General features: G+C 39.4%; 11 protein-coding genes, 2 long non-coding RNA genes and 1 pseudogene across 16 annotated transcripts; 5 read left to right on the forward strand and 9 right to left on the reverse strand.

Moving 5' to 3' along the window:
• Positions 1-8,909: 8,909 nt before the first annotated feature.
• LOC145452023 (uncharacterized) lies at positions 8,910-17,537 on the forward strand. Its single transcript, XM_080330242.1, has 4 exons — positions 8,910-9,221; positions 12,661-12,854; positions 12,917-13,015; positions 15,968-17,537. Exons 1-4 carry the CDS (start codon positions 9,094-9,096, stop codon positions 16,465-16,467), a joined length of 921 nt encoding a protein of 306 aa, XP_080186368.1. The 5' UTR covers positions 8,910-9,093; the 3' UTR covers positions 16,468-17,537.
• Positions 17,538-17,582: 45 nt separating this feature from the next.
• Positions 17,583-89,543, forward strand: LOC145452008 (magnesium transporter NIPA2-like). 2 transcript variants are annotated; one of them, XM_080330229.1, is made up of 2 exons: positions 17,583-17,594; positions 84,502-89,543. In XM_080330229.1, the coding sequence occupies exon 2, from the start codon at positions 84,552-84,554 to the stop codon at positions 85,794-85,796; it is 1,245 nt and encodes a 414-aa protein (XP_080186355.1). In that variant the 5' UTR covers positions 17,583-17,594; positions 84,502-84,551; the 3' UTR covers positions 85,797-89,543. The 2 variants fall into 2 exon arrangements, with proteins under 2 accessions (XP_080186355.1, XP_080186354.1); XM_080330228.1 differs by having other exon boundaries at positions 80,791-84,516.
• LOC145452031 (uncharacterized) lies at positions 20,991-25,381 on the forward strand. 2 transcript variants are annotated; one of them, XR_013919170.1, is made up of 5 exons: positions 20,991-21,981; positions 22,445-22,506; positions 22,944-23,040; positions 23,094-23,194; positions 24,588-25,381. It is a non-coding gene; the product is annotated as an uncharacterized LOC145452031 (long non-coding RNA). The 2 variants fall into 2 exon arrangements; XR_013919171.1 differs by having other exon boundaries at positions 21,066-21,981; positions 23,100-23,194.
• LOC145452030 (SH3 domain-binding glutamic acid-rich-like protein 2) lies at positions 25,443-35,436 on the reverse strand. Of its 2 annotated transcripts, none has more exons than XM_080330247.1 (5): positions 35,287-35,436; positions 34,748-34,843; positions 33,970-34,071; positions 33,332-33,406; positions 25,443-26,557 (listed from the first exon to the last, which is right to left on the reverse strand). In XM_080330247.1, exons 1-5 carry the CDS (start codon positions 35,329-35,331, stop codon positions 26,504-26,506), a joined length of 372 nt encoding a protein of 123 aa, XP_080186373.1. In that variant the 5' UTR covers positions 35,332-35,436; the 3' UTR covers positions 25,443-26,503. The 2 variants fall into 2 exon arrangements, with proteins under 2 accessions (XP_080186373.1, XP_080186372.1); XM_080330246.1 differs by lacking the exon at positions 25,443-26,557 and adding an exon at positions 30,652-31,795.
• On the reverse strand, positions 26,588-28,967 carry LOC145452011 (aryl hydrocarbon receptor nuclear translocator pseudogene; annotated as a pseudogene).
• Positions 36,166-37,255, forward strand: LOC145452024 (cilia- and flagella-associated protein 161-like). The gene has a single exon (XM_080330243.1). It carries the CDS (start codon positions 36,270-36,272, stop codon positions 37,182-37,184), a length of 915 nt encoding a protein of 304 aa, XP_080186369.1. The 5' UTR covers positions 36,166-36,269; the 3' UTR covers positions 37,185-37,255.
• LOC145452016 (ubiquitin carboxyl-terminal hydrolase 54-like) lies at positions 37,715-43,244 on the reverse strand. Its single transcript, XM_080330236.1, has 3 exons — positions 42,122-43,244; positions 41,146-41,392; positions 37,715-40,349 (listed from the first exon to the last, which is right to left on the reverse strand). Exons 1-3 carry the CDS (start codon positions 42,427-42,429, stop codon positions 39,558-39,560), a joined length of 1,347 nt encoding a protein of 448 aa, XP_080186362.1. The 5' UTR covers positions 42,430-43,244; the 3' UTR covers positions 37,715-39,557.
• On the reverse strand, positions 46,164-48,988 carry LOC145452304 (arfaptin-2-like). Its single transcript, XM_080330514.1, has one exon. It carries the CDS (start codon positions 48,885-48,887, stop codon positions 47,856-47,858), a length of 1,032 nt encoding a protein of 343 aa, XP_080186640.1. The 5' UTR covers positions 48,888-48,988; the 3' UTR covers positions 46,164-47,855.
• LOC145452384 (large ribosomal subunit protein uL6-like) lies at positions 50,570-57,504 on the forward strand. The gene is made up of 3 exons (XM_080330578.1): positions 50,570-50,903; positions 52,177-52,285; positions 57,271-57,504. Exons 1-3 carry the CDS (start codon positions 50,644-50,646, stop codon positions 57,472-57,474), a joined length of 573 nt encoding a protein of 190 aa, XP_080186704.1. The 5' UTR covers positions 50,570-50,643; the 3' UTR covers positions 57,475-57,504.
• On the reverse strand, positions 51,547-52,023 carry LOC145452385 (uncharacterized). The gene is made up of 2 exons (XR_013919336.1): positions 51,859-52,023; positions 51,547-51,700 (listed from the first exon to the last, which is right to left on the reverse strand). It is a non-coding gene; the product is annotated as an uncharacterized LOC145452385 (long non-coding RNA).
• Positions 60,298-75,536, reverse strand: LOC145452022 (radial spoke head protein 3 homolog). The gene is made up of 8 exons (XM_080330241.1): positions 75,399-75,536; positions 74,710-74,797; positions 73,681-73,850; positions 68,812-68,929; positions 64,474-64,677; positions 62,986-63,148; positions 62,303-62,389; positions 60,298-60,676 (listed from the first exon to the last, which is right to left on the reverse strand). The coding sequence occupies exons 1-8, from the start codon at positions 75,503-75,505 to the stop codon at positions 60,567-60,569; spliced, it is 1,047 nt and encodes a 348-aa protein (XP_080186367.1). The 5' UTR covers positions 75,506-75,536; the 3' UTR covers positions 60,298-60,566.
• Positions 75,531-78,035, reverse strand: LOC145452013 (dynein regulatory complex subunit 2-like). Its single transcript, XM_080330232.1, has one exon. The coding sequence runs from the start codon at positions 77,726-77,728 to the stop codon at positions 76,220-76,222; it is 1,509 nt and encodes a 502-aa protein (XP_080186358.1). The 5' UTR covers positions 77,729-78,035; the 3' UTR covers positions 75,531-76,219.
• Positions 89,544-96,040: 6,497 nt separating the features above from the next.
• Positions 96,041-98,700, reverse strand: LOC145452220 (uncharacterized). The gene is made up of 3 exons (XM_080330446.1): positions 98,479-98,700; positions 97,464-97,619; positions 96,041-96,892 (listed from the first exon to the last, which is right to left on the reverse strand). Exons 1-3 carry the CDS (start codon positions 98,600-98,602, stop codon positions 96,645-96,647), a joined length of 528 nt encoding a protein of 175 aa, XP_080186572.1. The 5' UTR covers positions 98,603-98,700; the 3' UTR covers positions 96,041-96,644.
• Positions 98,701-116,671: 17,971 nt separating this feature from the next.
• On the reverse strand, positions 116,672-131,022 carry LOC145452962 (uncharacterized). The gene is made up of 8 exons (XM_080331092.1): positions 126,390-131,022; positions 125,729-125,859; positions 124,983-125,122; positions 122,478-122,596; positions 121,963-122,078; positions 120,739-120,845; positions 120,509-120,678; positions 116,672-120,341 (listed from the first exon to the last, which is right to left on the reverse strand). Exons 1-8 carry the CDS (start codon positions 126,888-126,890, stop codon positions 119,457-119,459), a joined length of 2,169 nt encoding a protein of 722 aa, XP_080187218.1. The 5' UTR covers positions 126,891-131,022; the 3' UTR covers positions 116,672-119,456.
• Between the last annotated feature and the right edge of the window lie 13,157 nt (positions 131,023-144,179).

Consider the following 144,179-nt stretch of genomic DNA (forward strand, 5'->3'; position numbering starts at 1 on the left):
CCATGCCATTGCTGTGCACAGCATTAAAATTCAGGCCTGCTGTTCAATTATGTGAAATCAGCAGATATGGTTGTTGCTGTCGCTGCTGAAGAGATTCGGCGTCCTAAACATAGAAGATATGCAGAAACTAGAAATCGCCAAGTTTATGTATCAGTTCCACTGCGGTCGTTGCCCCGAATATTTCAATGACTTCTTTACCTCGGAAACAAAAGCGCACAAGTAGCCTACAACACACGCGCGTCCACGTCGTCCAAATATCATATGATCGACCGAAAAGATCATCGCTCCATCAAATATGCCGGACCTAGTGTGTGGAACAGTATCCCGCCGGCCATCCGTCAGTCGACGAGCATGTCCACATTCAAGTCGAAATACAAGGAATTACTACTAAATAAATACAGTCCATCCTCAAGATTACCGGACCACGACTGACCTATCGATATCGCTTCCCATGACATGCCGCCCTATTTCTTGTCGCATTCTTCTTCTATACTATCTTCTTTACTTTCATTCAGTGTGCATGCCTCCTCTTTACATCGCCTAGGCCAAGGTGGGTGTCAGATTCCATAGACTACTCCTTGTCGCTTCGACATCTTCCTGTCTTTTCATTGTATCGCATTTTTGTGGTGTATTGAACTGATAAAATTGCTAATAAACCAATGATGATGATGATGCATATATAATAGCATCTTATGAAATACGTCGGAGCCGGAGCTACTCCTCAAATAACGGGGCTCCGGCTCCTTGCTCCGGCTCCAAAGCCCTGCAGCACACACACTATTTCCGTAACGAAGTGAGTCTGGTAATTCACGAACGATCCAAATCAGGGCCCATTGTTATTAATTAGGCTACTTTGATGAAACATGTTGCTATTTCGTGACATCAGGAAGGCTATAATGATCGTCGCTACTCAATTACTCAAAACACATTGGAATCGCTCACACTAGACCAAAGAAACTAGAAGAAAAACTTTTTTGTGAGATTCAAGCCACTCCTAATTCCCATGTTCTTCATATATTGTTGTTCGCGTGCGAAATACAATTAATAAATTTGCATGTGGTCGTGTCGTCATGTTTGTTTATCTCGACTAGTGTTTGACAAGTCGTTCCCATTATAACGGGCGTTAAATCGTGCCGAGCGCGACTTTTATTATCATTATTCAATGGTTACTCTGTCAAAGTGTGAAGTGGCCTTCGATACAGATTAAAAGGCGGGCCGGATATCATTTCAACACGATATCGTTTCTAAATATAAAATAGGTAATTAGGATCTTGATTTGGGAAGAGCTGGAACATATCCATCTACAATTGCATCCTTTGTGGGACTTCGTGATAGTGTGACGTTAATTAAGTGATTGTTGTCAAGGAATTCAGAAGGAAATGATCGTCGCCGATTTTTCCCTCGACTGCAGCAAAGTTGTGTAATTCACGCTTGAATACAGGCCTGCAGTAGGCTATATGATATTCAAGACCAGCTATAGTGTTAAATTTATCTTCAACACCTAGTTGGACAACTAGAAAAATTTCTTTTTTTCCGAATGAGATTAGAATTAGAATTATATTCATTATTTTCTAAATTAGATTAGAATTAGAATTTATGAATTCGCAAAACAAATACAACAAAATTCAAGTTCGCCTGATATCAAACCAGAGTTGATTATCATAAGCATGAGAATGACAAATGTCTGTACGCCAAGCTTGAATTAGAATGAAAATGAGAGCAAAGAAACAATTCACAAATAAGAATAGAATTAGATTACCAGCATTTCGCTCTAATTAGAATTATGTCATAGTTTGCTTCGCTGACGCTATAAGATGTCGAAGATCCGTTCTAGCTTTTAGGGATTTCCGGCGCATTGAGATCATGCAAAACTAGTTTTCAGTTCTTTGGAAACGCCTAGGTCCGTTTTGTTCGGTTCGGTTTATTAGAAATTTCTATCAGTTCAATACACCACAGAAATTGCGATACAATGAAAAGATAGGAATGTGTCGAAACGACTTGGAGCATTCTTTGAAATCAGATGCCCACCTTGGCCTAGGCGATGTAAAGAGGAGGCGTGCATGCACACTGAATGAAAAGTAAAAGAAGCGACAAAAATGGAGTGACATGTCACAGAAGGCGAGATCGATAGGTCCGGTAATCTTGAGGACGGACTAGTATCCATTTAGTAGAAATTGCTTGTATTTCGACTTGAATGTGGATATGCTCGCCGACTGTCGAATAGCCGGCGGGATACTGTTCCACACGTCAGGTCCGGCATATTTGATAGAGTGATGATCTTTCCGATAGATCGATGATCATGTGATACTTCATCGATTCAAAATACCACGAGATTGCAATACAATCAAAAAGTATCGTAAGGAGTCGAAACCACATGGACAAGTCTTGCATTGAATAATAATAATAATAATAATAATAACCTAATATTGAAACAAACCCGAATATTTTCGTCAAGGGTAATCGTCGGCAACTATAGTAGAGAGAGAATCGGAAAGAACATTGTATACCAACTGTCGTATCATCAAACAAGGCGCGGAAATTCGAGCAAATCGTCCGGTGACGTCGTATTGGTAACACGACTGTTGATGTTAATACATATAATGTTCTTTTCAATTCTCTATTAGTCGCTGACGATTAGCCCTGACGAGTGTCAACCGAAGATATTCGGGTTTGTTTCAATATTAAGACATTATTCAATTGTATATTGAAGCTCTGTACCTCCAGACATGCTCTAGTAGTCGAAGCTCGAGCGCAGACAATTATAGTATCAGAAATCATTTTCAGATCCGGAGAAGAAAACTTGAGTTGCTTCAGATATTGAAAAGCAGCAAGCAAAACATGTAATCTGGGTGAGACTTATTCTCAAGTGTCGAAAAGTCCCAAATCGGCGGTGATTCATACGCAAGTTTGCCGTCACGTTAGTCAGTAACGATGGCATACTGGCAAGTGTTTCGGGTTTGCGAGCCTAACATTTTGGATTACTTTGTAACGAATTTAAGAAGTGATGGATTGTTTACGTGAACTATGTTTTTAGCTCTAAAGCGGGATCCAAGCTATTTTATCTCTTCATCATACTAATTTTAATGACATGTAACGAGACAAGTATCAACAATCAGTTTTATTCGGTGGTGAGACGTTGCGAACGGCGTAAGGTGCATTTGGGGGAGCGGCTAAAATACAATATAGGATTAATAACATTGTTGGTCTATTTTGGGAATTCAATACTAGGTCTTGTGTAGGTGTTATCAATCTCATACACTCATAATCCTCTTATGAATAAAGCCGTGACAGCTTTGTGAATACTCTATTTTCTCCTTCGTTCAGGGCAGTAGTGTGCAATTATTTTCCCAATGGGCCAAATGAGAAACACAAAAGCCAAAAGTTTAAAGTATAGTCTGTGGCGAATTAATTTCTAAATCGAAAGCAGTGCAATACACTGTTTGGACTGGTTGCTAATAAATGGACGTGTTAATATGAAGTGATGAGAAAGTGGGGGTTTATTTACCAAAACAGATTAAAATGACAGATCGCGTAATTCGTAATGTAACAATAATAGCAACAAACAATGTTTGCTGAAGTGGCATGAGAATCGAGTTTTATTCAAGTTGGTCAATCCAAGTTTATGCAGACTGTAGAAATTCCTCTGTAACAGGCAAATCTCACATTAGTCTCTTCCATTAGTACCCTGACCAGTGTCAGCCTAAAATATTCGGGTATGCTATAGAATTGTATATTGTAAGCTCTGGACCTCCAACAGTTTCTCCGCGTTACTATTGCGTGTATCTGTCGTTTTCAACTTTGGCGTATAACTGCTTTCGTGTAGTATAGATCAAACCTTGTTTGTTGCCATTGTTACATTACGAATTACGCATGGGCCGTGACTTTGACGTTTACGGCACACTTTTTCATAATTGTTTTATTTCGTATCTGGATTACGCGTACGGCGTATAGATGTAGACCACTCACACACGGTATTCACTATACATTAGTAAATAGGCTTCAACGTAAACGAATATTTCATTATGTAGTTTACACTGCCTCTATAGTTGTATAGTTCACGTATTAACATTCAATACAGGTAATATTTTCTCAATTTCATACAACTATTCGCGGGCCAGACAGAGTCCAATCCTGGCTGTCTAATTCCAGTTGTCTAACGAGAATAATTAGAGCTAAATGCCGGTAATCCAATTCTAATCTAATTTGTGACATGTTTCTTCGATTTCATTCTAATTGTAATCTGATTTCTGGCCTTCCGGAAAACGCCACAGGAGAACTGTATAGCGCAAAACCAACCAAGGTCGGTGTACAGACATTTTCCATTCTCGTGCTTATGAGAATGAACTCAGCTTTCATATGAAGCGAACTTGATTTTGTAGTATTTATAGCAAATGCGGAATTTAATTAAATTTCCGAGTTTTTGCTTATTCAGTCATTCTAATTTGGGCACAATTTGAAAAACTGTATAGACTACCTATCATTCTAATTCTAATCGAATTTGTAATAGCTCCTATACTACGGCGTCTTGTACTAACGAGTGAAGTAGGAACGTATGAAGATATAAGTTAAGTTCAACAAGACTATAATGGTCGCCGGTTGATATGACATCAGTCGACCATACAACAAAAAGACAAAGACAAAACTGCGGTCCTCAGTAATTCGATAATCGTTCCAAATGAAAGCAATGAAATGCTGTGCGGTAATTAAGCAGAACGTGGTTGGGACGGATTACAAATTTCAAAAAGCCATAATTACAAACCACGCAAGCGCGCGATTTATTTGATCAACTAAAACCTCTCATTAATGCCGCGCGGGGCAATAGACGTTTATGTCCGCGCAATAATGACGTTTCCAATTATCGCTTTTAAGGTCAAGTCGTCGTGAAATAGACGAAATTCCCGAGATGATTTCATTGTTCAAAACTTTCTCATTCCGTCGAAAATGGTAGTTTTCGATTGAGCATAATAGGTGAGTGAATCGTGATTACACAGCTTGGCAAAATCGCGTAGTAATTCAATTCCGAATTGAGTATTAAGTCGAGTATTAAATCGAGTATTCGAGTTCCATTACCACATGTTATGAAGTCATAACTAGAGTAGGCCGATCATATCGAGTCAATACCACGCTATTATGAGAGAAATATCAGTATCGACCACAAGAAGTACAAAAGATCGCCAATTTTCGTGACATTACTACATGATAGTAGGCAGTCAGAGAACTACAACCTGAGGCTGCTAGACTGGAAATATTGATCTATTTCTAATTGCTTACAAGTCTCCAGATGCATGCCTTTCTAGTATATTTCATGTCCATGGTCCAAGCATAGCGATGGCCTTGAATCTGTTCAAATGCTCCGAAGTTTGGTAAATGCGTCTTAAAGGATAGATATCGTATCTTTTGAGTATCGACAGAATATATCGGGTTGTCGGTGAAGGCGCAAGTTATTGGTTTTATCGGCTCAAAAATCCGATATCGCCAGGCTCTTGTCAAAACAGATCATTAGTGCCGATCGATACCTGACAGAAGTATATCGTATCACGAATATTCTACGTCTTATGCCAAATATATTGCAATGTTGATCTACACGCCAAAATATCAATCTTGCCGCGAAGCCGTATATTTTTAAATCAAAAATTGACTACCATAATACTCCAATTAATCGAATCAGTAAAATTTATACTCGGTTTGGAATCGTTGTGTCCGGCCAAATCGTGAGTTAGTGACCCGAAGTAAAATGGCGTTAAACAGCGGAGGAGGCCGTTTTTGTTTTATTATACAATGTTGTTCAATTGTATACTGGATTTCTGTACCTATACAAGAGTCTTTATTGATTTTCACGAAAAACTGACTTCGATTAAAAGATTAATGAGTGTTCCACGTAACGCCACATTCCAAATTTGCTCCGGCACTCAATGAAACGACCCCATAGCTTTGTTTCACGACGTGACACCTACGATCGAAAATTCTCCTGATCAAAAGCGGTCATTTTCGATATACGTTAGCAATATGTTAACATTTACCATAGCTTTGTAACAGAAGCCGGAAGTGACGTCAGCGACCCGTAAAGCTATGTTATTAAGCTCAAGTGGAAAATATGTTTTGTTGCCCTTCGAGATGCTGAGACATTCCACGGATGAGGATTTCTTTCTCAAGCTCCCATTCCACGCCATTCTGGTTTGAACTAGAACTAGAATATTAGCAGATTTGCCAGATTAGATGAGAATTAAAATGATTCAATTCGCCAAAACTCGGTAACTGAATAAAATTCAGGAGTAGAAAGAAATACAACAAAACGCAAGTTCACTTCGTACCAGATCAGACTGGATTCTTAAAGGCACGAGAATGGAGAATGTCTGTACACCAAGCCTGTGGCTCGTTTCGCCCGATACAGTTCTCCTGTAGCATTCTCAGGAAAAGAAGAAACTATATTAAATATAAAATGAGATCATAGAAACATTTCACAATTTACAGTAGAATTGGTTTACCGGCATTTCGCTCTAATTAGCCTAATTAGACAGCTATCTGATTATGGCAATCCTAATTAGTCTAACTATCTGATTATGACAATCCCATAAACGCGGACGACGAACAAAAAGTCATCAAGAAGTCGATTAAAATCTGATAAGGAATCGAAAGCGTTTTACCTTTGGCGCGAAAGATTGTAAATGAACGCATCATAAGAGACGTTATGACTTGAAAATAATTCTAATTTGAATAAGAAAGAGTTTACACATCAGGAGACGGATTTCCTGTTAAAACCATTCGCGATTCCCGGAAAAATTGAGATGAGACAAAAACAGAATATGCTCTTACCAGACAATCGATAACATTATTATCAACGAATATACGAATTGACGCTGTCTCATCATGATGGCCACGCAGTATCGCGTCTACGTGATAGCTGAAGGTCGGCCCTTGCAACAGTGTTTCCAAGATTGCCAGGGAATGTTTTAGGCAGCATTGGTGACATACATACTCTTGGAGGTACAGAACTTCAATATACAATTTAATGATATATTTATATTGAAATAAACCTTATTAATATCGACTGACAATAGACAGGGGTAATCGTCATCAACTAGTAGATATTTCAAAATAACTTTGTATTTACAAGGGCTGTTGATATACAACGATATTCACAATTCTCCACTAGTTTAGGGGTTTAGTGTATACGGGTTTATTTCATTATGAATATATTATTCAATTATTTTTTGAAGTTCTGCAAATCCAAGAGTCCCTTGAAGACGTTTTACAGCAGACGTGCAATCGACAGATATCTGGTAATTGTGTGGCGATTAACGTGATCGGTATACGATGCAATGTCAGCGTAAACCGGCCTCGTAGTAGATTGAGACATTCGTAAAATTCTTAATTGAAAGCGGAACGAGTCATTAAATGTTCATGCAGCACATTATTATTTTGAACAAACGTGATGAATATCTGAAGCGACTTTTGTTGATTCGTGAGATTTTGGTGGTTTCACTAAAATCTGGAGAATGTAGTCTTGGAGGTACAGAACGTCAGTATACAATTCAATAAGCTATACATATTGAAATCAACCAGAATATTATTTGGGCTGGATGCATGCAGAATATAGTAACTCGCAAACAATGTTCGCTCTAATGTTTCACGAGTCTGCGCGCGGTCCCTTGGACAACAGTGCGTAACGACTAAAAAAAGGTCATCACTTTGATTGAAAAACGGTCATCATTTGATTTTTTCTTGTGCGCATGCGGCTTAGATTTTCTGTGCACGGAGACCATGTCAGCGCTGCGCAATTGCGCGCTCGCGCAGATTAGAGGGAACAGTGCTCACAAATAGATGATACATATGCTGTGCGAATTCATAACTTAACAAAAAGACAGCACTAAATGGTTTAGTTCATTTAATTCAATAACTACCAATATTTCAGGCCGCACAGCTCCTGCACAGTCATGACGCAAAAAACAATGTCTGTAATATACAATGCTCATTTCAATTCTATACTAGCTGCTGGCGATTACCCCTGACGAAGGTCAGCTGAAAATATTCGGATATATTTCAATATCAATATATTATTCAATTGTATGCTAAATTCGGACGAGAAAGGTACGGCAAACCTGAAATAGTCGATCTCGATTGCCGACCTGTGAAAAAATCTCACGTCCCCGCCTTCTTTTCGAGAAAAAAATAAAGCTTTTTTAATTAAACGTATAGCCGGAATAAGGTCTTAGTATTTCCAGGGTTTGAGTTGCGAGGATTTCCGAATCATAAGTAGTAAGTTGAAGCAGAGAAGATGTTAGTCAATGCTGCAGATAATGACGTAACGATGAGTTTTAAATGAAATCATAAATCGAAAATCTTCTGATAAAGCCGATATAGCATGTAGATAGCAGAGCTGGAAAACTAGAAAACAGTCAGCTTTTACAGATTCGATTAGAATTAGAATTAGAGCTACACAGTCTTATTCCAAATTAGATTAGAATTAGAATTACTGAATTCGTGAAAACTTGGAAATTGAATCAAGTTCAATACATATTAAACCAGAGTTGATCCTCATAAGCATGAGAATGAAAAATGTCTGTGCAGCGTGCACCGAGCTTGGTTCGTTTCGCACGACACAGTTCTCGTGTAGCATTTTCAGAAAAAGCGGAAACGGATTAAAATTAAAATGAGAGTATAGAACCATTTCACAAATTAGATTAAAATGGGCATTTCGTTCTAATGAGTCTATTTAGACAACTAGAATTATTTATTTTCTAATACATAGTAGTCGCGAATATCCAAGTCATTTTGTTCACCACGGATTTCAGCGAAAATACGCGTCAAATGGTGAAACTCAACTTCGGCGAATTGCGCCATAACTTTCCACGCACAAGACCGAAAAACGTTAAAATAATTCACAGGAAGTCGGCTATTAATTTTAGAGAAATTCTGTAATTAAATCAGAAATCTCCAAACCCGCAACAATGCCCACATTATTCTATTTGCAGGACCGTCTAATAATAGAAATCGATATCCGCTTTGTGTTGGCAAAGGTTGATTTTGATTGAAGCAGCATCGGAAGCCAAATATTGTGAAAATCTCTAAAAGTTCGGATCTCTCTCGTTCGTGATGCGGGCTAGTTGCCTCGCGATTCTGCTCGTTTCGATGTTCGAGCTCGGTTCAGCCGGCCCTGTTCGGAATATTGACCAACAATCAGACAGACAGGCAGAAGAAGATTCTAATCGTGACCGAAGGCTGTGAGTAACTCTGTATTCGTTGATTAAATAATAATAATAAATAAATTAGTAAATAATACTACTGCCGATTATCGTTTATGAGTTTTAGTGCCCGTAATTGGTTTTGTACACCGTATCTTTTGAATATCGGCTGGAGATATCAGGGTTATCGGCGTAGGCTTTATCGGTATTAGATTAGAAGTAGAATGACTGCATTTGCAAAAACTTGGACATTGAATTAAATTCATGACTAGAAAGAAACACAACAAAAATCCAGGTCAGTTCATATCAAATCAGAGTTGACTGTCAAAAGCATGAGAATGACAAATGTCGGTACACTAAGCTTGGCTCGTTTCGCACTATACAGATCTACTGTAGCAATTTCAGGAAAACCAGAGATGACATTATAATTGAATTGAGAGCATAGAAACATTCCACCATTTAGATCGGATCGGATCAAAAACCCGACATTTGTGTGGCTCTGAATACTTCACTGTACAGTACATGTACATTGTACAAGTGTACGTACAGTACATTGTACAAACATTGCAAATCGGACATTGCGTCATAAGGGCGTAGCGTGCTCGGGCGACGTAAATCGCCTAATTACGACCGCAATCTAGATAACACGCGATTACAAGATTTGTTCTACGCGCTCGCGCGCCATCTGCGTAATCACACACAGCGCCGACAACAAGCAATTAACCTCAACAGCATGCTTTTCGGAGTCACAACTATGAAGTAAACCGCTAATCCAACCCGACAATAACAAGAGGTAGCTATGTCGTTAAGCAAACGCTTTAATTAATTCGCTTGAAACGGATCACCAATCGAAGGGTCAAAGAAAATCATACCTCGAGTAGCTGACAATTATCGTGTTGATTCTTAGTCGTATGGGAGCGGCGGTTCGTATATAAATTATGCCGAAAACGTGTTTTTCGAACACTGATTTTGAGTATAAACGATTTCAAAACAAATCTGACACTTTGGAAATTTCCAAAGTACGCCGTTATGTCAGTATGTGGGCCGCAATCTGCAAATGAGTTTCGTCATTCTGCTAGTTTTCGCGAAACTTACTAATCACGAAGTGGCGGGAATATACTTGAAAATCAATCGTATCGCAAACAGACTTGTACTACTGGATCTTCAAAATACACAACTAGTACTAGAACTACTCAATTTACAAAACTCGCAACTACAACTAGAACTATACTCAAAACAAATTAGTTTGTTGACCGTCAACTAACTGTGTTGGTAGTTTCTACAATTATGTACGCAAAGCAACAAGTTGTATAGTATACACGCTTAGCCAAAAGACGGAGTTTACTCACACCCAAAAGGTGGCACACGGAAACAGAGCATAATACCTAACACTTTTTGCAAATTTGAATAAAGGCAGGAAAGCGTTGAAGTTCCGCGTATGGTATGCGTATACCCAATTTTAGCCTGTAAATGAAGATCGTATATTTTGCCGATTCATTTTCTTCCTTGGGAGGGCGCGAAAACACAATTTGTTACCTGAAAGTGGTGTTCATGCATCTGCTACTTTTCTACCCATGTACTTACAATGTGGTCTATTTACCTCACAGCAGTTTATGTATCATATCTACGTAATGATTTGTGCGTTCTTGACTCATTTTCGCCCATTGGAAGGGTGTGAAAGCGAAATTTGTTACCTGGAAGTGGCGTTCACCTGATTTACACCTCACGCTATGGTGGAAATCTGATATATAAAACCACAGCTATTCCCACCCACGGATTTCAAGTGTATGCTCCAGAGGGGCGTCGTCGGTAATTCGTTAATTCTAGAATCCAGATAAGCATAACACAAAGGCCGAGAAATTAACGAGCATATAGGTCAAGTCATTATTCAAAATGGCGCGAGCTTACGTAAAGATCGCGTACGAACCAATTAAGACAATTACTCCATCACGAGCATGAAAGTGCAACAAATAAGTTAAAGACGAGTCTCGCTACTGCCAAGTGTTAATGAGAAACATATATTTTATCGCTGGGCAACGCATCGCTCGGTTTCGGGTCTCTATAACAACTGGCCACCCGTTTCGGGTGTAGGAAGGACCTATCCTAGCCTATGAGGTCATCAGACTTGGACAACTAGCTAATTCTTAGTCGTTTAATTAGACTTGAAAGAGCGAAGTCCCGGTAAGCTAATTCCAACGTAATTAGTGACATGTTACTATGCTCTCATTTTAATTCTGATTAATTTTCTGGTTTTCCTGAAAATGCGACAGAAGAACTACATCGTGAGAATCGAACCAAGTTTGGTGTACAGACATTTGCTATTCTCGTGCTCACGAAAATAAACTCTGATTTGATATGAACTGAACTTGATTGTTGTTGTATTTCTTACAAAGTCTAATTTAATTTGGAACAAACTGTGTAGCCATAATTCTTAATCTAAAGCAATTTGGAAATGCTGAATATTTTCTAGTTGTCCAAGCCTGGCGGTATAGTTCCACGCCGGCACCCCGCACTATTCGTCCGATCATCTCGCATTATGAATTTCGATACAATTCAAAACCAATCCGCCGGCTTTCGACAAATCAGGTCAAAGTAAAATTGAAAATTCCCAACCGGCAACAAATTTACATCGATGAGAGTTACGTGACCCGCTTTAGAACATCTAACAGTCAGTTATAGAATCGGAATCAAAAATCGCGAGCAACGGCTGCTTGAAACAGTTGAAACAGCGATTAATTGTCGTGAATCCCTTCCTACGATTGTTTGGGCCAAGGCTATTTGCTATAGAGCGTGCTGACCTATCTGGATGCTCAAGACATTTATCAATAAGATATATCGCTTCAATACTTTTTTTCCCATCGTAGGGGGCCTTGAGACCTCGATTAGTCGTATCAGTATCCAAAACATGTAGCCTATTGTGTCACTGGCCTCTTCGTGGAAATGACATTTCTGCGAAGCGATATGAAATAGGCATGATCAGGAAATACCAAATTATTCTTTCTGATATGTAATTGGCATTTTTTTTTTTGTTAGAGGTGGCAAAAAATATACATCTTTAAACTTACGAAGTCATTTGCCGGGCTAACACGTCATAATAGCAGATACTGGAATAGTCAAATCAACTCGAATATTTTATCAATAATTCTTCAAACCTGTCAAGCGATTCATCTTGCTATTCGTTTTTTCTTATTTAACCTACCATTACCAATACATTCATGCTACTACATTCGATACTCGACTCGACGTTTTAAGTTCGTATCGGAATCCAAACCAAAAATATTCGATTTTGTATCTAAACTTGCCTAGTCATTCATGCTGCTATGACGTTAAAATGTGTGATACTCGAATACTCTATACTTGGAGTAATAATGTTCGAATCGGGATTCAATCGACCAGTTATCCGATTTTGCCATATTTTCAACTCGGTGGCTCGTAGTCTGACCAGTGACCACTGACCATGCTTCTAATTCTTTCACAGACCCGACAAGCTGGATTCTGGACTGGGGCTTTACGAGTGCACGGGAGACTCGCAATGCACCAACGGAGGTACATGCGTCCTTGTTGGCAAAGAAGGGAGAATATGCAATTGCAGCAAAGGATTTTTGGGACCGTTCTGTCGCTACCCAGCTAATAAAGTGAAGGAGGTTTTGCGCTCACACTCATTCATCAACGGTAAGACGGAAGAAACAGAGAATTCACCTATTCAGTGAAATAAAAAGCGTTTTTTTTTTCAGCTTCGTTCATGGAATGTATGATCAAATCTCGTGACGTTAACATCTCATCTCTCTTCGATAAATGTGGCAGCGGGCAGAATCTATGTTGGATCAAGGAAGGTGAGTCGAATGGTATACTTTGCCGTGAGACAGCTGGTCATCAGAGTTATAACCAAGTCACAAGGTTTCAAGTCATAAGAAAATTTGACTTTTATAATTTTGACTCGAATCAAGTCGAGTCATTTTCAAGTCAAGTTCAGTTCCAAGCCAGGGAGAAACGGGCCAAGTCCGAGTCATAGTGTTTACTGTGCATTATCGGGTTCAAGACAAGTTCAACTCATTTTGCAGTGAAACTCTTGGGTTAGATCGAAGGCTTTGGATTCATAATATACTCGTTTTTCTCACTCTAAACACGTTTATTCAAACAGGGTAAAGGCTGTTTCTGTGCTTATTTTTTCAATAATCGGTGCTGATATAACGAAACTTGAACAAGTCATATAGAATGTGTCGACTCATATGACTTTGGTCGAGTCATGCATAATGACTCGAGTACAAATCGAGTCAAAACATAAAGTGACTCAAGTCCAGTCGAATCATTTTCCATTCTTAAGAAAATGACTTGAGCCAACAAAAAATGGCGACTCGAGTCGAGTCATGACCAGTTATTGCAGCCCTGATGGTCATATAAAAGTCAGCATTATAGGCTACATGCTTACTCAAGTTAAGTACAAGAAATGCCGTCAGTCACAAGTAGGCGTATAGATTTCCCTCAACTATAGTTCAAGGGAACGTACGAAATCAAAGGTCTAAAAAGTACTCATGATAATAGTTTTAATTTGTTTTACAAAATAGATGGGGCTACTCTCGCGAGAATGCAAACTGACTGATCAAAAACCTTCGAAAATATGCTTCATTACCGTGATACGGGGGCTAGTTCGCCCGGCTTCCATTACAATTTCACTCACAAAATTGTTGCAAACCAATCCAAAATCTACTTTCTACGACACAAAATCGATAGTGTAAAACGTAAGCACTTTTGGACCGAAAAGTGTTACGTAGAAATGGAAGTAGTTCAAAAAGATATACCCTCGAGAAGGTGGTGAAAGAAGCGGGGGTCAAAGTATCCACCGAAAATTTCTACTCGAGTACAGGTAGAAGTAGATATTTCTAAGCATTCTAAGCCTGCAGTTTTGCCTCTGTTAAGTAGATGTGGTCAAAAAACGTAACCACTCGAGTAAGTAGTAGGGATGGTGTGAACCTCTGAAAGGTTCAGGTTCGTGTGAACGCGAACGGGAACCCCATGACGTCACGCGACGTCATATTGCTAATTACAACCCTATCTTCAATGAAGTGATACTCTATAATATTAATGTACACGATACATAGCGACGACTCGGGCCACATAATGCCACAATGCATAAGTACAAATTGGCGTTTTAAACGTCGCTAAATGTATCAACTGAGGCAATCAAAGGATAAAATACTCCCGCAAAATCAATATCTTACGCCGCTTTGCCAACAATTTCTACGAGGACCTATCAGTGAATATAAGCTTACGCCTTAACGGTCTAGGCCAGACGGAACAATGTATTCTGCGTCTGAGTATTGCTATTGATACTGAGCAAAGTGTAAAACGGGTTTCTAGACTTGCTACTGATATTACCCCATTAACAAGTTCTACAGCAGTAGCCAACACCTCAATCGCACGGATTTGGTTTTAATGATGCAGTAAAGATATGAAGCCAAGATTCACCCCGTACGCCTGCTAGATTTTTTACATCAGAAAACAATATCAATCTCATCATTTGGTTGAATAAGCATCATTGCCTGACCACGTATTTCGCTCTTGATGTTGTGTGATTGCGGGTCAAGCTCACAGCAGAGAGTCACTAAATACTCACAAACAGAAAGCTGGATATTTTGAGCATACTTTTGTAACAAAGCAAGTAAAACTTTTGAGATTGCCAAGGTGCATGCTCGTTTAGTGTATAGATTTTTAATGCTGCCAACGACATGCATAGAGTGGCCCGCAGTTGAAATGCAATAAATTTGAACCAAAGATCTTTTATAATGAAGTGAAAATTGTAATATATGAAAAAGGTTCACAGGGAAGAACCTACCAAGGTTCTGTTGTGAACACGAACCTCTAAATTTCCGAGGTTCACACACAGAACACGAACGTGAAGCTCACGTTCACACCATCCCTAGTAAGTAGTGCAAGTAGATAAAAGATGCCTGAGTCTTCCCAAAACGCAAAAGTAGGCCTATAACTTCGCCATCACCTCTGAGTGTAAATGAACAATATTATAGAGGCCTTTGTTCAGGAATGGAGGTTTATTCGACTCAAGTACTTGTGCACTCCAACAGACACGGTACAGACACAATATAAAAATGGTATACTCAATGCAACAACGGTATCTAGACTCCACTCTGGTACACTACACCTCGACTCCAACAAATCTACCCAGAATGCAACACATATTCACTCAAGCATCCAACTGATGCCAATCTATATAGGGGGCGCAGGAGGGCTGCTACAATATCTAGTCCAGTGGTTCCCAACCTTTTTCGACCCATCGCCCCCTTTTCAAGTTCAACACCGATCATCGCCCCCAAAATTTTGTGAACCGAAAAATGGGCATACAAACTGTAATCACCCGTGGGTTGACTAAAAAAAAAGGTCAACTTTTCGGCTCGATGTCGAATTTTACACTTTTGCAACCAATTTTTCGTGGGCTGACTAAAAAAAAAAGGTTATTTCTCCGCCTTGACTCCAATATAGCCGTTTTAACGCATCATCGCCCCCTTCACTATTTTCGCCCCCTGTCGCCCCCTTTGTCCATTTTCGCCCCCCTATCGCCCCTTCGTCATTTTCGCCCCCTAGACCGCCAAATCGCCCCCTGGGGGGCGATATCGCCCACGTTGGGAACCACTGATCTAGCCGAATGACTTGGGAAGTAAAAGTAGCCTACTTCGTTACTGTCCGTCTATGAGTGCAAGTTTGACAAAATCTACTTGAGCATTTCGAAAAAGTGGAAGTACTTCGTTACTGACCGCTGATTCAAATTGCAGGTGGTCTGGAGGAACTAAAATGTTTCTTTTGGTGTCTATCGAACACGATGCGAATCTCGCTGACTGACGACAAACCTGACGAAGATTCACGGTGGAACATACTCGGAGAAATGTTCCACAAGCTAGAGCGCCAGATACCGCCAGCGGATAGCTCGCAACCAAAAGTACCGGTAGCCACGTTCCAGATTAACATCTACAATAGCCCAAGCCCGCAAAGCACGGGACCAACGATCACGATCAAACCCACTTGGACTTACTGGAGTCCGGAAAGTGATGTGACTTCCACGACTAGTCCAGATGAGGACACCACTTCTCCGGATACCCGCACAGAGGAGGATTCGGATTACTATTACGATTATCTGACGCCTTTCCTGTCTCTTGGAAGTGGAACTCCTGATGAATCAGTTCATCAGGACAACGTGGTAGAGGACTCGGGTCAATATGAAGAAATGGCGTACATGATACCATTCCCGGACCTCATATCGAACATGAGAGGTTAAATCTCAAATCATCAAAAGAGGACTCGGGATATAGTCTCCGTCAAGACTCACGCGCGTAATCGGCGTTGCAAACAATCAGCTACCTCGGAATTTCAACACAATCTTCCTAACCATATAGACTTCCATCACTGCCACGCAGACAGTAAACCAGAAAACGCCTGTGACCGAAAGTGAAAATATACGGTTTAGCTACGGTTGCCGTGTAATCACAGATAACTAGTCTACGGATCGATGCGAAATGCTTGACTGCAAGCGATTCCAATTTGAAATTTCCGGTAGATTCATAAATAGATTCAGTTGAGTTCAATTCATTATTCACAATTTTATACTATCGATATACCACAAAAGAGCGACACATTAACCAGATAGGAAGGTGTCGAAGGTACCGGTATATAATGTTATAGCTCGCAAAATTTAGTAAACGTGGTCTTGAAAAAACATTCTGTCACACTGATTGAGAAAATTTATTTTATAATCTGGTCAGGGCCCTGATAAAGTGCTGCTACCTCAAAAATCAATATAAAAGACGAAAATTGCCCGTAACATAATCACCATAAATTCGACTTATATTGTGTTATTCCGATCGTCCCAACAATGCCAACTACTGACTTTAGACTGTGCAGTCACGTGTTCCGTAACTATTCGTAGGTTTGCTATCTATAATATAATTGTTTGTTGATCTCATTTCACGTTATATTTTGTGCGTATCTGAGTTGTGAGCGGAAATATTGAAATTATTGGTTCAGTGCTTGAATGGGGTATCGACGGACTTTGTCACGTTGGACTCAACAAAATGACAAGTCGAAATCCGACTGTAGCAGCGTTTTAAAGACATAACCAAATGTCTTGTTCGGAAGAAGAATATAAATTTTTATGTTCGCTAGTAATTACTTAAGTAATACCATTTGACGAATCATATTTATAGGAGCTTTACCGCGACATAACAGAAATCACCTCATTTCTTTTCTCGTTCATTGTTTTCGTAAACCGATTTTTCGTATATTTACTTTCTTATCTCTGCCAGAGTGTCATTGAAATTCTCAAACAAAAATAGAATTGCGAGAACCTGATTACGCGTTTCCGATCATATCAAGCAACTAGATTTTGCATTACAGGGTTGTATTATCGTAATTGTTCGATAATTATGCAGCAAAATGCCCACGAGAACGAAATCCAAGCAAAAAAAGTATTTGGAATGATGATAGCGCGTATTGTTCATTCCCGCTTGCACTGTTCTGCTCATAACAGATTTGGACAACTAGATAATTCTAGCTGACTAATTAGATCAATCAGAGAAAAATGCAGATAGTCTAATTATAATCTACTTTGTGAAATGTTTTTACGCTGTCATTTTCATTCGAATTCCTGAAAAAGCTACAGGAGAACTGTATAAAGTTCGAAACGAGTCAAGCTCGGTGTACAGACATTTACCATTATCATGCTTTTGAGAGTCAACTCTGAATCGATATGAAGTGAACTTGATTTTTGTTGTATTTCTTTCAAATTAAGAGTTGAATTCAATTTCCAAGTTTTTATGAATTCAGTAATTCTAATTTTAATCTTCGAAAAGCCGAAACTTTTCTAGTTGTTCAAGCCTGGCTCACACACGTCATGACATTTGACTATAGATAACTAACCTACGGATAGATGCGCATCACGTGATTCACGGTCGAGTGATGCTACAGTCGAAGATTTGTTGTCGCTTCATAGCATGAAACTGCAACGTAATTGCTAATCCCATAGATGACGACCCGAGCGCTCAAATTTATTAACGTTGATATTATTCGAAAGCTACAGTTGCGCTGATTCTGATAATATACATTAAATTTTCATCAAGGCAATGGAACCACCCCGAAATATATTTCAAAGTCTGAAAATCGGCATTGTTCTAAAGTCTAAACAATAGCAACGACGCAGCACAATGACCGTAACAATGGTCCTTGCGTGGTTGCGATTATTCAGAACAATGCCGATTTTCAGACTTTGATGGGTATTGCGAGGGGGTTCCATTGCCCTGATCAGATTTTGATGTATATTATCAGAATCAGCGCGACTGTAGCTTTCAAATAAGATCAACTTTATTAAATTTGAGCGCTCGGGTCGTCATCTATGGGATTAGCCATTACGTTGCCGTTTCATGCTATGAAGCGACGACAAATCTGCTCGACCGTGAATCACGTGATGCGCATCTATCCGTAGATTAGTTTTCTATAATTTGACGACGTCGTACAATACATTCAACTGACGTTGAATAAGCACAAATTTTCAACAGCAAGTGTGTCCGTGAAAGTGGAAAATTTGTTGTCGTCATAGAAAGTCCCAGAAGAGGATGTCACGATGAATAATTGTTTATTTCAGCGACACGATTTAGAAGCTGGTAATCCGTTGTTGGGCCACCTGCCTACTCGACACCATTATGGTATTAGTAAAGCGTTAGTTGTAGGTTATTTAGCGGGATCACGTACGTCGACAAATTACGGTGTAGTGTGAAACACCATGAGTGTAAACTCGCGATCTGAAACTTTAAACATCATTTTGGCATGCCAGCCACGAATCTTTCACGGGGACCCCTTTGATTTTGCCGGCTCTTAGCCAACGTTGCATAAACACCAATTACAGCGGGTTGGAGTCGCTCGAAATAAGATTCATGCAAGAATGCAAGAAAGGTGTAATCGCGTGAGAACTGTCGCTGTCGTCTCGGAACTATATCGGCTGCGAAACTGAAAAATTCCGCGAATGTGATTTCTACGGGATTCAGGTCAAGTTACTTACCGAAAAATAACAAAATGAAAAATCCCTAATGACCTTCAAGACCTACATGATAATGCTTATGTGTGACTGTGTAAGTCGTTTAGTCAGCCTGCGGTCGACGCATAAGTGCTGTGATTTAAACCTATCAAAACGACTTTTCTGTCAGTATTCGATTCTATAGAAATTCATCGCTACTGAATTATTGGGTCGTTGGTTTTCATTCGGCTTCGTCACAAAAAGTATGAATTATATAGCATCATTATTGGGTATCCAATAGCTTAATTTAAAGACAGCGTAGTAACAGTAGCCTAGGCTATTACTAGCTGGAAAGATGTAATGAATTAAATTTATTGATTCTCCAATATCATCATCAATTTTATTATAATTTAATATTTATTCAAGATATTACAAAGATTGCAACACAGTGATAAGATAGGTCATGGCCGAATCAACTTGATAAACTGAATCAATCAAACTCCCACCTTAGCTGAACTTTTCGTTATCAGAATAGAGAGAGAGAGAGAGAGAGTCTTTATTTTCATCGAACCAAAATACATAACAAACGGCAGTGATGGTGGTACAGAAAATATGCGTGCACAGTATTCGGTATTAGATAGGAATGATCGATAAGACCGTGAAGGTCATCTAGTCTGATCACACCAGCATCAAACAGGTAGGCTACACTTGACTCTGAACAGTCTGGCTGTAAAAAAATGTTTAGTTAAGAAAGGAAAATAGAAAAAAATTAAACAATGGTAGCAAATGATCAATGAAGCAATGTCTGGGCGAGGTAGGGCAACAGTGTTAGTGTAACGACAAGAGGTGATCAAGTAGGGCTTTTTTGAATCTATTATAAGGCAATTCACGGATATGTGGTGATTCCAGATGATAGGTCCCGAGTAGTCGATGGATCTCTTAGTTAGGTTGCTATTGGGTGGGGGTAAGTAGATGTTTCCTTTAGACGAGGATCTCGTGTAATGGGAATGGACATGTTTAGCAGGTATGAAAAAGTCTTCAAACACAGGAGGCAGACTATTGGAAAAATATTTGTGAACAACTTCATCGGTGATTTTCTAATATATGGCACGTAAAGTTCAAATTGACAATTATTCATGACATTCTAGGATAGGTATGAGCGAATATTCCCACAAGCAATAATTCTGGCTGTTTCATTCATTTCAGTGACAGCATCTGATCAAGGCGAATCTACCGCGTATATATAGCTAAGTAAGATTGCATTTCATCTCATCGTCATTGGTTTATTAGCAATTTTTATCAGTTCAATACACCACAAAAATGCGATACAATGGATAGGAAGGTGTCGAAACGACTTGGAGTAGTCTTTGGAATGAGACACCCACCTTGGCCTAGGCGATGTAAAGAGAAGGCACGCATTGCACACTGAATAAAAAGTATAAGAAGATAGTATAATAAAAAGCAAGCGACAAAAAAATGGGGTGGCATGTCAGGGGAGGCGAGATCGACAGCCCAGGTCGTGGTCAGGTAATCTTGAGTTCGGACTAGTAGTTATTTAGTAGAAATTGCTTGTACTTCGACTTGAATGTGGACAGCTGGACATGCTCGTCGACTGTCGGATGGCCTGCGGGATACTGTTCCACACGTTAGGTCCGGCATATTTGATAGAGCGTAATCTATAATGTGATGACCCTGGTTGGATATGGATAGGATATGGGTTTACTGCTTTGTTGAAGTAATATTTGAATTTATGCGTGGAATTTTTAATTATTCTAATTACCTATGCGGATTTTGGACAAATTTCAGCTGGACATGAGTCATGAGGTGGCGTAGTTGGTAGATCCACCGCCACCGACGCTGGTTCGACTCTCGGAAGTAGCAAGTTTCGCGGTTTATATGCTGTTTCTTTTCAACAGAAAATCCTGGGAGATAGTATAAAAGGCAAGCGACGAAGATGATGTTCGAGGAAGATAGCGTAGTGGTGACGATATGCGCCTATACCGCCCAGGCGGCATGGGTTCAATACCGCGTCCTCTTTCCCCGCATCGCTGAGAAAGACCCGATGACAGAGCGCACTCCCAAGTAATGGAAAGAGCAAGAAAGAGCCGCGGAATAGAGTCTAACATCGAAAAAGGAACTGTGAAATCGGGCAGTGGGCCGAGGAGGATGCCAGTTTTATAGACTGCTCCTGCTACTGCAACTGGTAGTTCGGCATCCTCCTATCTGTTCATTACATCGCATTGTACAATGTACATTGTGTGTCTTGTTCGAATGAAAATATAATCTGACGCATATCGCGAATATAATGTATCGGAAGGCGAGGTCGATGTCTTCATTATTCTACTCATTGTAATGCATAACGTTTATATGCAGCATAGAACATTCTACTTCTAGAAACAGCTACGGTTATTGAAGCTATATACTAATTTAATACAAAATTACGATTCCGTCTCCGACGTTATTCGACTGGTACAACTTGGTTCTTGGCTGTAGAAATTTGCGTGTTTGGAACAAGGTTCACTACGATCTGGCAACCCTGTTGTAGCGCTGAGGCCAAACTCGCTGTGGTTTTAGCATAGTGTTTGGTTTTGCCGAACTTGCAGGTCTGGGACCTGTGCTCCAGGGTTGAATTTTACTGATAACAGCGCCGCGGAACGAGAGTATAAGCTCACCGTTGCCGAAGCCAATTACATTACGTGCGAATGTAGGCTACTGGCTCAGCGCGTTACACACCCGACGTATATGCCGACTATCGGAGTGAGTTGCAAGCTGGGACGAGGATACAAGGTTGGTGTTTTACCAAATCTATTTGATTACTTCCCCAGTCGTTTTCAAATGGTTTTCACATAAATTACCATGTTAACATGTTATTAGAAGATACTCTTGGAGGTACAGAACTCCAACATGCACTACTCGGCTAATATATTATTATTCTGACGAGTGTCAGCCGAATCTATTCGGGTTTATTTCAATATGAATATACTATTCAATTGTATATTGAGGTTCTGTACCTCCAAGAAGCTGTTCATATATTATTATTGAAAATAACCCGAATATTTTGGCCTGACACTCGTCATGGATGGTTAACTAGTAGACAATTGAAAATATGATTGAACAATGATAGCTCAGTTGACTTCTTAATGGATTGGACAATGGTTCCAAACACTAAAGACGAATCAGTGGTGCTAAATCCAAAATTCAGAGCTTTTGAAAATGCACGTAACTAACTGCATGTGATCCTATTCCATAGGTTTGCTGTCACCACCTTGCTTAACGAGTCCACATGGAGCGAATATGTCTGCTTATCAGAAGGTAAGGATAGCTGTTTTCTGGATTATATATTTCAGACTTAGACTTGGACAACTAGAGAATCCTAGTCTAATTCGAGCGAAATGCCAGTTAATCTAATCTTTGTGAAATGTTTCTATGCTCTCAATTTTAATTCTAATCTAATTTCTGGTTTTTCTGAAACTGCTACTGGAGAACTGTATCGTGCAAAACAAGCTGAGCTTGGTGCGCAGGCATCTGCCATTCTGAGCTTTCTCGTGCTTATGAGAATGAACTCTGATTTAATATACTGAACTTAATTTTGCTGTATTTCTTTTTAATTCCGAATAGAATTCAATTTCCAAGTTTTTGCGAATTCAGTACGGTACGAATTCTAATCTACTATGGAAAATCTGAAATTGCCTTTGTTTAATTCGATTGATTATTTCCATGAAAAGCTCAACAAGTGTGACCGTTTCCAGATTGCTCAGATTGTTATCAACTCCCTTGATGTTTGCGTTCGTGACAATGATGTCGTTTTTCTTCGTGAATCTTATGGCTCTCACGCTACAATGGCTGGTAAGTCGTTGAGTATTCGTGATTCGATTTTCACCCGACTTACTATAAAAAAGTTTCAGAACGAAGGGCATAGGTTTGTCAGTTTTCGACAAGCAAACAGGGCCATCCTTGACTACTACAAGCGTCAATTATATTTATGGTATCTGATGGTCAGGTGAGTGATAATCTCTAAATAATATCACAAACAAATTCAACTGCTTTGAGAACTGCAGTCATCTCAATGCAGTGTTGGGATCATGTCACTCTATTTTTGGAAGTGAGTCAAGTCGAGTCAAGTCACAATTCAAGTCCACTTGCCTTTTCGAAGTATGAGACATGATTACATCATTGCATTTTGCTAGCTGTCTGAAATACAAATTGAGTGGTCATTGATTCTGAACCGATGAACAAATATGGAGTTGAATATACATATATGGAAAACGGCGCTGCATCGCTCACATTACGTAGAACTGTTGAACTAAGTAAGTAATTGCATAGCCTCAGTTTATAGTTACCAGCCAAAACAGAGAACATAGAGAATAGAAAACGAATTGATAAGATGCAATACATTATCCATCTACATATTGATATGATACAATTTGAGCCTGCGCCAATGGTTGAGAAGTGAATGAACGATATTCGAATTCAATTTCAATAAAACAAGATGTTCGGCTAATGTAAGAACAGAGAACAGAAATAGACATTTTGTTATTAAATTACTTTACTACTAGTTTAGGATAACGTAAGCTCTAAGCTTCGATCACTTTGTTTGTGGTCAATTTATTGGCGAGAGAACAATGGAAGCTCAGTAAAACACACAATCGTTGAATGATTGGTCGCTTTCGCCGGTTACACCAGCGTTTCGCGAACATATGCAAGATTCAGTGATTTTTATCGACACCGATTACTTGATGATTTGAAATTGACTCGTGAATTTTGCTAATTGTCACGAGTCAATCTACATTTCTAATACGCCGAGTCAAGTCATTTTAGCAAAGTTACTCTAGTCTAGTAGAATCATACAAAAAATGTGACTCGAGTCATCCCAACACATTTATTTTTTTAATTCTTCAATTTTTTATATTTACATTACAGAATTCTGAGTTGAAGCAAAGGTAATTCCATAGATAACAGCTAAAATTCAAATAGAACTTATCGAATTCTAGGAGATTATAGCAGCAAAATAATCCTACTGTAATAATATACTGGAGAAGTTCTGGTCAAAAAAACTATCCCCAAATAATTTTCTGTTCTCTCTGCAAATTATCACTATGTTTGGGATTAGGAGTAAGTGTTCACGGTGGGCAGTTCTATAATTAACATTTTCCACCATGAAGAGCTTCTTGGAGGTACAGAACTTCAATAAACAATTGAATAGTATATTCAATAAACGCTCTCTCGTTCGAAATTTCATGCTGGTAACGTCATATTTTGTGGTACGATTGTTAATATGCAATGTTCTTTCCAATTCTCTACTAATTGCTGACGATTACCCCTGACGAGTGTTAGCCGAAAATATTCCGGTTCATATCATTATGAATATATAGTTATCCACCGATATTTTCTAGAAACTGGGACTGCCATCAAGATGGGAAGATCAAAGTGACTGTCCCAAACTATCTTGCCTGTTGATGCGAATCATGCCTTCAAATCTCTCAATGCAATGCAATGGAAAAGCTTACTAATCAGTGGGGCTGGGCAAAATCAATTGCCTATGTGGTTCGATACTGATCCGAGTACTACGCCTCGAGACAAGTATTTGAGTATAACTCGTGATGTCATCACAGCAGCGTGAATGATGTGGAAAGTTCAAATATGCGCCTTTCACGCGACCACAGAAGATACTGTGCCAGTTCCACATTCCATTAATGATCATTGGTATATTTCGGCCATTGCCTGTTTCGTTGCATTGACAATGCTGTGGGTTGATCGCAACTTCCTACGTATATCATTCCCAGTATCATGGTATCTTTGTATTACTTGTTTTGCATGAGGTGAGACGGCCGATTGAGGTTTACAGCCGTAACGATTGAAAATAGTATCGCAACCATGATTCTGGTTGATATATTGACTCTAGTTGCAGTACTCAGAATGGTTTCTCACTACTCGCATCATTAGAGTTGATACTCAATTCAGATTTAAGTAGAAAAATCACAATACCCAGCCCTACTAATATAGCATGCTCGATGCTCGACCAGATTTTTGCCATGAAATCAAGATACATCAACCATACTACAATTCAGTTGCGATATCTTCAAATATTTTTTTAAAAACCTTTCCTCATTGCGTTGAACGGTACTTCGAATATTCCGTACATTCTGGTATATCTGTATCACTGCAATAAATAATGTATTATATATCAGTATCGAGTGCATCTTTCTTTTTGTTCCCTCACAATAAAAATGAGTTCTACTACAAACTAATGCAGTCAAAAGAAGACTATATTGGTCAAATATAAAAATTACAAAATCCAATATGCAGCACTATTTCGTATATCACAATGACAAGATTGCAGTCACCTTTTATGGAGAAAGTGCAACTTGAGTTCAGATTATTCTCAGACAGAATATTAATTCCAGTGTTATTACAACAGTATCGATATAGTCGTGCAGGAATGATACATGTATCATTTATCACTTGTAAATTGGGAGACAAGGACGCTTTGGGGCTGGCAGCGCTAATTTATAAATTACAATGACGAGATTCAAAGCAGCAGTTATGGGAATAGTCCCGAGATTATACTCACGGAAGAGATTCAAAGAAGCAATTATGGTTGAAGTTCAGATTATTCTCAGGTAAGATATGCTAACAGACTTGTACTAACTACTGGATTCTGAAAATATGCAACAAGGACCAGAACTACTCACTTCAAAATCTAGAACTAGAACTTGCTTTTCTAAATCCAGAACCAGAATTACTCGCGTTTTTAAATGTTGAGCTAAAACTACTCAAAAAACTGTTGTTGATGGTCAACGAACCAAATGGGGTAGTTTGTAGTCTGTATGCTTAAGTTCGGATTATTTTCAAGAAGCAGAATCCACATGAATTCCTGTATTAATTGAGTTACAAAGGGATCGTCAACTATAGGAATGGTATATGTAGCTATGGCAGACTACGGCTCTTTTGCAGCACTAATTTGTACATCGTAATGACGAGATTTGGAAGCAGCAGTTACGGAGAAAATGCGACTAAGTCCCGATTTACTCTCAAGAAACAAGACACAGTATCTAAAATAATACCGCTCCACCTACAGCAGCGTTGAATTAGTCATGGAAAAATCATATCAACTGTAGCAGGGATATGCCACTAGCAGTCCAAATGCAGAATGACATGACATTTGTGTGCCTGTAAATTAACGTACTTCATGAGAGTTAAAACGGTCATAAGCAAATTTCAAATTGATGTATGTGCATCTTTGCTAATAATAGTTGAGTATCCCTGAACTGTAGGAATGATACATGCGACTATGACGGGCAAGTACTCTTTAGAACTTGATTGGGATGTTCTGCTTCTGGAATTCAGCGAGTCTTTTCTCCTCCTGAAAACAAATTTTGAGGACCCATTGAGCTTTCTAAAATCGTCATCGACCCAGAATGTAATTACGACATGTCACTCGAAACAAAGTATTGGAAAATGAAATGTGACGAGAAATTCGCCGCTCCACTTTTGACATTACACTTGTCGAAGCCTAAGTTTCTGCAAGGCAGAGGTAGTTGCAGTAGTCAGTTGGCACTCCAGTAGAAGTAGCAATTTATAAGTAAGTTAACAATGAAGTATTCAAGGCCTACTTTGGCTAAAAAAACTGTCAAGAAGAAGTAGTCTGAACTATAACCACTTTTAGTTAAAGTAGATAAAGTATGATTTAAGTAGGTAGAATTACTCAAGTCTATTTTGCCTCCTTGCACTAATTTCTCATGTGAATATGATTTTAGACCACTTATAAATCCACTTTTTACGCAAAATTAGGTCTATATTACTGACTACTCCCTACTACCATGTTACGTCTCGAACCTTGTCACTTCTAATGGCGGACACTGACATATTTTTCAAAGTATGAGATTGAAGAGAAATATATATGGCAGACCAGAACCACTGCTCTACAAGACAACGAATAGAATCAAGAACTCGAGAAAGGCGTAAATAGTTCCGTAAATTCTCCGGGATTCGACGAGCTACTACCAGGCTCCATCATGCCCATCATATTCTCCTGCCCGTGATACCCTTCCACTGGGAATATCTCCGTGGGCTGGGCATACACGGCATGCTGAGATGCCGGGTACCTATCCGCTAGTGCTTGTGTGTATTCTGTCTCGTTGTGCGCCACCCATCCTTGTGTGACGGGGTTAAATTGAGGCACGTGTCCTGGGGTGAAGGCTAATGCCGGTGGTGGGTAATTAAGCGTAGCTGTTGGAGATCTAACATCAGGCGATCTTTCGGTCGAACTGATCGAAAACGATGCTTCTCTACTGTAGACTTTATGCTCTGGAAGATTAGATGCTTCGCGACTTTGCTTGATCATTGAGAAATTCGAGACGATACATTCGATTTCATTGTTGTAGGGATTTTGGAACGCGTGTGAAGCGATCCGAAACCAGACTTGATCACCGGTTTTACTCAACAAACGCACCATGACGCTAAAAATCTGCCCTTTCATCAGCACCACTTGTTTAAAGCTTTCCATGAATTTATCCACGTCTTCGGGATAACAGATGTCTTGTGGACGTTTTCCTAACAATTCCGCCGGCTGATATCCCAAAATGCCTACGATGCGCTTGTCGATATACGTGAACACATTCTCCAAATCTTGTTTAGTCACAAATTCAAAATGTTCACATAGTGATGAGAGTTCGCCGTAGGATGGTTCTGTAGTAGCATGCAGTCGAGCTATGCCCAGCAAACAATATTCACCTCCTACCGGATTTTGAGTAGTCAATTCATCCATTAAACCACTTGAGTTATCACTAAATCCACCAGAAGGCCACAAGCGAATGTAACCAGTCACACGTATCATCGCGTAAACATCTTCGCCATTTGATTCAACATGCCCACGCTGATATCGCGGTGCTGCATTAGATACTTGCGCTTTCCCGCATTTCATTCTAACTACAAAACCCTTTCGCGAGCCATCACTCGGTAACGCTGATACAGGAGGCGGACTCGTTTCTTTTTTAACGAATCTTAACTTGTTATCAAAGCTCACTCCATCAATGGTTAGCTGTTCTTGGACTTTAGGCACATCTTGAGGGTGTATTAAATCGTAAAACAGATGCCCGCTCCAATCCGAATGAGCCTGCTGTAGTACTGTGGTTACCGTGTCAGAAACATACAAAACTCTCGCGTTCTCGCATGAAACTACAAACAAAAATCCGTCCATCGATTCTAAAACCAAGTGCTTCAACTCTTGATCGGTTAGAAACGCAGGCTTGTCGATACCAGAGCCAGCCATGACGCCACGGAGCTGTTTCATGTGACATACGGCCATCCGTAGTATCGTTAGTTTATCGGGCTTTCGAGCTAGAGCACTGCAACTTGGCACCATGTCAGATAACTCGGTAATGTAGGTAGTCATCTTGTTGCGTCTGCGACGCTCGATTTCGGAGTGATTTTCACGAGCAAATCGTTCCTTCTCTGCTTGAGACATTGCGTCGCTTGCTTAAGAGCAGAAATTATATAAAGAGAGTCTCGGATGTAAAGAACTTCAATACGAGATTGAATAATATATTAGCATTGAAATAGGCCCGAATATCGTCAGCAACTAGTAGATGAATTGGACAACTAGAAAATTTTCTGCTTTTCCAAATTAGATTAGAATTAGAACAAATGATTTTGCAAAAACATGGAAATTGACTACAAATCGGACTTTAAAAGAAATACAACAAAAATCAAGTTCATTTCATATCAAGTCAGAGTTCATAAGCATGAGAATGGCAAATGTCTGTATACTAGGACTCTTCAAAAATGACTTTTTTCTCAAATCACACTGGCTACTTGATAAAATTGTTAGGTTACCTAATTTAAGCCTACACACAAAATTTGGTTTAATTCCAACCAGTAGCCGCATTGCTACAGGAGAAGAAAGTTTCTATAAAAATAAATTACAAAAAATTTGAAACTTTTCTGTTCACCCCATAAAAGTGTTACGTTGTCTATAGAAATGATGTTCACCAAATTTGGCTCAATTCCAACCAGTGGAAGCGGAGTTATCGCCGTCGAAAAATTTGGATTATGAATAAAATAGTATTTACGGTGACCAATTCTTTAATTATTTATTACAATGGTGCCCACCGTAAATACTAAATTTTATTCAAATCCAAATTTTTTGATGGCAATAACTCCGCTTGTACTGGTTGGAACTCAACCAAATTTGGTGAACATCATTTCAATAGACAACCTAACACTTCCATGAGGTGACCAGAAAATTTTCAAATTTTTTGTTATTTATTTTTATATAATAAATAAAAACTTTCTTCTCCTGTAGCAATGCGGCTACGAGTTGGAATTGAACCAAATTCAGTGTGTAGGCTTAAATTAGGTAACCTAACAATTTTATCGAGTAGCTAGTGCGATTTGAGAAAAATAGTCATTTTTGAAGAGCCCTGCTGTACACCAAGCAAGCTTGGCTTGTTTTGCAATATAGCACTACAAATCTCCAGTGCATATTTCAGGAAAAACAAATTTTAGATTAGAATTATCTAGCTGTCCAAGTCTGCTAGTAGAGAATAGAAAATAACATTGATTATCGACAATCGTATCACCGAATATGACGTCACTGGCATGAAAAAATTTGAATATTTGATACGAACATTCAATATACAACATTATAATGTGCGAAAAATTATCGAGACAACATATTTCGCTATGTCGTTCATCCTTCATTTATGCCTCTTGGACTCGACTTATATCAAAACTCTCCAACCTAGTTTTTATAAACAGGTTTGTGTCGGATCTAAAACCAGTACATAGAGCCAACTGTTCGGCTCAATTATTCGCATTCTCGTGCCTGCTACGTCATATTTAGTGATAAGATTGTTGATATACAATGTTCTTTCCAGTTCTCTACTTGGTGGCAGACCAGTGTCAGCCGAAAACATTTCGGTATATTCCAATATGAATATAATATTAAATTAAAGTAGATTTTCATATCTCTGGTACAACAAAGCTACACCAATTCGCAACTATGCGATACAAGTGCTGCACAGCGTCTGATAAACAGCGGATCGATCACAACCTTCCTGTTTCCTTTCACTCACAGCACGAGCTTCCTGACAAACACAATTCTATTTCGAGATCTCACCCGCACGACGTCAGATTGCAGAGAAATCTGGTTCAAAGCATTCGAAGTGCTTCCTGGAGGTACGGAACTTAAATATACAATTGAAAAATATATTCGTATGGAAATAAACCCGAGTGTTTTCGAATGACGATTACCCTTTACAAGTGTCAGATGAAAACATTCCTGTTATTTCAATATGAATATATTATCCAATGGTGCGTTCCAAAGCAAACGAACTACTTTGATAAGAACCGAAACACCTCAGTGGATTAGCTTGTGAAAATGGTTTTTAAAATTATAATTTTCAAAATTTCAGGATCCTGGCCCTCTCCTGTAGTGGTTGATAGTGAGATGACTGCTTTTGTTGATGACAAATAACTAATTTATTACTTGCCAAATTTGAAAAGCAGAGGTGGTCAAATAGTCAGCATTCCTACTCAAGTAGACACAATGTCATGAATTTACATTCAAATACAAGAAGTAGTGATTTGTAAAATGTGCCAAAACTAATTCAAGTAGCAGTTGAAGATGGAAGGTGTGACAACTGCTCAAGTAGTTTCACGAAGTAGTTTTGGTCGAAAGGCCGCACATTTTTAACAACCAATCAGAGTTGCCTCTTTTCGTAAAGGCGCGATGCATCTTTGCGAGACACGCATAACCACTGATTGTAACCATACAAAAACTCGAGTAGGCTACTCCGAAAAAGTACAATCACTTTACAAAATCTATTGGAGTGCTCCAAAAAGCACAAGTACTTTGTTATTGACCGCCTCTGTTGAAAAGTGACAAGTTTATAGGCTTTGAAGAAAGTTCAGTGAAAGGGGTTTAAGAGTAAAGATGATACATATCAGCTCTATAAATCCTTTGTTGCGGACCAAATCTGCTGTGAGATCATCAAACAACTACAACTACCGTATATTCTACATACACAACTAGAACTTGAACTAACGACCGTTAAAAATCCACAACTAAGCAACTAAAACAGAGCTGACTAGATTCAATTCAGAAGCAGCACATTCCTTTTCATTTGATCAGAATCGAAGTTTTCCATACAAACATCATTATGAGCTTGAAACGAGAAGGGTGTTGACCCCCAAACCCACCTTCTGACAAAGATAATGTTTGTAGGGATTTGACCGTCAACTAACTAAATTGGTAGTTTGTACAAGTCTGGAGATAATTGTCAAAGGTCACGATAATCCAGTAATACTACCCAGTTCCGGAATCATCATCAGAAAGTTCAACTTCATTCTCCGAAGACTCCACATTATCATCCCCAACAAGTTCCAAATCGCAATCCTTTACTTCTTCAGACTTGGCCGATTCAATATCATCATCTTTATCAATATCTTCTTCCGTGACATCACACTTATCGTGAAAATCTTGCTCTGCGTCCGTCGAGTCATTTTCCGCCATTTCGCTATTACTCTCATCTTCCGAAAATGCATCACAATTACTTTCCGGCGATGTTTGGTCGTTGGTTGGCTTTGTTATTGACTCGAGCTGATTTGGAGCGATGAAAGAGAGAGAGAGAGAAACAAGAATTAAAGAAAATATAGAGCAAAGGTAAGAGAAGAGTTGACAGTGTACGTTACGGATGTTCAATAACACCATAATTTTTCAAAATTTAGAGGATAGCAGGGTTGGGCAAAATCGTTTTCGTAGACGACTCAATAATTTCATGGGGGTTGACAGTAAAATTTGAAAAATTTACCTATTTTTTTATATTGAATTCAAAAATTTCAATTTGCTCTGCGGCCGCTTCTACTGGTTGGCATCGAGCCAAATTTGTTGAGCAGCGTTTTTTAAAGCAACCTAACGATCAGTGAATCCCCGGAATCCGGGAAATCAAATTTAGCATGCAGTAGCAAAGCTGTTGAAGTAGAAAACTTTCTATTTAAAAAAATAGTATTTACGATGGGAAATTTTATAATAATGATGGATTTCCCACTGTTAGAACTACTTATTTTCAAATTCAAAATCTTGAACTCTAATAACTTCGCATCTACAGACTGGAACTGACCCGAATCTGTTATGTATAGTTTTTTTTAGACAACCGAATAATTTCATGGGGTAGCCAGCAAAATTTGCCAATTGAAATTATTTTCGTGCAACCTCAGATGTACGTTCTTGAAAGTATTTGTTTAGTAAGAATCGAGAAAAAGAAAGACAGCAACATTTCCTAGAATGTCACCAATGAAGGGTAGACGTCTGGAAAGCTATCCAGTGACAGCGCGTCTGGCAATGATCATGGAAAGATAATAATGGTATGTGACATAGATTCACAATCCCAAGGAAGGTACAGGCTGAGATAAGTCTTCATGTAGGCCTGTTCTAACAGACATGGACAACTAGACGATTTTAGTTGTATAATTAGACCATTCATAATATCCCAGTAATCGAATTCCTATCTAATTGGTGAAATGTTTTTATGCTCTCAATTGATTTCTAATCTAATTTCTGGTTTCCCTGAAAATGCTACTGGAGAACTGTGAAAAACCAGCCAAGCTCGATGTTCAGACGTTTGCCATTCGCATGCTTATGAAAATCAGCTCTGATTTCATATCAAATGAGCGTGATTTTTGTTGTATTCAATTCAATTTCCAAGTTTTTGTGGATTCAGTATGCCTCATTCTAACTCTAATCAAATCTGGAAAAGAAGTGTAGCAATAATTCTAATTCCGATTTAATTTGGAAAAGTTGACTGATTTCTATTAGTTTTCAATACAACATCCATTGTAGCAGTATATTTATTAAACTCGAAGACTTTTCGGGTGCCTCTTTTCAAGAGTTATCGGCACACTAAAGGGATTTAATCAGATTTAAAAGCAAAAGCAAAAAAGTCAAACTCTGTGTCAAACATAGATTCATTGTACTTTTCAAATCTACAACAACGCTACCACTTCTCTGAGAGCTGTTCGGTCAGAGGGATTGAGCAAATCGCAAGAGAACAGAGTCACTCAAGCATACAAAACAGAACTTCAAAATCTTGAAGCTGCCGAAAACACAAATACTGTGACATCTCAATAAAAATGCTACCTGTGGTGTGGGGCAGACTTTGAAAAACGTATGGACTAGTTGCATCTCGTTGGCATTGAAGAACATCTCGTAGTCCTGAATATGGAGAAAGGGTTATGAGGCAAGGTTCGTTGCCATTGCATTAGGACTGGGGGAAATCGATTCTGAATCAATATTAGGCTTCGAGCCGAGTAGGCTATCACTTGTATGAAATTCATAAAAATATGAAAGATGTGAAAAGTTGATATCATGGAGGTTTATGTGGCCACAAATAATATAATGCTAGTTCTGTGTGAATTGGAGTTAACCTTTATCAAAATACATCAGCCCAAGCTTTGTCTACAGAAGCAGTTCGAGTACCATCTCGAAATAAAGATATTAGTATATTGCAATCATGACTCATTTCATTGCATTTTGTGACAATGCCGTGAGTTAATCACGGCTTCACAGATATGTCATTTTCAGTAACGTTTGTAGCTTGGTACTACATGTTTCGTATGCTGCGTTACGACCACTCAAGATTTACAGTAGTATCAAAACTATAATTATCATTGATGTGTCATTTCAGTACTAAAAAAATCATCTCTTAATGCATCACTCGAATCATTAGAACTAATACTTGAATCATTGCCCCCCCCCCCTATTTAGGACTTGCTCACCCCACAATATACATCATCATTGAACACTTGAGGAGGGATAAAGGTCTTTCCGCTGGCTTCGTTCTCCTTTTTGATATCTTCTGGTATCTTGCTTCGCATCACCTATAGTTAAATTGAGAATTCAAATTGATTGCATTCGTACGGACTTGGATTTTTAAAACTAGCAACTAGAACTGGAACTAAAGACCTTTACAAATCTGTAACTAAGTAGCTAAAACGCAATCACCTAAAAAATGACAATACGAATTCCTAAATTGCAAATGAGTGAAGAAATATTGGAGATAGATTCTGCATTTCAAAAGGACGGAATTTCAAGTTTCAAATGGGAGCAGTCCCCACCCCTCAAATCCACTCCCTGGCTACGCCACTGTTAGTGATTCTGAGCTAGCAATGACTGGAACACCATCACACGACAGAACACCGGTATCAAGATTTTCCCAAACAACAGTACATGTTTTTAGTTGTTGTTCTACCACTAACTAATTTTTTAAATGCACAACTACAGCTTAGAACTATATAACTATTCAATTTCAAAATGCATAACCCTATATGGAATCTCGGTTCATTTTTTGAAATAAATCCTGCGTGATGAGAGCTTTTCTGTATAGAATAATAGAGCAAATAAACAGAAAATCCTGCGTGACGTTGCCATCAATTCCATTCCGGTGCATAACTAGAACTCGACGATTTAGTAGTTAGCTGCGCATAAACTAACTGGCTTGGTAGTTTGTATAGAAAGTCTGATTTCCAATGATTATCCTGGAAGAAAATAACTCACATCTTTTGCGTCCGTATGAACGCACAGGTCGATTTCTTCAAACTCAATTTTGTGCAGAACAAGATAATCGATGATGGCTTTCTGCTTGTTTCTTACCTATAAATTGTATACAATTGAATAATAGATTCGTATCGAATAAACCCGTATTTTGGGCCGCATCCAACACTCGTCAGGGGTAGTCGTCAGAAACTAGCAGAGAATTGAAAGGAGCATTTCATATCATCATCATTAAAAACTTACGATAATCGTACATACTGGTACAGGTCATTGGTCGGACCCAGTGAAAAAACTTTGGATCTGTATATCATAAAGAGACAAATAACATTCTATATTTCACTTTGTCGGCGATGCTACTGATGTTGCAAAATATGTGCAATTTCTGTTCTCGAATAAACAATACCGTACCGACGGTATGCTGGGTATAGGCTATAGGTCCACGCAGACCCAGACCTTATCAAATAGTTACGAACGGATATTCCGTGTAACAACATTAAATAGTTAGTATTCATGTAAGTATACCCAAAAACTAATCAGCTTACCGCTGGATTCCCAGATGCAGACGATGTGTAAACTACCACCACCATTCTTTCGTGCAAATATTCTCACAACACAATCACACTTAACTCAAAGTACAAACATATTCGCTGCTCAGCTGCGGCTTAAAAACAAGGTTAAACAATCGCTCAACCGTGGATCCTCAGAGCCGCTGAACTTTCAGTACCGGTATTTTCTGTAGCATAAAGATTCGGATTCCAGTATAGAGATTGTACAATCTCTATAATTCCAGTCCTGCGGCCACACGTCATAACTCTTAACCACCAAAGTGTCCAAGGGAGGGTTAAAGGCGTTTTTAGCCCTCTTCCACTCACTGCTTGTCCACTGTGATGCTATATGATATATTTCCCATCATTGCTGTGATGTGATCAGAGTTAATCAAGTCGTCATTTCAGTGAACCTCAAAATGTGATATTCATTACGTAACTATATTGAAACTATAAATTACCAACCTACTTAATTACCTAATCTATCAACCCGAAGCTTTTCGAGCTGACACTCTTCATAGAGGCAATCGTCAGCGCTGAGCAATGATAATTGGCGCAGAGCGTCCTGGTTTTAATATATTTACCAAATAAATATTAAATGGTCTCTTGAAAGTGTGATAACAAATAAACACACGAGAGACATTCTGATTCCGAGTTCAATGATTTTTAGTGCACAATATTTAGTACCGATTTTTCGGGGTAGGCTTACGTTACTTATCGATATGCTATAGTATTTTACCTATTTCCTCTCGTTATATGCTAACTTCATCTTGATAATGGCATCATCATGATATTTGAGCGTGACTTTTGGTCTCCACCCGTGGAGTTACCGAGTTTCTCGTGTGTACATTCTAGCGCTATTGTGTCTTTCACCATAGCAACGGCTTCACAATCTTTACCGAGCTGAATCGCGATCGCGCTCGATGTCGAGTTAGAATAATTCTCGCAATATATCGAATATACCTACCGAAGAAACAAAAATGAGCGTACGTACTTATAACCCATCCGTAAGAGTGGGAAACTGGAACGAAGATGTCTGCTTGGAAGAGGATTTACTGAAAGATTACCTCGACAAACGAGAGAGGGGCGAATTACTAATCCAGAAAACCCACAACCTCATGAATAAAATCCTAAAAAAGATGACCTTGACCGTGTCCACCGACGGATTTCTTCACTTCGGAGACTCCATCATGTTAATTAATCCCGGCCAAGAAGATATCCCGAAATCAATGCAACTCATTGACGCTCCACAGCCCCCAACAGCTCTCAGCATCAATATGAACGAATATAAGATGCACAACGCCAAACAGGTTGAAGGCCCGTGCGATTTATCCTGCTCACAGAGATTAGACCCGTGCGCTAGGAATGTTTTTGTGATTACTAGTGTTGACGGGACGGAAAATGGTCAAGTCCTGCGTTTTGGACAACCTTTCGCTATTGCTACTACATCAGGATATGGTGGCTCTCTGAAACTGTTCAGCGATCATGTCAGGTTCAATCTAAACGCGAAGAAGTCTCGGAAACAAATACTGCAACTCGTGGAAGACACAAATTACTTGACTACATGGCAAGTTGAAGTTCTGGATCCAAGGATTAGGCTTGAATATGAAGGACTACCAGTCCCATCTAATGTCAAAGTTGTGATCAAACACAATAAAACAGGTCACGATCTGTCTATAGAACCAGAGTTCTCGCTTCGAACGCACTTTGGACGGGAGTCGGAAGTTGCTGCTCACACACATTTAGATTCGCACAAGGCAGAGACTTTTAAAAATCATTGGGTTTTTGTTAACGGCAATCCGAGTGACATCGACACGACACACTTCAACAGACCGATACCACAACCATCTGGAGCTCCCATAGCGGAAGAGGAAAAAGTTCCAGAAGCTTCTTAGCTTATATTAAGTGCCTACCATCTATGATTAAATATATTGTACAGTAATAAAAATATTTAAATGCATAGTGAGATGTGGTGGTGGTCTTTGTGTACGGTACGGATGCCATGTCAAACTTTACTAAAGATTTTTCAACCCTAATGGTGGATGACTTTTGAAATATCTACTGTGCCTTGCAGACTGCGGGATAATTGTAGTTGTCTAATTAGAGCAAAATAAGGGTAGTCTAATTTGCGAAATGTTTCTATGCTCTCAATTCTAATCTCTGGTATTCCTGAAAATGCTACAGAACTGTACAGTCAGAAACATGCCCAGCTTGGTGTACAGAAATTTGCCAGTGAACTATGTTTTGACATCAGCTGAATTGGATATTTCTCTTTATCATGGAATCAAATTCAATTTCGAATTTTGTAGAGCTACCGTCGTGAGTATTACAGTAAAATATTTGTGTAAATATACCCCTGACAGAATACTAGGACTGCGGCACTTGCTATACGAAGAGTCCATGCAGACAAAAACAGACAAATCGAGCGTATAAGCATATATTTCAGTATGCAAGTTCATCCAAAATAGGTACACAATAAAAAATACACTGCCGCAAATTTTACAGAAGATATAATAATATGAAGATAGCACCAATATAGGTAATAATAAAGTATCGGGCGGATATGAAGTAGAGAGAAGCACTATTACCAGGCATGAAAGTACATCACACGTAGGTTCAGTTGTGCAATAACTGCAAATGTCGATACCGGTATCAATAAAAACGATTTTTCTGTTACTCCAGTAGTTGGTACAAGTGTCAATGCCAGATCACAATTTTTCAGAACAATATGTTAAAAATAATGAAACCTTGCATCTGGTAAACCAGGAAAAACAGTGTTAAAAGATCAATTCCACCAAGTAGAATAAAACGTTTTGTGAAAATTGTTGCTCTGGCTTCACAGCCGCACATGCATTCAACGTTTGAAAGATAAATAAACAAACTAATCAATATACAGTTATAATGACGGAACTCTAAGGCCGATGGACCACGGACGGAACATAAAAACTATATATTTGTATCACATTGTCAATAGTACCGGACACATTGTAAGAGCAAAAGAAAAATATCAGTGCGAATTGAATATACAGACTTGGTGGGTCTGTCCCACCGCAAAATGGGCGACGGAGGATCGGGCAGAAGGGGTCAGTAACGAGGTGCTTCTACTCTTTCCCAGTAACCAAGTAAATTTTAGCTACATATAATACACAAGTGGTCATTTTTTCAGATTACTTTTACATGAATTTTTTATACAAAATTACTTACATTTTACAATCTGGATTTTGTAAAGTAGAAAGTCGTTTTAGGATATAATAGCATCACTTTGCAAAATGGCCCTATATTATTGTAACTGAATAACAAACTTTCTTCTTCAAATTTCACTGGCTAATTAATAACTAAAGAATTTTCAACTGCCCCCGTCGCAACTATATTTTCAAATCCAGAATTTTGTAACCCAATAACTTCGCTTCTACTGGCCGGAATGATACCAAATTTGCTGCACATCGTTGTTTTAGACAAGTTGAGAATTTCGTGGGGTTGACAGTAAAATTTCATGAAAAAATTTCCCAACCTAAACACACGTTGGAATCGAGCCAAATTTTGTGTGAAGAGTTTTTTAGCCAATCTAATAGAGAGGTTTCAGAGTATCTCTGGCATACAAACATCACTGTGATGATCAGTAATAGAAAATAACATAACAATATAAAAATATATCTTCATCAAAACACGCAAAGTAAGTGCATAACCCGCACGACAAATTTCATTGTGGGCAAAACACAATTTGGAAATGATTGCTGGCAGTTACGTCATGAATAGAGCCCAGCCGATTATTATCGAATTGATATCAGACTTTCAAAGAAGTATCGGTGTCGGCCATGAGGTAAAAAAATGACTCGAGACTCAGACAGACATTTTATTGTAATTTCGAAGAATAGTAGAGTAACCACACTATTGGGATTTCGTCTATTGGTACTGGTACTTGAAAAGGTGATTAGAAACTGCTAAAAGTGAGGAAAATTACCTATATTTGGAATGCGAACCATTCAATATAACCAAACAGTTATAAAAAGTAAGTTAGGAAGACTTTACTGGAAACTGAGCATTCAACACAAAGACTCGAGTCATAATACCATGACTCGGATTCGACCCTCTGCTCGCTGACTTGGACTCGGATTAGACTCGGTGGTGAGTTGAAAATGACTCTACATGACTCGAGTCAAAACTATAAGTCAGATTGACTTGTGACTCCTAACCTTGTGACTTGGTTGCAACCCTGGTTATTGGTTCAGAATTTGATATTGGACTGGCTGTGCTTGTGAGAGACCTCACTATAACGAAGTCCCTTTTTGATCTTGGCTGCCTGATTTCGCAGAACCCAAGTGCGGGTAAGGTTTGTATATTGTGAAATCGGAAGACTTCGGCTCTTTATAATGTCCCGTGTGCCTCTTGGGGGCTACATTACCCCACATCAACTTTTTTCTAGCCCCCCCGTTCACGGCTTGACTAGACACTGTGCCACAGTCGCTGGAACTCGTGGACTCGGCAATTTCAGGATTACGAAGCGATAACGCGGGGGAACTTTGAACGCTGGCATTTTGCAGTTCAATCGTTTTAGGGGCAGTTTTGACGGGCAAAGGTTTAGCGTCGTAATTTGTGTATAAAAGCAGTAGAGGTTGATAACGTCCTTTCACAAATTTACGAGCTAAATCTTTCCAATGTTTTCCTACGTCTGAAACCGAAGTATCATCTATCGACACCCATTTGCTGTGTTTACGATTGTAAAAAAACGCGGAATAATGCTTCCCGTAGTAGCAAACTAACGATGATAAGTGATATTCCGTACGTTGAGCTTTTTTGTCTAACACCGTATCGAACATGTCTTGAAGTTTAATAGTCGTGCTCAAAGTTTCCAGTAAGTTCCCGACACGCTCCATAGAAGGCTCGTTACTGTCCCAGTTGACTCCGATGCTGATTATGTCCGGAACATTCATGAGTGAGGTCGTTGTGACGAAATCAGAGCCGCATTTGGTGGGGCAGGCCCGCCCCGTTGAGCCTGCGGCGCGAATCAGACGTCCAAAGGTGCGTTCTGGGTCCATGGAACGGTAATGTCTTTGCCTGTCCTGAGAGAAAGAAGGTTGGTTTGAAGTATTTCTTTCTACTCTAGAATTGAGTTCAATTTCAAAGTTTTAACAAATTCAGTAATTCAATTCTAACCTAAGATGTAAAAACTGTTTCAAGTAAGCTCGGCAAAAGAGCCGAGATAAACCTGGAGGTGATCGGCAACGGAAGTAGCCTACTCTAGTACTTTCTAAGAGTACTCAAATGAGAATCATTTGAAGAAAAGCAGGAGCAGGAACTTCTAAATTGGTGCTGGGCGAAAACCCGAGTACCTGAGTGATTCATTCGATTTGGAATTGAGCATTAGGCTTCGAGACGAGTACCAATCATTATCACGTCATACAGGGTTGTAACCAAGTCACAAGTCAATCCAACTCATAGTTTTGACTCGAGTCAAGTCGAGTCATACGAAAAAGGTGACTGACGTTATACCAATGTGAATGATGTGGAACGTTCAGATATGTAGCTTTCATGCTGCCATAGAATATAATGCCAGTTAAAGGTAATTTCCTATATTTTTGAAGATGCCTTTTTCATTGCACTTCGTGGCAATGCTGTAGCTTTGTACTACATACGGCCAATCGAGGCTTCTGCAGTTGAAAATAGTATCGAAACTATCATTTTCATTGATAAATTACCGCTTAGTGGCAAGGAGTGTATTATTTCGGCACTCTCACTACTCGACAGAAATCATTACAATAAATACTGGATTGAGCTTCAAGCAATCGAATTATTGTGCCCAGTTCGACTTATAATACAAGCACTGCAGTGACAAAATGAAACATTCAATATTCCTACCTTCAATCTCTCACAGAGAGCATTAGCCGACACATAATGCACCAGTTGCGTGAAGGTGAGAGGCTCCGACGTCTCTCCGCACTGACACACCCCTTGCTCTATGACAGTCATTCCAAACTTGCGATGGGGCAGGCAGTGATCTAGACCGCAGCTGTCGTCGGTGACCGAGCGTACCAGGTGTTTGTGAATCTGTACCAGGAGGTTTTCAAAGCATTCCGCGGCATCATCCATCAGGCCAAGCTGAAACCTGTAGATCCAAACCATAAGTTGTCGAAAAATGAAACGCTCACTGACTCTGGCAAAGTTCGACACAGGCCTGTAATGGCGCGACTCAAGTCGTCGCGATTTATTTTTTGACTCGACTTGACACGAGTCATTTTTTTTAAATATCGATTTTCAAAGCGAAGTTGGTGCAAATTAAAAATTTTGCATTTGAAATAATATTATTTATGGCGGATGAATTTCCCACCGTAATAGCCTACAATTTTTTTTCAAATCAAAAATTTTCTGCTCCAATAAATTCGTTTCTACCTGTTGGAATTGAGCACAATTTGTTTGGTAGCCCTACCGTTTTTTTTAGACAACTAAACAATTTCATGAGGTTGACAAAAAACAAAAATGAAAAATTCTGATAAACTTTGAAATTTTCGAACTCTAATAGCTTTGTTTCAGCAGGTTAGAATGGACCCAAATTTGTTACAAATCGTTTTTAGGCAACTTTACAAAATTTCAGGGGGATTTCAGTAAATTTTGAAAATAATTTTTTTTATCAATTCAAAATTTTCTATCTGAAATATATAGATTCTTTTCTACAGGTTGGAATTGACGCAAATTTGGTGTGCAGCGTTTTTTTAGTCATCCTAACAATTACGTCGAATACAGTAAAATTTGAAGAAAAATGTTACTTTACTACATAGATTTCATAGATTTTTGGCGACACAAAAACTACACAAGTTAACTGCACTCTGCCACTTGCCTTTTCTGATCCAGATATATGGAAGCCAAAGATTCCCTTAGCTCGGTTGGCGGTAGCGTCTCTTTGTCGCTGTACTCGAATGTCGCAAAGAGCCGCTTCATGGCGCAAAATATACATGCCTCCTCGTCGAAACAATAATGGCCGCTCAGCCTCGCGAAATTCAAGCGAAACACATCAAGATGCCACAGGACTTGGACCGCGCTGTTTAGGAAGCAGTTGTTATCTCCCGGTTCGTTCGTCAGCCCTTTGGTCTTCACTGAATTTCTTTTGGGTGACATGTAGGATTTGCTTCTACGGAAGAAACTCATCTTGGTCACAAAGGGGTCGTTGTACAAACAGAACCTAAATTTTCTCTACCATCCTGTAAACATATCAGATCACTTAATAAGGGATACAATGACTCAGCTTTGTCTATTGACTCGACTTGAACTAGAGTCATTGCGCAATGCGCATGACTCGTGACTCAGGCAACTAAGACTGGCGTTTCATTGTAACTTTGAATACTAGTAAGTAACCACATTATTGGTATTTTGTCTATCAGCACTGGTACTTAGAAAATAAGGCCAGAAACTGTTTATAGTGAGAAAAATGAGTATAGCCTGAATGTGCATCACTCAATATCACCTAAGCAGTGTTGTAAAAAGTGTGTTGAACGTGACTTGATCTAAAACTGAACAGTGAATACAATGACTTGGACTCGAGTCTCAACACTACAACCCGGAATTGACTCGGCCGTGAATTGAAAATGACTCGATTTGAAACTGTACAAGTAAGTTTGCCTTGATCACAACCCTGCACACAATGATATAACTTAAACTTGAAGCTCAATTCATTTATTGGTCGGGCAAAATTGAGTAGACGAGTAATTGAATCCTGAATCAAGTAATGCGCTTCAAGTCGAGTATTCGTCTACCACTCACAATGACGTCACAGACTCATAACACTATGGAAAGTTCAGATAGGTTACTACAAAGAATATGATACATCACATCAATGAATATTTGGCAGTTTTTCAACTCTACCTACTGCATTGAACTTTGTGACAACACTGTGGATTGATCACAACTTCACAGATACGGTATATATGTTATTTCTACTAGATTTTAGCCACACAAATCCTGTATCCTGTGGTAGGCCCAACAACAGATTTGCACAAACTAATGGATTTTCAAAATGCGCAACTAGAACTAGAACTACTCGAAAAACAGTAGTTAGTTGACTATCAACTAACTAGATTGGTAGTTTGTAGTACAAGTCAGCCTAATAAACGATATAGAAAAATCAAAAACCACCATCAAGTAAACAACAGCCGACAGAAAATCTATCCAAGCAGTATAGCTATTTGCAAATTGAAGCTGCGAATTCAATCAAATCGATGGCTCTCAAAATCATCAAAAGTATTGATTCGGGAGACAAGTTATTGGTGTGAGTTGCAATTTCCCAAGAGGGTATTAAATTTAACTCGAATCTTTCGCATTTAAAATATCTTCACATAGTAAGGACTAGAGCGCGACCAACATATCAGATTTTTGAGCCGATACCGATGGAACTGAAACCCGATATCATCAGCCGATAGTCTAAAGATATAGCATCTAGCTTAAGACGCATTTCCAAAACCTCAGAACATTAATTAAAACAGCTTTGCAGCCATCCCTATGCTTGAACATGAAATATACTAGAAAGGCTGCATCTGAACACAGCTGAAAGCTGAGATGGTTGATTGACAATGTACATTGGCTTTTGTCTACTAATTACCCAGTTTTTTAGGTGTCATGGGATATTAATTTTTTTCCTACGTGGAAATCGCCATTCTACTTGTACGCAAGCAGAAATTCATGACGTTCCTTCTCTATGACTATTTTGACTAGTTCGCCCTATAAGCTATAAGAAATTCCCAGTCTAGCAGTCACATATACATCGAGTGACTTCATGAACATTGTTATTGACAGGGTCGCTTATAAACTGAAACTAATATGGGATTCAAAAGTTGAAGCAATGGCCTAAAAACGAATGGACGGCAATGTAACTGTTGTCTCGTTCTATGGATTATGAGATTTTTACAACACAATCTATGAACAGTTATTTCCATTGTACATATTTGCAATAAATAAGCATTGATTGCACTGTATCAACTATTGGTATTAAAAGACCCAACAATATAACCATTCTTGCTTCACACTTGTCAGGCATGTGCCATGATTGAAAATGTAACCTATATAATGCGCAATTGAGCAATGAGCATACTAATACATAAAGGCATAATGAAAAATGGTACCCTGCTACAGGAAACCGAGGGAGAATTCACAAACAATCAATATTCTTGTGTATTTACTACACACCGGATATGACTGACGCGGTGCTCTGGATGTAGTCTTGTCTAAAAGATGGTTGTGAAATGTGCAGAATTCATATTCTGGTGCTAGTTGATCAACTCTAACCAGACTTGGTGCACACTACTGGATTTGGAAAATGTGGAACCAGAACTGCAACTACTCGATTTCCAAAACTCGCCCCTGGAACTAGAACTGGTCAATTTGCTATATTCGCAACTAGAACTACTCACTTTTCAAAACTAGTTCTAAGAACTAAAACTGCTCACTCTTCAAAATGTGCAACTAGAACTAGAGGTGTACATTTTGAAAACCTGCACCTAGAACTAGAACTAAAGAAATATTAGAGATAAAATCTACATTTCAGGTTTGAAATGGAAAGAGTTACGACCCCCATAACCCCCCCCCCCCACCTGGATAAGTCACTGCTAGCAGTGATGAATTCGAGAACATCCCACAACCGACAATACACACCAAACGACGTACCGGTAACATGTTTTCTAGATGTTCTGCAACTAAATCATTTTTAAAATGCGCAACTAGAACTACGCACTCTTTAAAATGTGCAGCTTTAACAATAACTAGTGGGTACTCGGCTACTCGCCTTTCAAAATCCGCAGCTAGAACTAGAACTACTCAAAAAACCGGCACCAGTGGTTAGCTGACCGTCTACTAGCTAGATTGGTTTGTACACGTCTGCCTCTAATCGTTGAGCCTTTTGAAGGATTTCAGACACCTCTCTACAATATATGCTCTATCAGGTTTTTAATTCATAATCCCAAGAACACCAAAAAAGCATAACTTTTATACTGCAATAATGCTGATCATTTCACAACGTTAGACTGGCTCATAGTTTATCTCTACATTTCACATCGTCTTAACAAAGAAAACCATACTTAAATATAACGGAATAGAAATTACAAGGAATTGAGAATATGAAGCAAGAACAAAAACTTTCAAAATTGTTGCGTAACCAAGTTTAGACTGAAGCCTTAACATTCCAAAGCAATATCATCACATGGTGTAACTTGAGCTCAAGTGAATGAAGGAGTCATGAGATTGTGATTGTTATGATAAAATGGAGTTGGCTCAATGAGTTCAAGCGAGTCACTGACCCGGAACAGCAGATGCAACAGGCAGACTTGTACAAACTATTACAGCTAGAATAAGAACCACCAACTGTTCAAAATTCACAACTGCAAGTCGAACTATTCTCTTGTAAAAACTCACCAACTAGAACTGCTCACTTTTCAACATCCGTAACTACAACTACAACTACTACTACTGACTTAAGAAAACTATCAAATTGAACTAGAACTACTCATCAGCTACTAAAACTAGTGACTTTGCAGAACTCTAAACTAGAACTACTCACTTTTCAACATCCGCAACTAAAACTAGAACTACTCAAATCCGCAACTAGAATTAGAATTACTCAAAAAAACAGCTTGGTTAGTTGACAGTCAACTAAGTAGATTGGTACCTAGGTATATAGTTTGTACAAGTATGGCAACACAGTTATCATGAATATTTTAGCGACTGAAAACTAATTATGACTACTGTATTGATAATGCAGATACCCTTGTAGAGCTATGTCGAGTAATTACCAAAATGTAGTCTGTGAACATCTTTGCAGCATTCCCAGATGTCGCAACAAATATCCTTTCGTTTGAAAGTACTCCGCTTCTTTAAGGCATAGATTAAAATAGGAATCTAGAAACGTAAGCGAAATATCATTATACTGTACGCGACTCACATTTATACTCTAATTGCTACTGATATATGTAGCACAGCGTTACTTTACAATACCGATTAACTGGTCAGCTACATCGAAAAATACGAGCAAATGTATTCAGCAATAACACAAGTTACCTAATTTCAAACATTTTGTGGTGACAACACAGGTGGCACACTATTCAATCATCGCGAGTCAAAATAATTGATTACGTTAAAGTGCTAATTTGGGGGAATTGTCAGGAGTCAAAATTAAATGCCAAGTTACCAAGAAAATTATATAGTAGTAACATTCTCATATACATGTACCTAAACAGCACAAAATTCACTTTCCAGGAAATGATTATGACGGATCTCAAAAATTAACACATTAATCGAAAGGAGTCATAACTATTGTCTTAAAAATAATCATCTTCGATAATGCAGAAACATTTGTACAAAAATTGTTACTCAGGAAATTTTATAAACTATTACCTAGACACCAAAAACGCCTGCATGAGACTGAAAATATGGATGCACATAAAAGGGTGAATTATGACATCAAAATTGCACACCACTGCACATATAGATTCCTCTAATAATTTACAACATCATAAAATAGCCTCAGACGCGATCTCACTTCAACGACGTAATCTGTTAATACATACGTAATAATTTTATTGTCTACGGTGCAAAGATAGCAAGATAGCTTAATGAAAGCCGTAACACACTTATATGATGACACAAAGAACTTGAATCCAACATATATTTCACATCCATGTTTAGTCACAGCACGAGACTGGTGCAAATATTTCAAAGACAATTTGGCATCAAGCTAAGTATTCGCGCCTAAAACAGCAAAACCAAAGTAAGATAAGTTTCAAAAATCGTTATCATTTGTTGGAATAACACGATAGCTAATACTAGTTCTGTCTTTGTAAATTCAAATCTGAGGAAGGGAATTCAGGATAGCTAAGTGGATGAGTGTGATGAAACAGCTCAGGTTGGTAGGAACTAGGGTTGGGCACAGTGATTTGAGTACTTAAATCTTAATCGAGTATTTACACTGATGATTTCGAGTAGAGGGAGATGATTTATTCGAGCACTGAAATGATTCAGTCCTTTCCATTTCAACTTTATTTATCAAGGAGAATTAGTTTCAAAACTACATTCCACGGCAGAAAGCTGTGAACCTCGATCGATCGCAACATACAAAACATGTAGTACAAAGCTACGAATGTTGGTGAAAATGACATATCTATGAAGTCGTGATCAACCCACCCCATTGTCACAATGTGGAATGAAATAGGTATGATCGAACAAATACCAAAATTAATGTGATGTAAGACCGGCATTATATTCTTTGCGGACACAAAACAGGTAGTCATTTGAGCTTTTTACCAATTCATCCTGTTGTGACAAGTAATTATAATATAATCAAATACTCAATTCAATTGAATACTCAATTCTCAATCCCAACCCTAGTAGGAACTATATCGGTAAGAAATTGGTCAGTGGTCAATTGGCAATTTCAAGGAAGGTCACTTTTTGATGATTTTTGCCAATATAATTCAACTACGGTACATGCAACTGGAATGATCTTTCGAAATAATTCAAATAAGTTATCAGAAAACCAGACACATCCAGCACCATTAATTTTCACTGCGATTCTTTGTGTATATCCTTCAGATTCATTCTTTTTCCAGGAAAGAAGTAGAAGATTGCCCGGGAGCTTTTGGGTTCACGCTAAACTGTTTCATTGTCGCTTCTAACATCTGTTGATTTCCGGCGAAAAACGCGGTGATCGCATTGTGAAAAAGGAGAAGATGTTTCTGCATCACTTTGACGCGATTTTCGTCCAAAAACTGCAATTTGACGGCGACATCTTTTCTCAATCTTTCGTAAATATCTTTCTGCTTGTTGAAATTCGCTTCCGCTATGCCTTGTTTTGCGATCGTGGATGTAGATCTCGGAGCGAGCGTTAAAGTCTCGAGTTCAGTACGATAAGCGTCGTACTCAACTCTTGCTTGCTCATATTTTTGAACCGTCAATAATGTATCATCCATCGTCCGTCGGCATAAAGTATTCAACCCGTTTATAAAAAACTGTATTGCGGCCAAAAGAGTTTCACCGTTCTTCACCAAAACGCGTTGAGTGTCTGCGTTGTACTGGAATTCCTCTTTCAACTCATTTGATTTTTGAGATAATTCTCCAAATGCATCGCTCAGCACTCTTTGGGCTTGTATCATGTTCGATATGTGAGTGCTCATGGCACCAGACACTGCAGCCAAATTTTCATACTTTCTCTTAGTGTCACGCAGTATTTCGATTCTTGCTTCTAATTCCACATCAACTGTCTTCGTACCTTTTCCAAGTCTTTCTGACAATATCTGTTTTGTGCATTTAAACGTTTTGACGCTCCAAGATTTCAGCGATTCTGCTTTTTCCATAGCGGCTTGCGTTACAGCTTGCACATTCACGTTTCCAGCACCACCAAAGCGAGATGCACCACCCGTGTTACTACCGTTTGCGAGCCCACCCGCAAAAGCCTGTCTGGCTTGCGGTTGGTATATTGGAGATTGATTCGGGTTCGAAAAGGGCTGGTATGTGTCGGAATTTTCGTTTCCGTTGGACGGAGGAACTTGAGCTTCTCCCGCTAATCGACTGCCTACGCTTGAAGACCCGAATTCTCCGGAAGCGGGATTAGATATTTCTTGCATCATCGTTCCTTCTTTCGAGGACAAAAACCAGAAATCTATACTTGAAAGTCAGTAACAAAACCAACTTATCCTCAAAACCAAAACGCGGTACTAAAATAACAGATCGCAGTCCGATGAATCGGTGAATTGAAACTGATTACGTCATCGATCAAATTTGTCAAAGAGAGAGAGAGAGAGAGAGTCTTTATTTTCATCGAACCAAAATACATAACAAACGGCAGTGATGGTGGTACAGAAAATATGCGTGCACAGTATTCGGTATTAGATAGGAATGATCGATAAGACCGTGAAGGTCATCTAGTCTGATCACACCAGCATCAAACAGGTACACTTGACTCAGAACAGTCTGGCTGTAAAAAAATGTTTAGTTACGAAAGGAAAATAGAAAAAAAATTAAACAATGGTAGCAAATGATCAATGAAGCAATGTCTGGGCGAGGTAGGGCAACAGTGTTAGTGTAACGACAAGAGGTGATCAAGTAGGGCTTTTTTGAATCTATTATAAGGCAATTCACGGATATGTGATGGTAATGCATTCCAGATGATAGGTCCCGAGTAGTCGATAGATCTCTTAGTTAGGTTGCTATTGGGTTGGGGTAAGTAGACGTTTCCTTTAGACGAAGATCTCGTGTAATGGGAATGGACATGTTTAGCAGGTATGAAAAAGTCATCAAACACAGGAGGGAGACTATTGGAAAAATATTTGTGAACAACTTTTGATACTTCGAAGCGATATAGTTCATCTACTCGCAAAATTCGATGCTTACGGTAGTAAGGCGATAAATTGGTACGTAAAGGTACAGATGAGATCAGCCGTATCGCACGGTTTTGCAGCTTTGAAATCCGCTGACAACAGGGCGGAGGTCTCGTGCTACTGCCTAAATTGAATATAAATCTTTAAAATGGCTAAAAATTGTACATTTTTAATTAAACAATGAACGTTTGAACATTAACATCGCTGATGGAAATCCGATTGCAACCGGGTCTGGAAATAAACGGCGTCTGGTAAGAAAGAGTGAGAGAGAAAGAGAAAGAGAGCGAGCAAATTCGAAAATGCCGGTGAAATAATTTGCAAGAAAGTCGCAAAGAATGAATATTGTATATATACAAATGCGTGCGCCGTTGCGCGTGTTATTATTGTGGTATTGCGTAGCTTCAAGTCTCAATCTGTTCATCTGAACAAGACGGACACAATGTGCAATGCGATAAGACACAATGCGATGCAATGAACTGATAGGAGGATGCCGAACGACCAAGTTACGGTTACAGTTGCGCTCTCTTAAGCTGGCATCCACCTCGGCCTAGTGCCCGATGTCACAGTTCCTATTTCGATGCTAGTCTCTATTCCGATGCTCTTTTCATCTTTTTTTGTGTGCGCTCTTTCATCGGGTCTTTTTCTGGGCTTTTTTGTCCCCGTAAGAACAGCGACGCGTGGAAGAGGAGCCCAGAATATAACCTCCGACGCGGAATCCAAACCGGGCAGCCTAGGCGGCAGGCGCTTATCGTCACCACTACGCCGACGCCGTCCTATCTTTCATTGTGTCTCAATCTTGCGGTGCTTTTGAAAATGTAGATTTATAAACAATAAATTCCATAATGTGATATGCAGGATTTTGAAAAGGACAAAATAATCAAACCCCGGATTTGAAACTTCACGGAAGAGCGCATATGTGACGTCGGACCCGTCACACGTTTTGTCGGTCTTTTCTATCCTGTTGAGGCGAGATCGGGTCGCTCGTTGCGAGAATTCGTAACTTAAAATGAAGACTATTCATTCAAGCCAGACCGTTACTGTCCCGGAAGGGGTCAATGTATGGGTAAAAGGCAGGAAGGTTACAGTGAAAGGGACGAGAGGCACTCTCGTCAGAAATTTTAACCATTTAAAAGTTGAAATGACTAAAGTCGGGGCTCGATCGGTCCGTGTAGACAAATGGTTTGGAAACAGGAAAGATCTCGCTTGCGTGAGGACTATTTGCAGTCATATCACTAATATGGCCACTGGAGTCACAAAGGGATACAGGTATGGTGTTATCATTTGAGTGGTACATTGATTTTTTGTAATTTCAACCTTCGAAACCACTTATGTGCGTTTATAGGATATAGCTTACGCCACGGCCATAATAATGTTTTGTTCCAACTGAAGCAGAATTGAAAATCACAACCATGACATCCTTAGGTTGAAGGTTTAACCACCGCAATCGATTTTAGAGTCCTTGATAGGGCCGAGCACAATGTCATTGTGCCGCTATGGAATCTCGGTTCATTTTTTTGAATGAATCCTGCGTGATACTGATATAGGAGCTTTACTGCATAGAATATAATTGAGTAATATAAGGAAAGGAAAGGATGTAGTTTATTTTTGTCCTTGATGTTTTTGCGGCATCTACACCGACTCGTGATATACATCATACATATACACACAAAGTTCTGTGTGACTTCGCCACCAATTCCACTCTAGGTGATTGTAGATTGGAAGACACAAATCTGAATCAGGTAATAATATACTATCGTGATTGGAGTCTATAGCAGTGAGAGACGGTTTTTTGGTGCTGAAATTATAAGCGTCTTACTCTGCTGTCTGCCCAGTATGGAATCGGTGTCCAAGGCACGCAGGATCACGCCGACTTGGTCACCAGTTGCACTCGGTCACGCCGTCACAGGTCGTTGATTTCATTGAAAAAAAAAAAAATTGAAAAAAAGTCAATGTTTTCAGCCACCCCAAATGCTATATTCCAGTTAGTATGTGGTATATAATGTTTTGACCTAATCCTCAAGCCAGGATCTGTTGATTACTGTCTGTTAGTGAAGTACTTGCACCTTACCAGTTGAAGAGCTTCTTGGAGGTACAGAACTTCAATATACAATTAAATAGTATATTCATATTGAAATGAACCCGAATATTTTCGGCTGACACTCGTCAGGGGTAATCGTCAGCAACTAGTAGAGAATTGGAAAGAACATTGTATATCAACAACCTTACCAGTTGCAAACCATTAGCATCTGATCTCCTGTCACTGGCTTAACACAGTCATTTGAAGTCAGTAACCTTGCTTGTCACGCCGCAAAGTTGCCTCTGTCACGCGAAAAAAGCTTCTATCACGCAGGATTTATTTCAAAAAAAGGACGGAGATTCCAATCAGGCTGTCTGCTATAGTAGTTACAATAATTTAGCAACAAAAATTATGTTTAGTCAATATACTGATTTGAAATGTCTTGCCCAAGGACTGTTGGTTGTGAGCTCGTGACATTCATACCACTGCCAGTCCCCGTAAATATCATGTTTATTTATACAGATACAAAATGCGTTCCGTTTACGCTCACTTTCCGATCAACTGCAACATCGTCGAGGGAGGAAGTCTCGTCGAAATCAGGAATTTCTTAGGAGAAAAATTTGTCCGCAAGGTCAGAAATTCAACTTTGATATTGTAGCGTTCAATAATATTGACTTGAAAAAAATTGCATCCATATGAATGCTATGTTTATTGAATTGGTCATTGCCGTGCAGTTTCCTAAGTGCTTCTAGGAGGTACAGAACTTGTATATGCAATTGAATGTCAGCTATAAATATTAGGGAACATTTCAATTTGAATGTCTGGCTCTGTAAAGTCGTAAATACAGCGATAATAATCTATTCGTTGTATTATTCAACAGGGTTGTCGCGATTGAGCAGAATGAGCACATACTAAAATCAGCCTCTCATAAATTTCAAATATGTTTCTGAGAAAACTCAAATTTGCAATTTTTTATCTGAGGCAGCAAACAAAAGTCGAATCTAAAATTGCGGCGCTTCTTCAATATACCCCTGAGATCAAACACATCAAAATTTATAAACAGGACAATAAATTCTTTTTTCTTGTTGGGTACGACATATTAGGGTTGGAAGAGGGTCAGGGTATCCCAATATTAGGGTTGTGGGTGAGAGATATTAGGGTTAGGGGATGACAGATGTTAGGGTTGTGTGAATGACTTATATTAGGGTTAGGGGTGATAAAATCCTCTGACTAGCGTCAGATACCCACAACCCTAATATATTTTATCCCCCGACCCTAACATCCATCATCCTCCTACCCTAATATCTCCCACTCACACCAGACTGGAAACAGTGGTTGTTTCTGGCAATGAGTTGCACGTGACAGAAGGGTTTCCTACATAGAATAACTAAGTAATTAAACAAAAAGTTGCGCGTGACGTTGCCATCAATTCCACTCTGGCACTCACAAACCTAATATCCCTCCCCACAACCCTAATATATCCCACTCACAACCCTAATATCCCTCCCCCATAACCCTAATATTGGGATACCCCAACCCACTTCCAACCCTAATATCCAGAACCACAACTCGTTTTCAATCCCAACACGAAAAATGATTCATTTTTCTGTTTATAAATTCTGATCTTGGGGGAAGTACTTGGTGGGCCACATTACAAAATATATACATTAAGTGATAAACAAAGAATCAGTGGTCTTTATTGTAAACTTGAAGTTCAACGGATAGAGACCAAAAACAGTATTTAATTTAATTACAACAGCTCTGGAAGTCAATCAGGCATCTCTTGTCGGTCAAAGTTGTCAACAAGTTCTATGAACTTTGGCGGCTTGTTGCATGTAGAAACCCTTAGTAAAGACTGAACGTGAACCTCAGTTATTTTTTAATGCACCCCTGTCTCGTTAATGTTCATGGTAAAAAATATGTAGACCCCAACAGGGCAACTAGTTTCATGTCCCTCTTTCTCAGGTCGGCAAACTGGATTTATTCTGTGATGCATAAAATTTGTCAATGCTTTCAGAAGATAATTTCACTTTTTGGGTAGAAACTTGCAGCAGGCCGGTCAAAATCCCTTCGCGGGTCGTATGTTTCCCGCCCCTGTTATAATACTTTGAAATCCAAATTACACCTCATGTGACAATTATTGAAATTCCACAGTAGATAGTCGATACATTAGTGTTAGGGTTACATTCCCTATGGTTTGTTAATAGGTTCCTGTTGTGCATAAAGTGAACAACCCTATTGTCCATGTGACTGTGGGTTTTTTCTGTATTACTAGCGGAGAAACCTGAGGTTTTGTATGGCTTGATTCAGTATTACATCGTAATGGCAGATACGAAAAATTGGTGATGCGAGTACTTTTAGTCATTGATTGCCTGTGCTGCATGCAGTGTAGATGTATCAACGACGACAACAAGTATCAGCTGAAAATCTTCAGGCTTTTTGTAATATGAATATATTATTCAATTGTATACAAAAGTGCTGCAACTCCGATAGTCTCTACACTGTGTTTATCTAGTGGGGCAAAGAAGACTTTGAAGGGGTCCACTATATAATAAATTGTGGCATAAACAATATCTGAAGCTCGATTTAGAATATCTATGCTGGGTATTGAAAGTTATAATATCCGATACACAGGGTACTTGGATGTCCTCTAGCAACATTAAACAGTAGATTAGAAATTCGTTCCATTTGGCCGATCATTTTAATTTGTCTGCTACCCAGTATAAACTGAAATAGTGATTGTATGTCTCTGCTGTCTTTCGTTTTTAAGCCTGGTCACAATGTTGTTAGTCGCTCCGATATTGTTTCAATATGCGCTAAGAACGTTGGGTTGACTAGTACGATTGTCCCGAGTGTCTACGAATTCAGTTGCATGCATACAGAATTGCGTGAAGACGTAGGATTTCTTTTGCTACGTTTAAAATGACTTGGATTTCTCATCTAAAAATCGAAAGGTTTTGTGTGATGCACGTGTGATGATGACTCAGAAATCTGCGAACCAGCGATGTGCATTGAAATGTCTGGTCTGAACACGAGTTTTATTGAACTGTTGTCTCAAACCTAGTTTAACAATTAAAAACTTTCCACCTTTTCCAAATTGGGCTGGTATTGAAATAATAGCTGTGCAGCTTTTTGCCAAATTAGATCACGATTGGAATTACTGCATTCGCAAATTCTTGGAAATCGAATTCCTAATTAAAAATGAAAAATAGATGAAACTCGGGTGTATTGACCCAGTGAAAATAGAAGCAAATCTAAACTCATCCACTTGAGTACATGGCTCAAGTAGGCAAAATCTTCTTGAAGTACTTTGTTACTGACTGCCTCTTGTATTGCATCAGAATTGATTCTTGAGATTGACAAACGTCTGTACACTAGGGTGGAGTGAAAAAAAGAAAAATTTGATTTTCAAAAAGTGCCTTTGATATTTGGTCCCAAATCTCAAATGAATCACTTCTATCATAATTTCAGGTTTTTGCACCCTCTAGTGGCCGTGCAATTTCACCGAACGAGCCGAAAATAGCTAATTTCGCCATATCTCAATAACTGCTTATGCTAGAAAGCTAGTTTTGGGCTTGAAAGCTACGGAAGCTTCATATTTCTATCTCACTTACATAGAACTTTGTCTTGAAAATGTACAGAAAAAAAGTTACAAGCAAATTATTGATTTTTAGACCGCCATTAAAATGTTGGTTGGTTTTACCAAGTTTGCAATGCCGATTTGCATGTTACAATTTGTTACATTGCTGCTTTAACAACAAAATCTTGTTCGGCAGGACCTATCAATTAATTTATATATGAACGTAGCACAATTGTGATGAGGAAGAGAGAATGATTGAACTTTCATCATATTACATCATCACAAACCTTTATGTCATGAACTTGGTGGAACGGGTATCTTGCTGTTCAACTGTACAACAAACCATAGGCCTGGATTGTTCTAAAAGTGAATCAGTTACAGTAATTCAGCTATATCATTCATATATACCTCATAACTGTATGTTTTGTTGAAAATGATGATTTTCATATCACTTGAGACATTTGTTATTTGAACAGTTTTCTATATTATACATATTGTACAAGCTGCTGTACTCATCTTTGGAATATTCTAGAACTTTGATAGTCAACCTCCAGTCTTCCAGTAGGAGCGATGATAACTCATTTTGAAAGTGTTCTGGTTTCTGGTGTATCTTGGAGTTAATCATATAATACTCTTGTATATTGGTTTCAAAATTGACTCCACCATGTGCAGTGTCTTAGGCCGCTGGCTGTATGAACGGGTCACTGTAATACACTCTGCTATGTCTGTGAATTGAACCTTGAAAAGTTTCTCCACTGTGCAACTTTGTGCAAGCAACAACAGTCTTGGCTCTTTGTTTTTGTTAACATTATTTCAATTACTTGTACATTATGATAAAGTAAAATCTGCTGTAAGCCGAACATGATGAAATTCTGAATCTGTACCTCTGCTAGACAATAACAGTTCAATTCACAGACATAGCAGAGTGTATTACAGTGACCCGTTCATACAGCCAGCGGCCTAAGACACTGCACATGGTGGAGTCAATTTTGAAACCAATATACAAGAGTATTATATGATTAACTCCAAGATACACCAGAAACCAGAACACTTTCAAAATGAGTTATCATCGCTCCTACTGGAAGACTGGAGGTTGACTATCAAAGTTCTAGAATATTCCAAAGATGAGTACAGCAGCTTGTACAATATGTATAATATAGAAAACTGTTCAAATAACAAATGTCTCAAGTGATATGAAAATCATCATTTTCAACAAAACATACAGTTATGAGGTATATATGAATGATATAGCTGAATTACTGTAACTGATTCACTTTTAGAACAATCCAGGCCTATCGTTTGTTGTACAGTTGAACAGCAAGATACCCGTTCCACCAAGTTCATGACATAAAGGTTTGTGATGATGTAATATGATGAAAGTTCAATTATTCTCTCTTCCTCATCACAATTGTGCTACGTTCATATATAAATTAATTGATAGGTCCTGCCGAACAAGATTTTGTTGTTGAAGCAGCAATGTAACAAATTGTAACATGCAAATCGGCATTGCAAACTTGGTAAAACCAACCAACATTTTAATGGCGGTCTAAAAATCAATAATTTGCTTGTAACTTTTTTCTGTACATTTTCAAGATAGAGTTCTATGGAAGTGAGATAGAAACATGTTGCTTCCGCAGCTTTTAAGCCCAAAACTAGCTTTCTAGCATAAGCGGTTATTGATATATGGCGAAATTATCTATTTTCGGCTCGTTCGCTGAAATTGCACGGCCACTAGAGGGTGCAAAAACCTGAAATTATGATAGAAGTGATTCATTTGAGATTTGAGACCAAATATCAAAGGCACTTTTTGAAATTCAAATTTTTCTTTTTTTCACTCCACCCTACTGTACACCTGGCTAGACTTGTTTTCTATGATACAGTTCTCCTGTAGAATTTTCAGGAAAACCATAATTGAGATTAGAATTGAAATGAGAGCAAAGAAACATTTCACAAGTTACCTGCATTTCAGTCTAATTAGCTGTGAAGAATTATCTAGTCCAAGTCTGTTACAAACTGTCATGTTTCTGTCGTTGTAGGTAGCTATGCGTGAAGGTGTGACCATCTGCACTTCGACCAAGCAAAAAGACGAACTGATCCTGGATGGAAACGACATCGAATTGGTCTCGCAATCCGCGGCTCTTGTTCAACAATCGACTACAGTCAAGAACAAGGACATCAGGAAGTTCTTGGACGGGATCTACGTGTCCCAGAAGACCACCATCGAGGAGGACAGTGCTTGATTGTGGCGTAATAAATATGTGATAACGATATGGATTGTATTGATCGTCCAGCAGCAGGCTAGGATAGCTAGGAAATTTCAGCATTTCTGAATTGTATCTACACACACAGTCTTTTCCAACCTAAACAAGAACTATAGCTACACAGATATTTCCAAATCAGGTTATTAGATTTACTGAAGGCGCGAAAACTTGTTGATTGAATGCGACCCAAATTATATTCACCGATACAATCGTGAAATCATACTGGCTAACCCGTATTTACTGCGCGCGATGAAAATTCTGGGCTTTACTCAAATTTAAAAAAAATTAAATTTGATGCTCCGTGAAAACAGCCCCAAAATTCCTCAGGCAATTTTCCCGTTTGGAGGATTAACTACTTCTACTCGACAAACTGAAAATAGCGAAAAGTAAGTACTGACCACCTCTGGTAGACAGTCATAAAACTGCGACAAGCAGAGGAATTTAATTCACCCTAATTTGAAATCACGTGCGTCAGACATGTTTAGTAGAGCTGTGTTGGTTAGACTTGTAGTAGTAGACTTGTAGTGTGCGCGTTCTGTATGCCATACATGATGTCCGTAAAATCCAAGCATACTACTATAATCTTAAAAATGAATTCATTTTCATGGGTGAGGCTCGGGTCGCAAGATGTCACAGAACTCAGATTTTGGTGGTAGTCTAAAAAGCTGCTTTAACGTTATTAAACTGTTATGAATTCTCAAGTCAGATTGAGCTAACGGAGCAGAACACACAGTATCGTGAGTTCATTTGCTCTTCTCATATAGCCTAGGCCTACTCGCGAGACAGAAAATGGGAAATCGGAAGAAAAAAAAACACAAGTTGGAGCAGCGTATCATAACGTAGCGAGCTCGAATGTGCCTACTCTCCTTGAGCGTTTTGGACCTTATTTTCCAAGACATAAGGCAGGCCTCAACACAAACATGTGGATGTTCAAGTTCACCCTCCGGGACCTTTGTGTCAGCTCTAAAAAGCGATTTCTGCCAGCTAGCATTTTCATCATCATCATCATCATTGGTTTATTAGCAATTTTATCAGTTCAATACACCACAAAAAATGCGATACAATGAAAAGACAGGAAGATGTCGACATGCTCGTCGACTGTCGGATGGCCGGCGGGATACTGTTCCACACATCAGGTCCGGCATATTTGATGGAGCGATGATCTTTTCGGTCGATCATATGATATTTGGACGACGTGGACGCGCGTGTGTTGTACTTGTGCGCTTTTGATTCAGAGGTAAAGAAGTCATTGAAATATTCGGGGCAACGACCGCAGTGAAACTGATACATAAACTTGGCGATTTCTAGTTTCCGCATATCTTCTATGTTTAGGACGCCAAATCTCTTCAGCAGCGACTTATTGGATGGGCAGCCAGGCCCCTTTGGGGCCCTAGCTATGATTCGGAGTACTTTATGCTGTAGTTTCTGCTGTGGCTTGAGTGCAGTTTTACTGGCAGCCCCCCAGCAGAGGATGCCATATATAATGTAACTTCGATTGGATTAATGATTTAAAGAGTATCAGAAGAACCCATGCTGGCATGAAGCGCCCAAGGCTGTAGAACAGGCCGCACTTCGGTGATAACTTGATTTCTAGGGACTGAATACGCTGTATTTTGGATAGTAGTGCAGAACAGATTTTAAGACCTGGCTATCCAAGCACTGGTAGACGTTCTTGAACAAAACCCAACAACTTATTTGGCCGAGAAGGGTTTTATCATCATCATCATCATCATCATTGGTTTATTAGCAATTTTATCAGTTCAATACACCACAAAAAATGCGATAGAATGAAAAGACAGTAAGATATGTCGAAGCGACAAGGAGTAGTCTATGGAATCTGACACCCACCTTGGCCTAGGCGATGTAAAGAGGAGGCATGCACACTGAATGAAAGTAAAGAAGATAGTATAGAAAAAGAATCCGACAAGAAATAGGGCGGCATGTCATGGGAAGCGAGATCGATAGGTCAGTCGTGGTCCGGTAATCTTGAGGATGGACTGTTTTAGTGAAATAGTTGAAACCAAAACGAGCGGAAAAGTTGCCCTTTTAATGAGACACTTGACTACTAAGCTACATAGTAGCCAATTTGTTGCAGACGCCTGATCAAAATGCTGTTAAAGTATCTTCATTTTCTTTTCTTTTTGTCTAACAATTTTCGGTTAGTTCGTGAGAATGAATTTTATTTAACAAAAAAAGTGCGAATGGAGCTCAAAAAGGTTGAAAAGCACTGGGCTACATAGTTAAAAAAAATCTATATATATATTTCCACATTATACCCATTAAAACAGGTTCCAGTAAATCGCGCAAAGATGCCGACCCCTGCAATACAAATACCTGAATGATGTCCTAAACTTATACAAAAATGTTCCCTTATCCATTATTTCCCTAAATCAAGCCCAACTCCAATCACAGACTATAATACGAGTAGCAAAACAAGCGACCATCATAGGCCACGAGGGGAACCATCTCCGCATCATGGAGTATGGTTAAGATGTAAGGCTCAAAAACACCTGACCTTTTTTCGTGTGACATCCTGGGCAATCTGTACCACCAGGATGCTTTTATTGCGAACATTGACATGTGCCAACAAATGGAATCAGGTTCATGCTTGCTCAAGAAAATTTCAAAGGATATTTCAAACCGTCATTGGCATCTCACCATGGTGGTGTTTTTGGATATCGCGATCTTAATCACCTGGTCTATTGCAAACGGTGTCTCGATATTACAAGGTGATTGACACTGCTCGGTTGTATTCTACAGAATGATGCCCCCCCAGCATATATCATCCCAGTTACGCCTACGTGGATAAAAACCTTTTATTGCTGAAATGATAACACCATAGCACACAAATAATTCATATTCTTATAAGCGCGTACAATCTCGACCTCCCTTGGGAATTGGGACCTGAAAGTGCTACGTTAACGAGCAAAACTAACTTTCTGGGCGCTCTTTTTTGCGGAAAATCACTCACTTTACTCTTAACAACGAATAACAATACACTCTGTGCAAGCTGCAGGAAATTTCTCAATACGCGGATAAAAAATGCATAAAATTTTTACAAAGAATAATGTTTAGTTAGTCCCGTCGGTCTGTTGCGAGCGCGAAGTGTCGGCGTGACTCGTGAGCAGCGGAGTGTGTTCGAAGTCTTTCGTTCTTCTGTTGACAACTTCGCGCAGAATCACTACAGAGAAAAGCAATGAAAATGTAAACTTGGTCTAGTTGTCTTATTGGACTGATCAAGGCGGAATGTCGGCAATTCAATTCCAATCAGATTTGTGAAATGTACTGTCTATGCTTGGTCTTCCTGAAAACGCTACATGAGGACTGTATCGTACGAAACGAGCCAAGCTTTCGCCATTTCGTTCTTACGAGAATCAACTCTGAACTGATATGAACCGAACTTGATTTTTGTCGTAATTCTTTATAATTCGGAATTTTATTCAATTTCCAAGTTTTTGCAATTTCGATAATTCAAATTGAATTTGGAAAAAATCCGTGCAGATGTAAGTCAAATTTAAATCTGATTTCAAACAGCTGGGAATTCGCAAGTTGTCCATTCTGATGTAAACAATAGTCAACACTTGAGTTTAAAAGACCACAGTCTGACACATCTACAAGTGGTCAATCACGTAGGCTATTTCTGCTATTTTGGAGTACTCAGAGAGAGAGTCTTTATTTTTTCATCGAACCAAAATACATAACAAACGGCAGTGATGGTGGTACAGAAAATATGCATGCACAGTATTCGGTATTAGATAGGAATGATCGATAAGACCGTGAAGGTCATCTAGTCTGATCACACCAGCATCAAACAGGTACACTTGACTCTGAACAGTCTGGCTGTAAAGAAATGTTTAGTTGAAGGAAAATAGAAAAAAAATTAAACAATGGTGGCAAATGATCAATGAAGCAATGTCTGGGCGAGGTAGGGCAACAGTGTTAGTGTAACGAAAAGAGGTGATCAAGTAAGGCTTTTTCGAATCTATTATAAGGCAATTCACGGATATGTGGTGGTAATGCATTCCAGATGATAGGTCCCGAGTAGTCGATAGATCTCTTAGTTAGATTGCTATTGGGTGGGGGTAAGTAGATGTTTCCTTTAGACGAGGATCTCGTGTAATGGGAAGGGACATGTTTAGCAGGTATGAAAAAGTCATCAAACACAGGAGGCAGACTATTGGAAAAATATTTGTGAACAATTTTTGATACTTCGAAGCGATATAGTTCATCAACTCGCAAAATTCGATGCTTACGGTAGTAAGGCGATAAATTGGTACGTAAAGGTACAGATGAGATCAGCCGTATCGCACGGCTTTGCAGGGTTCGAATTCTGCACAAAAATGTTGTGCAAGTCGATTTTGCCTACTGGTAATGCTAATACAACTGGTTATGTTTTCTAACCAATTGTACTTCACAGTTCACATGTTTTGAGGCAAAACTAAGCCTTGAATACTTACTTTTCACTAGGATATCGCTACTTGGAATTGTACATGGCTAGAAATTGTCGACAATATTTCTATTTCTAATTAAACAAAGAGATTACGGACCACAATCTGGAATATCAACCTTCCTACAGACACATCCCTCCTTCATTTTCATGGCTATTTTTTTGTTTGTTATCATCTATTACTGTCATTCAGCATGCAATGTGCATGCCTCTTATATACATGTTCTAAGCCAGGCGAGTGTCTGATTTCAAAGACTACTCCAAGTCGTTTCGACACCTTCCTTTCTTTCGTTGTATCGCAGTCTTGCTATGTTTCGAATCGGTGAAAATAATAGACATACGAATGAACAAATAACTTACTATCAAGAACAGTTCTTCCGAGAATGCTCTTGTCAATCCTCTTGACGACCTCATCCATCATCCAAGGCACGAAACCTTGCTCCACATCTGTAAAACGTATCGCGATAAAGCAACGGCAGTGATGTCACAGACAGACTTGCACAAACTGCCAACCTAGTTAGTTGCCGGTTAACTCACTACCGGATTTTTGAGTAGTTCTGCTTAAGGATTTTGAAAAGTGAGTAGTTCTACTTCTAGTTGCACATTTTGAAAAGCGAGTAGTTTTACTTCTAGTTGCGGATTTTGAAAACTAAGTAGTTCTAGTTCTAGTTGTAGATTTTAAATAGTGAGTAGTTCTAGTTGCGGATTTTGAAAAGTGAGTAGTTCTAGTTCTAGCTGCGGATTTTGAAAAGTGAGTAGTTCTAGTTCTAGTTGTACATTTTTAAAAGCGAGTAGTTCTACTTCTAGTTGCAGATTTTCAAAACTTAGTAGTTCTAGTTCTAGCTGTACATTTTAAAAAGTGAGTAGTTTTAGTTCTAGTTGCGGATTTTGAAAACAAAGTAGTTCTAGGTGTACATTTTAAATAGTGAGTAGTTCTAGTTCTAGTTGCGAGTTTTGAAAAGTGAGCAGTTCTAGTTCTAGTTACACATTTCTAAAATCCAGTAGTTTGCACAAGTCCGGTCAAAAAATCTACGCAAACCAACCTCTCTCCACCGGGTCGTAGAAATATCCGTTATCTCGCAACGTGCTGAACACCGACGGCACAAGGTCTGCCAGGTAGCTTTGAGCGAATGCGCGGGCTGCGATCTTTTCCGCGGTTTCGCGTTCTTTCTTGAGTACGTCGCGCTGTTGCTTGATCCTGCGCTCCTGCCATTCGACGACAAATCACGTCACGGGCGATTCTTACTCTTTTACCAAGCAGCCTACTTAAGTGGGTTTCGCCTGTCTACATCAGAGGTGATCAGTAATGAAGTACTTCTGCTTTTTGGAAGTACTCATATAGACATAGATCTGATTTTCTCTACTTCTACTTCATAATATTTTGTGATCTACTTACTTACTTTTTGCTATTTTTAGTTTGTAGTTAAGTCCCCCAATACGAAAGATAGGCTGAGGAATTGCGCGGCTGTTTTCACGGAGTACCAACATTTAATATTCATAAAAATCAAAAAAAGCCCAGAAATTTTGTTGCGCTTGGCGCATAGTAGTGATGGAGTCACAAATATGTTTTCATGAATGTATCAGTGAATATAATTTAGGCACCAGATTGCTTGTTTCCGCTCACGCCGCATTGTCGCCCATATCAAATATTTCATCACAGTAAATATGGCCCACCATAACGTTTGAAACGACCGTTTCGCAATCTAGCAATTACCTATCATATCGTAATCTAGCAGCCCATTACGTGTCTTGCTAATCTGGAAAATCCAGCTTTTTTTTAACGTTACACCTGTTTTAGCAAATCACCTTCGAAGCTTTATGGACAAAAGACATGAAATATCTTTTCCGCTTTTTAGAAGAGGTATTTGTATTTCACTTTCAATTGCGAGTATCGTACTTTGAGTTCTAATTACTTTCAGTTCGTTTGTATGCAGAACATACATGTTGAAGCATAAAAGCAAATGAAGTAATGCCTCTATTTTCCGCAAATAAAGCTACACTAAATATAACTTTGATGATCCACAATATTTGTTATTAACGGTTACTGATCGCGCAAAGTGAGGAAACCGCATCAAATACAACTTCTATGCATTGCTCTTCGCCAAAACTTGCGGCTTTATAATATGGGGTAGGGCGCCATGCCATGATATTCTCTAAAAACGGGGTCTTCTAGTAAACAAAGGGTTAGCGTCGCATTTTCATATCACTACTATAATTTGCATCCCATGATGCGAAACAAGAAACAATGCTTATTCTGTCGAAAATTGATACCTCCTGGGATGCATCAATATGAATCAGCTTGTGACAGTCCATGCGAACGATTTAAGACCGTTTTTCAAACTACTCACTTACTTGAGTAGATTTAAAGTCAGTCAATTCTACTTCTAATTCAAGTAGTTTTAGGTGGCTTATTGAAGAAGTACTTCTACTCGTAATTGAGTAGATTTTTTGTCGCTACTTCTACTTGAGTAGCAAAGCCGACTACTTTCCGACAAAAACTCGAAATCAAGCGCCTGAAAACAAGGACTCACTTTCTCTTCACGGTGCCTTCTCTCCTGTTCTTCGAGCCTCTGCATTTCCACGAGCTCCACGTTCCTCAGTTCTTCGAACTCGCGCTGTTGGTGACGCAGATTGGCCAGTTCCTCTTCCTCCATCACTTCCAGGAGAGCTTGCTCCATGGTCTTGCCCACGAGGACTTCCAGGATAGGTTTGACTTCGATGTCAAAATCAAAGAGCTGCAAAAATTCAACATATAGTTACCAGAGAATGGAACTGTACATAACTATCCTACAAATCAGAGGTCTCAAACACGCGGCCCGCGGGCCGCATGCGGCCCGCGAGACCATTTTGTGCGGCCCGCGACGGCATTTTGGATTTCGAAGTATTCGACAATATTTTACTACCAATTTTTGAGTACTTACAATTCGCTCTAAAACTACTCCAGAAGCCTGAAACTACTCATCAAAGTTAACTAATACATCACTTTCAAACGTTACCACTAAGTGGAAGATCAACTATTACGTGACATTACTTGTTTAATATGGTAAAACATGAACCGTTGATGATTCGTGACTGAAAATTGTCCTTTGGACTTAGGCGCGACCTTTTGTAGAATTACTCGTACTCGTACTCGTCACGTCAAACGTTACAATCAGAGAAAGACTTTTTTGACTCTGAATGCCGTGTCTTGGTACAACCACGCACGCAACAAACCATGGTGTCGTATATGCAGGGCCGTAACTGCCGCACTCCAAACCCCCCAATTGGGGGGAGGGGGGCGAGCTCGAAGGGGGCCCAAAATTATTTCGTGAATTAGCATAAATTATAGAGTATTTTTTGGAAATTTGTGGAACTTTATCAAAAAATTTTCGCGCTGGGGGGGGGATTTCAGGTTGCCAAATATCTTGATTATTGGGTACTCTTCCCCGAAGAAAAAATACGCAACATTTATAGAAATATGCATATCGGCGTTGGCTATTGCCGCGCCACGACGCACCAAAACATAAAGTTTTAGGCCATGTAATATGCGACTCCAAGAAGTGTGCCAGAACGATCGACTGCCCTTATAATGACCGAAAACTTCGTTATATATAGGCATACAAAATACACATAGGTTTAATTGACTGGCGCCGAATGTTTCTGTCTTGGCAATCTGAACCTTACAAGACAAATACCATCCCGCAGGGACAAATTATATGGCAGCGAAGAAATACCAACTTGAAATCGTGTGAACCTTTAGTTTAGTACGTTTGGTCACGAAATAACATCATGTAACGAAGTCATACCAACGGGTCCGCCCACCCGAATATGTTTAATTATTATTTACGGACTCTACAGTTTCGAAGACACCTCACTTAGCTATCCAGGTGAATATGAGTAGATAGGACAATAAATTCATAACAATATATATGCAATTACCGACCTTATTGACCGATTAATCATGACTATAGGGCGGATTTTTTTTACCTAAAAAAATAAAATTTTGACCTAAAAAAGCACCACAAAATGTTAAAATTGCACCACTTATCTTCATTTCTGGTTTGAACTGACTGTCCTAACGAAGTAGTTTGGCCTGATAAAACGTTTTTGGCTTAGAAACAGGCAACTTTTTACATGAAAAAAAAAACAATATTTTAACGAAATCTGGCCCTATGAGGAATTGCAGTCGTTACAATATGTTTTATGGTAGAAATAATTAAAATATTTTGCAGTACAACGAGAGATGCTTTCCTACATTCTTGGGTAGAAAGTGCATGTCCTTACTAACTAAGAAGCTTGTCAAGGACGTTCAACAGCAGCAGTTGTTGGCCGACAACACTCACATTGTGCGTACACTGCTGGTGCTGGTGACACACCGTGCTGCTTCATTCTGACAATGTTGTCTACATCACAATTTTTCATCATGCGCTTCTTAATATAAGAATGATGCAATGCACAAGAAGTCTTTCTTCAGTTGGGATATTGCGGTACGTTGACCATAACACCATGTCTACCTATTTTTTTATTTTTTTTTACCGTTTATGATTCACAATGAGCAGACGATTAGCCGTTTACAACAGTAGGCCTATAAAATAGGCTAAAAGCGGTAAAATATCAAATTATAAGTTCACCGACAGTGCTAAATCTACGATACAAACAAAATGCAGACGTCAAAATTTTTTTGATTTTGTGAAAAATTTTGACCTAACGCTACAATTTTGACAAAATTTTTACAAATTTAGACATGTCAAAAAAAACGCCCTAATCATGACTTATCAAAAATTTGCGCACCTGGCTCGCTGGCGCGCTGGCTCACGAAACGGTACCACTATAATTTCGTTGAAAAAGCGAACAACGTGATGGGGCCCGGTTTATCACCTTATGGAAGCCCATGACTCAAGTTATTTTTTTAGTGGGGGCGTGACGAAGTGTTGTTTCGTTCTTGGCAACGGGTATACACCCGGAGATGTTTAATTATTATTGAAGGTTCCTACCTTTTCAAACATCCCTCACTCAGCTCTACCGGTAAATCCGATTACGTGAGCAGAGATAGGGTAAAAACTAACAGCAATATATATGCAATTCCCGATCATATTGACCGACAGTCATATTGACAGTCATCGAATTATAAAAATTGCTCGTGCTTCGTGCGTTCAGGCGAGAAAAATGACACACAGAAGGGACAGCCAAAGTAGAGGATAAGTAGCGGGAAACAGCGCACAGGCTGAGGGGGGTCTCGGGGGCGAAGCCCCCAGAAATTAGGTCTATCAGCATATGCAATCAGTACCGTGGTAGCTTTCCATTGATACCCGTTTTATAACATTTAGGCTAATGCAGGACAAGCCGGACAAAAATAACGTCAAATTGTCTTTGACCAAATGGAAAGTGTGACAAAGACCAATTTCACTGAGCCGTGAGATTTGCTTGTGTCCACACCATATAGGACACTATGAACAAACTATCAAACTGGTAGGATAAATAGTAAAATATCAAAAGGTCGTAGCTTGCGTTGCGTAGCTTATTTAGATATCTAAGCATGTAGGTATGGCAACCGACATTGGTATTATTTTGCCCCTTTGATGTATAGTTGGTTACATCCCGTGTCATCTTGGGTATCTTTATATATTTTATTGCGCCAATTTAATGTGGCGAGTATTAACTAGTCGTAGCCTACGCTTCACAGCTGTAACACCACCGGATTCTTCGGCGATTGCACATTTCTATTGGTATTGCACAGATCCATTATGTTCAAGTTGTTATTGATCTGTTCCAACATTCGAAGGTAAAATCAAACGCTGATTCTATTTGACTTCGGTAATGACATGTCAATATAGCCTAGTTATAAGGAGTAGACCTGTGCGCGAAACCCGGAAATAAGGCCTACTTTTAAATACATTGAATTCCCCTGTTATTTGTGGTGCGGCCCGCGGCGCCATCAAAAATAAGAAATTGGCCCGCGAGTACATTTGAGTTTGAGACCTCTGCTACAAATAGATCAGAGGTCTCAAACACGCGGCCCGCGGGTCGCATGCGGCTCGCGGGAGCATTTTGTGCGGCCCGCGACGAAATTTTAGAATTTCAAGTATTCAACAATATATTCAAATGCGATGTATATATCTTTTATAGGTATGAGAACTTACATTTCACCCTAAAACTACTATGAAAATCACTGACATCTCAACAAACTTCACTATCACATCACTTTTAAAAGCTACCATGTGGTAGAAGATTAGCTATTACGTCACATTTCTAGTTCATGACGATAAAACATGACCCGTTGATGATTCGTGACTGAAAATTATGATTTGGTTTGGTGCGATCTTCACGTAAAATTACTCGATTTCGGATTGATCGGGTAATTGTCTCGAGTTGAGTCGGGTCAAACGTTAAAATCACAGAAGGACGTGCGACCCGGAACGGTGACTTGTTCATCCTACGGACGCAACAACTACGTTGCGTGGGGTATATAGCTATCTAATCAGGTGAGTATGGAATGAGATTCGAAATAGAATGACTAAAGTACCGAAAACTTGGATATTAAATTAAATTCCGAATCAGAAAGAGATATAACAAAAGTCAAGTTCATTCATCTCAAATCATCGTTCATTCCCATAAGCACAAGAAAGAAAAATGTCTGTACACCGAACTCGGCTAAATTCACATCATTCAGTTCTCCTGTAGCTTATTCAGGGAAACCAGATATTAGATCAGAATTAAAACCAGAGTATAGAAACGTCTCACACATTAGATTACAATTACATTACCGGCATTTCGTAGTGCATGTATCAGTTTGGTTATCTACAATCAATCAATCAGTTTTATTAATATTTTCATCGTTTCAAAACACCACAAAACTGCGATACAATGAAAAGATCAAACGTAATAATTACATCGCCCTCCAGGATCTGGGTGGAAACGTCTTTTCCTGTCTTGGCAGGGATGAAAAGGGGCGAGGGCGGTCGGTCCAGAAACGCGTCCGTCTGCGTGTCGACATCAGCTTCCTCTATCCTGTGAAGAAAGTAATCGTGACACATTCTGTCAGTAGGACAGCAGAGTGATTTGTTTCTGTATTAGGCTGCGAGATGAGTGTTATTCATTATGACAGACAACAAGGTATGAACAGAGGTGGTCAAAGTAGTCAAGAAAGCTACTCAAGTAGAAGCAGCGAAGCAAAAATCTACTGAAGTATGAGTAGAAGTAGTCCTTTTAAAAGCAGCCTAAAACTACTTGAAGTAGAAGTAGAATTCACGGACTTCAAATCTACTCAAGTAAGTAAGTAGTTGTGAAAACATCGTAATTCGTTCACATAAAGACTGTCAAAAGCTGCAAATTGAGCTATGCGGAAGGTGTTGATTCTCCGCGAAAACAGCCCCGAAATTCATCGGGCCATCTTTCAGACTGGTGGATTAAACTACTTCTACTTGACAAACTGGAAATAGCGAAAAGTAAGTAAGTAGCTCACAAAATATTACGAAGTAGAAGTTGTGGGGAATTAGATCTGCTTGAGTAGATCACGTAGCGGAAAACTACATGAGTACTTCAAAAAAGTAGAAGTACTTCGTTACTGACCACTAGGGCTGTTCAAAATAAAATTTTCTTTCAGATTTCACCGGCTACCTGATAAAATTGTTAGGTTGGTTAAAAAAACGCAGTAGAAAAATTTCTAATTCCATCATTTTGTAATAAATAGTTAACCACCGTAAATACTATTTTATTCAAATCCAAATTTTTCTACTGCAATGACTTCGCTTCTAGAGGTTGGAATTAAGCCAAATTTGGTTTGTATCATATCTACTGACAGCCCAACAATTTCATGGGGTTGACAGAAAAATTTGAAAATTTTATTTTTTTATTTTTTAATGATAAATTCAAAACTTTCTACTGCACGAATCTTGCTTCTACAGGTTGGAATGGAGCCAAAGTTGGTGTGCGGCGTGTTTTTAACCAACCTAACAATTTCATCAGGTAGCCAGTGAAATCTGAAGGAAAAGTTTTTTTTTGAACAGCCCTACTGTGGATTGATCACGACTTCGCAGATATATCATTCCCAGTAACGTGTATAGCTTTATACTACATGTTTCGTATGCTGCGATACGGCCAACCCAGGTTTACATTCTTACACAGCAGAAAATAGTATCCTAACTATAATTCTCGTTGACAAATTAACTCTTAACTAGGATCGTATCATTTCAGTACTCGAAAACAGCATCTACCAAGACTCGAGATGAATCGTTAGAATTAATAGTCGCTTCTCGAAAAGTTGTCTACAGCCCAGTGGTTCCCAACCTTTTTCGGTGTCAGGGCCAAATTTAGAATTTCAGAGTACGGATGGGGCCGCACGAATACCAGGGCAATGAAACGGACCCAAATAGTCATCAAAATATGAAAATTGGCATTGTTCCGATCAATCGCTCGACGCCATCGGCCATTGTTATGGTCATTGTTTTGCCGCGCTCCCAATGCTCAGAACAATCGACCTTTGGTGACTATTTCAGAGTGGTTATATTGCCCTGGCGAGATTTCAATTGGAATTTTTGGAATCAGTGCGACACTAGCTTTCGATAAAGACCGGACCTATCAAATTATTCGGACGCTTGGGTCGCGAGTTATAGGACTACCAATTATGCTGCTTTTTGCCGGCTAAGCAGTACGCATCTGGGCGTATTCAACTGTGAGTCACGTGTTGCAAATCTAACCATATAGATTAGTTATCAATACCAATACGTCGAGTTATTAAGTGGAGTCTTAAAACGGTACGATCATTCGTCCGACGACGTATACGATGCATTCCGTCAGGCGGGATGCATCGAACAAAAATCAGAATTTACGTCACTGAGAATTCGGATTGCATCAATGTTCATAACGATATGCACTACGCACTGGGTTGGCAAGTTCGCAAGCAACACACAACTCTCGAATATGAGGTTTCAAACCGACAATAATGATGATTACAAACGCAAAATCGCGCAGCTAATCAGCAATTGTCTGGTGCGGTTTCTGGCTTGCATTGAGAAGCTCGCATCGCGGCTAGTGTTTGCAGATTAAAACAGGGATTTTAGCGGCATTGGTGCATTTCCTGATTTACGTTCGCTAGGCATTTTTATAGTACATCCAGGCGCGAACCCAGGGGGTTTCGGGGGTCGAAAGCCCCTCCTTTGGAGGCGCGTAACCCCCTCCTTAAACGCGAAACCCCGTCCTTTTCAAATGAGCGCTCTAACGCTAATACTCGGTTGCAATTCAGTCGTATTATCAGTGTTACGCGCGGCCAATTAACGAAATGCGTGTCGACAATAAGCGAGATTCGTCCGTGCGCATTGCACTGCACAATGTAATGTAACGCGACACGATCTCCCGCTGAGATAATTGCGAAATTAGGTCATTCATTACCCCGCGCTCGGCAATTGTTGCTAGCCTGATTTATCGCGTCACCTAAAAGCCTAATTCCGCTGGCCTTGATAATCGCATCTGTAATAGGCCCGGTGCGCACAATATCATCGTTGTTAAAATCGCATCTGCATTGGCTTGGTGCACACGAGATCATCACTGGCCTACACAATCGCATCTGCAATAGGCCTAGTACGAAAGATATCGCTAGCCTAACTACCGTGTCTCGGGCCTACCATGCTTTGGCTCCTACTTCCCGATGGCGATGGCTTGGATGAAATGCCGTTAAGTGTATGCTGATTAGCGATTGTAGTTAAAAAGTGACTCCGCGAAACTGAATGACATCGAATGTCCGCAAGCATGTGCGACGTGCGTACATGCGTAATTGATTTCCGCTAATACTTGAACATAACCATCAGAAGCTGTGATAAGGCTTGAGTTATAGAAGAGGAAAGGTTTGAACCAGCTGAAATCGGCGTCATTATAGCACATATTCCATAAAAACTCGTACATTTTGACTTGCGCAAATCGTCGCCAAGGCTACACAAGACGTAGGACGCTTTGATAAACGCTTGTATTTAATTGTTCACGACCGATCAGGGAGTCGCTAATTAACAGCACTCCCGTACTCGTCGACAAGCCTATCATAGGCGTATAATCATCAACACGATGATATCGTGCACACCAGGCAGAAGCCGCCAATGCAGATGCGATTGCGCAGACAAGCGATGATATAGTTTGAACTGGGCCTATTGCAGATGCGATTGTTCAAGCCAGCGGAATAGGGCTTGTTCGAGATGCAATAAATCAGGCTGGCGACGATTGCCACGCGCACGGCAATGACTGACCTAATTTCTCGACCATCTCAGCGGAATATCATCACAGATTCTTCGCGCTGATTGAAAACTTGCCCCTCGCAAATCGGCTGCACGGAACGCTGATAACACAATTATTGAATTGCAACTGAACATTGGAGGTAAAATGGTCATTTCCAAATGACGGCGTTTCGCGTTTCAAACAGGGGGATTCGAACCCCCTGGCTACGCGCATGACACACGCACGTATAAAAAACGAAGACGTCTCTAAAAAGGTCGCATCGATTCGCCATATTACTAATTACTAGGGCGGTTTTTTTTTTGACCTAAAAAAAAGAAAATTTTGACCTAAAAAATCAAAATTTTGACTTTTTTTGACCTAAAAAAACTGAATTTTGACCAAATTTTGACCTAACGTATGCAAATTAGGTGTTTTCCCACATAATGTTAAAATTGCACCACTTATCTTCATTTCTGGTTTGAACTGACTGTCCTAACGAAGTAGTTTGGCCTGAAAAAACGTTTTTGGCTTAGAAACAGGCATGTTTTTACACGAAAAAAACAATATTTTAACGAAATCTGGCCCTATGAAGAATTCCAGTGGTTACAATATGTATTATGGTAGAAATAATTAAAATATTTTGTAGTACAACGAGAGATGCTTGCCTACATTCTTGGGTAGAAAGTGCACGTCCTCACTAAGAAGCTTGTCAAGGACGTTCAACAGCAGCAGTTGTTGGCCGACAACACTCAAGTTGTGCGTACACTGCTGGTGCTGGTGACACACCGTGTTGCTTCATTCTGACAATGTTGTCGACATCACAATTTTTCATCATGCGCTTCTTAATATAAGAATGATGCAATGCACAAGAAGTCTTTCTTCAGTTAGGATATTGCGGTACGTTGACCATAACACCATGGCTACCTATTATTTGTTTTTTTTACTGTGTATGATTCACAATGAGCAGACGATTAGCCGTTTACAACGGTAGGCCTATAAAATAGGCTAAAAGCGGTAAAATATCAAATTATAAGTTCACCGACAGTGCTAAATCTACGATACAAACAAAATGCAGACGTCAAAATTTTTTTAATTTTATGAAAAATTTTGACAAATTTTGACCTAACGCTACAATTTTGACAAAATTTTGACAAATTTTGACATGTCAAAAAAAAACCGCCCTACTAATTACTGGTCACAAACAACTTGGGCGTTTGAGCATTTCGTACGAGGTGGCCGCCACCTCGTAGATATGGTTACGAGGTGGCGCTCGTAAGTCGGCGCCTATGTACTATACCTATCTATAGCTACTGCTCGTTCAACTGGAAAGTTAGGGCACACTGCATTGAAACAGCAGTGACGTAACGTTAGCACTCTGCTCACAACTTTCCTGCAATCCTAATTAAAAACTCCAGACTCCAAGCCAAGCAAGAGTATTTTATAAATATAAATTTTATTTTTTGTCATAAATCGACTTCTTAATATATTTTGGGAGCCGCATGAAGGCTAGCTGGGGGCCGCGGTTGGGAATCACTGCTCTAGCCCTATGCAGGACTGACCTGTCGCTGAGTTCTTCCAAATAAAGCTCGGTCTGCACATCAATGTGTTTGCGGCCTTCAACCGGTTCGGGAGATCTCGGACGAAGTTGATCTTTTGCTCGCTTTTTAGCCACGGCCCGGCGTCGAATTTCCTGCTGCCTCTGAATCTCGATCGGGTCGGGCTGGGCGGACTGAAAAACGTGATGTCCATGACATTTGCAGTCGGCCAACTAAAGAATTTTCAGTTATTCCATATTCCATTAGAATTAGAATGATAGCAACACAGTTTTTTACAAGTCAAGTTAAATTATAATCATAGTTATACAGATTTTCAAAAGTAAATTAGAATTAGAATGATATCTACACAGCTTTTTTTAAATTGAATTAGAATGATAGCTAGTTTTCCAAATTAGATAAGAATTAGAATGATAGCTGCAGTTTTTTTCCAAATTAGATTCTATTTTTTTCAAAGTAGAGTAAAATTGGAATCGTAGCTACACAGTTTTTGCCAACTTAGATTAGAATTAGAATGATAGCTAGTTTTTCCAAATTAGATAAGAATTAGAATGATAGCTACAGTTTTTTCCAAATTAGATTAGAATTAGAATGATAGCTACAGTTTTTTCCAAATTAGATTTTATTTTTTCCAAAGTAGAGTAAAATTGGAATCGTAGCTACACAGTTTTTGCCAAATTAGATTCGAATTTTTTTTAGATTAGAATTAGAATGATAGCTAGTTTTTCCAAATTAGAACAGAATCATACTGCATTCACAAAATCTAGGAAATTGAATTCAATACAGAATAAGAAAGAAACACAACAAAAATCATGTTCACTTCATATCAAATCAGATTGGCTGAGAATGGCGAATGTCAGTACACCGAGCTGTAGCATTTTCAGGAAATCCAAAAATTAGATTTCAATTAAAATGAGACCATAGAAACATTTCACAAATAGCATCAGAATCAGATCACCATCATTTTGCTCTAATAAATCTAATTAAACAAAGTCTGGTGCCACTTATTTGACAAACTAGGAAGGAGAAACTTACGGCGGGTAGGGTATGTTGCGCGTATGTGTTTCCTCGGACAATTCTCCGGTCGTACATGATGTTACCATATGGCGTCGGGCCTTCATTTCTGAAGTAAACACAATGACAAAGGATAAAATATATGGAATAGGCTTTTAATTTCAATATAAATATTAATTAAATAGTATATTGATGTTGATATGAACCCGAATAATTTCGGCTGGCACTCGTCAGGGGTAATCATCAGCAACTAGTAGAGAATTGGAAAGAACATTGTACATCAACAATCGTATCACATAATGCGACATCACCAGCATGAAATTTCAATCTTTTCAACCGACACTCATCGGGAGAGTGTCAAGAATAAAACAAAATACAATGATATAAATCTATAAAGTATATAAAGTTGAATAACATAGAATATAGATGGAGATCTCCATATTGGAAATAAACCCAAATATTCTCGGCTTCTGAATTGTCTAGTTGCTGATGTCTACCCTCTGACATGATAAAGTTTAAAATATTCAGGTTTCTGCTCTTCATGCTGGCAATTATCCCTAACGAGTGTGAGTTGAAAATATCCGAGTTTAATTCAAGCTTGGTTACAGTATTCATTTGTATGTTGTTGTATAGTATTATATCGTTCTTTATCTCCTTGAGTGTCTTTAAATATATAATATTTTAAAAATTCATAATGATGTGAGACTTACTGTTCACTGGCGACTTGGCGGTATTTCCTGCGGCCCTGGATAGCTCTCGGCTTGGACTGAAATGTGTACGTGCCCTGGTCGGGCTGCTGCGGTATGACTGCGGTCATAATTGTAATTAATTTCTAGTACACTGGAACATATAAAAAGTACGGTGTAAACATTAACGTGAAATAGAACACGCGACAAACATTTCGATACTTTGATGAACGGACAAAACGAATGAAAAGTTTGGATAAAGCGATTGCTTTGACCCTATAACTGGATTCAAAGTACGTTATATATATCTAAGCGTTGAAATTGAAAGCCAGCACAACCATTCGAAATCACAATGATATAAAGCTAGGGCTGGGCATAATCCTGAATGGTGCATTAGGGTTCTAGTATTGAGGTATCACTCATTATGACGCCATAACAGTATAAACGATGTGGAAAGTTCAAATATGTACCGTTCACGCAGCCGCAAAGAATATAATGTCAGTTATACATCACATCATAAATGATTTCACATATTTTCATTGCAATAGTGACAATGCAGAAGTCTCATTAGTAATACACAGATATGTCATTTCCATTAACATGCGTGCTTTGTACTATATGTTTCGTATGCTGTGATACCACTAATCAAGGTTTAAGGCTTCCACAGTCGTAAATAATATTAAGACTATAATTTTCGTTGATAAATTAACTCTTAGTGTGCAATATCAGTACTCAAAATCATTCCTCACTACTAGACTCGTATTATTTGAAATAATACTCCATTCAGATTCGAGTAATCGGAATACTCTAATCATCATACCCAGCCCCACATAAAACACGCATTCCTATGTAGCAATATGCTTCACAACGTGGGCAGCCTCTACCACAGTTTGACCCGGACGTCTGACACGCGGGTCCAACACCGGCACACTTAGTTTCACATTTGTCTTGTGGTTAACCACAAAGAGTGGGTTGTTTTGACTCAAAATCTGATCGTTGACCGAAATTCCGTCGAGATACTGCTTCAAAACCGCGCGAAGTTGTTGGTTTTCCATGGTCAGCATCTGTTTTTCCTTATCGAGAGCTAGTTTGTCCAAGAGAACTCTGTTGTAACGTTTCCAGAAGTTTTCAAGCGATTCATAATCATGCATCACAGATGATAGTGGTTCATCAGGCTCTTCCATAACCGCGGCTTCCACATCATCTAATTCTTCAGTAGTAAGACTCGTAGCATAAAAGGGCAACACTTTTTCCTCCTCCGTTTCCAGTTTTCTACACATCTCCGCTAAACGTAAGATATTATCGCCTTGATTTTGTACTTTCGCCAACTTTTTAATCGCGGTTCGACTTTGTAAAGTCAACGACGTCAAACGACAACGTTCTTGTTCACGGTCGGAATTCATTTCACTTTTAAGCTCTTGGAAATGCTTTAAAATCAGCTCTCTCTCTTCTTTCAAACGCTGGTTGCGTTCTTCGCAGTCTCGCGTGTTTTGCTGCATTTTTCCACGCAACTGAGTTATTGTGTCTTGTATTTTTTGTAGTTTTTTCATTTGAAGCTCGATTTCTTTCGCGCTCTTTTCATCTTTTACTTTCAAGTTTTCGAACGCGATTTTTCTTTCTTCTGTAGTTTCATTGTAGCTTTTTAAAGCTTGCTGAAATTCTTTCCACAAACCCTCCACAGTAGCTTCAAGTTGTATTCTTAACGCGTGTTTTTCTTCCAGATTTTTATTTTTGATCTCATCTCTCATGCTTTGAAATTCCTGTCTTGCGTCCGATTCTCTTTCAGAAAATTCTTGTTCCATAGCGAACGAGACATCTTGTAGCATTTTATGCTCAGTTTTACGTGCCACCGATACTTTATCACTTTCACCATCAAATTCTTTCTTCAATATTGTTTTTTCACCACTGTATTCTTTTTCCAGAGCATCCAAACGATTTCTTTGCAAATCAATAATGTCATCGATTCTTTGCAAATGATTCCTGAACGCCAATCCATATTGTTCTTCCGCCTCTTCTATATCAGTGGCGAGTGCTTTGATAACACTGTCTTTACGATCGACTATACGTTCAAAGGTTTGACTGAGTATTTCAATATCACGTCTTAATTCCGATGATTTACTCTCTCTCATAATCTGGCGCCACTGTTGGTTTAGTTTGTTCATATTCATTTTCGTACTTTTTTCCTCTTTAGAGAGCTTCTCTTTGAGGAACTGCATCAAAAGATCTTCCTTTTTCTTCCTCATATCCTCCTCAGCGAGGGCTTTCTGCTCCAAATACAGAATTCTTTCTTCCTCGCTCATTTTTGCGAGTTTTCCACCTCCCTTCTTCTTACCGGACTTCTTTTTCTTAGGCATATTGCTTCAAATATCAATTTCCGACTTGCTGATTCGCAAATGCAAAGGTAAGGCAAGAAATACAGTCGTAATGTGACGAATTCAACAAACGGAGTAAGTTTTCATCAACGTTGCCATACGAGAAACTAAGGAAAACATAATCTGTCAGCCATGAAATCGTATGTATTCATCCACCAACAAAACAGTCTAATAAAAAATAATATAGGGTCTCATGAATTTATTTTAGTTCTTGATGAGATGAAAATATATTCTAATATATTAGGTTCGTTCTTAAATTCGAGAATTGGCAATAACAGATTGATATTGGCTTGAAGCGGAGTAATACTTTCTCAAGTGTATCGTATATAGCGTTCGTCATAGCAACGACGGGTCATGGGGTCAAGTTTACAGCTCAGTGCTTTCGTAGATACTATGCCTGATTTCATTCTCGACTTACGTCGGAGCGGCTGTAAATTTTTATGACAGCGCGATGTAATAGTGATGTAAAATTGAAACAAAGTGATATAAGGACCAAGCGCAAACACACTGCAGCTGCTATGCACTAGCGTAAACTTCCAGCAACGGTGCTCGAGTCGACGATTTCCAGTAAGAAAAAGTAGAAATATATAGAATAGATGATTTACATTTTTAGCATTGATGTTTTTATGGCACATAAACCAACTCATGTAGCCGAACGACACCATGATGCACATACAGACGATATGTTCATATGCATCATCATCATTGGTTTATTAGCAATTTTATCAGTTCAATACACCACAAAAATGCGATACAATGAATAGACAGGAAGATGTCGAAGCGACTTGGATTTGTCAATGGAATCGGACACCCACCTTGGCCTAGGCGTAGTAAAGAGGAGGCATGCACACTGAATGAAAGTAAAGAAGATATAGAAAAAGAAAGCGACAAGAAATAGGGTGGCATGTCATGGGAAGCGAGATCGATAGGTCAGTCGTGGTCCGGTAATCTTGAGGATGGACTGTATTTATTTAGTAGTAATTGCTTGTATTTCGACTTGAATGTGGACATGCTCGTCGACTGTCGGATGGCCGGCGGGATGCATGCAAGATTGGTATATGCCGCTGGATGAGGAAGACGATGAAATAGCCTTATAAGGATTTCTGAGTTTTGCACCGCCCGTCCAAGCTATCCCGGAAATGCTGAAGAGCCAATAGCTAGTTTTACTGACTAGCATTTATTAGTACTAGTACCATAGACTTTACAAGCCTATGCTAGTACTACAGTTGAGGGAATAGTGCAAGTAGGCAAAGTCCACTTAAAATACACGTGTAAGTACTTCATTCTATAGCACCTCTGATAATACCATGAAACTACTGTAAGCGTTGCTGTTTTGAAAAGTATTCTATCTCTGAAGTTATCAATCAAACGGCCGTAAATGACTATGCAGATAGAATTAACCGCAACGCTTGATCGGTTTGTGTAGTCGTTGCAGCGACCTCATTTGCTGATCCATAAACCGTAATCGTTGTCTGAGGTGACGTACTGGCAATGGATCATCATGGTCCCGTGATTAGTTCTCTGTGTGTTGTAACTGGCTTTAATTTAACAAATTATAGCGTATGTCAAGGCGAAACATGACGAAGATATGCTGATAATATGTTTGGGTGTGGCCATATTGTTTGTACCCTTGTCTTCTTTCATATTCGACAAATGACAGTTCCGGATTCGAGGGGTTTATGTACACTTGTACAGAAAGTTCATATCACTCACTTTGATGTGTTGCGTTACCGTGAAGTAATGATATAATCTTGAAAATATCACAAGGTCACGATTCTGCGGAAATGCAGGAATGAACTGTAATGATTAGCCAGGTTAGATGGATCAGTTTGATTACCTAATCAATCATCATCACCATATTACGATATTAGTTCGAAATAAGGAAGTACCAAAATGAACGGTTTGGACTAGTTTTATACTATGGTTGAGCGGCTGTAGTCATTCTATGTGGTGTATGTACCAGTGATTTCAACAGGATGTATTTTATGGTACACGCTGCGGCTTGTGTATACTTTGAAAATATGTGCTTGACCGTGTTCCAGAAAATGCAATCGTACTGCATGTCAATATGCCTGTAAGGCAGCTTGGTAAACCATCTGACATTTTAAGTGATTTTGCAGCTTTTAAAGTAGTTGCCACCAAATTTCAAATCTTAATCCAGATATGAATAATCATTTCCAGTCAACTTGAAGGCAATATCTTAATTACTATTATATTTAGGGCTACCATTATTGATAGGTACAATAATCTCTTCTACTAATCGCTGACCATTACCCCTGATTGCGGGTCAAAATATGTTATTTTTTAATTTTCACTACGAATATGTTATTCAATTCCCAGTCTGGCAGTCTCAGATTACGGTTCTCTGACACCCTGATGTCACGCTGTGCCAGTATGGAATTGGTGTCCAAGGCACGCAGGATCACGCCGACTTGGTCGCCAGTTGCACGCGATCACGCCGTCACGGGTCGTTGATTTCATTAATAAAAAAAAATTAAAAAAAAAAATTTGAAAAAAAAGTCAATGTTCTCAGCCACCCCAAATGCTATATTCCAGTTAGTATGTGGTATATAATGTTTTGACCTAATCCTCTAGCCAGGATCTGTTGATTACTGTCTGTTGGTAAAGTACTTGCACCTTGCCAGTTGCCAACCATTAGCATCTGATCTCCTCTCACTGGCTTAACACAGTCATTTGAAGTCAGTAACCTAGCTTGTCACGCCGCTAAGTTGACCCTGTCACGCGAAAAAAGCTTCTATCACGCAGGATTTATTTCAAAAAAAGGACGGAGATTCCAATCAGGACGCTGTGACGTCACTAAAATTTCCGACATTTTTTACTTCTAATGGTATAGGCGACGATACCGTTATTTCATGTAAAGTATGATATTAACTCGGACTCTAGTCACTATTTGGAGATACGGTAACAGTGGTATTATACAATTGATTGGGATATTAATATTGAATATTATATAATTTATTTCAGTCTCATTATTATGCAATCTTACCCATACTTGCAATCAATTGATGCATTATCAATTCCAGATATGTATTGGTAGTAAATAATTCATAATGCTTCCCATATTCGTGTTGTACTTGTTGATGATTTTTGATTTCACGATCGCTTCGCCTCCGGAGCATGGCAAATTTTCAACAGAATTAACAGACAAGGCGAGTTTTGCCGGGTTCGTTAAAACTTTGTACAAAAACTCCACTATTCGGCTGAAAGTAGCCAACGCAAATTGCGATGGGAGTATCGAGATATCTTGGTGGCTACGTAGCTCTAGTTGTTACGGTGAATATGAAGCTATAGTGGGCGATGCGAACCCGCAGTCGATATTGACAATGATTGCCAGCACCCCGGACCAACCCCACGACATAGGGACTGGATATTATCTACAATCAAAACGAGAAGTTGTGCCATGTGAAGCAGAAAGTACCGTTCACGTTTTCGAAGACTACTCAACGCAACCGTGGATACCTTACCCTAAAATTATCCAAACTACGATCGCTGCTACGAGTCCGGCTTCAAGAAAAAAGAGAGATGATAATTCAGATGAATCCGGCCCCCCAACAAGTGACGATAAAGTTGAAGCTCCAACAAAAGAAGAATCTACAAAGACTGAAAAAACGGATGTAAAATCCTCGCAAAGTAACATAGCAATGACGCCACACGCGGCTCCATACATTCTGATAGTTGAAGCAAATCCTGTGTCTGGAGGAGAATTCTCTGTCGTTATAAATGCTGAAATGGAAACACCAGTTGGATATTTATCCGCACATGATTATCCGTTAAAAACATTTTATATGATCATGTGCATCGTATACTCTCTTTACGCGGTAGCGTGGTTGATCATGTCGGCTTGCAACTTCAGAGATTTGTTACGCGTACAATTTTGGGTCGGAGGTGTTATTCTGTTGGGAATGATCGAAAAAGCGGTGTTTTACTCTGAATATCTCTCCGTGAACACGACTGGAGAATCGGTGATGGGAGCTGTTAAATTTGCGGAAGTCGTGTCTGCATTGAAGCGTTCTTTAGCTCGAATGCTCGTGATTATCGTGAGTTTAGGGTTCGGGATTGTGAAACCACGTCTCGGACCTATGCTGCATCGCGTGATTGGTATTGGGATTCTGTATTTCATTATCGCGATCGTAGAAGCGCTGGTTCGCAATGACGCTTCGAGCCATCCTGGAAATAATAAAGAGATTTTCGCTGCTATTCCGTTGGCCGTAATTGATTCTGTGATATGCTGGTGGATATTCATGAGCCTCATGCAAACCATGAAGACTTTGAGGCTACGGAGGAACGTAACAAAGCTGTCTTTGTACCGTCATTTTTCGAATACGATCATATTTTGTGTTATTGCATCGTTAGCGATGGTTATGTATTCATTCCGGTATCGGGACGCTTGCGAAACTGCATGGAGGGAGAAATGGGTCGATGTCGCGTTCTGGCACATACTATTTTCAATCATCTTGCTCGTGATCATGATTCTCTGGCGTCCCAACGTGAATAACCAACGGTACGCTTTCTCCTCTTTGGTTGACGGCAGCGAGGACGAGGACGCAGAGCCAATGCTAGCAAGTGGAGCTACTGAGACTGTGAAAATGCGTGGCGTGAAAAATGTGACCGAACGTAGAGATGACACGGAAGACAGTTTGAAATGGATCGAGGAAAATATTCCAGAAACTATAGCGGACGCAGCCTTGCCTGCGATAATGGACTCGGATGAAGAGATAGTCGCTTCTAAATATGAAATGAGTAAAATGGAGTGACTCTGTGATAACCGAGACGTGTTATCCGATGCCCAGACGGGTATGCTGCGAGAATCGGTGGATTTCATATTCTTTTGGTACTGTAAACTTGAAAAAATGATTCATTATGTTAGTTTTGTGGAATTCTACCAATTTTTGAATTTCTGCACCTGTGGTGAGCGGGACTGGGCTAAATCGAGTATATGAGTGATCATAACAGTCATAATGACTTTCTTGTGATGTAAGGGGAATGAGGCCAATTATACGATATCCCAAAAAATTTGTATTTCTAGCCCGGAATTATTTCGTAGAGCTTTGTGACCTTTTGAGGGCGGATTGCTATTTGACAGAAATGTCTTTGAATAATATATTGTTATTGAAATTTTCGGCTGACACTCGTCTGTGGTAGTTGTCGGCAATTAGTAGAGAATTGGAAAGAACATTGTGTGTCTACAATCGTAAATGTCTTTCGAAGAATATTCGTAGCCATATCCAACGATGCCGAACCAATGCAAGCCAATATGTAGGGACTCAAACAGTCGAAATACAATATTGTAACTGTATTTTTCCTTGATAAATTATGATGTGAAGCCGTATAACGAGTACCGGAAAAATCGACCCAAACCATCACATACTTTACTCGGATTCGAGTACGCGAATCTTTAAGCCCAGTCCTGGCTCTAACTCGCTATTACAATATAAATGTGAGTTTAGATTTCGTACTGCATTTCTTTACCGCTTGCCTATTTGAGAGACTAGGAACTTGACGTTAGGGTTGTTCAAAATAACTTTTTTCTTCGAATTTTACCAGCTGGTTGATAAAATTGTTAGCTTGGTTAAAATAGTGGTGCATGCCAAATATGGCTCAATTCTGACCTGTAGAAGCGAATTTATTAAAAAAATATAAATGTCTGTTTTCAAATTTGACTGGCTACCCGTTGCCCAAGTTATTGGAGTAAAAAATTTTTTGAATTGATGTAATAGTAGGCTACGGTAGCTCTGTAATTAGGAAATTTTAACTCTAATAGCTTCACTTCTGCAGATTGGAATCTAGCCATACTTGATCTGCAGCATGTTTTCTATCCAATTAGCAAATTTATCAACTAGCCCAGAAAATTTGAGAAAAAAGGGTTTTTTGAACAACCCTATACCACATCAACGAGCCAGTCCTAAGAAAACCGTCCGCAGCCGCTACAGGTGTCCTGCCACTATTTCACTTTCCCACATAGTCTGTTCGTTTTCATTGAAAACAAACCCGTTGCTAAATAGCTCGACTAGTCTTCTAGATTGGAGCCCGAAGCAACGTTTAATGGTAGAATGCAGTTTGGTCGCAATTTATTTCTGTATAGCTCGCTCCTAATTATCTTGGGTTATGTATGACTGCGGATTGATCACGGGGTCGTTCTGGGAAAAATCGAATACCTGATTGATTCAATTGTGTATTGAGTATTGGGATATAAGTCAACTGGAGTGTCGCTCATTATTGATTTGGTGTTGTTTCGAGTTTCGACCATGCCTATTTAATTGCATTTTGTGACAATGCTGTGAGCTGATCACGACGCAGATCTGTCATTCCCAGTAACGTACGTAGCATTGAGCTACATGTTTTGTATGCTGCGATACGACCAATCGAGGTTTACAGCCTTGCGCAGTGGAAAATAGTATCGAAACGATAATTCTCGTTGATGAATCAACTCAAAATTGGCAAGGAGCGTATAGTTTCTGTTGGCGTACTCAAAAAATCATCCCTCACAACTAAAGTCTTTAGAAGTAGGCTAATGCTCGATTCAGATTGGTGAACTCGAATCATAGTGCTCAGAACTAATCATGAGTTGACTTCTGTTATAAGATAACGTCTGCAATTCCTGTAATCGCATTTACGATTTTGTGATGCCGTAATTCCTTCTGTGTTTTACTGCTGTGTAGAGAAGGATGTAGGCCTGCTTATGATTCATTACGTAGGCTTAACCTATATATATACGCTTATTGTTTTACATACAGGAAACGCAAAAAGAAGTCGATGTTATTTGAAACTAACCTTAGCATAGGCTATGAACACAATCAGCGCGCCTGACTCTACCAGCGCGAGTCGGTATTCGACAGATGCTCGGACCACAACCATTTATTCTACCTCGACTGAAAATTTTACGTCTGAAAATTATACTTCTGCGCTCGACATGACAAAGAGCCAAGGGAACGGAGATTTTTACGTGGGACTCGGATTAGCAATCAGCTCGAGTATTTTCATCGGCGGTAGTTTCATTTTGAAGAAAAAGGGACTTCTGAGACTTGCGAAAAAAGGGGCGCAACGTGCCGGTGAAGGAGGCCACGCGTATCTTAAAGAATGGATGTGGTGGGCCGGACTGATTACTATGGGTCTGGGGGAGGCTGCGAATTTTATCGCGTACGCGTTCGCGCCTGCCACGTTAGTCACACCGCTTGGAGCTTTGAGTGTGCTAGTCAGCGCGATACTAGCGTCGTATTTACTCGATGAGAAATTGAACTCTTTGGGTAAGGTCGGGTGTATTTTGGCCATATTGGGGTCTACGAATATCGTGATTCACGCACCGCAGAAAGAAGAAGTTGATAGCTTGGATGAAATGAGCGTGAAGCTCCGAGACCCGTTATTTGTGACGTACGGGGTGATTATACTGCTCATTTCGTTGTTTTTGATTTTCGTGATGGCCCCGCGGAAAGGCACCACCAACATGTTGATTTATATCTCCATCTGTTCCTTGCTCGGATCGTTCTCCGTGTCTTGTGTTAAAGGCGTGGGGCTTGTGATCAGGGAGTTCTTCGCGGGATACAGCGTGTTTTCGAGGCCGCTAACGTACGTTCTAATCATCGGACTTATAGCGACTGTTTCGACGCAAATCAATTACTTGAACAAGGCCTTGGATATATTCAACACATCGATGGTGACTCCGATATATTACGTTTTATTCACGACAGCCGTGTTGACTTGCTCGGCGATACTGTTTAAAGAATGGAGAGACATGAGCGCGAAAGACATGATCGGAATACTTATTGGATTTCTGACCACGGTGATTGGAATATTCTTGCTGCATGTGTACAAAGACGTGGAAGTTCCGTTGACACCGTTGCCCATATTGACGCCGTCTGACCGCGGCGGTGCTGATAACAGCAGAAGGAACGATCAGAGGGTTCATTTTGCAAAACTATCAAATTCTAGACCCGAGCGGTTAGAATTGCTAGATCACATGGAGGTGATGTATTCGGAGGAAGAGGGTGAAGATACAATTTTTGAGAGCAGAGGTTCAAGGAGAATTAACTGATCTCACTGTAAACTGTACGTAGCAGTGGGGAATTTCTAGAGTCCGACCAATAAGAAGCACCTTCACCGATAAGTCGATAAACACAATATGTTCGGCCGATATTCAAAAGATACGGCATCTAGCTTTTCAAAACTTGAAACCATTTATGTGAACAGCTTTACAGCCGATGGTGGACATGGAATGAACTACTGAACTAGAAGGGTTGCGTCTGGACACCTGTATAAGAAACAGACCAATATTTCAAGTCTAGTAGTTGTGGATTATAGTTCTCTGACTTCCTACTACCATGTTGTGTCCAGACTAGGACAACTCTATAATTCTAGGCTATTTGTGTAATCACATCGAAATGCCGGTAATTTAATTCTAGTCTAATTTGAGAAATGTTATCATGCTCTCAGTTCAATTCCAATCTAATTTCTGGTTTTCCTGAAAAGGGCACAGGAGAACTGCAGTAGGGCTGTTGAAAAAATTTTTTTTTCCGAACTGTGCGGGCTACCCTCCATTTTTGGGTAAACTCAAAATTTTCAAACTCTACGAAATCAGCGATTATTGGTTGGAAGGAATCCAAATTTGGTGTGCGTCGTTTTTCAAGGTAACCTAACGATTTAATCACGGAGCCCGCAAGATTCGGGAATAAAAGTTATTTTTGAACAGCCCTACTGTGCAGTGCAAAACCAGATGAGATCGCTGTTCAGATTTTATACGAAGTGAACTTGATTTTTGTTGCATTTCTGTCTAATTCACAATTTAATTTCAATTTCAAGTTTTTGCGAATTCAGTAATTCTAAGCTAATTTGTAAAAGCTGAAAATTTCCCAGCTGTCTAACTGTGGTGACGTCATGCAAATTGCCAATTTCTTACCTCTAAAGGCCGATACCGATATTTCTTTAAATAATGACTTGATATTATCAACAAAACGATAATAATTGGTCGGGCTCTAGAAGTTTCTCCCGATTTTCATATTTCACATGCGGGTTAGGAAATGCAAGCAGTCTTCATTTAGATTCTTGGGGTTTTGGCTCTGAGTAATTCTTGCGGCGACAAGAAATTGACTTCCACGTGTCTGACTACTCTACGGAGCAGTTAAGACCCTAATTTGTCGGCCATACTGAATTTTGAACTGATATATTGTGCGTCAGGATGACAGCAGTGGCCTGTCTTGAAGCCATACCTGGATAACTAGATAATTCTAGTTGTATAATTAGAGCAAAATGCCAGTGATCTACTTCCGATCTACTTTGTGAAATGTTTCTGCGCTGTAATTTCGATTCTAATCTAATTCCTGAAAATGCTGCAGGAGAGCTATATTGTGCTCAATGTGACAAGATTGGTGTAGAGGCATTTGTCATTCTCGTGCTTATGACGGTGAACACTGATTTGATATTAGCTGAACTTTAGGTTTTTGTCGTATTTCTTTTTAATTCGGAAACTTGATTCATTTTCAAGGTTTTGCTGATTCAGTAATTCTAATTCTAATCTAATTTAATTTAAATAGCTGGTTCGTGGTACAGAACTTGAATATAGCTTTCAATACAATATCCATTGTATAATAATATTTATTAACTCGAAGACTTTTCGGGTGCCTCTTTTCAAGAGTTAACGGCACACTAAAGGGATTTGAACAGATTTAAAAGCAAAACCAAAACGGCAAAGTATGACGCAACAATCAAAATCACAAACCATGAAATTCGCATTGTACCAATGGCAACAATAACAAACTATGAAGTATACGGACATACGGTACTATAGTAGCAACGCAATTCGTAAATAAACAGTTACACACACGAAACACATGAACTAATGGGAAATTTGTAGGTTATAGAGAAAATCTTTTTGTCTGCATAAAATAGGTTTGTTCAACTGAATAATAGTAGACTCCAGCACTTTTAGATGAAACAAAGACCTACCACGCGCAATGACAGTGAATATATTGTCATCATAGTGCTGTGCACAGGCGAGGTTTTCACTCAAATGCTGACCGATTGACGAAGCATATGCTTGGTAATCGTCATCGATTATTTCATGGTTTGTGATTTTGATTGTTGCGTCATACTTTGCCGTTTTGGTTTTGCTTTTAAATCTGTTCAAATCCCTTTAGTGTGCCGTTAACTCTTGAAAAGAGGCACCCGAAAAGTCTTCGAGTTGATAAATATTATTATACAATGGATATTGTATTGAAAGCTAATTTAATCTGTAAAAAATGTGTGTCTAATTCTAATTCAATTTTCCAAAGCTGGACATTTTCCAGTTGTTCAAGGTCGATCACCGCGATATTTCTTTCAATATTGACTTGATATAATCGATACCAGTACGGTAATTCTAATTGTAATCTACTTTAGAAAACGTGAAGTTTTTCTAGTTGTCCAATAGGGCTGTTCAAAAATAACCTTTTTTCTTGAATCTTGCTGGTTACTTGATTAAATCGTTAGGTTGCCCTAAAAAATGACGCACACCAAATTTGAATTCATTTCAACCAATATTCGCGGATTTCGTAGAGTTTGAAAATTTTGAATTTGCCTAAAAATGCAAAAATATTTTTTTTCAAATTTTTCTGCCAACGCCATGAAATTGTTGCGCTGTCTTGAAAAACGATGCAAAAGAAATTTGACTCAATTCGAAGCCATAGAAGTGGAGTTATTTCAGTTTTTCTTTGATAATTCTGGGATTATCCTTGATTGGTGGATCATCCCAGAATTATCATCAAAAAACTTGAATAACTCGGCTTCTGCAGCTTGGAATTGAGTCAAATTTGTTTTGCATCGTTTTTGAAGACAGCGCAACAATTTCATAAGGTTGGAAGGAAAATTAGAAAAAATTTTTTTTTTTCATTTTTAGGCAAACTCAAAATTTTCAAACTCTACGAAATCCGCGAATATTGGTTGGAATGAATTCAAATTTGGTGTGCGTCATTTTTCAAGGCAACCTAGCGATTTAATCAAGTAACCCGCAAGATTCAGGAAAAAAGGTAATTTTTGAACAGCCCTATTGTCCAAGTCTGCCTAAAACTGTCCGATTGATATCACACCAAAACTGTTTTTCGGTACACTATCTTCTATTCTGTACGTTCCATTTTATTTCTGCTGCACTCCTTCTATAAATCTTTGCGTCAATTGTAGTGTTGCGTTACGTAGTGACGTGTATAGAGTAGTGAAATGGATATATTGCTTCTGCGTGTTCCGCAGGCTCAGGTGTGATATTTAGTCACCTTGACTGTATGGAGTGTAACAATATTTGGTATGGGCTTCACGTAAAACCGCATAATATTGTATATGCTTCAATCATTCTGATATTTATTACTCCAAATTGCGGAGAGGGCAAGTTTTTCAACTTGAAAGAAATTATTAGCTAGTAGCACTTCAAGCCAATGAAACTATGCATATAAATGAATGTCTGGTGAATTGATGTCCACACACAAGTTGCATGAGATCATTTTGGTTGGTAGTTAGCCTGGTGGTTGGTCAATGATCATACTAGCCGATTACTAGCTCTAGCGATTGCTAACTATGTTGCAGCTGATTTAACAACAAGAGCTGCTGCCTATTTGTAAATCCGACGTGGTGTGCTTCCTCATGAGAACAAAATTTTGTAAAACATTCAACATGGAGATACATCGGCGTGTTGAACTATATATAACCCACCCACACCTATTTTTATAGTAATTTTATGAAGCCTTGATACTGTATTTAACATTGCTTGCGTGATTCACGATTAAACTAACTCTGTTTGAGTAAATATTCACATGAAAAATTGATGTTTTTTCTTCTTACTATAACAAGAGCAGGGTTGTAACCAAGTCGCAAGTCAATCTCACCTTTATAGTTTGATTCGAGTCATTTTCAATTCATCACCGAGTCCAATTCAGTGAGCAGAGTATCGAGTCTGAGTCATAGTGTTGCGACTCGAGTCCAAGTCACTGAGTTCAAGCCATGTCCAACCCACTTCTATGAAGTTTAAGATAGAGGGGCTCAGTAATTTCGGAGTACTCGAGTATGACTTGCCTGCTTGCAATAGTTAACGGGCTATCTTTTTTTACTGCTCCCACTTCTAGTAAACATAGATTAGGGGGAAATTACTTAACCTACATACTTTTTACGCTTTTGAAAATTGAAAAGTATTTTGGGGATGAGTATGCAGCAATTTTGTGTGAAATTATCGTAAGAACCGCGTGAAATAGCCCCTTCATCACTGCAGTATAGAAGATTATGCCTATTTTTGCAATAGGTGTGCTGTCGCTAGACCAAGTCTACTGTTATGAAACTACTTGGGTATACCTTCTTCCGCTTGAAGGAGTTCTGAAATGTCCTGAAAATTTCTACTTGTTTGCAATTGCGCAGAACGTATCGTCGTTGATTCCACTCTAGTAGCAACGCTGACTACTTGAAACACCACTGGTTTCATGTTTACATCAGACAAGGGGTATTGATTGGATTGTTACATTAGGACAGGGTTCTAATGGGCTAGGGCGAGACGCGCATATCCGACGCCGGACGGCACATTGATTTCCTGTTAATATTCATTATAATCTGTCGAGTCACGTTCTTTCTTTGAACACTGTTGTGTTGTTTAAAATGTATGCATAATGTACAGAAATGAGTCAACCGTATCAACAGTTGAAAGAACGTCAACCTAATATCGTATATGAAACCGTTTGGATGCTTTAGTCTCTAGAAGCGTTCACTGTGCAGTGCAACCTACGGGAGCGCAACTTATGAACCGGCATTCCGGCGCTGAGCATTTTCACGCCATAGCAGACACGGCCTAGACATAAAGTTTCAAACAACATGCGACCATGCAACTCCCGTGCGGAGTTTGCGTTGCCTAAATGATTGGCGGCGATGAAACCTTGAAACAATAAAACCGCCGCATGGTGGCCAAAATATTCGGCATTGATACGTCCATTGTCCACTGTCAAGGCGCCGAAGTGACCAGCGCCGAATAGTTCAACTCCCGCAGCTTGAGTCGCACGTATCAAATCATCATCATCATTGGTTTATTAGCAATTTTATCAGTTCAATACACCACAAAAAATGCGATACAATGAAAAGACAGGAAGATGTCGAAGCGACAAGGAGTAGTCTATGGAATCTGACACCCACCTTGGCCTAGGCCAGGGGTTCTCAGCCATTTCTTGGCCGTGGCCCATTTCCGGTTTAAAAATGTGCTGTGGCCCACCTGATCAACTAGAGTCATAATCCTGTTTAATGCGTGGTCATGGACAGCGCCGATACTCCTATTTCACTAAAATATGCGCAGATGATATTTAAATCTCGATCTCCCGGGCTATGGAATCGCGCGAAGCGCGAAAAAAAACCAAGTTGAATAAATATACCCTCCAACAAACGACCAAAGACATAATCTTGGGCCCCGTCGAGTTCCCAAATTGGGTTTGTGGGTGCGGTAGTTACGGCCCTGGTAGATTATAAGCTAAAACTCTTGAGTAGATTATTTCCGTCCGATGCTCCATTCGCGTCGCGAAACACAATGATCAGATCCCCGCACTGTGTGATTGGGACGTTAGTGATACTATTGTGGGGAATATTATAATCATTCTGGGCCAGCATCGAACAATTCATTGGTAGATGGGGTACTACAGAGAAGTGAAAAAATATTTTTGAATATGCATGATGTAGCCTACTTTGTATGCCTTGTACCAAAACAACTGAAGTTGCGATGTCAGAATATTCAATCCAATGATATAATCAATTCCTGTGACTCTTTCATTATGTACAATGATTTCCAGGCTGGACATTTTAAACCGACTTCAAAGAATAATGCGCTCCGATAAATCCTGCGCCAGAAGTTTCTAATAATTTGCATTTATAGCTAGTTTTAGCTTACAATAATACGGCCTGCCGAAGTACAGTAAATCTGTACATCATTTTCACTTTATTGCGAGTTCATTGCATACCCCTTTCAACGGCATATGACGATGCCGGAATACTTGGTTTATTCAGCATTATCTTCCAGTTATTACACTCTTGAAATTATTTTAGTTGCTGTTAGCCGTAGGTTGTCATACCCAGTAGAAAAGCCACCGTTTCTCCGTAACGTTTTCCATTTGTACATGCTGACTTCATACGTGCCACTACGTCTAATCAGGGTCGGATGAAAAGCTTTGTAGCTATGTAGCCTACGTATAATTAGATAATACGAATATATTTTTAGCGAATAACATAAAAAATATAACTTAACTTACATTAATTCTGCAATTTTCTAAATAGCTCCGTGGCCCACCTCTAAATGCTCTGTGGCCCACCAGTGGGCCATGGCCCACCCTTTGAGAACCCCTGGCCTAGGCGATGTAAAGAGGAGGCATGCACACTGACTGAAAGTAAAGAAGATAATATAGAAAAAGAATGCGACAAGAAATAGGGCGGCATGTCATGGGAAGCGAGATCGATAGGTCAGTCGTGGTCCGGTAATCTTGAGGATGGACTGTATAAATGAGACCTTCCGAGGAAAATAATGAGCCCCGTGTCGAATCGAAATGCGAATTTGGAATCGGGATGAGATATTCTTTTAGTTTGGTCTGGTGTGCAAGCGAAGCGATTCCATTATATCTGGAGCAACGACAATATTTACCGCAACCTTTGCAGACAAATCTACAGTGTCAGACCGACCCTAATGTGAACCAAACCGACTTGAATGATACAGGGGTCGGCACATTTTTCATAATCATCAGACCATATCACCGTAGCAACACTGATTGGCCTGTCACTTATTGGGTATGGTACTAAACACAGTGGACTTGGAAACGACCAAATCAACCACAGAAGATCGATCATTGCCCCATTGCGCGACTGAAAATAAATAATATAAATATCACGTACATGTAAGCGATACGTCGGGTGCGGCAGCGATTAAAATTTATTTTCTTCGCGACCAATCACACTGGCGTGATGGATGCCGTTGCCAGCTACAGAAAAACGGTTGGTGGTCGCTTGCTTGAAACGTTAAATATTAATAAATTGAATGTTTGGCACTCAAGCTGGTAAAAAATTGACATTTTTGACATTTCGGTACGCTGCACACAAAAGGTTGCCGGCCCCTGCTCTAGTATCACGCTGTTGCGTTTCGACCGAGCAACACGATGTCACTTTCCAATGGTGAAGCCTCGCATTTCTGAAGTGGTATCTGGAAGAAAACAGCAGAAGTCTCACTGATGTGCAATAAATATAAGTAGGCTATAGGATGTAATGTTTCAGTTTTGTGTGAAAATCATATTTTAACGTTTTTGTTCTTTCGACACTGTTGTTGATGCGCAGTTCATTTTGTGCAGCAGCATTCTGTACTAGATTATGTAGTGTGATGGATTTTTGTTTTTAAGACTCAGCGACTTGCGGATTAGCGCAAGGGCTCGTCAGGTTCGTAGAGGTTAAGAATCACTGGCATACGATATACCAATCGTATCGGAACTAGCCTATATATAAGAGTACCCTAACCGTTAACATCGCTGGTCAGCCCGTTTCCAACACAGAAAATGTCAAATACCTCGGGGCTTCACTGGACTCGGACATTGGACCAGTGGTTCTCAACAGGGGGTCCGCGAAGCATTTTCAGGGCGTCCACGGAGCATTTTCAGGGAGTCCGCGAAACCTCTAGATTTGTAAAATGATTAATGACCTAACTTGTATTTTTTTATACTAGGGAAAGCATGAGACAGTTTAGCTTCATATTTGCTAAAACTTCAGGACTCACATCATTAGTATGGTCGTCTGTGATGAAATATCATTCTGTGCTAACTCATTTTAATTGTCAAATTGGTATATAGCCTAATGATACAAACATATTCAGTTAAAGACATTTTGTTGGAGTCGTTTGAATTGAATATTCCTGAAATTTATTCCTATTATGACTTAATGAATGTATTGAAACCTCGCCACGAAATGCATTTTCTCCTGTGATATATACATAGGCCTACATATAACCACTGTTCCAGAATAACTTCAAGATGAGATGCTAGATCAGTGGTTCCCAAACGGTGGGGAATTCCCCACTGGTGGGGAATTCAATGGTTTCTGGTGGGGAATAGACGCGTTTGTTCAAATTTATTTACGGGACAGTCTTCATATTCACGAAGACACAGCGCAATTACCGTTATCAGTTAACTTTTTTGGAAATTTATGTCACTTATTTAATTTTTTTTTTTGCGCTGGGCGCGCAATTTAATATTGCCTAATATTTTGATTATTGAGTACTCTTCCCCAACGAAAATGCGTAGAATTTATAGAAATGGAGACTTCGACGTCGGCCATTACTGCGCCACGACGCACCAAGACATATGAAGTTATAGGTCATGTAACATGCGACTCCGAGAAGTGTGCCAGAACGATCAGCAGCGAGAAGACCTTGGCTGAGAAGAAATGCCTTTGTGGTGACCGAAAACTTCGATATATATACAATATACATATATGTTTATAGGCGGCTAAATGGCTGGCGCCGAATGTTCCTGTCCTGGCGATCTGAACCCCACAGGACAAATGCCATCCCGCAGGGAAAAAATTATTTGCCAGTAAAGCAATACCAATTTGAAATCGTGTAGGCCTATGCCTTTTAGTTTTGGCGATTTCAATATCTTTTGACATAGCAGACATAGGAGTTCACGAAACAGCATCATGTAACGAAGTCAATATATCAACGGGTCTGCCTGAATATGTTTAATTCATATTTAGGGGTCCTACCTTTTCCAACACACGTACCTCACCCAGCTCTACCGGTAAATCTGATTACATGAGCAGAGAGGGAATAAAAAATTGATAGCAAAATATATGCAATTCTCGATCATATTGACCGATTCAAACATGTTAGTCTAAATTTCTCGCGCTTGGCGCGTTTACGGTTCTGGTGGGGAATGAAGGCTCGGAATAAACCTAAAGTGGGGAATGAAGACAAAAAGGTTGGGAACCACTGTGCTAGATAGAATTGACTAGGCTGGACGCTATATGTTAATTAAAAACCATGTTCCTCAATTTCGGTGCCGTATATGTTGTGATCACACCAAAAGGTATCGTTGGAAGCGTCACGCTTTAATAGTAGGCCTATATTCGTCAGCACCTATCTTTTTGGAAATATTTTCGGCACTCGTTTATATCAAATCGAAAACGCGGCTTTTCAGGATAATATATACAGCTGCAAAATACGCTTCGAAATAAAAAAATAAATAAATGTCCACCCAATTTCTACATATCAGTATGATGTTATTTTCACTAAAAGTCATTTTGTGACTGTTTCTCACAAGCCTACAGTTCATATCTGAATAAGACAGATGACGGTTCACCCAATTTCTACATATCAGTATGATGTTATTTTCGCTAAAAGTCATTTTGTGAATGCTGTTTCTCACAAGCCTACGCAGTTAATATCTGAACAAGACATCAGATGACGGTTGCACGATAATTGATCTAATTTTGATCATAAACTTAAGGGGTACGCGAAGTTCCGTAACGGTCTAAAAGGGGTCCGCGAAGAGAAAAAGTGACCGAAGTGTGGCCTGTTCTACAGACCCTTCATGTCAGTCTTAGTTCTTCTGATACTCTTTAAATCTTTAATCAAATCGAAGCTACAATATGGCATCGTCTGTTGGGCGGCTGCCAGTAAAACTGCACTCGAGTCACTGCAAAAAAGCAACATCATGTACTCCGTATCATAGCTAGAGCCCCTAAGGGGCCTGATGGTTGTCCATCCAACAAGTCGCTGCTGAAGAGATTCGGTCTCCTACAAAGTATAGAAGATATGCAGAAACTAGAAATCGCCAAGTTTATGTATCAGTTCCACTGCGGTCATTGCCCCGAATATTTCAATGACTTCTTTACCTCGTAATCAAAAGTGCACAAGTGCAACAGACGCGCGTCCACGTCGTCCAAATATCATATGATCGACCGAAAAGATCATCGCTCTATCAAATATATGCCGGACCTGACGTGTGTGGAACAGTATCCCGCCGGCCATCCGACAATCGACGAGCATGTCCCCATTCAAGTCGAAATACAAGCAATTACTACTAAATATATACTAATAGCATATCCTCAAAATTACCGGACCACGACATGACCTATCGATCTCGCCTTCCATTGACATGCCACCCCATTTTTGTCGCTTTCTTTCTTCTATACTATCTTATGTTACTTTTCATTCAATGTGCATGCCTCCTCATGCCTCCTCTCTCCAAGTCGCTTCTACACCTACCTATCTTTTCTTTTCATTCTCTGAACGGATAAAATTTCTAATAAACCAACAATCCTGTCTACAGTCAACATTTCTCTCTTCGAGAGATTCTTTTATTATATATATAAATATATTTGAAGAGCTTCTTGGAGGTACAGAACTTCAATATACAATTAAATAGTATTCATATTGAAATGAACCCGAAACTTTTCGGCTGACACTCGTCAGGGGTAATCGTCAGCAACTAGTAGAGAATTGGAAAGAACATTGTATATCAACAATTCGGGTTCATTTCAATATGAATATACAAATTTAATTATATAAATATATAGATTGTTGATGTACAATGTTCTTTCCAATTCTCTACTAGTTGCTGACGATTACCCCTGACGAGTGTCAGCCGAAAATATTCGGGTTCATTTCAATATGAATATACTATTTAATTATATAAATATATATTTCTTAATGCTAGCTTTTGGTGGAAATGTGTCGGATGTTGCATTTCTTCATGTAGTCAGCATTGCATATGCGGGCGGATCCGTCCCGCGGCCACCGTGTATAATATGTGACATCTGCCTGCTTTATAGTTTTACTGAAGATTTCGCAAAGTCAGGGCATGGGTTGTGAGATGCCAAAAGCATTATTGAAAGTTTCCATACTGCACGCTTTTATGGCTAGATGCAATTATTTATCCGGATTATCGCCGGTTTTCCGAGCTTTATCCGGGTCCGAGTTGAAATGACGCACTAGCAGTTTCCCGGCGTATCCTCGCTCCCGTAATTTTTCCACAATTTCGGAGGTCACTTCGCCCGATTCCCATCTCTTTCGAAATCGTCCGGCGGCTTCAGGGTTGGAAAACGCGAAATTTGCTTTCACTTCGAGGAAGGTATGAAGCGAGAATTCAACTTTCCCCACGATTGAATCTCCATCTCCTGCGATTTAAGTGGAGAGGGTCATCAAATAGCTCGTGAACGAACAAACACCACTATAGACTTGTACATGCAGGCCTACAAACAACTAACTCACTTATTTTCATGACTCGCAACTAGAATTAACTTCCTTCAAAAATCCGCAACATAACTAACTAAACACAACAAACTAAATTCAATTCCGAAGCAACTCATTCATTTTTATTTTATCGGAATCGGATCGACTTCCACATGAACATCAGTGCAAGTTTGAAATGGGAAAGGGATCCGACCCCCCTAAACCTACCCTCAGGCTACGCCACTGTTAATTTAGTAGCGATGACGGCAAGGACATCGCACAACAGAGCACCGGTGTCACGATTCACGCCAAACGACAGGTGTTTTCTAGTTTGCTGCTGTTGTTGTTGTTGTTGTTCTACAACAACAACTATTTTTAAATGCGTAACTATAGAGTCTAGAACAGTTTGAGAATCAAGGGGCCGATAGGGGACGTACATGTTAGAACGTCCTGCAGTAGTTATAGTTGACCGTCAACAAGTAGGTAGATTGATAGTTTGTACGAGTCTACACTGACCTCCATGCAACGCCTCAACTACCGCCGGTTCGACCAACTCCGGGAATATCAGCCACAACTCTACCAGCAACAAACCGAGGCTGTTGATCGGTCTTACGTCGTTTTCGTTCTTGATTAAGATATTCGAGCGAGTACGGCCCCATTCGTATTCTTCATCTGCGCAGAAGAGAGAGATATTGTACTGTATTACTTTTCATCCAGTGTGCAGTGTGCAATGTGCATGACTCTCCTTTACATCGTCTTTAGGCTAAGGTGCCTGCATGGGTGTCTGATTACAAATACTCCAACCCGAGTCGATTCGACACCTTCATATCTTTGCATTGCATCGCAGTTTTGTGGTGTTTTGAAAGGATAAAATTATTCACAATAAACCTAATAATATTTTACTTCTCTTTTTACACAGGATACTGTATTACGTTTATGTTCATGTTCAATGTTCATCAAATTCTAACATAATCATCGAACACTTCATGATGCTTCAACGGTGAACACTCTGATTTTGGTTGAAACGAACGCATCACGCATGATCATATAAACGGCCCAGTTGGACAACTTGAAATTTTCAGCTTTTTCGACTTAGATTTTAGAATAACCGAATTCTCAGGAACAACAAAATACGACAAAATAGAGTATTGTTCATATCAAATCAAAGGTTCATTTTCATAAGTCTGAGACTGTAAAATATCTGTACACCAAGCATCTTATCAAAATTATCTGGCCGTCCAAGTCTAATCAGCGGTACCTCTTCATACAGATCTTTTGTTCTGCAAATTTGCACGTTTATTTCCTCTCATCGTTTGAAATTTCATGCCGATGACGTCATATTATGTGGTACGGTTGTTGATATACAATGTTCCGTCCTATTCTTTAGTAGTTGCTGACGATTTATCACTGACGAATGCTAGCCAAACATATTCGGGTTCATTTCGATATAGATGTACAATTCAATTGCATGTATATTGAAGTTCTGTACCTCCTGGAAGCTCTTCAAATATTTATCTATCCATCTCTTCACCTGTGATCTCGTCTTCCAAGAACCAGAACTGCGGCAGCCTCGTGATGGACACGAATCGACGATGCTCGTCCAAGATATCGTCGAAGAACTCTTCGTAATTCTCGATCGGACCTTCTTGGTCCATGCTCAACGCTCACTAAGCCTGGAGAACGGAAATTATACGACTGGAAAGTAGTTCCAGTTTAAGTCTAAATACAAGCAAATAAGTCAATGCTGAATAAATACTAGCTTGGGCTCCGGATTGCCGGACCACGATCGGACATATCGACTTCGCTTATCGACTAGGGCTGGTCTCTTCATTCACTGTGGAACTGTGTAGTGTGAATGCTTTTTTGTGGTATAGGCCAGGGGTTCATGCATGGAACCCTACGGGGTCCGCGAAAGGCCAATTTTGAAACCGTAACTATAAAACTAGAGTATCCTTATTTATAAGACCTGCCCTTATTTTCGACGGTTCATACACTAATGATTTAATCGACTCCAACTGGTAGGCTAATCAGGCCGTGGTATCTGGGCGAAAGTGATGACCCAAAGAATGTAGGAACCCCTGATCTATAGGCCAGGTGTGCAATGTGCAATTAACAATATGAAGTTATTGTTTCGCGTTATTCTGAAGTTCTGTACCACAAATCACTTGTTCAATGTGCATGTGTATGTCCGATTGAGAGACTATAGTCCGAGTCATTTAGACTCCTTCCTACATTCCGCTTATCGAAATCTTGTGTGATTTGAGTTGATTTTATTGAATTGAATAGTATAACCAGGGTTGGGCGGAGCTGCGCCATGCGCGAGCCGCATATCGAAAATCTTAGCTTCAAAAGAGCCACAACGCAAAACTTCAAGAAATACGCATATATTACGTCACAATGAAATGTAGGCAATCGAATGAAGTTTGTTATTGTATGGTGGTATCAGCGTGTACGCTGGTGATACGGTGCGTTTCCGCCTGGACTGCAAGGTGTTTGTAATCATTCTGAAATGACGTCGAAGCAGTGCGGAGTAGTTCCTTCAAGTGCTTAAGGAAGATTTCAACTCGCTTATCTTATTACTCCGTAAATCTGTCTTCGTTGGGTAACTCGTGGCAAAGTTTTGTTTCGTATAATGACGTTCAAAGTTACTGTTCTATTTTCCTGTTAATAATTTCTTTACTTTCAATTATCACCCGAACTGTGCAGTTATTTCTACCCTTCACAATACAAATGGAAGAGCGCATTCTCATTGCTAGCGCAGAGATGATTGTGACCTGCGATGCCGTGATGAATTATGAAGTTCAGTGATAAACACAATGGTTTATTATTGATTGATGACCGTGGACCATTGTTGCGGGTGAAACGCTTATGTGAACTCGATTCTAGAGTTCGATTGCAAAGTTCTAATCAGAGTCAAGTGTACCTGTTTGATGCTGGTGTGATCAGACTAGATGACCTTCACGGTCTTATCGATCATTCCTATCTAATACCGAATAGTGTGCATGCATATTTTCTGTACCACCATCACTGCCGTTTGTTATGTATTTTGTTGGATGAAAATAAAGACTCTCTCTCTCTCTCTCATATGCCACTCCTGGGCTTTTCCATCCAGATCTCTTTTTGTCAACACCATGTCCGTCAGGTCAGTGTTAATTCGAAAATTAATTATTAGGTTAGTAAGTTCGTAATATTGTAAAATGCACGCACTTTAGTTCGTCATTGTCGATGGATTTCGCTGTTATTGTACCGACATAGTCCCGAGAGACTGTTTAAACTACTAAAATGAGAGGCCTCGGCGTGATGTGACCAGCGTGTACTCAAAGGTGGTGTGGACCAGAGATGAGCATGGATTAGGATTAGGTTTTGAAAAAACAGGATTTGTGAAATTTTGTCGGATTTGGATTAGACATTTTTTTTGGAACGGATTAGGATTTGGATTGGATTTTCCTATTTTCTGGGAGATTGAAATGTCGTGTGGCGAATGGCGACAAACTTTATTCAGATAAGTTATTAATGTACTTATGGTTACTAAGTTATCTTGAATCAAATGAATCGTTGGTTGTGAAAGAAAATTTTGGAATCCCTCCATTGCATAAATTAGTATTTTTTCTGAATTTTCAGTTGGAATCGGATTAGGATTGGACATGGACTTGAATATGAAAAAGTTATCGATTTGGATTTCGATTTGAAGGTTCGGATTTGGATTGGATTAGGACATAGAAATTTCAAATCCGCTCATCTCTGGTGTGGACACTCGGAAAATCACGTGACTGTCACGCCCAGTTACCTTTGACGACTTTGTTATTGTCGAGCCGTCTGCAACAGTAATTAAAGGCAAAGTCGCTATTGCTCTTCGTTGATTTTAACCATGTTCCATATCGAGTTGTGTGACAGAATTTCGTATGGTATATTTTGATGCTGTCATCTTGCGCTGTACCAAGTTTCAAGACTATAACTTTATGACTAGCGTAGTAATTTCGCTGTCGAAGTCGAGTATCGAGTAAATAATAAGCGCGCACCGATATATTGTCGACTTTGATAACGGAATTACTGTACTAATCATCGAGTGACGACACTGAAAATAACTGCGAAGCTGCATAACACAACCAAGATATACCATGCCAAATTTCGTCTTTCATCTCTGGATGGAACACTTTAAAAACTCAAATATACCAATATCAAATTTTGCGAAAATTCCATTAAGCGGTAGGCTCATTACGACATCTGCGCACGCGGACCCTTGATACTCGACTTGATAACGTACTTATTACTGTAATTATTGGGTCACAGCCTTAAAAGAGTGTTAGATGCCATCATGAAGATATGTAGTACGAAATTTTGCTATCCATCGCCGTATAGAACACGATCAAAATCTACACATACCAATACTGTTTTTCGTGAAAAATAAGTTATGCGGTAGGCTGAAGGTCAGATGATTGCATCTTACACTGAACCAATTTTTGATGGTGTGACTCGGTGATCAGGATAGTTATTTCGTTATCTTAGTCGAGTATATATCAAGTATACGTCGCTGACCTGCCATCTAGTCTACCGCATGACAGATTTTTCACAAAAGCCGAAATTGCTATGATGCTATATGTAGGTTTTGAATGTGTTTTATTCCGTGGTGGACAACAAATATCGTATTATATATCCTGATGGAGACATCTAGCACTGTATCGAGTTTTGGGGCTGTGACTCAATTATTACGGTAGCAATTTCGTTATTAAAGTCGCGTATGTCAGGGTGCGCGCTGATTTGGCATTCAGCCTGACGCATAGCAGATTTTTCGCGAAAGCCAGTATTCGTATGTGTACAATTTAAATGTATTTTATACAGCGATGGATGATAAAATTTCGTATTGTATATCTTGATGAAGGAATCTAACACTGTACCAAGTTTCAAGGGTGTGACTCTATAATTACCAGAGCCCGACCGATATTGGATTTCTGAGCCGATACCGATAAGGCTGATATCCAGTACCTCCACCGATAACTTCGATATATTCAGCCGATATTCAAAATATATGGAATCTAGCTCAAGGCACATATTTAACACCTCAGAGCATTTTTTTCAACAATTTTACAGCCATTGATATGTTTGAACGTGAAATAAATGATCTAGGGGCTATAAAAATTTATCAAAAGCACCAATCCAGCAGTTGCAGATTACAGTTCACGAAGCACAATTTCTCGGCTCTTTCTCCAAGGAGTGAACTTCTGTGGTGGTCTTTCATAAATGATGTATATAGTACTAAACACAGTGAGTAGTCTTTCACTTGGTACCATAGCTAGTGGCACAACAAGAATTGGAAATCTTTCTTCATTTCGGTTCCACTGCTCCCTTGCATGGGATCTTTCCTTCAATGGTTTCACGAAATATTGATATTCTTCTGGCAGTGCACCTGGAGCCTTCAGCACATCATTAACAAATAGCTGAAGAGAATGTTGAAAACAACTCAAATTGTCCATGTCTGCAAATGCTCCACCCATCATCCTTGGGCGGTTGGGCCTTGACCATGACCAGCATTTCAACAATCAATTGATCAATATTTTACTCTCTTTTGTCAGAATTGGCCAATGTCATCATGGAATCAAAAATTTTCGTATCTATTATTGGCTTCACTCCACCTTTGCTTGATTTTCTTGCCCTCTATGCTCGCATATTTCCTATCATGGTGGCCCCGCCGGCCTCAATCAGGCGACTTCATACACAGTATGATTAGCTCTCTTGGTACCGAACCAATAGCACTATCTTCAGAGAAACGTTTCGGCGCGACGCTTTTCCCTGTCATCACGAGGGTCAGTCCAGCATGATTGAAGTTGTCATTTCTCTTACTGATTGAAATCTTCTGCAGACAACTATCCATCCAGCTGATCTCTGTCTTTGGTGATCGATTATTGCAGGGGATTCCCACGAAGTCAGTGGGGCATAACGGTGATTAGTTATCTACAATATTTTTCAGATAGGCATGCCTACTGCCCTGTATGCAGTATGCACTATATGCAGCTTGGCCATTCATTTTTATAATTTACTGTCCTCACGTCTTCTATCGACTTCTCCGTCTCCCTGCCACCATGTTGTGACGTCACGAAAATGACCGATATTTTTTTACCTTCAATGGCCGATACCGATATTTCTCTCCAAGCGTGATATCGACTCGATATTATCGGCGAGCCGATAATCGGTCGGGCTCTAATAATTACAGTAGTAAGTACGTTATCAAATTCGAGTATGCAGGGTCTGCGTGCGCTGATTTGGCATGAGCCTATACCGCATGAATGAATTTTCACAAAATTTGATATTTGTATATGTGAATTTTGAAAGTGTTCCATACCGAGATGTATGACGAAATTTGGCATGGTATATCTTGGTTGTGTTATGCAGCTTCGCAGTAGGTTTCAGTATCGTCACTCAATGATTAGCATAGTAATTCCGTTATCAAAGTCGACAATATATCGGTGCGCGCTTATTATTTACTCGATACTCGACTTCGACAGCGAAATTACTACGCTATTTATAAAGCCATAGTCTTGAAACTTGGTACAGCGCAAGATGACAGCATCAAAATATACCATGCGAAATTCTGTCACCCAACTCGATATGGAACATAGTTAAAATCAACGAAGAGCAATAGCGACTTTGCCTTTAATTACTGTTGCAGACGGCTTGACAATAACAAAGTCGTCAAAGGTAACTGGGCGTGACAGTCACGTGATTTTCCTAGCGTCCACACCACCTTTGAGTACACGCTGATGTGACGGAGCTTCATTGCATGGTAACTTCCGGGTCGAAAAAATTCATGTTAATAGGGAAACTCATCAACAATTTAGAACGATTTATGACTTAAATGCTAGTATCACTTCAACGAATTCGTCGTGTATCGATAAATATCATGGAACTTTATGGTATATGCACATGACATGGGTAGACCAGGCGATGATTGTTATCTGATTCTATTTAGTTCGCATCAGGGACACCCCCAGCCCAGCAAGTTATTTAGTGGCTGCGTTGGTTATCTGCACATTCGAATACACCCTGAATTTAATGATTTGGCAGTTATTTTTTCGACTTAACATGGGCCCGTGTCATTATCCCAGATAAAAGTGATTGCCCAGGGATTAATCAATTGAAAGCTACTTTCAATCTGGCCAGGTCACTGAAAATATACGAAAATCTCCCTCAGAAATAGGGAATGGATCGCATTCTTACGAACTTTCTGAGCGCAATGATATAAATAATACACTAGTAAGTATTGCATGTACAGTGTACACCAGTCGAGAGGAAGACAACATATTTTTGTGGGATTTTCAGTGTTAACCGAGCAAAATGATTAGTATGAACTGTTTATCAAAGGCTCCTATGACTATGTATGACTGTAGGTCGTAGGATGACTGTCAGCAGGCGCGTATCTAGAACGCGAAAAAAGGGGGGTTGGCAATCATGACGTTATCATTGCTATCACTCGTCTACGCTCCACGGCGAATTTTTACGATATATTATAGTTCAGTAATAAAAAGAGATTTGCGGTAAGTGCGATATGATGTGCGAATACGAGACAGACAATGCATGAAAGAAATTCGTAAATGCTCACATTTAGTCATGAGCCGGCAAACGCCGCCCGTCTCCAGGCGCCTAGTTCCGGCCAGAGATACGCGGTTTTATTATGTTTTGACTATATTATGCGCACAGCCGGTAGTATCACAGCGGACGACCAAACGCGGGATACCGCGGTAGCCTAAACAAGGGCGATCGCGATCGCCACATAGAGATGTGCATGTGCAGTGCATGTGCACTGTGCACTGTGCAAGTGCAGTGGCTTTACTAGCCGCCCGGCTGAGCGTGTAGTACGTGCGAGGATAATTAGACCTTAATTGCTAGCACGCAAGTCAGTCAATTACTACAGAGTACACACTGGGATAATAACTATAGCGACAGAGAAACTTGTCAGTCGATTGCATTAGGTTAACTTTACTACTAGGACTACTCAATTCTTCCGTTCAGAGGCAACACAGGCCTGTATTTCAACGACAGCAAGCCACTTAGTATTCGGGAATGTGAATCGCTAGGCTTGTATTTTGAAATGTGAATGTCAATTGTAGACCATTTCTCGCCGATAATCGCCAAAACAATGTGGATTTGAGAACAGCGTTGTCGTACTGGTGCCGCCATGTCGCAGGGTTGCCAGATTGGCCCTTTTTGGGCCAAATTCCACAAATTTGGTCCTTTTTAGAGGCAGTTGGGCCCAAAAAAATCAATTTGGCCCCTTGGCCCTTTACTTTCAATTTTTGGCCCTTTTTGGAAGCAGTTGAGACATACCATCACACGAGCTACTGTACTATTCAAATAAATGTATCTCGCAAATTGATCTGACCATGTTTATGCCAATGTCAAAGATTCAGTGGAAACACCGTATAAGATGAAGCTTTGGATTTGTTTTTGTAGAATGTATAGACTGTGTTGGAATTGTAAATACAGATTTGTGAACAGGTGGACGAAAAAGCATCGAACATGGCTGGAAGCTAAGTTGCAGAAAAAGTCTGAAACAGATTACCCTGATAGTAATTAATGATTGATAGAAATTTCAGTACTTAATGATTGATAGAAATTTCAAAGAAAAAAACTTCAACATAACCGGAGAGTTTTTGGTGAAAAACCTAAAACTTAAGTATATAAGTTTCAAATATAAAGAAACTATTCTCTCAATTTTTAATTTATATTCATATAAAATTTAATCACTCTCATATTATTGCACAAAAAGTTTTATTTTACGATTTTATATTCATTTGGAAAAGGCTTGAAATAATAGCAGTTATTGTAGTTGGATCCAGTGTTGTTTTAGGTAGGGTTACCATACGTCCTTTGACCTTTTTTTGGTCAAGCGACCACGAAGTGAGAAAAATTTATCATTTTCTCTAGATTTTTCTCCGGCTGTCAGGATTTGATAATTTTGAAAAACTGTCCTCCTTTCCCGATTCCAAAATATGGTAACCCTATTTTAGGTAGTTGATTTGGTGTCCTAAAACAGTATCAACAATATAAGACTGCAGTTCCAGGTGATTGACTAAAGGTATGGGTAATGTCGCAACGTTATTAACGCTATTGAACAATTTGGCCCTTTTTGGCCCCTTTTCCGGCGCTGTTTGGCCCTTTTTCTCGAAAGATGTCTGGCAACTCTGCCATGTCTGCGTCTCGCTGATAAATCAACACATGCTGCAATCCTTAATTAAGATTTCAAGGCGAGCAGGTGCAGCCTTGCAGTGAATTCGCGGATGATGTCGATTGTGAACAACTTCGTCTTCGCAATTACATATCGCGTCGACCAATTAGATTATAGATTTTCCTAAAATGCGTCTCTGGTTTTTGCAAGGCGAGAAAGAAATCGAGGGAAGAAAGTTGAGAACGTCAGCAACTGCCATAGCTGAAATGTAGCTGAACAAGCGCAGAAGGCATACGAAATTAGCGAAATATAATGACTTTCATTTATCCTTTCGACTAATTCGGCGCATAATTCCAATATTTTGTAGGGGTTTTAGACCCCCTAAATAACATTAAGGCGCCATATTCGCTCTATCACACGAAAAAAACGACTATGTTGACCTGATAAATTAGAAAATATTAAAGGCTATATTTGAAATAAACTTTTAGGATTTTGAAAAGGGGGTTCCGACCCCCTAACCCCCCTGGATACCCCACGGACTGCAAGGTCTCAGTTTCACGGCTATTTTATGTCAATTTGAATGAAATATAGGATCTGGGTTTTTCTGGCCTCCGCATCTGGGTTTTTCTGAAATATCCCAGTGGCGTCCCTGGTTCTAATCATGTAGTGCCGTAAACCATAAGGAAATAAACAACACGGTAACAATACGCATATTGTTAATACTCGATAAAATGCAACAATGCAAAATCATGTTAAACCTCACTAGCAAAATGGCGAAACGCATGTTCTGCGCATTGAATGTGCATTTGTGCAATAATTAAAGAGCCGCAGTCAAATGCTGCAGTTTGCCCACTCCTGGTATGTATATACAATACCCGTATTGAAATGAACCCGAATATGTTCGATTGACACTCATCAGGGGTAATCGTCAGCAACTAGTAGATAATTGGAAAGATGATTGTATGTATATTGTATACAAACAATCGTATGACAAAATATGACCTCACCGGCATGAAATGTCGAATAATCGGGGTGAAGAGAGCGGTAAAGCTCGTTGATATACAATGTAATTTGCATTTTTCTACTGGTTGCTGACGATTACCCCTGAAGAGTGTCAGCCGAAAATATTCGGGTTCATTCCAGAATGAATATACTATTTAATTGTATATTGAAGTTCTGTATCTCCAAGAAGCTCTTCAATTGATGATATTATTAATATACTGAACTGAATATTCAGGATACAGAAACTAACTCGGAACAGCAGCTGGTTATATTGCTCGACTATTTGCTTTCTCATCAAGTCCGTTCTGAAACAACCCGGATCTCATTCTCTTTCATTCGACACCGCGTCACTCACACATATCAACCTACCTCCCACTGCTTTATATCATTTTCGAATCGCGGAAGTTAATTAGTTCAAGCTTCTGATTCAGAGATGCTCGTTTCCTCGTGTATAGCAGGTGAATACTGTAATATAGCAGACCTATTACCTGTACAGTAAACAGTGTTGAATACCGAACGATTCCATGTCTTGATTTTCATCTTGACACGAGGCTGATGATTCTCACACACATATTTATGACTAGCTGGTCGACCAGGTTTCACGCGGAATGCAACAGCACTGAGTGGATACTTGTAATAATTAGGGCAAGTTTTTGCAACCTTTTAACAGCTTTCTAGGCTCCTCCTCGCCAACTCATCCGCGTGAGCGGTGTCTCATATAAAACCTAGAAGTGGGCAGTGCTACAAGCAGTGTTGGGATGACTCGAGTCATGACTTGACTCGCGTCAACTTTTTCGTATGACTTGACTTGACTCGAGTCACTTTGGAAAAATGACTTGACTTGACTCGGAGCTTAAAAAATGTGCATTGACTCGTGACTCGGAGTAAAATTTACGAGTCAATTTCAAGTCATCAAGTAAACACTGTCGAATAAATCACTGTATCTTGGGTATGTTCGGATTGTTTGAGATACGCCGGTGTCGCTTGCGAGAGCAGCCAGTCATTCACTGATTGTCGTTACACTGATCCTCAATTGTTACGTCACAAATAAATTGACCTCAAACTAAATGATCACAGCTTACGTTGTCGAAGTAGTAGTAGAAGATTAATATAAATAGCAATGTATCTCTGTTTCGTAGACGGCTCAATGCTTACGTTGCGCAGTGCTCACATTTACCAACCCTCTTGTATGATTTAAATCGAACGAATATAGTTTATGCGTTTATATTTTCAGGGATGTGTAGACGGGTAGTGTAGGCTATTGTACCATATCAATTTGTTTCAATTTCTCGAAGCTTCGCATTAGGTCCTATATTTTGGCTCATGATAACTGACTGTATCATGTAGCTGTACAGTTACTCCCGTATTTTATTAGCAGTTCTACGTGTGCGTGAGGGATACGACGTCTTTTCGCATGTATATTTAACAAGATATTCGTTCTTTGATTCAAGATAAATGATCAATTAATATGTCTTCCACACAGCTAGCAAAATGTAATGACTTTGAATCATCACTCGTACTTCAAAAATTCAATTTGACTTGACTCGAGTCACCTCCTAAAAACGAGTGACTTGACTTGACTCGAGTCACCTTTGAAAATCGATTGACTTGACTTGACTCGAGTCAAACTCTGCAATGACTCGAGATGACTCGTGACTCGAAGGTAGTGACTTGATCCCAACACTGGTTACACAAGTCGGCAGATACGGAATCAAAAATGCAGAAAATCGGCCTGACGTAAATGATCAATGTAGTCGACAAACACCAAGAATACCCCAAACAAACAAACAAATAGCTTTCAAAATACTCAGAATTTATGGAGTATGATGTTTTAAGCTGTTTGTAAGAATTTTATATTGCAACTTTTCTCTATTTTTCATGTAACTTTTTGCTGCAACTTCTATCAAGTGATGGTAGTTAACCAGTTAGTATAGTTCTAGAGACTGTTTGATTTGCATAACAATGAGTGTAGGGTCGCTGCAACGACTTGTTGCAAGACACGCTGGATAGTGCTTGATTGGAGTCGACGCTACAGCTTACAGTTCCTGTTGTACGCACTAGTCGACTGACTAATGACCGCTCTGAGTACTCTTGCAATCCTGATCACACACGCAGATCCAAGGAGCTTTCTTAGCACAGAACAGCCAAATAGTAGTAGTAGTGGTCAGAAACTTGTAGATTTATCAGGTTCAAATGATACTGCGGTTCAATAAGAAATAGAAAGAATAAATGAAGCGAAATGGAGCCAATTGTCTATCTTACGACTGCCGCGCGAGCGCTCCGACCTGAATGTGCGGGCTCTGAGAACACGTGCCTCGCAGATTGCCTGTGCCGTCACGGTTCTAGTTTCGCGCGAGACCTATTTATGCTTTCGCGCATGACGGAATTGGGACAGTCGTTTACAAAGAGCTGTGTGATGGATAGCTGCATCTCATGACGCAACAGTTGGCTTGTAAGCTAGAAGTTCAACAACGACAGCCCGACAGTGCCCGAACTGAATTTGAAGTGGAAGTATGACTTGCCTTTTGGCCAAGCCCGCACAAACGAGAACAGGTTGCCAAAGCAAGTTCACGCTCTGTGGGACGAAGATTTAGGATGCACTGTGAATCCATGGGTGTAAAAATGAGTGCATTCATCCGATTTCCACCATAGCGTGGGGCGTAAATCACGTGAACGGCACTTTCAAATACTTGTGTTTTCACACCCCTTCAAATGGGCGGGAATGAGTCAAACACATCAATACTTATGGACAGGCCGTGTTATTTTTGGCATTTCAGGAGCCAGATGCCAAAACTGCCAAAAATAAAAATTTGAAAATGCCAAAAATAAGCAATTTTTGGCATATGCCAAAAATAACACGGCCTGCCAAATAGTGTATTTCGATCATGGTGTTGTGTTAACAGGACCGCGTTACAAGCGAGAAGAGCGTTTGTGAAAGGCATGTTTCTTAATCTGTGTCCAACCCACCCATTAGGGGTGAAAGCATGGTGTCCTAAATGGTGTGGGCACAGCGAGATTGAACGGCTGACTGCATTTGGTTTACGTCATACTTTCCATTTGTCCAAAGGCAATTTTACGACCATTTTGACCGGCTTGTCGAGCGTAAATTTGATAAAACGGGTATCAATGAGAAGCTGTCGCAGTACTGATTATTAAAATATAAATTATATTCTGCTCATGGAACTGGAACCCCCAAATCAACCACGATTTTTGCATTGTGATCGAGTTGAACTTTGTGACGCAACAAACTGTCTGGCTATTTCTGAGCTGCATAGTCTCGTTTTGCCAGACAGTCTTGTTGCATCAATGTTCTTAAACAAGCTAACCTTCCCAGGACTCTTCCATGCGAGTTGGTCATATTAAAGCCACCTGAAGTGACAAAAGTCCTCCGAAAATATATCTGTAGACTGAAGGAGAAATGATAGTCGGGCTACTAAATAGAATGCGTTGAGAGACAACACAGGGAACTCCAGAAAAGGATCGGGAAGAAAATTCTTTCCGCGATGAGATCGATGGCACCGGCGAAGTGATCTCTTTTCATGATGCATGGAAGGCGGTTCGGCCCTCCAAAGATTTTGAAGCTCTGAAAACCTTTTGTGGATGACTGGCAACATTCTTTCCCTAAACGGCTACTGTTGAAGCCGATATTTCCCAGATTCGCTGGGCGAGAAATGAATTTAGGAGAAACTTAGCTGACCTGAGTTTGGAAACACTGTTACACAGTGCAAACGATTTAATAAGTCTATTCAACAGCTGTAACAATCAGCTGTTGAGCGTGTTTGTTAGGCTTTTCTTTCTTTTTTTGGTTGTTGGCACCGATTCCGATGGATACTGCACATTTTGTGGTTTCGTTTGATATTATTATCATATGAAATCGTTAGGTTTTTTCTTCTTCTTATTGTTTGTTGGCACTGATCATACGAGGATGCTGCACATTTTGTGGTGTCTTTTGACAAACTAGGCCAAATAAAGCGCTTTTGTGACTAATTCAAGGCTGAAACTATTTATTTAGAGGTCGATGCCAAAACTGCCAAAAATAAAAATCGAAAAATGCCAAAAATAAGTTATTTTTGGCAGTTTTGGCATGTGCCAAAAATAACACGGCCTGCTTATGGAGATATATCCAAAGGGTGTGGTGGGTTTCGTGCATCACCTTTTTGGATTTAAACTTCGCATATATAGGCTACCACTCGTATTTACCTTCGCAATTTCATAAACAGTAAAAGAAAAAGAGCCCAGAACTTCGGTACTAAATTAAATCCCATCCACAAATTTTCATATCGGTGGAAGGTAAAATACTTTTTGGCTCGCGATGCGAATAAATTAGTACAGTTTACAGACCATATTCATCATAGCTGTGGTCAATGTATATGGAATTATGCATGTATGTGTGGGCTGGTTCTTGAGAAGACACCAGGAAGCATTTTATTTAGCTTAAAGGCATCTGCGACTAGGAAATTATAGCTGAAAATAGCGGGGAACAATAATTCAGATTCCAGCATTCTTATGACGTAAATTTGAAGTAATTCATTGATATGTTAGGGTCATTCTGACCTACAAACATGTGTTATCGGGGTGATATGTCTTTGATACAGAACACGTCTTTGAAATGATCGTAAATTTGCAACGAAAAGCACAATCTATGGGATATCGGTGGCAAGAATTGGAAAATATTTCTACCCGTTCATTCTTCGCTGAAATACAATATCAATTTCGATTCTTTACTAGACTAGTAGTTGTTTCTGACGATTACATCCCTGACGAGTGTCAGCCGAAAATATTCGGATTTATTCCAGTTGCGTTTTATTATTAAATATTTTCCCAATCAATACAATAATAATCAATAATCGTCAGCTTATGTTTTCATCTGCCCAAGACACACGTATAATGTACAATGCGACATACAAGACACACAATGCGATATAATGAACAGAATGATAGGGGGATGCCTTTGCCTAGTGCCCGATGTCACATTCTTATTAGATGTTATTCTTTCTTCGTGGGAGCTATTTCTTGCTTTTTTTCTTTCTTTATGGGGCCTGCAAGATTGCGATACAATGAAAAGATAGGCGGGTGCCGAAACGACTTGGAGTAGTCTTTATTTCAATACGAATATGTTATTCAATTTCTTCTGTATCTGTGGGCGAACGCCGACTGTCCTTAGAAGATGGCAATTATATGTTAATCCGGTAACTGGCGCTGTTTAGTTAGCATCAAGTAACCATCGTGAGCTAGGGAATCTCGAAGCTCGCCCTCGGGCTTTGGCCCCTCGAAATACAACTCTGCAGTTGAAATTCGGCGCATAAGTTGCTTTTTTTATTCTGGTTTGGCCTCGCAGGCTCCGACCCGTTTCTAATTGCAAAAAATTCCGAAAAAATCGCTGTTAGCAAATGCTAATAGTTAAGCTGTGAGGCCATACAGACGCAAATCATTCAGATTCCTGAAAAATCCCAACTTTTCTGCTCATTATCCTTTATCTCACGTTGTTCATATTATTCACAGATATTCAATGTTGGTCTAGATATCCATGGTATTACTATTACTACCTGTAGGTCAAGGTGGGCACAAGTTCCTATCCTTAAATTGTGCCTCAATCTTTTCGTGATTTGATAAAAATATGGATCATCGAGTGACATATATTAGCATCGACCATTATAGGCAAATATATCGGCAATTTTCGCGACATCACAACATGTTAGTTAGTAGTATAGGTAGTCAGAGTCTGCAACTGTTAGACTGGGAATATCGATCTATTTCTTATAGCTGACAGGTGTCCAGATGCAGTCTTTTTTGATAATTTCATGTCCAAACATAGCAATTGCCGTATTGTAAAGCTGTTCAAATGAATGCTGTGAAAATTTTTACAATGCGCCTCAAGTTACACGACATATCTTTTGAATATCGGCTCAATATGTCGCGGTTTTGGGAGGTGCTGGTTATCGGTTTTGTCAACATCGGCTCAAAATGTGATATCGGCCTGACTTGTTAAGACAACCGGCTGTTGCGGAAATCAGGGTACAGATGGATGGCATGTTAGTTACGTAACATACGACGTGACTACGCCGGGTGACCTTTTCTAGAAGCATAATTTCGTTTGCAACAAAGAAAATTCCGGGCCTGTTTGCTTCAATATTCCGACACGTCCCACAGGACGAATAACTCATGAGCAAACAGATCACAATTGTTGTTTGGCGGATGCTTTATTCCGTCCGAATAGCGCGGCCGTGAGTCGTGCGCGAAATCACCCGGTCGTGCGTGGAATCGTGACTGGACGTAGAGATCGCGGGAGCGATTTACGGTCGGCACCTTTCCGTCGACTTGGGAATGTTTTCAAGGATTAAGACGCATTGTTTCGTCGATAATGCCACCGACATAGAATTCCTACAGGTTTCGCTGCGCGGAGGCGACCGAAAATATCGTGACAATTATAATGAGATTTCCTTTGTTCATAAACAATGGCGCTGCAGTGTAATGTTGTACAGTATACACGTACAGACATAATATTCGGCGCTTTATGGACAGGACAGCAATTACTCGTTTCATTGAAGTGGCAGCAGTTCACTCGCTTGCATTGAAATATGCTCTCATTATGAGCAGCATTCCAACCCGCGAGCTGCAACTAAAATAATAACTCACTCGTTTATGCAGCAGTTCAATCAATAAACATCGCTTACATTGAAATATGCTAACATTGTGTTTAGCATGTGGTATATTCCGTGAACTGCATTCTCAGCAATTATAATATCAATAACCTCTCACCCATATCGTCTGCTCCTAGTTTTAGAAGTTTGTTACGGCCTAGCACTAGAGTATGCGGGTGCGGGGCCTATTGTGCAATGTGTATTTGTATAGTACGTGTGTGTATGTATAGTATACAACGTGTATTATACATCTTCATCCAGGCCTAGTTTTGCATAAAAAATGAAAACTGTCAAGTAGCTGTCTAAAATCATAACCACTCGAGTAGGCTTAGTCGTGAAAGTTGGTAAAAGCTACTTTGAGTACTTCGAAAAGTAGAAGTATGCCTACTCCGTTACTGACCACCTGTAGACCTAGTTTTACAAGTTTGTTACGGCCTAGTGGCAGCCAAATGCGCAATTGCGCATTATTGTGCAAGCTTTATGTGCATATGCCCCCGCTATCCACACCACATATTCACTCAAACGACTGAAAATGATTGTATTTAGTGACTTGAAATAGCAAAATTGGAGATGACTTGTTCTGACTCGAGTCACTTTGTAAATTTGCGTGACTTGACAAATCTTAGTCGAAGGTATAGTGACTTGATCCCAACATAGGCCTGAACCAGTGTAAAAATCAAGTAGGCCTACAGCGCGTACCGTATTATCACATTCTGATATCGTTATCGTGACCAGCATATTGAATGCATCAATCATCGGTGCTCGTACAAACACAAAGTGTCATATATATCCGTAACCCCATATAGTCTGCTTTTGCTACTAAAAGGTCGAACCTTCCACGGTAGCGATACCCATATTCATTGTGAAATGAGCTTTCGTTTGATTGCAGGATGCATCCATATCATTACTGCCATTGCCTGATTGCTATTCTCATTTCTACGATTATGCTTGGCGCGACTCATTTCTCACCACCCTGATATGCGCGGATGGAGCAAGTGCTCAAAATCGGGCCTCACGATTGCTGCGAATATCCAGTAATTCAACTCGGATATTCATCAATTTGCTTTCACGAATGATGTCAAAATGTGAAATACTGATCCGGATTACTTGATACTTATCGTCACCCTGGTGGTTTCGGCCAGGCCATATATTACACGTAAATTCGAGCCTCATAAATACTGCAAACACTGTAGGCTAATAATAATAATCTTTCGCACGGTGTTGCAATATACTACTGCAAACAACATAGTAATGAGCCGGTGCCGGTGCACGAGACGGATGTTGTACCTGGTTGTCAGTGTTTTGGATGCTGCAGTACAATTATGGAGCACATCAAGCATTCCAGCCTAGAAAAAAGTGGGCCGTGCTACAAGTCATCGGATCAGGAATCAAAATAGAATATCAACCTAGTATAAAGTGATACCAGAAGTCCAAACGGTTGCCCGACATATGAGCATGAGCAATGAGCATGTGACACAATGGAAACCGACAGTTAAGCATGGGCACTTCAGCATGCGACTTTATAACCCCCAAACCAACCCGAAACATAACCCTGAAATTATCCGCTACAAATATTCGAACCCCAAGCCTAAATTCAACCCTAATCCACCCATAAATCGTAATTCAACCCACATGCTCATTGCTCATTAGGGCTGTTCAAAAATAACTTTTTTTTCCTGATTCCAGCCATTCACTGATTAAATTGTCAGGTTGCCATAACAAAGGCTGCACACCAAATTTGGTTCAATTCTAACAAGTATAGGGCTCCGCGGATCCAATTAAAATTTTTAATTTATACAGGAAAATTGAAAAAAAAAATTTTTCTGTCAACCCCATGAAATTGTTGAGCTGTCTTCAGAGACGATGCAAAAAAAATTTGACTCAATTCGGACTAGTAGAAACGGAGTTATTCGACTTTTTCGTTGATAATTCTCGGATTATCCCCAAATTAAGGATAATTGGAGAATTATCAACGAAAAACTCCAATAACTCCACTTCTACTAGTCCGAATTGAGTCAATTTTTTTTTGCATCGTCTCTGAAGACAGCTCAACAATTTCATGGGGTTGACAGAAAAATTTGAAAAATTTTTTTTTTCAATTTTCCTGTATAAATTAATAATTTTAATTGGATCCGCGGAGCTCTATACTTGTTAGAATTGAACCAAATTTGGTGTGCAGCCTTTGTTGTGGCAACCTGACAATTTAAGCACTGAATGGCTGGAATCCGGAAAAAAAAGTTATTTTTGAACAGCCCTATTGCTCATATGTCCACTGACCAGTCCAAACACCATAAATAGCAGAACAACAACCAAGTATTTCAGTGTGTTTTTGTCGAAAGGATTACCAACACCCAGTAGCAGTATATAGCCTATTCTTTCGTTGTGATTACAAGCCCAAAACGAAGATTTTAAACAAGAGCTTTGCATCACATCCCCCAGTAGCAGACACATACAACATAGCTAAGTCTAAAACTACTTCCGTTACGTTCCCAAGCCTAAAAACAAAGATTTTCAATTAGAACTTAGTAGTTTGTATCACTTCACTAGGCTTGTATGAGAATGAGCCCCTGTCACGGTATCACTTGATTTACGGTCGAACGAAGAAGCCTACTCCAATTTTCCCGAGCTGACTTGAACATTGTACAAACTATCAACCTACATAGTCGACGGTGAAAAAACTACTGTTTTTTAGTTGTTCTAGCTCTAGTTGCGCATTTTGAAATCCTGTTCATCAGCGTGCAAAAGCAAGATGGCGTCTTTCAGGATGCAGTGCAGGTGTTGCGCCAGCCTGCCGACTCACGCAGACATCGCCATTATTATTTATAACCTGCCTGCCTCGGGGCTAACGCCGACATTTCACGACATTCCTCGCAAAACCAACGCTCGAAAATGACAGTAATTCAACCTGATGATGACAGCTGTTTTCGACAACACATCTTTATTCAACCCCAAACGGCAAACAGTAACAAAAGACAGAAAAATTGCGCGAACAGTAGGTAACTGAGAGATCGGGAAGACTCTGAACAAGGTATAGTGACGTCACAAGGCCCGCGACGAGGCGTTGCGACTAACAATTCATGATATAAACGCGAATACATCAAGATATCTGTACAGTACAAGATAAAACATTGCAAATACAGCGTGTAAAATTATAGATTACTAACCTACCGTAGGTTAGCAATCAATAATAGAATACAGGCCGTAAGCTCGAGCTGAATGTCGATTTACAAAGTGCAGAAAAACACAGAAAAGAACGAAATTTATAGCTTTAAAAAATCAAGCTTACTCGGGTTAGAATCAACGTATTCTAGTGACATTTCTCGTGTGTTACGTCAGTAGAGATGATATAATGCTGGTTACGAATGCGATGTAATTCGCTACGATTTGAGAAGGAATGGCGAACGTGGGGGGGCTTTTACGTAGGCACCAGAACAAATAGAACAATGATTACGACGCAGAGACGGAACAAAATGGCGGCCGCAAACATATAAAACAAGCAGTAGCGCTTTGAACGAAGAAATATCTCCAATACAGAGTTTATGACTATTTGCGCGAACTCGCCTCGAGGGGTCTATATTCAACTTCCGAACGACATGCACATGCACATCCGGGGCTTTCGTTTGTCAACCAATCAGAGAACATAGCGCTATATATCAGACACTTGGGCAAAACAACACAAAATCGAGCCTTCCTGTGCGATTACAGTATGAAGTCTAGTGTTCGTTATGATGTTAAAAGATTTCGGAGGACCTGGAAGTTGAAATACCGCAAAGAAAATAATGCCATTGAATGTAACACCAATCAAAGAACGTAGTGTCGGGTATCAAACTGGGCAAAATCGAGTAGCTGTGCGATCAGGATTCGATTCGAGTACACGAGCGTCAGTCACATTGAAGGCCTTAGTCATCATTCAGTATGATTCAAGCCCCAAATTTTGAACGAAAATCGACTTCGTTAACTCTTTACGATCCTCGCGCGTGCGCCGCGAACCGCGGGTTAACCAACGCTTGATGAAAGGCGGGCGAAACGTCTCACGATTTCGCGTCACGATGTCGCGGCCCGCGCACGATCTGTCTATTTATAAATTCTCGATACGAATCTCGACATGGCCCGCGATAATTAAGACCGCCGCTCTAAAATCGCAAACAGACTTGAACAACTAGGAAATATTCAGCTTTTTAAAATTAGATTACAGTTAGAATAATAGTTAGTTTTTTTTTCAACTAGATTACAATTAGAATGACTGAATTTGCCAAAACTCGAAAATTGATTTAAATTAGAATGAAATACAAATAAAATCAAGCTCAATTCAAATCAAATTGGAATTCATTCTCATAAACTCGAGAATGGCGAATGTCTGTACACCGAGCTTGGCTCGTTTCACACTATACAGTTCTCCTGTAGCATTTTCAGGCAAACCAGAAATTACATTACAATCAAATTAAAGAGCGTAGGAACGTGTCACAAATTAGATTACAATTAGAACACCGGCATTTCGCTCTAATTAGCCCACCTAGCTGTCCAAGTCTGATCACAAAGATATTCTCGAGCTATCAAACCAAATCGCGAGACCGTTCGGGAAAAAAAACGATTTCCATACAAGCTGCGTCACTATGACGTCAAGGCGCGTCCAGTCGGGATATTTGCATTATTCACGCTCATTTCCGAGTCCGCTATGCAAAGAACTAGTCAGACTGATCAACCCGAAAAACGTTACCGGCGTTCGTAGCTAGACCCTGTATTTTCATACTGCGTGGATGAGGTCATCACAGAGCGTCGGAAACGCAATTAAGAACGATCGAATTGTCGCACGCGATCAGAGATAATTGCGTCGTTATCTAAATTTCAAGTTTAATTCAAACTCTGCGTCGATTTCTAGCTCGGCTTGACAGTAGCAGGAGTGAAATGGGGATGAAAAACTAGATTTTGCACCTTTAAAAACGGCAGCCCTACATTTGCGCGTGTGGTTTCAAGTTATGGTCAAAGTAGGGCTTCTTGAACGGAGGTCCAGAAAAGCAGACTTAAAAAACTAGAAAATTTCGGCTTTGTTTGAATTGCAATAATAGCTAACCGTTTTTTTTTCAAACTAAGGTCAGAATTAGAATGACTGAAGCCGAAAAACTTGCTAATTTGATTGCGAATTAGGAAGTAATCCGACAAATATAAAGTTCAGTTCATATCGAATCACTCATTCCCATAAGCAAGAGAATAACAAATGTCTGAACACCAGGCGTGTCTCGTTTCGCGCTATACAGTTCTCCTGAGGTGTTTTCAGGAAAACCAGGAATCAGATTACATTTAAAATGAGAGCATGAAAACACTTCACAAATTACATTAGAATTAGATTACCGTCATTTAGCTCCAATTAGTCTAATTATAAAACTAGATTCATCTAGTTGTCCCAGTCTTCGGGAAAAGTCAATGTTCAAACTGCAACTATAAAACCATACATTTATAACATCTGTTCTTATTTTTGACATTTTGTCTAATTTTCACAAGCGAAAGCGACTATTTTTATAGTTCACAAAACTAAACTTCGTAACAAAGTACTTTTACTTTTCTAAGAGTAGTCAAGTAGGTTTATTTTTAAACGCACTACTCAAGTAATTCCATCTCTGCGTCGTTGAGTATATGGCGAAAGTAAAACGGCAATGAAAATAATGATATTTCGCACCTTTTTTTCAAAAACACAAGAAATCAACTTTTTCAATCGAGTTCGAGGCAAAATTTCGCGAGTCTTTTGGGGTCGTTCTCCTTGGGGTGGGTGAGTAGCACCCTTTCCACGTTACCCCGGTTGAACAACCCACATAAGTTCTTGTATAGATTATGACGGGGACTTTGTGGGTTTTTAAACTCTGCGTACGTCTGCTGGTCTGGGGGTGCGCTCTTCGAGGGTCTCATTGAATTGTGATGACACACTGGAGGTGACGAATGGGGGCCGAATTGAGATTGTGGCATGGTCACGTTTGGGATATGATTTGTAGTCATGACGTGCGGGTTTGGGGGTTGCGGGTATGGGTAATTTGTATAAGGGGGCATGGTGGGGTTTGGTTGATTGTGTAAACTCATTCGAATAAAAGAATTCATCATTTGCTGATGATACATAGCCAGCATTTCAGTCGTAAATTGGGGGTAAGGGTAATACGGTGGGTTAGTCGGGGGCGTCTGTGGGGGTGCCATAGGAGGCTGCGGTTGTCTCGATGGGTGAGACGGGTAAGTCATGGGGAACATGTTGGGTCTGTTTTGGGGGTCACTGCGATCGTACGAAGGTATGGCAGACGGTGAACTGTGGTGTGCGTTCATTGGCGACGGTAAATGGTGGGACCTTTGTGGGGCCAGGGAGGACACGGTTTGACGCTGCATGTCCGTAAACTGGCTGTGTAAGGGTGGCGGGGTCATGTGTCGGGGCATGGGGACGTTAGCACCTGTTGATCGGGGAGTGTTGTTGTTGCCGTCCGTGTGTTTGGAGGGGTAGCCCGCGTAGGGACCACCTCCGAAGTGGTTAGGCGGGGGCTTGGACCCGGTCCTGTGCGGCGAGTTGCTTTGCGTTTTGACTCGGCTAGACTCGAATTCGTCTTCAGGCCTTTCCATCTGTGAACGAACGAAATAGTTGCATGAAATATTTTTGTGAAATTTTTGAGTAAATTCATTTTCAAGCACATGAGCAGCGTTTATTGGATGAAATTTTTTTTGTGAAAAGTTATTTAAGCAAATTTCTTTTTTGGTCAAATTTTTTTGTAAAAAAATATTCCCCTCACCTTCTGAGCACCGTTGTTGGAGGCGGCCGAATTGATGACGTCGTTGGTAATTTGCTGTGCCTCGCGTCCTCGTCGATGAGTATCGGCGATAATCAAGTCGTCGGTGACCGAGGTCAGCGGAAATTCGGGGTGAAAATACTTGCATTTCTTGCCGTACGTGCATTTTTTGCCTGAAAACAAATAAATTGTTTAAAAGTCTATTTTGAGCACACTACTTTGATTCGTCTCACCGTAGGGGCACTCGGGTTTTTTCTTGACTTCGGACACGCTGCGAATTCGCAGGAAATTGTCGAGACTCGGGCCGTTTCTGCCTAACGGGTCATCTGGCGCCATGAATCTGAAACAGGCATTTGTTTTCGTTATTACTACGTCCATAGGCGCCGAACCTGGGTATGCAAGGTATGCCAGGCATACCTAGACATTTCTTTAGGTATGGGACATACCTAGAATTCGGTTTGGCAAGAATCGGCATAAGCCCCGATTGTGTTATTTAGAACGAATCGCAATGTATTTCCGTTTACGACATTACCTGCTGCCGCTTATGTGAGCGAGGTAACCCGTTGCGCGCGGCCAATTAGCGACAAGCGCGTTGCCAATTAGCGAGATTTGTCTGTGCTCAATGTAACGCGACGCGATCTCCCGCCGAGATGATCGCGAAATTATGTCATTGATGGCCGTGCTCTCGGCAATCATCGCTTGGGACGCATGCACTTAACCCTCATGAATTGATGCTATATTAACACAAATTATCAATTTTGTCAGATCATGACGTCATTCCTTTGTGACGTCATCGAACTCGCATACCTAAGGAAAATGAGCGTTCGGCGCCTATGACTACGTCACACATACAAAATATTTTAGACTTTTCAAATTCGATGTTTCACCACTTTTGATAAATAAATTAATAATTTGGGAATATTTTGTTTCGCTCATTCTGAAGTCCTGTGCCCCGCATGCCTTCATTATTTCCTTCCTACTATACCGATGTTGCGATGTAGTCAGTAACGAAGTACTTCTACTTTTTCAGACTACTCAAGTAGTTACGATTCAGACTTCCAGTGTTGAACAGTTTTTAGTTTTTTAGTCAAAATACATACTTACTCCAAATCACCACTTATACTCAAGTAGAAATTTACATTGTACTTCTACCGCACAGTGTTCGGACTTGTCGGTAAAAAACCAGGCCTAGAATGCTTATTACTTATGTTTCCACTGGGAAATCACTAATGAAGTAGAAATTTAGGATGCATTTAAACTACACATTTATCAGTTTTCCAGCCAACACTGGAACACTCAATTTTTTACTTACTCTGGAAATAGTTCTATTTCTATTCGAGTATAAATACAAGTTACTTCCCCTTCTAAGCACCAAAGGCAACTACTTAGAGTCTTTGACCTCTTGCTACCATACTGGCCGCGCGGCGCCCAACAAAACAATATAAACATGCCCCAACCTGTCGTTGACGAAAGAGTACATGAGCAGCCGTTTCTCGATCAGATCTTTCCATTCTTGTTTTTCGTTTTGCAAGTCGCGGAAATTGTCGTTGCTAACAATGACGCCTTGCGTCATCTAAAACAGAAGGGTGCGTGTGACGTCACGAAATAGCGGCTAACGACTAAAACTGCCGACCTTAAAAAATGCGACACTAAAACTGGAACTAAATCTACAAACCTTTAAAAATGCGCAACTACAATCACAACTAGTAACTTTTCAAACCTCGCAACTGGAATTAGGACTATTCACTTTGCACAAGATCACAACTATAACTAGAACCAGAAGCACACACTTTTCAAAACTCACAACTAGAACTAGAAGTAGCAATAGAACTAACAGCTTTTAAAAAGGTGCAACTAGAACTACTCACTTTTCAATACTAGCAACTAGAACTAGCCAAAAAACAGTAGTTAGTTAACTAACTAGGATGGTAGTTTGTAGATTGTATAATGTACAATTGTGACGGCGACTCACCTGAGCCAACTTGATAATGAATCGGTCGTCATAGCACGTGATTCTGCGGCCGTTCACATATCGCGACGGTGTGCATACCAGGATTTTGTCGGCTTCCAATTTCGTCAAGATCTCTTGATCTGAAAATATTAGAAAGTTGTTGACTTACGGTCAAAGTAGGTGAAGAGGGACATTCACGACAGACTTGGATCACTAAATAAACTAGTTTTCTAATGCAAAATGCCAGTAATCTTGTTCTTATCTGATTCAGGAAATGTTTCTATGTTCTCCTTTTCATTCTAAACTAACGTGTGAAGTGTTGCTGTGTTCTAATTTCAATTCCGATCCCTAGTTTTTGTAAAAATGCTACGGGAGTACTGTGTAGTGCAAAACGAGCCAAGTTCGTTGTACAGACATTTGCCATTCTCGTGCTTGATAATTGACTCAAATTTAAAATGAACTATACTTGATAATTGTCTGATTTCTTTCCAATTTGAGATTCACGTCAATTCAATTCAAGGTTTTGCGAATTCGGCCATTCTAACCTAATTTGGAAAAGCTGAAAGTTCTCTAGTCACCCAACTGTGAATCACTGGGTTGGTTTGGTATGGTATTATATAATGAAATATCTACATTCAATGACCCTTGGCTAATCATTAATCACCAGTGACGCGTCTTCACAAAGGAAACTGTTTCCCAGCTTTGCATACAACAATTTACGAAGCACAGGGGCGCGCGATTTACGAGCTTCTCAAATATTGATGTTGAACAGTGAAACAAGGTACCTTCTCTCGAGTATGAACCAGAGTTACCCGAAATGCAATTGCGCGATCAGCACTCGAGGACGATTTACGACAACACTTTGATTAATATAAAACGCAAGCGGCCGTTACATCCCAATTTATCCGGCGAGATTAACAGTACCATTCGCAATTAAAACCTTTCACTGTTAGAGAGAGACCTATCAGCGGCCGAGGTTTGTGCCAAACGGCTATCGTTGTCACGCGAGCGTAACTTGTATGCAAATAAGCTTGTCTACACAAAGCCGCCAGTCGCCGCAGAGCTTAAAATGAGACGCCGTTGAAAACCCGTATCGGGTTACAGGCTAACTGACAAAGGCTCTTAGGACATTTCAAAGCAAGGGGTTAAGATTTGCTCTACGGAAGCCGACGAGTGACTTTCGATATTGGGTTACTGAACATTACTTCACCGGTGGATGATATTTTCAGTTGTCTAACCACATACAAACGGACGGGTTTCCCGAAATGACTGTTAGTTATTCGTTTATTTGTTATTTCAATGTGCAACTAGAAAATTTTCAGCTTTCAAAATTAGATTACAATTAGAATTACAGAATTTGCAACAACTTGGAAATTCAATTCAATTCAGAGACTCCAAAGTTATACAATTAGAAAATGCTCAGCTTTACCATATTAGATTATAATTACAATTATGGCAACACAGTTTTTCCAAATGACATTGGAATTGGAATTACTGCATTTGCATAAAATTGGAAAATCAATTCAATTCCAAATTTGAAATACTATACTAAGTCATATGATGTGCATGACTTGAGAAGTCAGAAATCCACAAGAAGCTTTTCAGCCTTACCAAATTACATTACAATTGAAATCACTGAATTTGCAAAAACTTGGAAATTCAATTAAATTCAAAATTAGAAATACAATGCCAGTTACATGTGCTATGACTTGAGAATTCAGGTTTGGACAACTAGAAAATTCAAGCTTTTCCGAATTAGATTACGATCGGAATTATAGCTACAGTTTTGATTGGAATTAGAATCACCGTATTCAAAAAACTTGGAAATTGAATTTGAAATACAATTCTATGTGCTGTGGCTTTAGAATTCATAGTCGGACAACCAAAACTATTTCCAGCTTTTCCAAATTACATTCCAATTAGAATTGAGGCTGCACAGTTTTTCCCTAATTTGATTAGAGCTAGAATTACTGAATACGCAAAACTTGGAAATAGAATTCGATTACGAATTAAGTTCACTTCGTATAAAATCAGAGCTCATTCTCACAAGTACGGGAATGGCAAATGTCTGTACACTGTACATCGATCTTGGCTTTTTTCGCACGATACCGTTCTCCTGTAGCAATTTCAGGAAGATCAGAGCAAAGAGACATTCCACAAATTAGATATCTGGCATTTCGCTTTAATCAGTCTAATTAAATTGATAAAAATTCCTAGACCAAGTCCGCACGAGATCTATGTCTGGTTTTTGTAAGTACGCTATATGTATTTCACTCGGCATTACATTAATCACAGAGAGAGATGGTGGGGACAAGTTTCTGTGTTTGTATATCCAGCATAAACCGACGGGAATACAATACACCAAACAGGATTGCTGGGATGGTCAAGCAAAAGTGATAATGTGACACTGCTCATATTCACCAAGATAATAGGCCTAACGTCACAGCGTAACGATATAGACAGACTTAGAAATGGCCCCAAAATAGACTACTATTGTCCATTGTCGTAGAGCAAACATGCTGTTACCTTTGATGGGTGCGTCTGGTCGAGTCTGTTCTTTACGGTATGTCGGCACAAACACCGTAATATCTCTGTGGCCTCGGTCCAGAAAGTATTGTACTGCGATTTGGATTCCTTTGCACGAAAAGTATTCCTTGTTACCGTGGCTGTAACACAATAAGATCATTTTAAAACAGCATAGACTCAGGTTTGGTGGTAACCAAGTCCTTTTCAATTCACCAGTCGTAGTGAAAATAATTTTTTTCTGGATTCCGGCGATTCACTGCACACCAAATTTGGCTCGATTTCAACTGGTAGATGTGAACGAACAGGAGTTTGACAGTTTTGAATTTCTTATAAAAATATTTTAAATTTATTTTTCAAATTTTACTGTCAACCACATGACATTGATAAGTTGTCTAAATAAACGATGCCTACCAAGTTTTGCTCACTTCCAACCGACAGAAGTGGAGTGATTGCAGTTGAAAATTCTGGACGGTGGATGATCCCCGAATTATTAATGGAAAACTCAAATAACTTCGCATGTACAAGTGAAATTGCGGCAAATTTGTTTCGCATTGTATTTGTGGGCAATTTCATGGCGTTTTCTATATATCTACGAAAATGAAAAGTTTCAAGTCGAGTCAAGTCAAGACTCAAGTCATTACTACAACCCTGGATTTCCGAGAGCCACACAGCCTTCAAAACTCTGACCTCTATCTCATTAAATCAACCACGACTATCTCTGTAGAAAAAACAATCTTAAATCTCACCTCATAGCTACATTGCTACCGTCGATCACAATTGGCCGCAGATTTTCAGAGTCGTTGACGCCATTTTCTTTAGATTCGTCTTCCACTGTAGACGGACCCCTTGCTACCAAATTTGCGGACTTTGTGTCATCCTGTGGTAGGAACAAAGAAAGGTTAAAGATTTATACGCCATCAGAACTGGTCAGCAGCAAAATACTTCTACTTTTTCTACTACTTTCTGAAGTTTTTAGGTTACTTCAACTTTTACTTGAAGTTACTTGAGCAAAACTACTTACCGTACATCAATCGATTTGGATTATGAAAAGAGAATATAGTTTGGCATCGCTTTTAAGCAACACCGTCATACGAACCATGTGAAGAAAAGTCCAGCTTCTAATGTAATAAAAGATAATTATCCCTCCAACGGCTAGTTCAAGAGGAATGTAGGCTATAAAACTTCAATATATAATTGAATAATATATTGATATTGAAATATATCCGAATATTTTTGGCTGACACTCGTCAGGGGTAATTCTCAGCGACTAGTAGAGAATAATTTTTAGCCAAATATTTATTTACTTCAACTTAGCACCAAAGCTGTCAATTTTGACCGCTCGTGAATATCAGTTGGTTATCACAAGTCACCACATTAAAACTATAATAAATACTAAATTAAACTCACATCCGTTTCTTCCTGATTCTGACCCAAAACCACATTGTCCGTCGAATCGCCGAGAGCTTTCAATAAATCATTTTTGGAGGCGTTTGGTCCGATTTTTTTCAAAGTTTGTCTTATATGCTCAGCACCGTAACCCAATTTTAGGCAAAACTGTACTTTTTCAGCGAGCTGCCTGGCTATTGTGTCTCTGCCGGGTTCCTCTTTATTAGGGTTCGGCGCGGCATACATACTGTCAAGATTATGCAGTGTAGTCCGCGAATTGACCTCGGAGGGGTCATCAACTTGACCCGCTTCAAATTGTGTCCGAAATTGAATGGGGTGCGGGAAAGCTGCGTCATGGGGCAGGGAAGTTATCATTTCATCAGGAATATCCTTTTCGGACTGGTAAAAATTTGGCAAGTTCGTGAAACTGTGGTATCCGCTGTCGACGTTACCCCCCTGAGCGGGGTCTTTGTGAATGTACTCCGAGTCTGTTCTGTCACAAGGCGGATCAGCTATCCCCATTATTTTAGAATGTAGGTCCAAGAAACACACTCATATATGTAATATATATATCTCTATACGCATATACTGTCATAAATTCTGGAATGCGTAATAAAAATAATCAAGAAACTGTTGATTTTAGGTGAAAATATTTAAATGTAGGTGCAAGAATATATCTATATAGATACAATTGAATAATTTATTCCAATTAAAAGATATCCGAATATTTTCGGCTGACACTCGCCAGGTTGTCAACTAGGTCAACTAGTTGAGAATTCAAAAGAACTTAATCATATATATATACACATATGTTGTCATAAATTCCGGAACACATAACATAATTCAGAAACTGTTAACTGCCAGTGAAAAGATTCAAACTGTCTTCGTTCACTGCTAGAAACTATACTATAGACTCATGGCAAGTTTTACAGCAGTCTGTGGTACATTGAAAATTACAAATTAAACACGGTACTCTTGTGAATTAACAACCACGTACCGCTTCGCTAACAGCTTGAATCGGGGTTTGGCAGTGAATCGCTAATCGAATAAAATGCAAATTACCTATCACACATTTACATAACAAAATTCTCGAAGCGATCTTCCTTCCTGCTGAATAAACAGAATTGCCTTTTATAAGGATACTGGGGGGTACAAAAATATCCTCTGCAGACTGCACAGGAAGCAATCATCGGATACTTGTATGTAAATTCTACTAAAAAGAAGAAACATTGTATGTTTTAATGCAGCGGTGTTCTAAAAAATGTATAATCAATGTCATGCTTTTGCAAGCATTGAAAATCTTGTTTTCATTAATAAAATCATTGATTCCAAGTTTTATTTATAATACGGTACATTAATAATGAGAACTACCATTGAAATGATTGAATACATATAAAGTGATACACAATGTTCTTTCCAATTCTCTACTAGTTGCTGACGATTACTCCCGACTATTGTCAGCTGAAAATATTTGGGTTTATTTCAATATCACTATATATTCAACTGTATATTGAAGTTATGTGCTTCCAAGAAGCTCTAAACAAATAAAGTTGACAACCAGTTACCTCAGATGCTGAAATGTAACGACTGCTAAAGAATATCAAATAGACCTTGAACCCTCTAGTCTAGACAGTGACATTTGAAATCTCAGCGCAAAGGGAGCCTTCCACCTTGTCAGAGGCAGAATGACTAATATCTCTTCCCCTTTTGACATTTGATTCTTTCCCAGTAGAACAATGGGACATGCCTACAAAAATAAATGAAGTGCATGGCGCATATCCTCTATTAACCTGAAACTAACGCCCACAGAATAATCTGGGAGACCAACACAAATGAAATGGTCTCGCACATCTAATATCAACATGGTACTTGCCTACTTGGTCACGTATGCTATCTCAATAAATATGTGATCCACATAGAAAATTGATATTTTCAAAATTGTTAGCTAGTGTGATGTAATTTTTTTTTCAATACATTCCAAAAATGATTCAAAATATTGTGTGGCTCAGTCTGTTCTTCGCATATCATTCACATAAATGGATACGGTTGCTCAATAATTTCATAAATATTCGCGTTTATTTCAATAGGAATATATGATTCAATTGTATACTGCAGCCTATACTAATTCTGACATGTTTGACAAGGTTACCAACAAGGTGCAAAAATGGGTTGGAGTTCATTTCCTGAGAAATCCCAAAATAAACACACATTGGAAGAAAAATCCCTTATCTAACGAATCAAATCAGACTCATTAGAGGAAAATGCCGGAAATCTAATTCTAATCTAATATAAGAAAGTTTTTTATACTATCATTTTAATTCAAATCGAATTTCTGATTTTCCTGAAATGCTACAAGAGAACTGTATAGCGCAGAACGAGCCAAGCTTGTTGTACAGACTTTAGTTATTCTCGTTCTAATAATATGGAACTATGATTTGATATGAACAGAGCATGATTTCTGTGTAAGTATTTCTTTTCAATTCGCTCAATTTCATCATTTTCCAAGCTTTTTCGAATTCAGAAATTCTAGTTCTAATTCGGAAAAAGCTTTGTAGCTATAAATCTAATCCCACTATAGCTTGAGAAAGCTGAAAATTTTCTAGCTGTCCAACTGTCATAGAGACAGCAGACCATACAGAATACCTTCTATTATTTCGGCAATCCGAGACTTGTCTTGTTAAAATTTATCGCTAAGATACAAATCTGTATACCACCGATTTGACATATCACTGCGTCACGTACGGCCAGCGGAACTTTAAAGGGTACACAGTTACACGAAATATAACGCATATAGGTTCAGCGGCACGGTCGAGTCCGTCTCTAGGAATTACAAGTCGTAAAATATCACCTACAGGCCACAGCATCGACCATGAAAGCTATCTTAGTCGCGAAGAATTTCGCAACGAAAGATTTCCAAGTGCACTGACTCACATAGAGAGAGACGTAGCTAAGTTTACGAAACCTTCTGAGTGCGAATGATCCCTATTTACGCCTTACGATAACGTCATCTGCTCGCGGAGCTCAAAATGCGCACCCCGCCGAGTTCAGTGCGTAAATAACCTTCATAAGTCTTTCTTCTAGCTGCGGTATGACGAGCGAAGCTCGGCTGCTTAAATCGTTATAACGTAGCCTCAAGCTATTCAACACTGTTTGCTAGCAACAGCGAGGCTATAATTGCCGTGCTAACGCTAAAATTCACGTCAGTAGATCACCGAAATCGCGTAACGCCTAAACCGAATCCCGACTACCTAGAAAACGATCAACCCCACGACATAACGGTTTATATCCACCTGTATACTTGACAAAATGTTCTATGCAGCGAAAATCTGTCTTGTTTCGAAACCATATACGAAAATCCCTGCAGGCAACGTTCGTACGCTGATATCGGTATAGTCTGTTTCCGCAACTCATGACAGCATGTGTCTGTCACTAATCGCCTGCCTTATTCGAGATAGATTATATGCAAATCGCGCGTTAAAATGCAAAAATACGACACAACTTTACGGATGACATCAAAATATTGATACAGTCATCAGCAGTCATGCAAAACGCACCAAAGGTCACTGCGTGCTTCGGCTGCACTGAAATTTTTGATTTGGGTTTTAATTATTAGATGCATATTTGAACTATACGCGACTGAATCTTTTCTGCTTAGTTCTTTCCGCCACAGCCTGTAGGCGAATCCGAAGCGCCAAGCGTGCGATCAAATTAAAACTTCAACTCGTCGTCATTCTCTCAGACGACGTGCGAGACAATTTCGGTTTCGTAAATCACCGAATCTATTTCAAAATCGTGTTGTTTACAGAGAAAGAGAGCTATCACGTGTTTAATTATTGTGCTTCGTCCGAAATATTGTCCAATCGCAGACTTCCAGTCGCGGAGCGTACTTAATCCGGGCAAATCTACAGATTTTTATACTGGTGAAGTTAAATATGAACATCGTCTCTTCTTTTTGCGAAGTAATCTTAGATTTTGGACAAGGAAGAGCTTAATTGTCTCTCGTTTCCTCCAGAAATCCGCACGGAAGCGAGTCGAAAAACCACTACCTAGCGCCAACTTAAGGAATCAATACTTACGTTTGAAGGGTAAATATACAGAGAGACTTTATTTGACTTTTTCTTCAATAAATTTCATGGCTACCGCGATGCCGGCAAATTCGATGAAACTTTGACACTTTTCTGTGGTTTACTGACACAATATTATTACAATGACTGCTTTATCGCCACAGTTTTAATGGCTTGTACTGTTTATGCTATCCTAGAAACTTTTCATTCAGTGTACATTTTTATACACGCTGCTTCATTACATGTTCTATGCCAAAGGTAGGTGTGTTATTGAAAGATTATAATTGTAGTCGTTTGGACGTCGTCGTGTATCTTTTCATTGTATCCCAATCTTGATGTTCTTTGAAGTATTAAACCGATTGACTGACAGTGTTTGAAATTGAGAAGCTATGCCTGCAAGATTCATCTTTCACTCATTTCCCTTCACGATATTTGAGTTATCGCAGCATCGTAACATAGGATAGCATTCGAACGGATTAGTTCTTAATCATAGGTAATGTTTTTAGTAAATCTACGAGTCTGTATTAGCTGACTGATAACTTTCTTAGCTTGAAACACTTATTTACTCTAACCGAACTCCTTGTTATCATCGTCCTATTGGAATGAAACGAAATCAAGTCAGCGTATTCGTTTTAAGAAATCCTAGATCAGTACAGAGTAATCGCGCATGAGACTGAGCCCGCGGGCACGTTCTGGCGACCGAACGCCTAGCGAAAAATACTTGAACGCAAAAGCGCGACTGCATGGAAATCTATCTCCAATGCGCGACTGGCTTAATTTGTGTTCTGAATGTAAATCAAGCTGTGACATTCAAATCGAAATTTCACAGAATGCATGGCCATATTCAAGTCAAAAAGTAGAATAGCAGAATACAATTGAATAATATATTCATATTGAAATAAATACGGACATTTGTGGTTGACACTCGTCAGGGGTAATCCTCAGCAACTAGTAGAGAATTGGAAAGAACATTTTAGGCCTACACCAACAATCGTATACCAGCAATAGCAAATATGCCAAAAATTTTTCATGTTCCTTGCCAGCGGTTGATGACTAAACCTATAGCGAATTACTTACGGAAATCTGCAAGCCGCAGGGAAGAATTCTTCGCCAGGTCACAAAACAAAAGTATACCACATTTCACGCATTACAGTAGAACACCGGTTCACAAATTTAGGGCTAGCATATTTTGAGACTACAAAAAGAGGACACTTTTTACAAGTTTCAAAAGTTATAGTAGCGGACGATAAGACGGGTAATTTGGAAATTTTTACTGCTAATGTTATTGGGTTCATTAAAAAACGGTCATTTTTTCGACTTGACTCTCGAAAGATCCGCTCCAACGTATGATCGGTGGGAGTTGACCTTTTTTTAGACAAACCTACTGGCGATAGGTGTTTCCTGTGTAAATGCCATGCTAAATTTGCAAATTTCCTAGAATTCCGCCTAAGTTCAGTTGTCTTCGTAGAGTCGCCTAACTATCAAAGCTATAAAAAGAGGACATTTGTGCGTCATCGGAGGTCATTTTAGCTTTCTTGAAAAAGGAGGACACATCCTCACAAAATGAATTGTGCATCTACGACAGCGTTCAAATCAGTGTGACGTTTTCCGTCATATGAGTCCTGTGTGTTTGTGCGTTGTTGACCTCTACTGAGTCATTGACACTAGCTAACCAACCCCGGTTTAAAACATTGTTCTAAGCCAACGTGAGTGTCCGAATAAAGGACTATATAGAATACTCCAAGTCGCTTCGAGTCCCACTTATCTTCACGTTTTGAAACGAGGGAAGTTAATCGTGAAAAATCCGCTACAGCTTGCGTTCGACCTGGCGCTCGTGAATAGCGACTTAATTTCGAAACCTCATTCGTTAATTATCAAATTTTGTTTCTTTGGGCTGTGGCAATATCGTTTGGAAAGCATATTTTCATATTAGTAGGCAATGAGTTCGGGTCGGTTTCGGAAAATATCGGTAGGTAGCCTACAGAGCAGATTTGAACAACTAGGAAATTTCCAGCTTGTCCAAATTTGATTATAATTATAATTATAGCCACGAATTTTTTGCAAATTAGATTGGAATTAGAATGTGGCGAGATAGCGTAGTGGTATAATCTACAGCTACAACACGAATGGGTTGCAGGTTCGATTCCGATCGAGGTCAACTCCTGAATTCACACTTAAGTGTTAGAGTTGAAGCTTTATCTAGGCTCCTCCGCGCCAGCTCATCCTTGTCCTATAAAAGCCTGGAAGTCAGTAACGGAATTTAAATGAATAAAATTGCCCTGCTGTAAATGACCACAGTAGTCGACAAACACCATGAATAACACAAACAAACATAATGACTGGATTTGCAAAAACTAGAAAGTTAAATTGAATTACCTATTATAAAGAAATGTGACAAAAATCAACTTTATATTCAGAGTTGATTCTCATAAGCACGAAAACGGCAAATGTATGTACATCGAGCTTGTCTCGTTTCGCAGTATACAGAGTTATAGCCACACATTTTTTCAAAATAGATTAGAGTCACAATGACTGATTTCATAAAAACTTAAAATTGAATTCAATTCCAAGTTTGAAAAAATAGAACAAAAATCAAGTTTAGTTCATATTAAATCAGAGTTAATTAATCTCATAAGCACGAGAATGGAAATGTCTGTACACCGAGATAGGCTAGTTTCGCGCCATAAAGTTCTTCTGTAGCATTTTCAGGAAAGTTAGAAATTGAATGAGAATTCAAATGAGAGCATATAGAAATATTTCACAAATTTGATTAAAATTAGATTGCCGATATATTCCTCTAATTAATCTAATTAGACAACCAGAATTATGTATATTTATATAGTAGGACTTCAATATACAATTGAATATTATATTTACATTGAAATGAGCCTGAACATTATCGGTTCACACTCGTCAGGGGCAATCGTCAGCAACTGGTATATACTTCAAAACTGCGTATGACCTGTTTATTCACGGCGATTCAAATCTCAGCGTCGAGTCATACGGCGTTCCAGGCGTCATTACGAGCGCGGTCGTCAAATCCGAGAATCGTGATCTAGATATCATGAGAGAAAATAACCGCGCGCTGTAACGTGACTGCCTGCACTCGGTGATTAGCGGCCAAGAATTTTTATCCGTCGGAAGTCGACAATAACGTTCGGAAGATGGATTTTGATATTGAGGTTTCTCGCATAGACTTGTGCGAACTACTGGATTTTCAAAATGCGCAAATTCAACCAAAGTTATAACTATACTTACTCTTCAAAACTCGCAACCAGAACTAGAACTATTAACTTTTCAAAACTCACAACTAGAATTATAACTAGAGCAAGAACTACTCACTTTTCAAAACTCGCTAATAAAACTAGAACTAGAACTAGAACTAGAACTAGAACTTGAACAAGAACTGCTTACTTTTCAAAACTAGCAATCATAGAACTAGAACTACTCACTTTTCAAAACTAGCAACTAGAACTAGAACTGCTCACTTTTCAAGACTAGCAGCTATAGAACTAGAACTACTCACTTTTCAAAACTAGCAACTAGAACTAGAACTACTCACTTTTCAAAATCTGCAACAAGAACTATAACTAGTCAAAACAGTAGTTGACGTCAACTAACTAGAATAATGGTTTGTACAAGTCTGGTCTAGCTGGCAATCAGCAAAATGACTATATATACGTGGAGTTGAGTTTATCATTACGAATTTTATCTTTCAAAAGTCCCCATAAGATTGCGATGCAATGAAAAAATATAGGACATTTGGAAAAACACTGTTGTAATGGTCGTCGTCGGTGCTAGAGCAGAGGTATGCGTCGTAAAGATCTACTCAATTGCAAGTAGAAGTAGGAAGTTCAAAGTACGTATTTTAGTTGTTTGTTTGTGGTATATTCATAGTGTTTGACGACTACTATGGTCATTAAAAACAGGCCAATTTTTCTTCATTTATATTCCGTAGCTGCCGACTTGTAAGCACGGCCCACTTCTAGGCTTTTATAAAACACCTCTTACACGGATGAAATGGCGAGCAGGAACCTAGATAAATCTCCAACACGTAGGTAGGAAGTCTGGAGTCGACCTCGGTCGGACTCGAACCCGCAACCCATTGGTGTTGCGGCTGTAGATTATACCACTACGCTAACGGATTCGTCCTCCTTTTTTAGCAAATTGAAAATGTCCTCCGAGCAGTGTTGGGATAAAGTCACTACCTTCGAGTCCCGAGTCATCTCGAGTCATTGCACATTTTGACTCGAGTCAAGTCAAGTCAATCGATTTTCGAAGCTGACTCGAGTCAAGTCAAGTCACTCGTTTTTTGGAGGTGACTCGAGTCAAGTCAAGTCAAGTCAAGTCGAGTCACGAGTCAAGTCATAATTCAAGTCAAATTGAGTTTTCGAAGTATCAGTGACGATTCAAAGTCATTACATTTTGCTAGCTGTGTGAAAGATAGAATAATTGGCCATTTATTTTGAATCAAATAACTAGTATAAACCTAAATATGCCTGCAAGAAGGCGTCGTATCGCTCACGCACGTGTAGAGCTGCATATAAAATACATGAGTTACTGTATAGCAACATGCAACAGTCTGTTATTAGCAGCCAATAGGCTCGAAGCCTCGAGAAGTTTACCAAATTGATATAGTACAATACACTACCCATCTGTGAGGAAACAAACGCACAAGCTATATTCGCTCGATTTAAATCATACAAGAAGGTTGGTAAAGGGGATCACCACGGAATGTAGGCACTGGGCCCTTTAAGAAATAGAGACACGTTGTTATGAGGTTAATCTATTGCTACTCCTACTAACAACGTAAGCTGTGATCATTACGTTTGTGGTCAATTTATTTGTGGTGTAACAATAGAGGATCAGTGAAACGTACAATCAGTGAATGACTCGTTACTCTCGCAAGTGACACAGCAGGCGTATCGCGCACAATACTCAACACAACATTCACAAAATTCTGTGATTCAATCGATACCGTTTACTTGATGACTCGAAATTGACTCGTAAATTTTGCTCTGAGTCACGAGTCAATTCGCATTTTTGAAGCGCCGAGTCAAGTCAAGTCAAGTCATTTTTGCAAAGTGACTCGAGTCAAGTCAAGTCATACGAAAAAGTTGACTCGAGTCTGACTCGAGTCAAGTCATGACTCGAGTCATCCCAACACTGCCTCCGAGGACGCCTAAATGTCCTCCTTTATGATAATTCGTCCTCCTTTACAGCTTTGACAGCTAGGCCAATGGACAGGGCCAACTGAAAATCGGCATAAATGACGCGGAATGTAATGGGCACGTTCGAGCGGGTCATTCGGTGATGACCTTTATTTAGTCAACACAACAAGATTTCCAATAAATATTGCAAAATCAGCCGTTTTCAATTTCGGTAAACTAACTTTTAGGATTTCAAAAATGTGCCCTCATTTCCAGATTACAAAATATGATAACTCTCAAAGGTGGTCAAAGTAGCCAAGAAAGCTACTCAAGTAGAGGTGGAAGTAGCGACGAAAAAATCTACTCAAGTACAAGTAGAAGTACTTCTTCAATAAGCCACCTAAAACTACTTGAAGTAGAAGTACAATTGACTGACTTTAAATCTACTCAAGTAAGTAAGTAGTTTTGAAAACAGTCTTAATTCGTTCGCATGGACTGTCAAAAGCTGCGAATTGAGCTATGATACAGGTGCAGATAGCTTGATTCGTATTGATGCATCCCAGGAGGTATCAATTTTCGACAGAATAAGCATTGTTTCACATTATGGGATGCAAATTATAGTATTGATATGAAAATGCGATACTAACCCTTTGTTTACTAGAAGACCCCGTTTTCATAGAATATCATGGCATGGCACCCTACCCCATATTATAAGGCCCCAAGTTTAGGTGAAGAGAGCAATACGTAGAAGTTGTATCGGATACGGTTTCATCACTTTGCGCGATTAGTATACGTTAATAACGAATATTGTGGATCGTAAATGTTATATTTAGTGTAGCTTTATCTTCGGAAAATATAGGCATTACTACACTTGCTTTTATGCTTCAACCAACATGTATGTTCTGCAGACAAAAGAACTGAAAGTAAGTAGAACTTGAAATATGATACTCGCAATTGAAGGGAAATACAAATACCAGTTCTAAAATAAAGCTTAAAAGTTGATCTGCTATAGAACAGGTGTAACGTTAAAAAAGCTGGATATTCCAGATTAGCAAGACACGTAATGGGCTGATAGATTACGATATGATGGGAAATTGCTAGATTGCGAAACGGTAGTTTCAAGCGTTGTGGTGGGCCATATTTACCGTGATGAGATATTTGATATGGGCGACAATGCGGTGTGAGAGGAACCAAGCAATCCGGTACCTAAATTATATGCACTGATACTTTCGTGAAAACATATTCGTCACTCCATCACTACTATGCGCGAAGCGCAACAAAATTACTGGGCATTACTTGACTTTTATGAATATAAAATGTTGGCACTCCGTGAAAACCGCCCCGAAATTCCTCAGGCTATCTTTCGTATTGGGGGATTAAACTACTTCTACTTGACAAAGTGAAAATAGTGAAAAGTAAGTAAGTAGATCACAAAATATTACGAAGTAGAAGTAGAAGTAGAGAAAATCAGATCTTCTTGAGTAAGTACCAGAAGTAGAGGAAAACTGCTTCAGTACTTCCAAAAAGTAGAAGTACTTCGTTACTGACCGTCTCTGGTAACTCTACACCCTCTTGAAATAAATCCGAATATTTTCAGCCAAAATTCGTCTGGGGCAATCGTCAGCAACTAGTACAGATTTGGAACAGTTTGACTAATTATTGTGAAATGCCGGTAATCTAATTCTAATCTGTACAGTATAGACATTTGCCAATTTGCCATTCTCATGCTGTTGAGAATCATCTCTGATATAATATTACCGGAACTCGATTCAACGTCAAAGTTTTTGTTAATTCAGTAATTTTATTTCTGATTTGATTTAACTGTGAAGATATCATTCTAATATTAATCTACTTTGGAAACAACTTTGTAGTTGTAATTCTAATTATAGGCTAATTGGGAAAAGCTGAACATTTGCTAGTCGTCCAAGCTTGAATTGGAAAGAACATTGTATATCAACAATCGCATCACACCGACAGACGAATCCATATTCAGGTTCATTTCAATCTGCATGCACTATTCAAATATGCCAAATACAACATTAAATCTAGTATCGAAAGAGGAAAAGTTGAGCAGTCAAAGTTCACGAACATATTCCTTTATGAATCATGACAGGATTCACATCCACGTCGGCGTATGTTTGCAAACAATCCAATGACCGAGTTTAAAAGTGGCATATTGCTGTGATTTTCCGTTTTGCCCGCGGGTCAGTTGTAATTACAGGGAATTACGGTCAAACAATGACTACCTTTTGGCGTATCCAAGGCTATCGCTGAGCTGCAGCAGACTTTCGTCAAACCTAGCTATCAAGCGGCTTGTAACGCGTCAATCGAAGATCGATTTTGCTCGCCATAACAAAAACAATACCTTATCACGCTCACGACTAAATCTCGTTGGCATTTTTGATGTGTTGTATTCGAAATGGTACGTGATGCAAAATTTGAATACAGATTTGACAACTAGAAATTCAAACTTTTCTAAATTAGATGAGAATTGGAATTACTGAGTACGCAAAAACTTGGAAATCGAAATTAATTACGAATTGCAAATGCAATGCTATAGTTATATCCTATGTGCTATACTGCTTGAGAATTCAGAGTTGGACTGCAATTGGATACAATTTCGAATTAAAAATGAATACAACAAAAATCAAGTTCACTTCGTATCAAATCATACTTCATTGTCATAAACATGAGAATATATAGCAAATCTCTGTACAGAAAGTTTGTCTCGTTTCGCAAAATACAGTTCTCCTGTAGCATAATCAGGAAAACCTTTCTAGTCTATGCCGTTTCCAAGCATCGCGATGACTGCAAAGCTGTTCAAATCAATGTTATGAAGTTTTGGAAATGCGCCATATATTTTTAATATGGGCTGAATAGATCGGGGTTATCGGTGAGGGTGTTAGTTATCGGTTTTATCGGTATCGGATCAAAGATCCGTTATCGGTCGGACTCTATTTGAAAGTTTTTCTGAGGCATGGTTTTCAGCCAGAGAGGTGTTCAGTAATGAAGCACTCCTACGCTTTCGGAATACTTGAGTAGGTTTTTCCACTGGCACTATTTGCTCAAGTGGTTATGATTTTCACTGTGCTTGTAATTCTGCGAAACAGTTTTGTACTGACCAATTTTCAAATTTTAGCCCAAACTATATGCCTACAATAGTTGCATTTTTATACATACTTCCAAATGACTACTTCCGCTTTAAATGAAGTAGATATTTACGATGTAACTTTACGTGACTAATTTTCAGTTTTCAGGCCTAGAATAATTACTTTTTTGCTTATTCAAAAATCGCTACTACTGCTTGTCCTCGAAGAGGAATTTATGACGCACTTCTACTTCTACTACTACTACACAGTTGGCAGTTACTTGACAAATCTAGGCCTAGGATACTTACTTTTTAGTAACTTGGAAATCAATATTTCTACTTGCAATCGATCAGAGGTGTATTCACTGTCGTTACTCAAGTAGAAATAGAAGTAACGTCGTAAATTTCTACTCGAGCACAAGTAAAAGTAGCGATTTCCGAGAAAATAAAGGTTTTGTAAAGTAAAAAGTTTGGACTAAGAATCTTAAAACTGTATGCAAGAAGTAGAAGTAGCTCCGTAAATTTGTACTCAATTACAAGTAGTAGTAGCGATCGGACTTGGACAGCTAGATAGTTTATTTCAACTAAATTTGAGCGAAATGCCGATAGTCTTTTTCTAATTTAATTTTTGAAATGTTTCTATACTTTAATTTTAATTCCAATCTAATTTGAAAAAATCGGTGTAGCTCTAATTTTAATTATAATCTAATTTGTGAAAAAAAACTGTGAAGCTCCAATTCTAATTCTAACCTAATTTAATTCGGTAAAAATGTGCAGCTCTAATTCTAATTCTAATCAAATTTGAAAAAGCCGAAAATTTTCTGATTGTTCAAGCCTGCCGGTAGCGATACACAGGTATTTAAGAAGTAACCACTCGATAGGCCTAGTTTTGACTCAAAAACCGAAAATTATCTAGTAGAAGTAGAAGAAATGTCGTAAATTTCTACTCGAGTAGAAGTAAAAGTGTAAAAGTGTCCATTTCCTAGTAAATGAAAAGTATTCGTTATCGCTAAGTCACAATTCCTACCTGTACTTGATCAGTAAATTAATTTCTACATCTACTTGACAATTTTCAGTTTTTGAATCAACAATAGGCCTGTGAAATACTTACTTTGCTTCTAAACATTTGCCAACGATTTAAATCGTAGAGTCACGTTTTCAGAGGAGCGTTTTCGATTGCTACGTCCACTCGCGGTCACAACGGTTTGCGCGGTTTTACCCGAAAGTGTCTTGTGCACTCAGGATTAGCTCAGTTTAGTCACGATCGTTCTATTTCGTAATTAGTGAGACTACGAGTTCAATTTTGCAACTCTTGAGTGGAAACTTGAGACTTTACGCGGAGTTTTCAGAAGGGTTGAAAGCAAGTCACAAGGTTCCGAGTCACAAGGCAATCTCACTTTTATAGTTTTGACTCGAGTCAAGTCGAGCCACTATCAATTCATCACCGAGTCAAGTCCGAGTCCGAGACAGGATACTACGAGTCGAGTAGTGATAGGACTCGAGTCCGAGTCCGAGCAATAGCGTATACTGTTCATTATCGAGTTCAAGTCAGGTTCAACTTACTTGCGTGAAACTCTTGGGTGATATCGAAGGCCTCGGATTCATAATATGCTCATTTTCCTCACTCTGAACACGTTTATTCAAACAGACAAATTCCCGATGTTCTTCACACTTCTACTGACCAGTTTTTTTTCTACAAAACTAGACCCGGTAATCGTCACGTTTTTACTTACAACGATTCTTTACTTGAATCTCCTGCTATTTTGTGGAATCTTGCCGCATAAACTAGTATGGTGGAGTGGACATAGATATGATAAATTGAAATAATGATCATTTTACAGATTTTTTCATGTCCCCTGAACCCTGCTGTATATTAATAGGACGTTATATATTTTTGTCCCTGATAGTTTTGCGGCATATTGGCCTACACCGACTCATGATACATGCACACATACACATATGCGACTGGACAAGGAAGATGCAGACACGGCTTGTGCAAGTATTTCTTAGTCTTGCACCACCCCTCCATCGTATGTTCTTTCCAATTCTCTACTAGTTTCTGACGCTTACCTCTGACGAGTGTCAGTCGAAAATAGAAAGGTTCATTTCAATATGAGTATATGATTGAATTGTGTATTGAAGTTCTGTACCGCCAAGAACCTCTTCAAATTCTAAAGTAGATAGATGATGGAATTCGAAGCCAGTGTCGTGATAGCCGTCATCCCCTTCACAAAAAAACTCGATACAAAAATTCATCGTGACACACTTTAGCCGCGGTTTTTGCGTTAAAAGCAGACAAAATTCCTGCACGAGACGCCTCTGGAAATAGAAATATCCGAAAACGGGCGGCTTGAATGTCTCCGAGAATTTCTGTAAACATGACACAAAGAAGGAATTGTATGTCGCGTGTTCTCGAGATACGAACCGTAAATGTTTAAAACAAGACTTGTGCAAGATACAGGATTTCTTAAATGCGCAACTAGACCTAGAACTACTCACCTGGAAGTGGCGAGATAGTGCAGTGGTATGATCCACAGTTGCAACACCAATGGGTTGCTGGTTCGAGTCCGACCGTGGGCGACTCCAGAATTCCTACCTATAAGTATTAGAGGTTTATCTAGGTTCCTCCTCGCCATATTATCCGTGTAATCGGTGTCCTATAAAAGGCCAGAAGTGGGCCGCACTACAAGTCGGCATCTACGGGATAAAAATGAGGAAAATTGGCCTTGTGTAAATGACCATAGTAGTCGACAAACACCAATACTAACAAACAACAAACTACTCACTTTTCAAAACTAGCAATTAGAACTAGAACTTCTCACTTACGAAAACTAGCAACTAACGACATATACACAACTACACATTTTTCAATCTCGCAACTAGAACTAGAACTACTCACCTTTCAAAGCTTGCAATTGGATATAGAGCTAGAAGTACTCACTTTTAGACAAAACTATATGCCTAGAATACTTACTTGCTTATTTACCCTGAAATCACTACTCCTACTTGTACCCACGCACAAATTTACGGCGTTACTTCAATATTCTATACTCGAGTAGCGACGCTGACTACTTCGACTTGGAGTTGGACAATTGCAAAGTCTCAGCGTTACCAAATCAGATTATAATTACAATGATAGCTACACAGTATAATTAGAGTCATAGATACAGAGTTTTTTTCCCCAAAACAAGAGTACAATTATAGCTACATAGTTCCCCCACCCCAAATTACATGACAATCAGAATGATAGCTACACAGTTTCTTCCAAATTACAGTAGAATTAGAATTATAGATATACATTTTTTCCCACAAATTAGACTAGAATCACAGTCATAGATTCACAGATTTTTTCATACGAGATTAGCATTATAATTACTGAATTTCTTTGGAATTTGAATCAACTTCAGTTCATAACAAATCAGAGTTGATTCTCATAAGCACGAGAAAGCAAATGTCTGTACATCGAGCTCGGCTCGTTTCGCACGATACAGTTCTTCTGTAGCATTTCCTGGAAAACCAGAAATTAGATTTGAATTAAAATGAGGGTATAGAAATATTTCACAGATTATATTAGAATCACATTACTGGCATTTCTCTCTGATTAGTCCAATTATACAACTGGAATTACATATAGTTGTCCAAGTATGCTGACCACCTTTGGAAACAACACACAATATTCCCCCACCGACCATGAGCCATTATTTCTCTATCGGGCGAAACGTGTGATGAATTTGTGAATACGGATCAGTCCAGATCGATCCAGATCTACCCAGTGAAAATGTCTATCGTATCGAACGATAGTCGTGACGATGTACGCTCAGTTAACGAGGTTTTGATGATCCATTGTACGATATATCAGAACAATCTTGAAGTGTAAGATTTCTGTTGAATTAAAAGTCACTCGGAAACGACACGCATTCCGCGCCGAAATCTCAACGTGAGACCGGAAGCGCGTCTTAGTGTATTGACTGGCTACTCGCAGAAGTATTTCTCGATACTACTTAAGTATGAAGGTAGAGTTAAAGACGTTAACGTCCACTCAATTACAATTAAAAGTCGCGACTTACAAAAGAAAAAGTAACTATTCTTGATCGAATTTTGAACAAAAAACTGAAAGCAGGTCAGTAGATGTAGTATCACATCGTATATTTCCTCTCAGCTTCAAGCAGAAGTAGAGAATTTGCAAGTAAGTAAAAGTTCTAAGCCTAGATTTTACTGAAAAACCGAAAACTGCTTGGTAGCAGCAGAAATAATGACGTCAACTACGACTCATTTCCAAGATAAAATAGCGATTTACGAGTAAATAAAAATGCAAGAATTCTGGGTCAGAGGTCTTCAAACTTTTTGACGTCGGTGATCGGTAAAACTTCAAACCGAATGCTGCAAATCTACAAAAATCGAACTGAACCAAAATTTTATTACAATATATGTAGGCCTATTCAACTGAACGTGATATTGGTTACTTCATTTCATGCTGCATTTTTGATATTAGATGATTGTTTGTGGTTCCATTGCAGACCATGAGCTCAGCATTACGACACGATGCAGAAAAAGACGTTCCAGTAGGGTTGCATTTAAAACAAGTGGTTGTTTAAAAAACTTTGCCTGAATCATGTTTTAAACAGTGTTTTAAAGTAATGCCTTTAAAAAAATAATTGTGTTTTTTAAGTTGTATAATTATGCCATAATTGTGTAAATACTTTCCAAAAACATGTTGTATGAGCCTTACGGATGACTACCACCCTACATAGCTTATATATACGATATGGGATGGTTGGAAACCTCAAAATAGTCGGTTCAACAGCCATAGAGTACGTAGATATTTCGTCAAAGGAGCTATATTTACTATATATTTTCAATTGCGAATGTCAGTCAATCCACTATGACGTCACAATTGAATATTCGTGACCTCATGGCCTAAAAAAACAAGGGCATTGTTACATGTTTGTTTTGAATTGATTTCTGTTTTAAATGCAACTCTACGTTCCAAACTTCCAAATAAAATCAAAATCGGATGTTATTTTTCATCAATCAATGGACAACCGTCCGACTTCGTTCGTCCTGGAATTGACATAAAAAAGTCCACCATATTTGGCGGACCGCCATGAAAGTTACCACGGACCGAAACCGGTCTGCGGACTGGCGGTTGAGTACCACTGTTTTTGGCCTAGTTTTGACGAAAAAAACTTGAAACTGTGTTGTACAAAACGTGGTCATTTTCTTCTCAATTATTAGCAGAAGTAGTGAAGTCATGTCCAAACTAGCAGTCTGAAGATATAATCTTTTGAGTAGGTAGTACAAGTAGTCTAAAACTACTTGAGTAATTCTTTTACGGGGACGTAGAAACAATGCATTTTGATAGAAGTTCAAGATAATATTTGCAACAACAATGAAATCAAGTTCACTTCAAATCAAATCTAAGTAGATTCTAATAAGCGCGAGGTGGCAAATGTCTGAACACCGAGCTTGGCTCGTTTTGCACGATGCAGTTCGCCTGTAGCATTGTCAG

The sequence above is a fragment of the Botryllus schlosseri genome, chromosome 12 (genome assembly GCF_051294905.1).
Source record: "Botryllus schlosseri isolate E-star chromosome 12, Bs_hap1, whole genome shotgun sequence".
NCBI lineage: Eukaryota > Metazoa > Chordata > Ascidiacea > Stolidobranchia > Styelidae > Botryllus > Botryllus schlosseri.

What these genes read in the sequence shown, in the direction of transcription:
- LOC145452016 (XM_080330236.1), bottom strand. Translation starts at nt 42,429, where the DNA reads ATGAGTTTCTTCCGTAGAAGCAAATCCTACATGTCACCCAAAAGAAAT. An exon ending in ATATATCTGGATCAGAAAAG is followed by an intron (nt 41,393 to 42,121) that starts GCAAGTGGCAGA and finishes TTGGATCTACAG; the next exon opens with GTTTCAGCTTGGCCTGATGG. An exon ending in CTCTCTGTGAGAGATTGAAG is followed by an intron (nt 40,350 to 41,145) that starts GTAGGAATATTG and finishes TCTTTCTCTCAG; the next exon opens with GACAGGCAAAGACATTACCG.
- LOC145452030 (XM_080330246.1), bottom strand. Translation starts at nt 35,331, where the DNA reads ATGGTGGTGGTAGTTTACACATCGTCTGCATCTGGGAATCCAGCG. An exon ending in CTGCATCTGGGAATCCAGCG is followed by an intron (nt 34,844 to 35,286) that starts GTAAGCTGATTA and finishes TACAATTTATAG; the next exon opens with GTAAGAAACAAGCAGAAAGC. An exon ending in ATGATGATGTATATTGTGGG is followed by an intron (nt 33,407 to 33,969) that starts GTGAGCAAGTCC and finishes CTCCATATTCAG; the next exon opens with GACTACGAGATGTTCTTCAA.
- LOC145452304 (XM_080330514.1), bottom strand. Translation starts at nt 48,887, where the DNA reads ATGATGCAAGAAATATCTAATCCCGCTTCCGGAGAATTCGGGTCTTCA.
- LOC145452023 (XM_080330242.1), top strand. Translation starts at nt 9,094, where the DNA reads ATGCGGGCTAGTTGCCTCGCGATTCTGCTCGTTTCGATGTTCGAGCTC. An exon ending in TCTAATCGTGACCGAAGGCT is followed by an intron (nt 9,222 to 12,660) that starts GTGAGTAACTCT and finishes ATTCTTTCACAG; the next exon opens with ACCCGACAAGCTGGATTCTG. An exon ending in CTCACACTCATTCATCAACG is followed by an intron (nt 12,855 to 12,916) that starts GTAAGACGGAAG and finishes TTTTTTTTTCAG; the next exon opens with CTTCGTTCATGGAATGTATG.
- LOC145452013 (XM_080330232.1), bottom strand. Translation starts at nt 77,728, where the DNA reads ATGCCTAAGAAAAAGAAGTCCGGTAAGAAGAAGGGAGGTGGAAAACTC.
- LOC145452384 (XM_080330578.1), top strand. Translation starts at nt 50,644, where the DNA reads ATGAAGACTATTCATTCAAGCCAGACCGTTACTGTCCCGGAAGGGGTC. An exon ending in GGAGTCACAAAGGGATACAG is followed by an intron (nt 50,904 to 52,176) that starts GTATGGTGTTAT and finishes TTATTTATACAG; the next exon opens with ATACAAAATGCGTTCCGTTT. An exon ending in GAGAAAAATTTGTCCGCAAG is followed by an intron (nt 52,286 to 57,270) that starts GTCAGAAATTCA and finishes CTGTCGTTGTAG; the next exon opens with GTAGCTATGCGTGAAGGTGT.
- LOC145452008 (XM_080330228.1), top strand. Translation starts at nt 80,818, where the DNA reads ATGCTTCCCATATTCGTGTTGTACTTGTTGATGATTTTTGATTTCACG.
- LOC145452022 (XM_080330241.1), bottom strand. Translation starts at nt 75,505, where the DNA reads ATGACCGCAGTCATACCGCAGCAGCCCGACCAGGGCACGTACACATTT. An exon ending in CGCCAAGTCGCCAGTGAACA is followed by an intron (nt 74,798 to 75,398) that starts GTAAGTCTCACA and finishes TGTTTACTTCAG; the next exon opens with AAATGAAGGCCCGACGCCAT. An exon ending in TTGGAAGAACTCAGCGACAG is followed by an intron (nt 68,930 to 73,680) that starts GTCAGTCCTGCA and finishes CTTTCTTCACAG; the next exon opens with GATAGAGGAAGCTGATGTCG.
- LOC145452220 (XM_080330446.1), bottom strand. Translation starts at nt 98,602, where the DNA reads ATGGACCAAGAAGGTCCGATCGAGAATTACGAAGAGTTCTTCGACGAT. An exon ending in CTTGGAAGACGAGATCACAG is followed by an intron (nt 97,620 to 98,478) that starts GTGAAGAGATGG and finishes TCTTCTGCGCAG; the next exon opens with ATGAAGAATACGAATGGGGC. An exon ending in AGTTGAGGCGTTGCATGGAG is followed by an intron (nt 96,893 to 97,463) that starts GTCAGTGTAGAC and finishes CTTAAATCGCAG; the next exon opens with GAGATGGAGATTCAATCGTG.
- LOC145452024 (XM_080330243.1), top strand. Translation starts at nt 36,270, where the DNA reads ATGAGCGTACGTACTTATAACCCATCCGTAAGAGTGGGAAACTGGAAC.
- LOC145452962 (XM_080331092.1), bottom strand. Translation starts at nt 126,890, where the DNA reads ATGGGGATAGCTGATCCGCCTTGTGACAGAACAGACTCGGAGTACATT. An exon ending in TCATTATCAAGTTGGCTCAG is followed by an intron (nt 122,079 to 122,477) that starts GTGAGTCGCCGT and finishes CTTCTGTTTTAG; the next exon opens with ATGACGCAAGGCGTCATTGT. An exon ending in TACTCTTTCGTCAACGACAG is followed by an intron (nt 120,846 to 121,962) that starts GTTGGGGCATGT and finishes TGCCTGTTTCAG; the next exon opens with ATTCATGGCGCCAGATGACC.